Source organism: Heterodontus francisci, chromosome 12, assembly GCF_036365525.1.
Source record: "Heterodontus francisci isolate sHetFra1 chromosome 12, sHetFra1.hap1, whole genome shotgun sequence".
NCBI lineage: Eukaryota > Metazoa > Chordata > Chondrichthyes > Heterodontiformes > Heterodontidae > Heterodontus > Heterodontus francisci.
This window is the reverse complement of record NC_090382.1, coordinates 85,942,835-86,087,013: the sequence shown is the minus strand read 5'-3', so window position 1 is coordinate 86,087,013 and position 144,179 is coordinate 85,942,835. Positions and strand designations below refer to the sequence as shown.

The 144,179-nt window shown below is 43.4% G+C and overlaps 1 protein-coding gene across 1 annotated transcript; it reads left to right on the top strand.

Annotated features, from left to right (window-relative positions):
* Positions 1-25,595: 25,595 nt before the first annotated feature.
* Positions 25,596-125,836, top strand: LOC137375642 (organic cation/carnitine transporter 2-like). The gene is made up of 10 exons (XM_068043025.1): positions 25,596-25,985; positions 58,265-58,368; positions 59,690-59,844; positions 60,022-60,193; positions 79,167-79,293; positions 88,016-88,116; positions 101,482-101,696; positions 103,905-104,087; positions 106,228-106,363; positions 124,349-125,836. The coding sequence occupies exons 1-10, from the start codon at positions 25,596-25,598 to the stop codon at positions 124,425-124,427; spliced, it is 1,662 nt and encodes a 553-aa protein (XP_067899126.1). The 3' UTR covers positions 124,428-125,836.
* The last annotated feature ends 18,343 nt before the right edge of the window (positions 125,837-144,179 follow it).

Sequence of the window (144,179 nt, the reverse complement as noted above, 5' to 3'; positions counted from 1 at the left end):
TACATCCTGCGGTATGTGGGAAGTCATGAACACACCATGTGTCCTAGATGAACACACCTGCAGGGAGTGTCACTGGCTGCAGAAGCTTGAACTGCGGGTTTCGGAACCCGAGCGGTGGCTGAAGTCACTGTTGTGCATCCAATCGGCAGAGGACTACGTGGATAGTACTTTTAGGGAGGTGGTCACACCGCAGGTTAGGAGCATGCAGGCAAAGAGGGAATGGGTGACCACCAGGCAGTCTAAGAGAACAAGGCAGGCAGTGCAGAATTCCCCTGAGTTTATGTTGCTTGCTAATTACTTTTCCATTTTGGATATTGGTGAGGGCGATGGTTCCTCAGGGGAGTGCAGCCAAAGCAAGTTCTGTGGCACCACAGGTGACTCAGATGCACAGGAGGGGAGGAAGAACAGTGGAAGAGCAATAATGATAGGGGATTCAATAGTCAACGGATCAGACAGGCATTTCTGTGGCAGTAAACGTGACACCAGGATGGTGCGTTGCCTCCCTGGTGCCAGGATCAAGAATGTTCCGGAGAGGCTGCAGGACATCCTCTGGGGGAGGGTGAACAGCCAGAGGTCATGGTCCACATTGGTACCAATGACATAGGTAGGAAGAGGGATGAGGTCCTGAAAGCAGATTTTAGGGAGTTAGGAAGGAAATTAAAAAGAAGGACTTCCAAAGCAGTAATCTCAGGATCACTCCCAGTGCAATTGAGCATAGGAATAGGAGAATTGATCGATTGAACACATGGCTGGAAAATTGGTCTAGGAGGGAGGGCATCAGGTTCCTGAGGCATTGGGACCAGTTCTGAGGCAGGTGGGACCTGTACAGGATGGATGGGCTACACCTTAACAGGATCGGAACTAACATCCTCGCAGGGGGATTTGCTAGTGCTGTCGGGGCAGGTTTAAACTAGCTTGTCAGGGGGATGGGAACCTGAGGAGTAGCTCAAATTGGAAGTAAGTAAAGCTGGTAAAAGGAGGTAGAAAAGTAGCAAGTGACATTAGAAGGTGGGTGAAACAGAGGCGAGGGTCAACTAGGCTTAGAGTGCAGAATGTCAAGAAGACAAGGTTAAGGGCACTCTACCTGAATGCATGCAGCATTCACAACAAGGTAAATGATTTAAAGGCCCAAATAGAGGTAAATGGGTATGATCTAATTGCCATAACGGAACTGTGGTTACAGGGTGATCAATACTGGGAACTGAATATTCAAGGATATTCGACATTTAGGAAGGGCAGGCGAAAAGGAAAAGGAGGTGGTGTTGCGCTGATAATAAGGGATGAAATTAGTACATTAGTAAGGGTGGATGTCAGAATGGAAAAACAAAATGTGGAATGTGTTTGGGTGGGGCTAAGAAACAGCAAGTGGCAGCAAATATTGGTAGGATTTGTTTATGGGCCACCAAACAGTAGTGATAGTGTGAGGCATGGTATTAATTAGATTAGAGAAGCATGTTTCATGGGTAATATTGTAATCATGGTGATTTCAATCTGTATATAGACTGGGTAAACCTAATGAGCTGTGGAGGATGAGTTTCTGGAGTGTATTAGGGATGGTTTCCTAGAGTATGTTGAGGATTCGACTGGAGAACAGGCTATTTTAGATCTAGTATTATGTAATGAGAATGGGCTAATTAATAATCTTGTTGTAAAAGAACCTTTAGGGATGAGCGACCATAACATGATAGAATTTTACATTATATTTGAAAGTGAGGTAGTTCAATCTGAAGTCAGGGTGTTAAATTTGAACAAAGGAAATTATGAAGGTACGAGGGGCAAATTGGCTGAGGTGGATTGGGAAAATACATTAAAAGGTCTGACAGCGCATAGGCAATGGATAATCTTTAAAGAAATATTACATGCTTTACAGCAACTATACATTCCTTCGAGGCACAAAACCCCAAAAGTAAAGGCAGTCAACCGTGATTAACAAAGGAAGTTAAGGATTGTATAATATTAAAAGAAAAGGCCTATAAAGTTGCCAGAAATAGGAGTAAACCTGAGGATTGGGAGAAATTTTAGAATACAGCAAAGGAGAACCAAGAAACTGATAAAGAAAGGGACAATAGAATATGAATGTAAGCTAGCAAAAAATATAAAAACGGACTGTAAAAGCTTCTCCAGGTATGTAAAAAGGAGACATTTGGCTAAGACAAATGTGGGTCCATTACAGGCAAAGTCAGGAGAATTTATAATGGGGAATAGAGAAATGGCAGAGAAGCTAAATGATTACTTTGTGTCCGTCTTCACTGAGGAAGATACAAGAAATCTTCCAGAATTAGAGATCCAAGGGATTAGGGGAATGAGGAATTGAAGGAAATTAGTATTAATAAGAAGGTGTATTGGAGAAATTAATGGGGCTGAAGGTTGATAATGATATTCTACATCCCAGAGTGTTGAAAGAAATAGCTATGGAGATAATGGATGCATTGGTGATCATCTTCCAAAATTCTCTAGATTCTGGAGCGGTTCCTGCAGATTGGAAGGTTGCAAATGTCAGCCCACTATTTAAGAAGGTAGGGAGAGCAAAAACAGGGAATTACAGCCCTGTTAGCCTTACATCAGTCATTGGAAAAATACTGGAATATTCTAAAGGATGTGATAAACAGACACTTGGGTAACAATGATCTGATTGGGCATAGTCAACATGGATTTATGAATGGGAAATCATGTTTGACGAACCTGTTGGAGTTTTTTTGAGAATGTTACGAACAGAATTGATAAAGGGGAGTCAGTCGACGTTGTTATGACCAGGTGAGAAAGGGGTCTAGGGTTCCCTCTCAGCCTTCACTTGGTCTTACCATAATAGGGTTTAATTTTAAACGCACTGTTTTTTTAGCTTCCCCTTAGTGATTTCTTGTTCACTAATTTCCAATTATAAAAGCAAAGAAACTAGCCAAACAGGCTCTCTTAGGTTTACAGAAACAAGGTTGAACTTTATTAAACTTAAACTCTAATTCGGTCAACACCTCCGGATACGCAATGCTCCCATGCTGGCATGCATACGCGATACCCACATGCAAATAGAGACAGAAAAGAGCAGAAGAAATAAAGTGGAAGAGTTTGAGGCAATATCTGAAGATGGTTTTGGTTACTATTCCTCGAGCTTGCTATAGAGTCCTTGATTGTAGGTAGGTCTTCCTTTTCATTGGGGTCAAGTATTCTTCTTAAACCTTGTTTGATGTAGGAGACTTTTCTCTTTTGAAGTTCATGTGTTCTCAGCAGGTGCAGAAGCTTGTGAGAAAGAGATGGGAACATACAGGAGAGGTCTTTTCACTCCAGGAACAAACAGTCTTTCTGAGTTCAAACGCTCTGTGGCTAGTTCAAAAAAACCTGGACCAGCCAGTTAGTCATGTGACCAGCTGGTTGAACCAGTCCTGGCTTTTGTGGATTGTGTCACCTTAGTAGTCTCTGGAATGCTCTTCCTTACCTTCAATATCTGGTGATCAAAGTCCATTGTGGGTTGAATGTGTCAGGGAATGTGTCTCCACAAGCACTGTCTGTTGGTATGTAATTGTTTTTTTCTAGTCACGGCTGATCTATTTAACAAATCATGTCCTCGCTCCAGCAACAGTTTGAAATCAATGTTCATATGACAAAATTAATATGCCTAATTCTTGGCAGCTGGAGGCCTGCATGACAACGTGGTATGCTTGGATTTTCAGAAGGCTGTTGATAAAGTCCCCCACAGGAGATTGGTTAGCAAAATTAAAGCACATGGAGGTAATATACTAGCATGGATTAAGGACTGGTTAACAGGCAGAAGCAGAGAGCAGGAATAAACAGGTCATTCTCGTGTTGGCAAGCTGTGACTAGTGGGGCACTGCAAGGATCAGTGCTTGGGCCCCAACTGTTCACAATATATATCAATGATTTGGACGTGGAGACCAAATGTAATATTTCCAAGTTCGCGGATAACACAAAACTAGGTGGGAATGTGTGTTGTGAGGAAGATGCAAAGTGGCTTCTAGGGGATTTGGACAGATTTACTGAGTGGGCAAGCACATGGCAGATGGAATAGAATGTGCATAGAACCTTGGTTAGACTGCACTTGGAGTACTGTGTGCAGTTTTGGTCCCCTTACCTTAAGAAGGATATTATTGCCATAGAGGGAGTGCAACGAAGATTCACCAGACTTGTTCCCGGGATGGTGGGACTGTCCTATGAAGAGAGATTGGGGAAACTGAGCCGGTATTCTCTAGAGTTTCGAAGAGTGAGAGGTGATCTCATTGAAACCTACAAAATACTTAAAGGGATAGACAGGGTAAATGCAGCTAAGATGTTTCCCCTGGTTGGGGAGTCTAGAACCAGGGGACACAATTTCAGAATAAGGGGGAAGCCACTTAGGAAGGAGATGAGGAGAAATTTCTTTACTCGGAGGGTTGTGAATCTTTGGAATTCTGTACCCCAGAGGGCTGTGGAAGCTCAGTCATTGAGTATGTTTAAAGCAGGGATTGACAGATTTCTAAATACAAATGACATAAGGGGATATTGGGATAGTGTGGAAAAAGGCATTGAAATGGATGATCAGCCAATATTGTGTTGAATGGTAGGGCATGCTCAATGGGCTGAATGGCCTATGAATGGCCTATGTTGCTATGAAAGGTCATCGACCTGAAACATTTAAGATAATTTTCCTATCCTTGCTTCTGTTAATATTACTTTCTAATAAACTACATTTCTAGTTTTAGTTTTGTAGGTGGAGTTCTACATTATAGAATTGAAAAGATCTCCAAAGTTATCAGAGTTCATCTTCTGCTACAAAACTCGACAATACAGACTGAGAAGTCCATTAAGAACATAAGAAGTAGGAGCAGGAGTAGGTCATTCGTCCCCTCCAGCCTGCTCTGCCATTCAATGAGATCATGTCTGATCCGATTGAGGCCTCAATTCCATTTTCCTGCCTGCCCCCATAACCCTTGACTCCCTTGTAGATCGAAAGTCTGTCTAACGCAGCCTTGAATATATTCAATGACCCAGCCTCCACTGCTCGCTGGGGTAGAGAATTCCAAAGAATAACAACCCTCTGAGAGAAGAAATTCCTCTTCATTTCCATCTTAAATGGGAGAACGCTTATTCTGAAACTGCCTCCTAGTTCTAGATACCCCCATGAGGGGAAAGATTGTCTCAGCATCTACCCTGTCAAGCCTCCTAAGAATCTATGTTTCAATAAGATCACCTCTCATTCTTCTAAACTCCATTAAGTATGGGCCCAACCTGCACAACCTTTCCTCATAAGACAACCCCTTCAACTCAGGAATCAACCTAATGAACCTTCTCTGAACAGCCTCCGATGCAGTATATCCCTCCTTAAAATAAGGAGACCAAAACTGTACATTGTACTCTAGGTATGATCTCACCAATGCCCTGTACATTTGTAGCAAGACTTCCCTATGTGTATGCTCCAATGCCCTTGCAATAAAGGCCAACATTCCATTTATCTTTCGGGGATGTTGTTGGGTAGACCAGCATTTACTGCGCATCCCTAATTGCCCTTGAGAAGGTGGCGGTGAGCTGCCTTCTTGAACTGCTGCAGTGCTGTTAGGAAGGGAGTTCCAGGATTTTGACCCAGCGACAGAGAAGGAATTGAGACATAGTTCCAAGTCAGAATGGTGTGTGACTTGGAGGGGAACTTGCAGGTGGTGGTGTTCCCATGCATTGCTGGCCTTGTCCTTCTAGGTAGTGGAGGTCGCGGGTTTGGAAGGTGCTGTTGAAGGAGCCTTGATGAGTACTGCAGTGCATCTTGTAGATGGTACACACTGCTGCCACTGTGCATCAATGGTGGAGGATGTGTATGTTGAAGGTGGTGGAAAGGATGCTTCTTGAGTGTTGTTGGAGCTGCACCCATCCAGGCAAATGGAGAGTATTCCATTGCACTCCTGACTTGTGTCTTGTAGATGGTGGACAGGCAATCGGGAGACAGGAGGTGAGTTACTCGCAGCAGAATTCTGAGCCTTTGACCTGCTCTTGTAGCCACAGCAATTATGTGGCTGGTCCTGTTCAGTTTCTAGTCAGTGGTGACCCCCAGGATGTTGATAGTGGGGGATTCAGCGATGGTAATGCAATTGAATGTCAAGGGGAGATGGTTAGATTCTCTCTTGTTTGAGAGGGTCATTGCCTGGCACTTCTGTGGCACAAATGTTACTTGCCACTTATCAGCCCAAGCCTGGATGTTGCCCAGGTCTTGCTGCATATAGACATGGTCTGCTTCAGTATCTGAGGAGTCGCGAATGGTGATGAACATTGTGTAATCATCAGTGAACATCCCCACTCTGACCTTATAATGGAGGGAACGTCATTGATGAAGCAGCTGAAGATGGTTGGGCCTAGGACACTGCCCTGAGGAACTCCTGCAGTGATGTTAACTTTTTGTGATTCATGTACATGGACCCTTAGATCTCTCTATACTGTAACATTCTGTAGTCTCAGTCTATTTGAATGATATTTTGCCTTTTTATTCTTCCTACCAAAGTGGATAATCTCACATTTTCCCCCATTATACACCATCTGCCAAATTTTTGTCCTCTTACTTAACCTATGCAGGCTCTCTGTATCTTCCTCACAACTTGCTTTCCCACCTATCTTTGTATTGTCAGCAATTTGGCTACAATACACTCTGTCCCTTCATCCAAGTCATGAATAGAGGTTGTAAATAGTTGAAGCCCCAGTCAGAGGATCAGGAAGAGCCCACATGCTGATTACCATTTTTCTGCTGGGTCATGAGATGTCTTGCAGCCTTGCAGAGAAAGAGATACAAGAAATGGCTGAAGCTGGTGCACAATCAGGAAGATGGACATGTCAATCACTGATTGACAGGTATTTCACCCTCAGCACCAAAAATGTTCACCTCCTTCTACTACACCTACTCCAGCAGAAAATTTAGATTTTCTGCAATAAACCGGCAATTCTACGTGCTGCGGACATCATCTTAGACATAACAGTCAGGCTCCAGGAAGAAACGAAGCACTTTAAGTGCATTATCCCTTTGAGAGTTGCTGCACTCTTCATTCCCATCCACTTGTTGCTGTAGCACTCCCAGTGCTTGTGGAAAACATGCAGGCAGTGTTTTGTAATTATTTAAATTAATTGACCCTGCTGAATGTAACACGCATGGCAGGTCATTCCATCACTACAGGAGAACATGCAAGACCTTCCACTCCCTGCCCATACCACCTGCCCAACCCATAATCTGGAAAAGTTAACGCTACTGTTTCTAGTGCATATATTGATATTAAGCAAGTTTCATTGATCACCTGGGAGGAATGCTATATCTCAGATTACATTGTGTCTGAGGTTGTGTTGGGGTTCCGAGAGAGGGTGGACTTGGCACTGGAAGCAGTAATGGGCTGCCCATGCAGGACAAAGGAAGTTAATTTCTCTGCCATTTCTCTGCCATTTCTCTGCCCAACTCTCCAATCTATCTATATTCTGCTGTATTCTCTGACAGTCCCCTTCACTATCTGCTACTCCACCAATCTTAGTGTCGTCTGCAAACTTACTAATCAGACCACCTATACTTTCCTCCAAATCATTTATGTATATCACAAACAACCGTGGTCCCAGCACGGATCCCTGTGGAACACCACTGGTCACACGTCTCCATTTTGAGAAACTCCCTTCCACTGCTACTCTCTGTCCCTGTTGCCCAGCCAGTTCTTTATCCATCTAGCTAGTACACCCTGGACCCCATGCGACTTCACTTTCTCCATCAACCTACCATGGGGAACCTTATCAAACGCCTTACTGAAGTCCATGTATATGACATCTACAGCCCTTCCCTCATCAATCAACTTTGTCACTTCCTCAAAGAATTCTATTAAGTTGGTAAGACATGACCTTACCTGCACAAAACCATGTTGCCTATCACTGATAAGCCCATTTTCTTCCAAATGGGAATAGATCCTATCCCTCAGTATCTTCTCCAACAGCTTCCCTACCACTGACGTCAGGCTCACCGGTCTATAATTACCTGGATTATCCCTGCTACCCTTCTTAAACAAGGGGACAACATTAGCAATTCTCCAGTCCTCCGGGACCTCACCCGTGTTTAAGGATGCTGCAAAGATATCTGTTAAGGCCCCAGCTATTTCCTCTCTCGCTTCCCTCAGTAACCTGGGATAGATCCCATCCGGACCTGGGGACTTGTCCACCTTAATGCCTTTTAGAATACCCAACACTTCCTCCCTCCTTATGCCGACTTGACCTAGAGTAATCAAACATCTATCCCTAACCTCAACATCCATCATGTCCCTCTCCTCGGTGAATACTGATGCAAAGTACTCGTTTAGAATCTCACCCATTTTCTCTGACTCCACGCATAATTTTCTTCCTTTGTCCTTGAGTGGGCCAATCCTTTCTCTAGTTACCCTCTTGCTCCTTATATATGAATAAAAGGCTTTGGGATTTTCCTTAACCCTGTTTGCTAAAGATATTTCATGACCCCTTTTAGCCCTCTTAATTCCTCGTTTCAGATTGCGCCTACAATCCCGATATTCTTCCAAAGCTTTGTCTTTCTTCAGCCGCCTAGACCTTATGTATGCTTCCTTTTTTTAAGTGCCCCCGGACTTTAACTGTTCTGAGGCGGGACTTCCACCCGCTTGATGGAGGAAGTCCCACCTCATTGAGCTGCTGGACAATCATCGGGCCGGCAGCTTTTCGTCCCAGCAGCGCCACCGGGAGTGGTGGCCACTGCTAGGACTGCAGCCCAGCCAACGACATGGAGCCAGGAGTCCAGGTAAGTTGGGGTTTGCCTCGCCAGGCTAATCGGTCACGCCCTGGCAAGGCAAGGATGATTGTTTGGGGGGAAGGGGGTCGTCCCGGGTCCTGGGGGTGGTTTTTGGAAGTGGGGATGGCCCTCAATCGGGCACCCTGTGCCTGTTTGTCCGAGAGCCCTTTCACGTCTCCCGGATGCCCGTTTGCCATGGGTAAAATCCCCGTGGAGACGGGCGAAGGCCCTTAAGTGGTCACTTAATGGCCTTGATTGGCCTGGGGCGGGCGGCCTATTCCCCGCCACCCGGCCCGCCACATTTAAAGTGGGGTGGAGACAGAAGCGGGTCAGGAATGCCTCCTGGAGCCTCCCACTCAATCTTACGCCAACCACACCCCCTCCCCCTCCCGCCACCATCCGGCTCGCTGGGGTGGCGTAAAATTCCGGCCACTATTTTCCCCAGAATAGAACACACTAACTCGGTTTCTTTACTGAACAACAACATTAACAATTTATTCTAAAACAAGTCTTAACTATTAATGAAGTAAAACAATATCACACAGATCAAATTTTTAAATATCCAACATTACATTTTAAAAGTCCTTTTTCTGCCTGAACCAAATTTTAAAGTCCCATTTTACCTTTGTCTCTGGTTAACCCAAAAAATTAAAAAAAAGGATTTTTGGATTAGAGCTGTATTAGAGACAAAAAAAACACACCTGGCTGATCATTTGCCTACCCCTAAAGAAAATAGCAGATTAGACACGCTGCACCAAAACTGGCACACAGTCCAACCTCTGAGCACACGCAGGCAGGTCGCTGAAATCTTTAGAGCAGTTCTCTTCAGGCAGAGTTGAGAATTATTTTTAGCAGGCTTTCTTCAAATGCAGGAAACAAGATGAATCACCACAGTGGACTTCACAGGGTCTTTCCTTGGAAGATTCTGGAAAGCAAGCTGGGTTGTGGTCTTCTGCCCTTTTTTGACACTTCCACAGCAGACTTTATCTCCTTCCAGAAGGTAAAACCACACATACACTGACACACAACCAGCAAGCTTTTCAGTTTTTCTACCCATTCAGGTGTGCTCTGTTACTGGGCTTGTCCAATCAAAACTTGTCACTTTTCTGACCCTGTTACCAGGGTTTCTGCTCCATCTTCAACCTGAGTCATGTGACAACCAGCAACACTATTGCCAATCCATCTCCCTCAGTGTCCTCTTGATGGCTTCCTTTTTAAAAAAAACCTGGTCCAAAATTTATTCAGCTTAACCATAAATTCCTTTAAAAAATATTCTCAACAAAAACAAAAACCAGAATCACTTTCATAACAGCATATAAATAGTAAAAGGGTAGTAAGAGGAGGAGTGGGGCTGATTAGGGACCAAAAAGGGGATGTTTGCATGGAGGCAGAGGGCATCGTTGAGATACTAAATGCATCTGTCTTTACCCAGGAGGAAGATGCTGCCAAAGCCATAAAGAGGAGGTAGTTGAGACACTGGATGGGCTAAAAATTGATAAAGAGGAGGTATTAGAAAATCTGGCTGTACGTAAAGTTAATAAGTCGCCAAGACTGGATGGGATACATCTGAAGATATGGTGTGAAGGATGGAGGCACTGCCCATGATCTTCCAATCCTCTTTAGATACACGGTGGTGCCAGAGGACTAGAGAATTGTAAATGCCACGCCCTTGTTCAAAAAAGAGTGTAAGGATAAGTCCAATAACTGCAGGCTAGTCAGTTTAACTTCAGTGGTGGGTTTAGAAACAATAATCCAGCACAAAATTAGCAGTTGCTTGGACAAATGTGGATTAATTAAGGAAAGTCAGCACAGATTTGTTGAGGGCAAATCATGGTTTCCTAATTTTATTGAGTTTTTTGATGAGGTATGTTATGAAAGTGCCTCAGTGTTTTGTTAAATATATTTTTTGAGGATTCATTTTTGAAAGATTGAAGAAATGTTTAACTTTGGGGTTTTCAAAGGGGGTCATGTAAAGGCCACTTGACTTTGAAAAACAGTCCCTGGAAATACTTTCTTTAAAAGGGGCTCTGAGAGATCTTGTGAGGAAACCAAGCCTTTTTGGGAACCCACGTGACTTACAGCTCAATAAATAACAGAGAATGTTGGACACCAGGAGAAGTTGGTTACAGAGAAGTGACAGATCAAGATTGATGGAGGTCAGAAGCTTGACCTCCTATTGTCAGTTTCGTTTTTGAATTATTTTGAGTTGGGGTTGAACTGTTTAAAAAGGGAGAGAATTTCCAAAGAGAGAAGAGAATTTCCAAGGAGAGAAGAGAACTCCCAAGGAAGGAGAGAAGACCACAACCCAGCTCAGCTTTCTAGCACCTCTCTAAAAGACCCTGAGAAGTCCACTGTGCCAACTAATCTCATCTTCTGTCTTTGAAGAAAAGCCTGCTAAATTAATTCTCAACGCCGCCTAAAAGAACTGATCTAAAAGATCCCAGTGACCCACCTACATGTATTTGGAGGCCAGAGTGTATGCCATTTTTGGAACACAACATATCAGCTGCTGTTTCTTCAAGAATGAGCAAGTATTCAGCCCAAGTGTTTTTTGTGTGTCATAGAGCTCTAAAAGCAAAAATCTCTTTATTTTTCTGGTTAACCGGTGTATGTGTTTCTGTGTGAGTGTGAGGGGTTCAGGTAAAAAGGGAACTTTAATATTTCAATCTGCGTGTTTATGTTTTACTTCATTACTGGTTAAAACCTGTTTTATAATAAACTGATAATTTTGTTGTTTATTAAAGAAACCTGGTTGGTGTGTTTTATTCTGGGATAAAAATAGAGTTTATGATTGACCGTATCGGAAAGTGGGGAAAAAATTAAATCTATGTTGTGACCCACGGAGAAGTGGAACTAAAATAAACAGTGCACTTCTCCTGCCTTGGTCGTAACATATAATTGGGGGCTGTTTGCGGGATAAATGCAACATCGATGACATACAATTGTAAGTGGGGTAATAATAATTGAAAAAGGCAAAATACAAAGAACCAAGTTTCTTGTGTAATAAAGTCTACACCACTGAAATGTCTTTAACAGTTGCTGTGCATTTTCTGGTGATTTGAGGAACTTAAGCAAGGTTAAGCTAAGAGCATTGGAGCAAAATTGGGGTAAGAGTTAAAATAAGAAGCTAAGAAAACAGACATAATTAAAGTAATAGCACACCATTTGCAATTGGGAGAAGAAAGCAAACCAGAGGGTAGTGCAGTTGAATTAGCTTAAAATTCAGTTACAGATGAAGCAGCTTGAGCTTGAATAGAAAAAGGAGGAAACAGAATTGAAAAAAAACTTGAACTTGAAAGAGAATTGGCAATGAAGAAACCTGAACTTGAGGGAAGGGAAAGAGAAAGAGAAAAAAAGGGAATTTGAAGTTAAAAAGCTGGAACTAAGTCAAAAGAGTGGCCTTGACTCCAAGGAAAGTTCTGGTGAGGAAAGATCTGATTCCAGCCTAGGACCTAGTGAAGATTTGTACAAGCCTTTCCTAAGTTTGAGGAAAGGGATGTAGAGGCATTTTCATTTCTTTTAAAAAGATGAAGTGACCAAAGGAAAGCTGGGACATTGCTTATGCAAAGCAGGTTGATGGGCAGAGCTCATGAAGTTTTGCCATGCTTTCTGAGGAGGCTTCTGCAGATTATGAAATGCCAAAAATGATATTCTCCCTGCGTATGAGTTAGTCCCTGAAGTGTACAGGCAGAAATTTCAGAACCTCCGGAGATTGTCTGGGCAGACTTGTATAGAACTTCAGAGGGTAAAGCAAATTCATTTTGATTGTTGGATATGGGCACTAAAGATGGAGACAATGTATGAGAACCTTAGGAAACTAATTCTCCTGGAAGAATTTAAAAATTCACTCCTTCCGTTAGTAAGAACCCATGTAGAGACCCAGAAAGTTTCAACAGCCAGACAGGCAGCAGAAATTACTAATCATTAAGAGCTTGTTTATAAGCCCAAGCACTTTGTCTGTCACCTCGACAAACCCGAGAAGGATAGAAGGTGGGAGAGTGAAAGGAAGGCAAGTAGCCGGGGACAAGAAAAGACAGCTGGGAACGCCCCGGGATCGCCTCCTCAGGCCAGAAAGGAAGATGCTAAGGGTGGAAGTGAGGTCCGCAAGCCTAAATTTTATCATTGTCACAAGGTGGGACACCGTCGTGCAGAATGCTGGAAGTTGCAGGGTAAACCCATGGGACTTACTGGGGTACACAAAGCCAATGCAGAGAAAGGGACCCTGACTGAGAGTACAACAGATCAGGCTGTAGCTCTGACTGCAGCTGTAAGGTCAAGTACAAAAACCAACATGAGTGCAGGGGGTGTAAATAAGATACCTGAGAGTTATAGGGAATTCTTGTCGAAAGGAAAAGTAACTCCTTATCCCTCAAGTGAGGCAGGCAAACCTATAATTATACTTAGGGATACAGGAGCCACCCAAACTCTTTTGCTGGGCAAAGGCATAACATTTCCACCAGAGAGCACACTGAATTCTAAAGATTTAGTGGATGGTATTGGCAGGGGTGTATACCCATACCTTTGTATTGGGTGCATCTAGAGTGTGACCTAGGCCGGAAATTTTCCAGCTCCCCATGCTTCAAGGATGGCGGAGCACACGCGCATTATTTGCTCCGCAGAGCTGCCACAGTATTTAGTATAGCAGCTCATTTACAGGGACCGTTTGTCCCTGATGACATAGAGGGGGCGGGCGCTGCACCCCCGGCAACGGCGTCCGGCGCCACTGCGCAGGTGCAGGTGCCATTTTTCAAGGGTTTCCAGCCCTTCATTTAAATTTGAAAGTTTAAAGTAACAGGACTTCAAAGATTAAAAGGAAAAATTTATTCAAAGTTTCAATTCCCACTTCCACCTCCCAATGACTAGTCAATTTATTAACTGCCCTGCCCCACCCCAAAATAATCGCGCGATCCCAACCTTCCCCCCCAACAAAGTTTGGAATCTATAACCTACAAATCCTTCCCACCATCCCTTCCACCAACCGCAGTGGTTTTCCCTGCTCCCTCATCCACCCCCCCGCTCTGAAAACCTATCTGCTCCCGCCTCCCAACCAGTGTTCTGCCTTGTTTCTCCGAACGGAGATCCGAAGATGCGGGAGTTCTAGCAACCGGCCGGAATATTGCAGTAGAATGGCCAGCGCAACGAGGTAAGTAATTATTAATTTATTTACATATATTTACATATTTTAATGATGTTCACGTTTTTGAGTGGTGCGAGGGCCACCACGAGGTCTCACCGCCGCTGGTAATATGGTGCATGGCTGTCCCAGCGTCATGGCCCATGCCGGACCTCTCCCGGAGGTATTTTCCAACCACCTCCTGCCATGACCCCTGACATTGGGGTCCCGGTAAAACTCAGCCCCTAATGTCTGGAAAGGCAACTGTAGGAGTTTTCCATAGTTTTCAAGTAGACGGAGTTGACCTACGAAAAACTAAGTCAAGTTAGAGACAGAACAGCTACAGGAAAAGGTTCCAGGAATTTTTCCTTCATGTGTAATAACCCGAGCAATGGCTAAAGAAGTTCCATTGTTGGAGGTAAAATTGGCAGGAGGATTAGAGGGGATTTGAGGAAAACCTTTTCACCCAGAGGGTGGTTGGAATCTAGAACAAACTGCCTGAAGGGGTGGTAGAGGTAGGAACCCTCACAACTTTTATGAAATATTTAGATGAGCACTTGAAATGCCATAGCATACAAGGCTACAGGCCAGGTACTGTAAAATGGGATTAAAACAGATAGGTGCTTGATGGCCTGCATGGACACAATGGGCTGGAGGGCCTGTTTTTGTGCTGTATAACTCTATGACTATAAAAGCAGAAACTCACCAAACAGGTAGCTTCTTCCCTGCTCTCTCTGTTGATTAATCCATATCTAGTGAAGAACTGGGTTAACTTCTCTACCATTGCCTTAGCAGAAATTGTTCTCAAGGAAATGGCCTCTGGGAACTGAATAGCCATATCCGCGATGGTGAGTATATATTGGAGTCCCTCATTTGTTTTCAGTAAAGGTCCTACACAGTCTCCCAACACCCTCCTAAATGGTTCCTGAAAAACTGGTATGGGAATTTGAGGTGCCGGTTTTATGACAGGTTGCAGTTTTCCCACAATCTGACACGTAGGACATGTTTTACAAAACTGCACCATGTCCTTGGAAAGACCTGGCCAGTAAAATGTCGACTTATGCATGATTTGGTCTTCTGGATCCCCACATGTCCCGCTATAGGAATTTCATGCGCTATCCTTAATAGTTTCTGGCGATACTTGGGCGGTACCACTATCTGATGAACTACGGTCCATTCTTCATCTGCAGGTCTGTGAGGAGGTCTCCACTTCCTCATCAGAATCCCATCTTTAATATAATAGCCTCTGGAATGTATTTTGCCTCAGCTTCTGTTAGAGCTGATTGTGCAACTTTATTTTAATTCTGGACCAGCTTACTGAGCCTTGATCAGAAAAGAATTGTTAAACATTTCCTTCAGATTATCCAAATCCCCAAAGAAAGTTTCAGATATTTGACTATCTGACCGTCCCTACCTTAAATCTGGCTATTGACACCTCCGCTAAGGGAAAAAGTTTTGTTCTATCTACCCATCTATGCCCCTCATAATTTTGTATACCTCAATCAGGTCCCCCCTGAACCATCTCTGCTCTAAGGAAAACAACCGTAGCCTATCGAGTCTCTCTTCATAGCTGAAATGCTCCATACCAGGTAACATCCTGGCGAATCACCTCTGCACCCTCTCCAGTGCAATCACATCCTCTTTATACTGTGGCGACCAGAACTGCACACAGTACTCCAGCTGTGGCCTAACTAGCATTTTATACAGCTCCATCATAACCTCCCTGCTCTTCTTTCTATGTCCTGACTAATACAGGCAAGTATCCCATATGCCTTCCTAACCACCTTATCTACCTGCGCTTCTGCCTTCAGTGATCTATGGATAAGTACACCAAGGTCCCTCTGACCCTTTGTACTTCCTAGGGTCCTACCATCCATTATCTATTCCCTTGCCTCATTAGTACTCCCAAAATGCATCACCTCACACTTCTCAGGATTAAATTCCATTTGCCACTGCTCTGCACATCTTACCAGCCCAGCTATATCATCCTGTAATCTAAGGCTTTCCTCCTCACTATTTTGACACCACCAATTTTTGTGTCATCTGCGAACTTACTGATCATACCTCCGATATTCACATCTAAATCATTAACATATACTACAAACAGCAAGGGTCCCAGCACCGATATCTGCGGTACACCACTGGTCACAGGCTTCCAATCGCAAAAACAACCCTCGACCATCACCCTCTGCCTCTTGCCACTAAGTCAATTTTGGATCCAACTTGCCAAATTGCCCTGGATCCCATAGGCTCTTACCTTCTTAACCACCTCCCATGTGGGACGTTATCAAAAGCCTTACTGAAGTCCATGTCGACTACAACAACTGCTTTACCCTCGTCTACACATCTAGTCATCGACTCGAAAAATTCAATCAAGTTAGTTAGACACGATCTTCCCCGACAATGCCATGCTGACTATCCCTGATTAATCCTTGCCTCTCAAAGTGGAGATAAATCCTGTCCCTCAGAATGTTTTGCAATCATTTCCCTACCACCAATGTTAGATTCACTGGCCTGTAATTACCTGGTTTATCCCTGCCACCCTTCTTGAATAATAGTACCACATTCGCTGTCCTCCAGTCCTCTGGCACCTCTCCTGTGGCCAGAGAGGATTTGTGTCAGAGCTCCTCCGATCTCCTCCCTTGCCTCACATATCAGCCTGGGATACATCTCATCTGGGCCTGGGGATTTATCCACTTTTAAGCCCACTAAAACAGCTAATACCTCCTCCGTTTCAATGCTAATTTGTTCAAGTATATCACAATCCCCCTCCCTGATGTCTACGCCTACATCGTCCTTCTCCACAGTGAACACAAATTAAAAATAATCATTTAAAGCCTCACTTACGTCCTCCGGCTCCACACACAGATTGCCACTTTGGTCCCTAATGTGCCCTACTCTTTCCCTGGTTATGCTCTTGCCCTTAATATACTTATAAAACGCCTTGGGATTTTCCTTTATCTTGCCCACCAGTGTTTTCTCATACCCACTCTTTGCTCTCCTAATTACATTTTAAAATACCCTTCCACACTTTCTATACTCCTCTCGGGCCTCCGCTGTTTTCAGTGCTCTGAATCTGCCATAAGCCTCCTTTTTTTTTCCTGATCCAATCCTCTATATCTCTTGACATCCAGGGTTCCCTGGACTTGTTGGTCCTTCCCTTCACCTTTACGGGAACATGTTGGCCCTGAACTCTCATTATTTCCTTTTTGAATGACTCCCACTTGTCTGATGTAGACTTTCCTACAAGTAGCTGCTCCCAGTCCATTTTGGTCAGATCCTGTTTTATCATATTGAAATTGGCCTTCCCTCCAATTCAGTACCTTTATTTCCGGTCCATCTTTGGTCTTTTCCATAACTATCTTAAATCTTATAGAGTTATGGTCACTATCCCCGAAATGCTCCCCCACTGATATTTCTACCACTTGTCTGGCTTCATTCCGAGGATTAGGTCCTTTACCACCCCTTCTTTTGTAGGACTTTCTACATGATGGCTCAAAGAGCTCTCCTGTATGCACCTTGAGAATTCCGCCCCATTTAAGGCTTTTGCACTAAGACTATCCCAGTTAATATTGGGGAAGTTGAAATCCCCTAATATTATTACCCTATTATGCGGCCATGTGAGCCGCATGGAAGATGGCAGGATCCCCAAAGACACATTGTACAGTGAGCTCGCCACTGGTATCAGACCCATCGGCCGTCCATGTCTCAGCTTTAAAGACGTCTGCAAACGCGACATGAAGCCCTGTGACATTGATCACAAGTCGTGGGAGTCAGTTGCCAGCGTTCGCCAGAGCTGGCGGGCAGCCATAAAGGCGGGGTTAAAGTGTGGCGAGTCGAAGAGACTTAGCAGTTGGCAGGAAAAAAGACAGAAGCGCAAGGGGAGAGCCAACTGTGTAACAGCCCCGACAAACAAATTTTTCTGCAGCATCTATGGAAGAGCCTGTCACTCTAGAATTGGCCTTTATAGCCACTCCAGGCGCTGCTCCACACACCACTGACCACCTCCAGGCACTTACCCATTGTCTCTCGAGATAAGGAGGCCAAAGAAGATTATTTTTACACCTCTCTGAGATTTGCCAACATATCTGCTCATCTGTCTCTTCCTGACTATTTGGAAGCCTGTAGTACACTCCCAGCCAAGTGATTGCCCCAGTTTTTGTTTTTAAGTACTACCCAAATTGCCTCATTTGAGGAACCTTCTAAGATATCATCCCTCCTTACTACAGTAATTAACTCCTTGATCAATAGTGCAATGCCACCTCCTTTTTTACACTGCCACCCCCGTTCCCCCCCCACCGCCCCCACTGTCATGCCTGAAGATTCTATACCCTGGAATATTGAGCTGCCTATCCTGACCTTCCCTCAACCATGCCTCTGTGATAGCAATAATATCATAATCCCGTGTGTTAATCAATGCCCTCAATTCATCTGCCTTACTTGTAAGACTCCTTGCATTAAAATAGATACAATCCAGCCTTGCATTATTTGCTTGTGCCTTAACAGGTCTATATTTGCCCTGCCTTCCAGACTGAATTAATTTCTCTTTTATATTTGGCTGTGCATCACCCCCTACTGTACTGCACCTCCACTCTGTATCCCCTTCTCCCTGCCAAATTAGTTTAAACCTCCATTGCACCCCACCTACCACCCCCCACCCGCCCAAACAGCAGTAGCAAACCTCCCAGCAAGAACGTTGGTCCCGTTCCAGTTCAGGTGCAACCCATCCAACTTTTATAAGTTCTACCTTTGCCAGAAACAGACCCAGTGATCTAGGAAACTAAAGCCCTCCCTCCTGCACATGTCTTCAGCCAGGCATTCATCTGCTCTATCCTTCTATTCCTAAACTCACGAGCATGTGGCACAGGGAGTAATCTAAAGATTACAACCTTTGAGGTCAAGCTTTTTAATCTGCTACCTAGCCCCCTAAATTCTTGTTGCAGGACTTCATCCCTCTTTCTGCCTATGTCGTTGGTATCAATGTGAACCACGACCTCTGACTGTTCACCCTCCCCCTTCAGAATGTCCTACAGCCGCTTCGTGACATCCTTGAACAGAGCACCAGGGAGGCAACATAGCATCCTGGAGTCACATTTGCGGCCACAGAGACGCCTATCTGTACCCCTTACGATAGAATCCCCTATCACTATATCTTTCCCACTCTTGCCCCCATCCCCCCCGTGCAGTTGAGCCACCCGTGGTGCCACAGTCTTGGCTCTTGTTGCATTTCCCTGAGAAAATATCTCCCCCCCACAGTAACCAAAGTGGAAAATCTGTTAGACAGGGAGATGGACCCAGGGGACTCCTGCACTACCTGCCTAGTTCTTCTGCACTGCCTGGCATTCACCCATTCCCTTTCTGCCTGAGCAGTCTTTTCCTGTGGTGTGACCAACTCCCTGTACGTGCTATCCACGACGATCTCAGCCTCGCAGATGCTCCACAGTGTCCCCAGCCGCTGCTCCAGATCCAAAACGCAGATTTCAAGTAGCTGAAGCTGGAGACACTTCCTGCACACGTGTTCGCCCTGGACACTGGAAGTGTCCCTGACTTCCCACATTGCACGGGAGGAACACTCCAAACGGCCAAGCTGCCCTGCCATGGCTTACCCTTAATTTACTTCCTTAAATTACTCAAAAATTTGAGAATATTTACACTAGGGACCTTGATTCCCTAAAAACACTACTTACAATATAAAAATAAAATTAGTAATAATTACTAGTAATTATTAATAAATTACACTAATTAAAAAAAACACACTTTAGTAATACTAACCTTATCAATTATAAGGAAGGTTTTGAGGTTTTTTAAAAAATAAGAACTTTCTCTCCCCTGCTTTCTTAAGCTTTTTACATGCACTAACAGCTGTTACTTATCCAACCAATCAGCTTACAGATTTTGTGTGATGTCACTATAAGTCTTTTTTTCTACCTTTGAAACTCAGTGCGCAGAGACACAGACAGAGCCTGCCAACTGCCGACTGCTGCTGCTACTTCAGTCTAAGGGAGGTGTAGGCCTCGAGCCCTACTCTTTCTTATATAGGTCTGCTCCAGATCCAAATCCGCTTCCTCCCAGGTCCACCTGCAGACTGCCGCACCTCTCCGGTCCAAGATAGGTCCAAGTGATTATGGTCCATTCTAATCCTAATGTTTAAAATAGTAAAGGAACTAGTGGTAAGCTTAATAAAATATTTATTAAAAAAGGGAAAATAAAATAAATAATTAAATAAAATAATTAAATAAAATAATTAAGTAGTTAATTAAAACACATTAAGGATGGCAGGACAGGTGATGTTTCACGGCTGCAGCATGTGGGAGCTCCTGGATGTTAGTGTGACCCAGGGCAAACACGTCTGTAGCAAGTGTTTGTGGCTCGAAGAGCTTCGGCTCAGAGTCATTTAACTGAAGTCCATGCTGCAGACACTGCGACACATCAGGGAGGGGGAATGTTACCTGGACATTTTGTACCAGGAGGTGGTCACACCTGTTAGGATAGGGTCTTCTGATTTGATCAGTGGTCAGCGACAGGAGAATGTGGCTGCAGCTGAGGCAGATAAGGGGACCCAGAGGGCAGGAGTGCAGGAGCCTCAGCCTGTGCGATTGTCCAACAGGTTTCCGGTCCTTTCAGCTTGTTTGGATGAGAGTAGTGGCTGCAGGGTGGATGAGCAAACTGACCTTGGCACCATGGTACAGAAAGCCATTCAAGTGGAGGGAAGAAAAAGGAATGTAGTGGTAGTAGGGGACAGTATAGTTAGGGGGATTGACACTGTTCTCTGCAGCAAAGAGCGAGAGTCCGGACCACTGTGTTGCCTGCCCGGTGCCAGGGTTCGGGATATCTGCTCAGGGCTGGAGAGGAATTTACAGTGGGACGGGAAGGATCCAGTTTTCGTGGTCCATGTAGGTACCAACTACATGGGCAGGACAAGGAAAGAGGTTCTGCATAGTCAGTATGAGGAACTAAGCACCAAATTAAGAAACAGAACCTCAAAGGTAATAATACCTGAATTATTACATGAGCCACGTGAAAATTAGCATAGGGCAAATAAGATTAGAGAAATTAATGCATGGCTCATAGACTGGTGTGGCAGCAGTAGGTTCCGGTTCGTGGGGCACAGGCACCAGTATTGGGGAAAGTGGTGGCTGTTCCATTGGGACAGTCTACGCCTGAACCGTGCTGGGCTGGTATTCTAGTGAGCTGCATAACGAGGGAAGTAGAGAGGGTTTTAAAATGAATAGTGGGGGCAAAGTACAAAATTTGGGAAAATATGGTCAATCAAGGAGTAGCGATAAGGCAAGAGAGAAAGGTATTAATATGGAAACGATAACAGACTGTGACAGGAAGGGAAAGAGCATACAAATCTAAGAGTAAATCAACAGATAAGGGTAGTGGTTACAAAAATAATAAAAGGACACAACAAAAGGCGCTATATCTGAATGCAAGTAGCATTCAAAACAAAACAGATGAACTGAGACCACAAATAGAAATAAATAAGTACGATCTGATAGCCATTACAGAGACATGGCTACAGAACGGCATGGATTGGGACCTGAATATTGAAGGGTACATGGCATTTAGGAAGGACAGGAAGTTAGGAAAAGGTAGAGAGGTAGCTCTGTTAATTAATGACGGTATTAGCACAAAAGAAAGGGATGACCTACGTTCAGGAGACCAGCATGTAGAATTTTGGGTAGAGATGAGAAATCATAAAGGCAAGAAGTCATTTGTGGGAGTGGTATACAGGCCACCAAACATTAACCACTCTGTAGGACGGAGTATAAAGGTAGAAATAATGGTAGGTTGTCAGAAAGATACAGCGATAATTATGGGGGATTTTAACCTACATATGGACTGGAAAAATCAGACAAGCAGAGGTAGCCTAGATGAGGAGTACATAGAATGTTTTTGGGATAATTTCTTGGAACAATACATTCTGGAGCCAACCAGAGAGCAGGCTGTACTAGACCTGATATTGTGCAACGAGATAGGATTAATTAATGACCTCATAGTTAAGGCACCCCTAGGTAGCAGCGATCATGATATGAATAAATTTTACATTCAGTTTGAGGGAGAGAAGAGTGGGTATTTTAAACTTAAATAAGGGCAATTATGAGGGCGTGAAAGCAGAGCTAGCTATAGTGAACTGGCAAATCAGGTCCAGGAATAGTTCAATAGAGATGCAGTGGTAGACATTTAAGGGGATATTTTAGAATGCACAGAATAGATACATTTCAACGAGAAAGAAAAGTTCCAAGGATGAGACCTGCCGTCTGTGGCTAGCTAAAACAATTAAAGATAGTATCAGACTTAAAGAAAAAGCCTATAAGATGGGAGGCAGGTCAGAAGATTGAACAGAATATAAAAAACAGCCAATTGAATGACTAAAAGATTGATAAGGTAAAATTAGAGTACAAGAGAAAGCTAGCTAGAAATATCAGCCCCTCGAGCCTGCTCCACCATTCAATACGTTCATGGCTGAACTGATTACTCCACATTACCACCTACCCCCGGTCACCTTACACTCCCTTGCTCATCAAGAATCTATCTACCTCTGCCTTAAAAATATTCCAAGACTCTGCTTCCACCGCCTTTTGAGGAAGAGAGTTCCAAAGTCTCACGACCCTCTGAGAGAAAAGCTTTCTCCTCATCTCGATCTTAAATGGGCGACCACTTATTTTTAAACAGTGACCCCTGGTTCTAGATTCTCCCACAAGGGGAAACATCCTTTCCACATCCACCCTGTCAAGACCACTCAGGATCTTATATGTTTCAATCATGTCACCTCTTACTCTTCTAAATTCCAGCGGATACAAGCCTAGCCTGTCCAATCTTTCCTCATAAGATAGCCCACCCATTCCAGGTATTTGTCTATTCATTCTTCTCTGAACTGCTTCCAAAACATTTACATCCTTCCTTAAATAAGGAGACCAATACTGTACACAGTACTCCAGATGTGGTCTCACCAATGCCCTGTATAGTTGAAGCATAACCTCCCTACTTTTGTATTCAGTTCCCCTCGTGATAAATGATAAACATTCTATTAGCTTTCCTAATTACATGCTGTACCTGCATACTAACCTTTTCCAATTCATGTACTAGGATACCCAAATCCCTCTGCATCTCAGAGCTCTGCAATCTCTCACCATTTAGATACTATGCTTCTTTGTTATTCTTCCTGCCAGAATGGACAACCTCGCATTTTCCCACATTATACTCCGTCTGCCAGATTTTTGCCCACTGATTTAACCTACCTATATCACTTTGTACCCTCCTTATGTCCTCTTCACAACCTACTTTCCTACCTATCTTTGTGTCATCAGCATATTTAGCAACCATACCTTCGGTCCCTTCATCTAAGTTGTTAATATAAATTGTAAAAAGTTGAGGCCGCAGCACAGATTTTTGATGCACACCACTCGTTACATCTTGCCAACCAGAAAATGAACCATTTATGCCTACTCTGTTTCCTGTTAGCTAGCTAATCTTTTATCCATGACAATGGTTTACCCCCTACACCGTGAGCATTTTTTTGCAATAACCTTTGATGTGGCACCTTATCAAATGCCTTCTGGAAATCTAAATACAATACATCTACCGGTTCCCCTTCATCTATAGCACATGTAACTCACTCAAAGAACTCCCTCAAACAAAGAATATGTTTCAACATTTTTTCATCTTCTGTTTTCTTTTACACTTGGTAATGAAACACATTTAAAAATGGTGTTTCATTTCTCCAAGGGTGAAAGTGTTATGAAAGTGCCTTTGTGTTTTTTAAAATATACTTTTTTGAGGATTCATTTTTGATAGATTGAAGAAATGTTAAACTTTGGGGTTTTCAAAGAGGGTCACGCAAAGACCACTTGACTTTGAAAAACAGTCCCTGGAATTTTTCTTTAAAAGGGGTACTGAGTGGTCTTGTGAGGAAAACAAGCCTTTCCAGGAAACAACTTGACTTCTAGCAGCAACAATCTGCCTTTCCAGGAAACCACCTGACTTACAGCTCAATAAACAACAGGGAACTTTGGACACCTGGAGAAGTTGTTTACAAAGAATTGATAGGTCAAGATTGATGGAGGTCAAAAGGTTGACCTCCTGTTGTCGGTTTCATTTTTGAATTGTTGAATTGGGGTTGAACTATATCAAAAGGGACAGAAATTCCAAGGAGAGAAGAGAACTTCCAAGGAGAGAATAAAATTCTCAAGGAAGGAGAGAAGACCACAACCCAGCTCAGCTTTCCAGCACCTCTCTAAAAGACCCTGAGAAGTCAACTGTATCAACTCATCTCATCTTCTGTCTTTGAAGAAAGCCTGCTCAATTAATTCTCAACACTGCCTGAAAAGAACTGTTCTTAAAGATTCCAGTGACCCATCTACATATACTTGGACGCCAGACTGTTTTTATTTTATTCATTAATGGGATGTAGGCATCACTGGCTAGGACACCATTTATTGATGATTCCTAATTGCCCTTGAGGAAGTGGGAGTGAGCTGCCTTCTTGAACCGCTGCAGTCCATGAGGAGTAGGTACACCCACAGTGCTGTTAGGATGGGAGTTCCAGGATTTTGACCCAGCGACAGTGAAGGAATAGTGATATATTTCCAAGTCAGGATGGTGTGTGGTGTGGAGGGGAACTCGTAGGTGGTGGTGTTCCCATGCAACTGCTGTCCTTGTCCTTCTAGGTGGTAGAGGTCGTGGGTTTGGATGGTACTGTCTAAGGAGCCTTGGTGCATTACTGCGGTGCATCTTGCAGATGGTACACATTGCTGATATTGTGCATCGGTGGTGGAGGGAGTGAATGTTTGTGAATAGGGTGCCAATCCAGCGGGCTGCTTTGTCCTGGATAGTGTCGAGCTTCTTGAGTGTTGTTGGAGCTGCACCCATCCAGGCAGATGGAGAGTATTCCATCACACTCCTGACTTGTGCCGTGTAGATGGTGGACAGGCTTTGGGGAGTCGGGAGCTGAATTGGGACTGGTTTCCTTAAAAGGAAGGTTGAGAGGAGATTTGATAGATGTGTTCAAAGTCATGAGGGGTCAAGACAGAGTAGATATGCAGAAACTGTTCCCATTGGTGGAAGGGTTGAGAACTGGAGGACACCAATAAAGGTGAATGGCAAGAGAACAAAAGGCAACATGAGGAAAACTTTTTTACCCAGCAAGTGGTTAGGATCTCAAATGCACTCCCTGAGAGTGTGATGGAAGCAGATTCAATTGTGGCTTTCTAAAGAGAATTGGATAATCCCCTGAAGAGCAAAAAATTGCAGGGTTATAGGATAAAGTGGCCGAGTGGGACTTGCTGAGTTGCTCTTGCAGAGAGTCCGCACGCTCATGACCTGCCGAAAGGCCTTTTTCTGTGCTGTAACCATTCTACGACCCCATTTGGCTCAATAGAACAGGGGAAACCTTTTATTGACCACAACATCTGCACAGCCCTGTCTAAAATCTTACCGCTGCCCACCATAAAAATGCTCTAATCTGCCTCTGAGTGCGGATTAAATTGCATGGTTCCCATTACTGCCACCACAACAAATACACTTTTAAAACCTTCCAAAATCCTCCTTCACTGTTCGCCAACGGGTTGCTTTCTGCAAGAACCGAGGGTTGGGGAGGAACGGCCAAAGCCGGATGAAGATTGGATTACTATTAGGGATAGAAAGGATCGAGAATTATTTAGTCTTCGAAATAATGTAGTTCTGCAAACCTCTGCTCTGCCCTCCATCGGTTTCCTGGTGAAAATCGCTGCCGCTCCTCCCGCTGTAACTAACATGCGGGATTACGATGAAATTGCAGCTTTTCTCGGGGAATGGGGACCTTACCAAAGGTTTATCTTCTTTGTTTTGAGCCTCAGCATCTTTCCCAACGGTTTCTGTGGACTGTCCATAGTTTTTGTCGGGGATATTCCAGAGCATCGCTGCTTAGTTCCCGGGAATCTCAATCTGAGTGAAGCGTGGAGGAATCGGACTATCCCTCTGGTGCAAGAAGGAGACAAACTCCAGTACAGCAAATGTAGACGGTACCGGGTGGACGTGATAATGAATCTTTCGGAGACGTTTCCCGACCCAGATTCCTTCAATATGTCTGAGGTAGAACAGGAGCCCTGTTTGGATGGATGGGAGTACAGTAAGGATCAGTACATCTCCACCATCGTCAGCGAGGTATGTGGCTGAAGGAATACAGCGGGCACACTGGCAATAGTTAACCTGAGAATAGTTTGTGACGATAAAGATATTTAGATTTGTTTGTAAATAAAATGAGCACGTACATTTGAATCTAAATATTACCAGGCAGCTACAGTTCTTGCATTGTCGTTGAGACAGGCACGTTTAATGTTTAATCTGGCTTGCCTGTTGCTGGAGAAAAAAAAATGAAATTGGAACCTTAGCCTGTGATTATAACTTTGTTCTCACTTTCCTCTGATCTTGTCCAGTCTGTTTTCGATCCCAATTTATTTCCTCTCAGCACCTGAACCTTGATATGAATTTCCTCTTCTAAACCCTCAAACTTTCTCCCAACCTTTCGTGAAGGCTGTGACGATATCAGGGATGCGGTTTCATGTGTGATGGGAGTCCTGTTTCAGGCACACTCTTCAAGTGAGAACTTGTTACGTGTTCCGAAACAGTGAATGTTGGACGGTAAATTTGACTGTGAGGGTATGTCGCAGCCAAAGTTGTTAACACACAGTGTTCACACCGACACACACTTTCCAGCAGAGGCCGTTGAATAGGAATCAGAACACTGATTGATTTACCTCCTTCCGAGCCAAGTCCTGAGACCAATTGTGGTATCCCAATACTAACTCAAGCAGGGGTCGGTAACATGACCGTCCATGGACACCAGTGTCCGTGATTAAAGATTTTGAGGTCCGTGACTGGTAATTTCAGAGATGAAAAATTTCCCGTTAGCTTCATCTTACTGACCAGTCTGACTTTTAAAAAAATCACAACCAGCAGGTGCTCAGAGCAGAGACAGCGCTTCCAAACCTGGAAAAGTTCGTGATATTTTTTAGTGGGTTCTGATTGTTTTTAAAGCCTGCTGAACTCCCTGAAGTTTGATGTTTGGATGCGCTGTCTCTTCTCTAAACACCTGTCAGCTGTGAAACTGACGGCTGCGATTTTTAAAAAACTGACCAAGCCCAAAACAGCTCAGGGAGAGTTCCAGATCTCTGCAACGGTCAGAGACAAGACGAAGGAGAGAGGGGGCAGTGAGAAAGAGGGGCACAAAGAGGGGGCAGAGAGGGGAAGGGAGAAGGCATAGAGAGAGAGAGGGCAGAGAATGAGACAGGGGAGAGAGGGAGCAGAGAGAGAGAGGGGGACAGAGAGAGAAAGAGAGGAGGGAGAGACAGAGAGGGGGAGAGAGAGGGGGGGCAGAGAGGGAGAGCAGAGAAGGAGAGAGAGGGACAGAAAAAGAGAGCGGGTGGGGTGGGGGGATACACAGAGAGAGTGGGGAGCAGAGAGAGATGGGGACAACACTTAGAAGGGGAGATGACGCAGAGAGGGGGAACCACAGAGAAGGAGGAACACAGAGAGGGTGACGTAGAGAAGGAGGGGAGAGAGAGACACAGAGAGAAAGAGAGCGAGAGAGAGAGGATCACTCCTGACAGATGGACATCTATCCGGAATATTTTGCATTGCTACAACAAGTATGCAGGTAAAAACTGACTACTTGTGCAAGCAAAAATGCTAAGTATCTCATTGAATCAGTGTCCAACATAGTAACAAAAAAGTAAGTCACTAAATTAGTCCCCTCATTTAAAGCTTCTCCACAAAATTGCACCTTTGTTGTTGTTTTGATTAATAGGAAGATAAATTGTTAATGCCTTTATCTTTCTGAAATTGTCTCACTGGCCCCCTATGTAAGACAAAAATTGTAATGTCCCCCCACCCCCACGTGAAAAGATTGGACACAGCTGCTTCAAGCCTTTAACCTTGTGTTTTGAAATAACCTCGCAACTAGATGCCACACGCTAGTGAGTATAGGAATAGGAGGATAGTGCCGATGAATGCATGGCTGAGCAGATGATGCAGGAGGGAGGGCTTTAGTTTCCTGGATCACTGGGTCTGTTTCTGGCAAAGGTGGGACTGTACAAGTTGGACGGGTTGCACCTGAACCAGAATGGGACCAACATCCTTGCTGGGAGGTTTGCTAGTGCTGTTGGGTGGATTTAAATAATTTGGCAGGGGGATGGGATACAGAGTGGAAGTACAGTAGGGGGTGATGCACAGTCAAATATAGAAGAGCAACTGAGTCAGTCTGGAAGGCAGAGCATATATAGACCTGTTAAGGCACAAGTGAAAAATGCAAGGCTGGATTGTATCTATTTTAATGCAAGGAGTCTTACTAGTCAGGCAGATGAATTGACGGTGTTGATTAGCACATGGAATTATGATATTATTGCGATCACAGAGACATGGTTGAGGGAGGGGCAGGACTGGCAGCTCAATAACTAGGGTACAGAATCTTCAGGCGTGACAGGGGAGTGGATAAAACAGGAGGTGGCATTGTACTATTGATCAAGGAGTCAATTACTTCAGTAAGGAGAGATGATATCTTAGAAGGCTCCTCAAATGAGGCCATATGCGTAGAATTTAAAAACAAAAAGGGGGCAATCACTTGGCTGGGTGTGTACTACAGGCCTCCAAACAGTCAGGGAGAGATAGATGAGCAGATATGTAGGCAAATCTCAGAGAGGTGGAAAAATAATTGAGTAATAATAGTAGGGGATTTCACTTCCCGAACATCAACTGGGATAGTCAGTGCAAAAGGTTTAAAGGGGGTGGAACTCTTAAAATGCACACAGGAGAGCTTTGTGAGCCAGTTCTTAGCAAGTCCAACAAAAGAAGGGGCGGTACTGGACCTAATCCTCGGGAATGAAGCCGGAGAAGTGGTAGAAGTGTCAGTGGGGGAAAATTTTGGGGATAGTGACCATAACTCAGTAAGATTTAAGGTAGTTATGGAAAAGGACAAAGACGGGCCAGAAATAAAGGTACTGAATTGGGGAAAGGCCGATTTCAATATGATAAAACAGGATCTGGCCAAAGTGGACTGGAAGCAGCTACTTGTAGAAAAGGCTCCATCAGACCAGTGGGAGTCATTCAAAGAGGAAATAGTGAGAGTGCAGAGCCAACATGTACCCGCTAAGGTGAAGGGTAGGACCAACAAGTCCAGGGAACCCTGGATGTCAAGGGATATAGAGAATTGGATCAGGAAAAAAAAGGAGGCTTGTGGCAGATTCAGAGCACTGAAAACAGTGGAGGCACTACAGGAGTATAGAAAGTGTAGGGGGGTACTTAAAAAAGTAACTAGGAGAGCGAAGAGGGGACATGAAAAAACACTGGCGGGCAAGATAAAGGAAAATACCAAGGCATTTTATAAGTATATTAAGGGCAAGAGGATAACCAGGGAAAAAGTAGGGCACATTAGGGACCAAAGTGGCAATCATTGTGTGGAGCCGAAGGACATAAGTGAGGTTTTAAATGATTACTTTTCATCTGTGTTCACTATGGAGAAGGACAATGTAGGTGTAGAGATAAGAGAGGGATCTATGTGAACATATTAGCATTGAAAGGAGGAAGTATTAGCTGTTTTAGTAGGCTTGAGAGTGGATAAATCCCCAGGCCCAGAAGCGATGTATCCCAGGCTGTTATGTGAGGCAAGGGAGGAGATAGCAGGGCTCTGACACAAATTTTCAAATCCTCTCTGGCCACAGGAGAGGTACCAGAGGTCTGGAGGACAGCGAATGTGGTACCATTATTCAAGAAGGGTAGCAGGGATAAACCAGGTAATTACAGGCCGGTGATACTATTAGAAATAATTCTGAGTGACAGGATTAATCTCCACTTGGAGAGGCAGGGATTAATCAGCAATAGTCAGCATGGCTCTGTCAGGGGGAGATCGTGTCTAACTAACGATGGAATTTTTCGAGGTGGTGACTAGATGTGTAGATGAGGGTAAAGCAGTTGATGTAGTCTACATGGACTTCAGTAAGGCTTTTGATAAGGTCCCGCATGGGAGATTGGTTCAGAAGGTAAGAGCCCATGGGATCTAGGGCAATTTGGCAAATTGGATCCAAAATTGGCTATTGGCAGGAGGCAGAGGGTAATGGTCGAGGGTTGTTTTTGCGAGTGGAAGCCTGTGACCAGCACAGGGATCGGTGCTGGGACCCTTACTGTTTGTAGTGTACATTTAGGATTTAGACATGAATATCGGAGGTATGATCAGTAAGTTCGCAGATGACATGAAAATTGGTGGTGTCATAAATAGTGAAGAGGAAAGCCTTAGATTACAGGACGATATAGATGGGCTGGTAAGGTGGGCGGAGCAGCAGCAAATGGAATTTAATCCTGAGAAGTGTGAGGTGATGCATTTTGGGAGGACTAACAAGGTAAGGGAATATACAGTGTATGGTAGGACCCTAGGAAGTACAGAGGGTCCGAGGGACCTTGGTGTACTTTTCCATAGATCACTGAAGGCAGCAGCGCAGGTAGATAAGGTGGTTAGGAAGGCATATGGGATACTTGCCTGTATTAGCCGAGGCATAAAATATTAGAGCAGGGAGATGATGATGGAGCTGCAAAAATGCTAGGTAGGCCACAGCTGGAGTATTGTGTACAGTTCTGGGCATCACACTATAGGACAGGATGCAGAGAATATTCACCAGGATGTTGCCTGGGCTGGAACATTTCAGCTATGAAGAGAGACTGATAAGGCTAGGGTTCTTTTCCTTAGAGCAGAGAAGGCTCAGGGAGGACATGATTTAGGTATGCAAAATTATGAGGGGCATTGATAGATTGGATAGGAAGAAACTTTTTCCCTTAGCGGAAGGGTCAATAACCGGGGTCATAGATTTAAGGTAAGGGGCAGGAGGTTTAGAGGGGATTTAAGGAAACATTATTTCACCCAGAGGGTGGTTGGAATCTGGAACTCACTGCCTGAAGAGGTGGTTGAAGCAGGAACCCTCACAACATTTAAGAAGTATTTAGATGAGCACTTGAAATGCCATAGCATACAAGGCTACGGGCCAAGTGCTGGAAAATGGGATTAGAATAGTTGGGTGCTTGATGGCCAGCACAGACATGAGGGGCCGAAGGGCCTGTTTCTGTGCTGTATAACTTTATGACTCTATGATGTTCTTTCTGTCTGCGAAGAACAGGGCCCTGTATATTAATATATGTAGCTTCCAGGATGCGCAAATGCGCCACATTGTGAGCCCTACTGACAATCTTAAATTGGTTGTCAGTGTTATTCTTAGCACACTGAGGAATATTTAGCAAATGTTGTCCAATCGCAGAATCACATTTAATGTTGGACACTGTGTTTTGAGTTTTGCAAGCACGGGCTGGTTGGGTACGGCCTGTACTTTGCCAGTATATCGCACAAACTTATGAAAGGGCCTAAGACCATCATTTTCGGCCCTGAAAATTGCCCAGTCTATTTCAAAATACCTTGGAAAGTAAATATTTGAGCAACAGGTGAAGCTAGCTGTTTCACGCTGCTACTATGCAGTAGCAATATGTGTGGTGTTCACCACTAACAGGATGCTGCCGTCAAGCCAAAAAGACATCCTCCCTATCACACAAATGAGTAATGTGACATCTGAATTTTAATGCCAGTGTGATGATAGGTATATAGGCTGCACATCCCAAAGACTGATGAATCATATCAAACAACATGTCCCTTCCGCTGTTCACCATGGGCAAGGTACAGCCTGTTACCGACCAGCCCATGCTTGAGAAACACAAAACACAGTGTCCAACATTAGATGTGATTCTGTGATTGGACAGCGTTTGCTCAATAATCCTCAGTGTGCTAAGAATTATGCTGACAGATAATTTAAGATTGTCAGTAGGGCTTGCAATGTGGTGCATTTGCATGTACTGGAAGCTACATATATTAATACAGAGGGCCCTATTCTTTGCAGACAGAAAGGACATGTACAAACATTGTGCCTGTTTCAGCTAAACAAAGTAAGTTACAGCCATTCGCTGGTAAAGGACATGTACAAACATTGCGCCTGTTTCAGCTAAACAAAGTAAGTGACAGCCATTCTCTGGTTCATTCCTAAGGGCAATGCCTTGACTAATCAGAGTCAAGCTGCCTGGTTTAAATTTCAAACAAAGCTTGGCAGTTAACTGTAAGTCACTGTACATTCTCCATGGCAATGCCTCTACCAATCAGAGTTCACTTGCCAATCAATCAGCACTCTCTTCTCGTACGGTATAAAGTTGTTGTTTTCCCTTACATTAGTATTCTTGTGGATTGTTCTGATGAGTGCAAGATGAAAAGTTTCGACAACATGTCTCTATTTTCAGCAATATTAAAGGCTTGTGTTATGTTAACTCAATTAAAAATGGCAAAAGTCACTGAGGGAATGTCTCAATTTCTGCACTTTGGTATACATTACTTTCACCTGGGACACAAGCTCATTGGCATGTTGAAAGTTGCTGGACTTTTACTTCTATATAAATGTCGCAATTCTGCTGCTGTCCATTTGGAATCACATTGTTCCAGGGCTTCTATTGAGGGTAAAGCAGGCAAGAAATTCCAAAGGAATCTCCAGAAGTCAGCACTGTAAGTTCCTCATGAATGCAACTGTATGATGTAATGGGGCTGAATGTTATTGGCAAAAACTGGATGCTGCTGACCCACATACAATAGTTAATAAATACAATGTAACAGATGACTTTAATAAACCTTAATCTATGAAGAACTGTCTATGAGTCCTTAACAAAATCTATGCTGCGTTTGCAGTTTTATAAACTGTCAGGGAAGACATAGTAACAATTTATTATGGTTCAATGACTTTGTTAGAAACAGTCATTAACTGATTTTTTTTTGCTGCGAATGGGATTAAAGGGCAAATTTTACAAGTCTACCAAAAATCAGATAATACAATGTGCATCATTTACTGTCCAGTTTGAGGGCAGATAACCTGAATGGCCAATGTTACTTGAAAGTTGTCTGTATCATATAATTTACATTATGTTAAATGTGCACATTTGCTAACACTTGGCTTGGACATAACATGATTAGTACAATATTACAGATAGTAACAACCATTCAACTTTTTGCAGAAAAGCTTTCTGTTAATAATTATCTTGCCAGAGCTGAATTGGAATCGACATTGATAGATTGAGTTATAGACATGTGAATTTAATAGAATCGCTTTATTGGATGAACTGATGGACACTCTTTATTTGTAAATGTGTAAGTGTGTTTACTTAATTTTGTACTAGCTTTGGTGAGCAAATGATATTTTGTCCATGAGAGATTTTGTTGTTTCTGTAATTTAGAATCCAGGACCTGGTTTAACAGCCTGTCAAGATGAATAAACTAGTCTTGGCTACCTACCATTCTTGGCTACCTGCCATCTGTTCCTTCCTGTCCTACTTTGCTTTTCTGTTTTACATGAGTCGTCTGAATTACTCGCTGTTTCACCCTATAAAATTCTCCTGCTTTGGAGAACTCTGCCCTTTTGTTGGCTGCCCTGTCTTCAGACACATATTACAAGCAAGCAGAGAAGTTGCACAAACAGATGCTATCATGGGTTAAATAGTCTTGTGACAATAGCAGTATGAGAAATTGTCTGTCTTCCTATTGCTAATTTTTCTACTGCCTCATCTTAATGGCCACAACTACAATCCTCTCCTTGAGTTTCAAGGTTTATTGGATGAATTTACGCTCCTAATACAGAATGAATCCGCATAGGTCATCCAATAAGGTCCATCTACCACCCTGTGATATGATGTAGCTAGCTCTGTTCGGTCAACAAAAGTAATTCGCATTGGCATTGCATACTATTTTGCTTGCTAGCTAGTTATTACAGTTGTGCTGCTCTCCAGTGATGTTTGTATGCTTAGCTACTTTATTTATAGGGAGAAATGTGTTTAAATCGGACTGTGTTTTGATAACATTAGGTTGGCTATACACTTTACATACGGCTTAACTGCCCCCATGTCCATGGCTGAGTCAATAGTTTTGGCAAATGTCCATGGTGCAACATGTCATTGCCTATCCCTGAACTCAAGTGAGATTAGAATGCTGCCTTGATGTCAATGGCAGTCACTGTCACCTCACCTTTGGAATTCAGCTCCTTTGTCCATATTTGGACCAAGGCTGCAATGAGCTCTGGAGCCGAGTGGTCCTGACAGAATCCAACTGAGCATTGGTGAACAGGTTATTGGTGAGTAAATGCCACTTGATAGCACTGTTGATGACCCCTGCCATCACTTTGCTGATGATTGAGATTAAGCTGACAGGGCAGTAATTGGCTGGATTGGATTTGTTCTGCTTTTTGTGGCCAGCATACACCTGAGCAATTTTCCACATTGACAGGTAGATGCCAGTGTTGCAGCTGTACAGGAACAGCTTTGCTAGAGATATGGCTAGTTCTGGAGCACCAGTCTTCAACACTACAACTGGATTGTTGTCAGGGCCCATGGCTTTCACTGTATACTGTGTGCTCATCTGTTTCTTGATATCACATAGAGTGAATCAAATTGGTTGAAGACTGGCTTCTGTGTTGATGGGGATCTCAGGAGGAGGCCAATATGGATCATCCATTAGGCATGTCTGGCTGAAGATGGTTGCAAATGCTTCAGACTTGTCCTTTGCACTCATGTTCTGGCCTCCATCATCATTGAGGATGGGAATATTTATGGACCTCCTCCTCCTCCTCTTAGTTGTTTAATTGTCTACAACCATGCATAAGAACACAACACAAGAACACAAGAAATAGGAGCAGGAGTAGATCATATGGCCCATTGAGCCTTCTCCACTATTCAATATAATCATGGTTGATCTTAGGCTTCAATTCCACTTTCCTGCCCGCTTGCCATATCCCTTGATTCCCTGAGAGACCAAAAATCTGTCTATCCCAACTTTAAATGTATTCTTTGATGGAGCATCCACAACCCTCTGAGGTAGAGAATTCCAAAGATTATTTTTTGAGTGAAGTAATTTCTCCTCATCTCAGTCCTGAATGATTGGCCCATGATCCAGAGACTGTGTCCCATGTTTTAGATTCCTCGACCAACAGAAATAATCTCTCAATATTTACCCTATCTAGCCCCCTTCAGAATCTTGAATGTTTCAATGAGATCACTTCTCATTCTTCTAAACTCCAGAGAATATAGGCTCAGTTTACTCAGCCTGTCATCATAGGACAGCCCCCTCATCCCAGGGATCAATTTAGTGAACCTTTGCTGTACAACCTGCAATGCAAGTATATCCTGTCTTAAATGTGGAGAGCAAAATGGCACACAGTATTCCAGATGTGGTCTCACCAAAATCCTGTACAATTGTGGCAAAACTTCTTTATTCCTGTACTCCAATCCCCTTGCAATAAAAGCCTGCATGCCATTTGCCTTCCTAATTGTTTGCTGCACCTGCATGCTAACTTTCTGAAATAAAAACAGAAAATGCTGGGAATACTCAGACAGTTTCGGGTCTGTGACCTATCATCAGCTGTGCTGCTTGTACAAGCACAGCCAAATCTCTTTGAACATCAACACTAACAAGTTTCACACCTTTTCAAAATATTCTGCTTTTCTATTCTTATGACCAAATTGAATAACTTCACACGTCCCTGCATTATCTTTCATCTGCCATCTTGTTGCCCACTCACTTAACTTGTTTATATCTCTTTATAGCCTCTCTGTGTCCTTCCCATAGCTTACCTTTCCACCTACCTTTGTATTCATGACTGGATGTGGCAGAACTGCAGAATTTTGATCTGATCTGTTGGCTGTAGGATTGCTTAGCTCTATCTATAGCATGCTGCCTCCACTGTTTAGCATGTTTGCATTTCAGTATTTAGCTTCATTGATTGGCAACTCATTTGTCTGGTGCTACTCCTGGCATGCTATCCTGCACTCCTCATTGAACCAGGGTTGATCCCATGGCTTGATAGCAATGGTAGAGTGAAGGGTATGACACACCATGAGGTTACAGATTGTGGTTGAATAGAATTCTCCTTCTGCTTATGGCCCACAGCACTCCATGGATGCCGAGTTGTGAACTTCCAGATGTATTCTAAATTCATACCATTTAGCGTGATGGTAGTCCCATACAACACGATGGAGGGTGTCATCAGTATGAAGTATAGGACTTTGTTTCCACAAGGACTGTGTGGCGGTCATGCCTACCAGTATTGTCATGGAGAGGTAAATTGGTCAGGAAAGGTCAAATAGTTTCTTCCCCATGTTGGTTTTCTCACCTCCTGATGCAAACACAGTCCGGCAGCTATGTCCTTCAGGACTTGACCAACTCAGTCAGTAGTGGTGCTACCAAACCACACTTGGTGATGGACATTCTCACAGTACATTCTTTGCCCTTGCTATCCTAAGTGGTTCTTCCAAGTGGTGTTTGACATGGAGGACTAGTGATTCATCAGTTGAGGGAGATAAGTGATAATCAGCAGGAGATTTCCTTGGCCATGTTTGACCTGATGCCATGAGACTTGTTGGGTTCCAGAGTCAATGTTGAAGATGTCCAGGGCCATTCCCTCATGACTGTAAACCACTATGCTGCCAACTCTGCTGGGACTGTCCTGTCAGTGGGACAGGACATACCCAGTAATGGTGATGGAGGAGCCAGGAACATTGGATGAAAGGTACAATTTTGTGTATGACTATGTCAGGTTATTGACAGGATTAATTAAAGACCTCACAGTGAAGGTGCCCCGAGGCAGCAGCGATCATAATATGATTACATTTTACATTCAGTTTGAGGGAGAAAATATTGGGGCTATGACTAGTGTTTTAAACGTAAATAAGGAAAATTATGAGGGCATGAAAGCAGATCTAGCTAACGTGAACTGGCAAAGTAGGTTAAGGGATAGGTCAATAGAGATGCAGTGGCAGACATTTAAGGGGATATTTCAGAATACACAGAATAGGTACATTCTGATGAGAAAGAAAAATTCCAAGGGGAGAATGGACCATCCATGGTTAACGAAAAAAGTTAAAGATGGTATCAAACTTAAAGAAAAAACCTATAATTGCGCAAAGATGGGTGGCAGGACAGAAGATTAGACAGAATATAAAAAACAGCAAAGAATGACTAAAAGATTAATAAGGAGCAAAAAATTAGAGTACAGGAGAAAGCTAACTAGAAATATAAAAACAGATAGTAAGAGTTTCTATCGCTATTTAAAAAACAAAAAAGTTAACAAAGTGAGCATTGATCCTATAGAAAGTGAGTCTGGGGAATTAATAATGGAAAATAAGGAGATAGCAAATGAGTGGAACAGATATTTTGCATCGGTCTTCACTATAGAGGATACAAGTAACATTCCAGAAATAGCTGTAACTCAGGAAACGGAAGGGAGGGAGGAACTCAAAAAAAATTACAATGATCAGGAAAGTGGTACGGAGCAAATTGTTGGAGCTGCAAGCTGACAAGTCCCCGGGTCCTGATGGACTTCATCCTAGGGTCTTAAAAAAAGTGGCTAGTGAGATAGTTGATGCCTCGGTTTCAATTTTCCAAAATTCCCTAGATTCAGGGAAGGTTCCATGAGATTGGAAAATAGCAAATATAACTCCTTTATTCAAAAAGGAAGGGAAACAGAAAGCCTGTTAGCTTAACATCTGTCAAAGGGAAAATGTTAGAAGCTATTATTAAAGATGTCATAGAAGGCCGTTCGAAAAATTCAAGGCAATCAGGCAGAATCAACATGGTTTTGTGAAAGGGAAATCATGGTTAACCAATTTATTGGAGCTCTTTGAAGAAGTAACATGTGGATAAAGGGGAACTGTGGATGCACTGTACTTAGATTTCCAGAAGGCATTTGATAAGGTACCACATCAAAGGCTTTTGTGGAAAATAAAAGCTCATGGTATAGGGGATAACATATCAGCATGGATAGAAGATTTGCTAGCTAACAGGAAACAGAATAGGCATAAATGGGTCATTATCTGTTTGACAAGTTGTGATGAGTGGTGTGCCGCAGGGATCAGTGCTGGGGCCTCAACTTTTTACAATTTATATAAATAACTTGGATGAAGGGACCAAGTGGCACAAAGATTGTTCGGAAAGTAAGTTGTGGAGAGAACATAAGGAGGCTACCAGGGGCATAGTTAGTTAAGTGAGTGGGCAAAGATCTGGCAAATGGAGTATGATGTGGGAACATGTGAAATCGTATGATAATTCAGGAAGAATAAAAGAGAATATTATCTAAATGGTGAGAGATTGCGGAGCTCTGAGATGCAGGGGAATCAGGGTGTCCTAGTGCATGAATAGCATAAAGTTAGTATGCAGGTACAGCGCGCAATTAGGAAAGCTGGTAGAATGTTATTGTTTATTGCGAGGGGAATTGAATAAAAAATTGGGAGGTTATGCTTCAGTTATACAGGGCATTGATGAGACCAAATCTGGAGTACTGTGCACAGTACTGGTCTCCTTATTTAAGGATGTAAATGCATTGGAAGTAATTCAGAGAAGGTTTACTAGACTAATACCTGGAATGGCAGATTGTCTTATGAGGGGAGGTTGGACAGGCTAGACTTGCATCTGCTGGAGTTTAGATGAATAAGAGGCGGCTTGATTGAAGCATATACGATCCTGAGATGTCTTGACAGGGTGGATGCGGAAAGGATGTTTCCTCTTGTGGGAGAACCTGGAAGTAGAGGTCACTGTTTAAAAATAAGGGGTCGCCCATTTAAGACAGAGATGAGGAGAAATGCTTTCTGTCAGAGGGTCGTGAGGCTTTGGAACTCTTTTCATCAAAAGGCGGTGAAAGCAGAGTCTTTGAATATTTTTAAGGCAGAGGTAGATAGATTCTTGATAAACAAGGGATGAAAGGTTATCGGGAGTAGGTGGGAATGTGGAATCCGATCAGCCATGATCTTGTTGAATGACGGAGCAGGCTTGAGGGGCCAAATGGCCTACTCCTGCTCCTAATTCTTTTTTTCGTATGTGCTTGACTAGTTTGTGGGACAGCTCTCCAATTTCGACACATGTACCCAGAAGTTACTGAAGAGGATTGTGCAGGGTTGACTGGGCTGGGTGGGCCTTGGTCGTATCCGGTGGCTAGCTTAATGCCGACTGGTCCGTCTGATTTTATTCTATTTGTCGCAAAATTCGGTTCCTTAGAGCCTGTCATTTCGACTCTATGGGTGCCATTTTGATCCACATCTGATACGCACACTTCAGGCACGGCATGCAGTGGATGCCATCTTGGTGAAGGCATTCATGCTGGTGTTACAAGCAAGTGACGGAAGTATACAGAGTAGGCATCTAGTGATATTAGTCTGTGCATAATGCTGATTTGGTGTCAGCATTGCCATTATGGAGCTCGCTGATTTAGTTAGTGCCCCCTCTTAGAGGTGGGCATGGAGGACAGGGGCCAAGCAAAATGGCAGGGGGTGCCGTTCCTGACATTGGCTGGGCTCCCTGCCATTTTGTCTGGGGTGGGGAAGGCTGAGGACTGGCCAATTAATGGCCACTTAAGGGCCTCTTGCTGCCGCCAACTCAATTTTGAGGAAGGCAGAGGGTCCTGCCACCGCTGGGAGAAGCTGCCAGGTGAAACATAGTGGCCTCCTAGTGAGGCCAGTGGGGCCCTCACATGGGGGCAATCCAGGGCCCCTGGAGGGCCCGCCTTGTGGCAATCGCCTCGCCCCCTGAAGACTCCGCCCCCCCACACCCGCTTGTCGGGGCCTGCCTGAATGGCCCAGGCAAACCCAATCTCACTCACCTGTCTCAGGATCTCCTTCTTCTTTGGAGCTGCTGGGCCCCCTATGGTACCAGCAGTGGCCACTGCTCGCTGTGGTGCTTCCGAAAATGCCGAGCTGCTGGCGTTTCGATTGGCCAGCAGCTCTGGAAGTGGGAGCTTGTCCTTTCAAAAGACAGTGTCCCTGATGGCGGTTAGTTAATTGGCTGCCCATCGTGGAATTGCTTTGGGGGTCTGATGGAGGGCTGAGGCAGATTACCCCCATGCCGTTCGGGCTAGCCGCTGGGACTCCTGTCGCAAGAATAAAATGCATTCCTAAATGTGTGTTCAGCAATAGGAAGTACAGCCACTCGCACTTTTTAAAGCAATCAGGTTACAGGTTTGTTGTTGATTACTCTCTACTGGCCCTGTTTGAGTTTGTGGAAGTGCTTAGTGTTTGGAGCAGTTGATATAAGTTGGTGAAATCTGCAGAGAGTGGTGCTGCACTTGGAGATGGTCTTGGTTGTGACTGCAAGGGTTCTGGGCATACCATGTGCTCCCTGTCATGGGTGCTATCATTGCAATTCCACTTGGGCTGCAGCATTAAAGGGAAATTGCACATTTGATATCGTCTACATGAATTGTAACAAGAATTTTGACGAGGTACCGTGTGGCTGACTAGCCAAAAACCTAATGGCCACGGGATCCAAGGGTAAGTGGCATGTTAGATCCAAAATTGGCTCAGTGCCAGGAAGCAAAGAATAGAAAACATCTGTCGACTGGAAGGCTGTTTCCAGTTGTGTTCTGAAGGGCTTTTCCTGATACATATCAATGACTTAAAACTTAAATGTTGTGGGTATGATTTAGAGGGTTGAATATGATACAAAACTTGGCTTCTTTTTGTTCTTTTTTATTCTTTCTGCCAAAATGGACAATCTCACATTTTCCCACATTATATTCCATTTGCCAGATCTTTGCCCCTCATTTAACCTATCTATATATCCCTTTGTAGTCTCCTTATGTCCTCTTCACAACTTACTGTCCTACCTATCTTTGTGTCATCAGCAAATTTAGCAACCATGCATTTGCCCCCTTCCTCCAAGTCATTTATATAAATTGTAAAAGGTTGAGGCCCCAGCACTGATCCCTGCGGCACCCCACTCGTTACATCTTGCTAACCAGAAAATGAACCATTTATGCCTACTCTGTTTCCTGTTAGCTAGCTAATCTTCTAGCCATGCCAATCCTTTACCCCCTACACCATGAGCTTTTATTTTGCACAATAACCTTTGATGTAGTACCTTATCAAATGCCTGCTGGAAATCTAAGTACAGTACATCCACTAGTTCCCCTTTATCCACAGCACATGTAACTCCCTCAAAGAATTCCAATAAATTGTTTGAACATGATTTCCCTTTCACAAAACCATATTGATTCTGCCTGATTGCATTGAGATTTTTCTAAATGCCCTGCTATAATGTCTTTAATAAAGAATAAAAGGGACAGCGGCAGCATGGATACAAAGTTGGTGGAGTGACAGGAAATCGAAGGTAGTGGTGCATGTTTGTTTTTCGGACTGGAGGAGCATATACAGTGGAGTTCCTCAGATGTAGGTATGAGGACCACTGCTTTTCTTGATGTATATTAATGACCTAGACTTGGATGTAACAGGCACAATTTCAAAATTTGCAGATGACACAAAATTGCAAGTATACTGAACTATGATGAGGATAGTGATAGACTTCAAGAGGACATGGAAAAGACGTTACAATGGGCAGATGCATGACAGATGAAATTTAATACAGAAAAATGTGAAGTGATGCATTTTGGTAGAAAGAATGAGGAGAGACAACATAAAATAAAGGATACAATTTTTAAGCGGGTGCAGGAACAGAGAAACCTGAGGGTATATGTGCACAAATAGTTGAAGGTGGCAGGGCATGTTGAGAAAGTAGTGAAAAAGGCATACACAATCCTGGGCTTTATAAACAGAGGCTTGGGTACAAAAGCAAGGAAGTTATGGTGAACCTTTATTAAACACTTTTTCCGCCTCAGTTGGAGTATTGTGTTCAATTCTGGGCACCGCACTTTAGGAAGACTGTGAAGGCTTCGGAGAAGGTGCAGAAAAGACTTGTGAGAATGGTTCCAGGGATGAGGAACTTCAGTTACATGGATAGATTGGAAAAGCTGATGTTCTTCTTCTTAGAAAAGAGAATGTTGAGAGTCATAGAATTAGACAGCACAGAAACAGGCCCTTCGGCCCATTGTGTCTGTGCCAGCCATCAAGCACCTATCTATTCTAATCACATTTTCCAGCACTTGGCCCGTAGCCTTGTATGCTATGGCATTTCAAGTGCTCAGCTAAATACTTCTTAAATGTTGTGAGGGTTCCTGCCTCTACCACCCCTTCAGGCAGTGTGTTCCAGATTCCAACCACCTTCTGGGTGAAACAATTTTTCCTCAAATCCTCTCTAAACATCCTGCCCCTTACTTTAAATTAATGCCCCCTGGTTATTGATCCCTCCGCTAAGGGAAAAAGTTCCTTCCTATCTATCCTATCAATGCCCCTCATAATTTTGTATACCTCAATCAGGTCCCCCCTCAGCCTTCTCTGCTCTCAGGAAAACAACTCCAGCCTATCCAGTTTTCCTTCATAGCTGAAATGCTCTGGACCAGGCAACTCTCTTACAGAGAGATGGCACAGACACGATGGACTAAATGACCTCCTTGTGTGCAGTTGCCAATCTATGATTCTATGACTGGTCAGGGGCAGAAAATGGCAAATGGAATTCAATCCAGACAATTCAATCTAGATAAAATAAATAGCGAGAAACTGTTCCCAGTGGTGGAACGGTCGAGAAAAATATTTACAGGGCAGTGGGGAAGGGCGGGGAATGGGACCAGCTATATTGCTCTTGTGGAGAGCTGATATGGGCTCGATGGGCTGAATGGCCTCCTTCTGTGCTGTAACCATTCTATGATTCTATTCTATGATAAATGTAACGTATTCCATTTGAGGAGGACAAACAAGCCAAGGGAGTACACAATAAGTGGTAGAGTACTGATAAGTGTAGAGGAACGGAGGGACATGGGAGTGCACTTACATAGACCCCTGTAGGTAGCAGGACAGTTAGATAAGGTGGTTAAGAAGGCATATGTGATACTTTCCTTTATTAGCAAAGGCATAGAATATAGGAGCTGGGAGGTTATATTCATACCGTATAAAACACTAGTTAGGCACGGCTAGAGGACTGCATGTAGTTGTAGTTGCCACATCATAGGGTCATAGAACCATAGAGTTATAATGGCATAGAAGGAGGCTACTTGGCCCACTGAGTCCATGTCGGCTCTTCGTAGAGCATTACAGTCAATCCCGTTCCTATGCTCCATGCCCGTAGCCCTCAAGTGCCCATCCAATTTCCATCTGAAATCATTTTTCTGTTTCCACCATCCCTAATTGCCCTTGATACATGCGTGGCTTGTTAGGCCATTTCAGAGGGCAGTTAAGAGTCAATCACATGGCTATGGTTCTGGAGTCACATGTAGGCCAGACCAGGTAAGGGCAGCAGATTTCCTTTCCTAAAGGACATTAGTGAACCAGATGGGTTTTTACAACAATCGAATATAGTTTCATGGCACTGTTACTGAGACTAACTTCCAATTCCAGGTTTTTATTAATTATTTAAATTTAAATTCTACCTGCTACTGTGGTGGGAATTTAACCTGTGTCCCCACTGCATTAACCTGGGCCTCTGGGTTACTGGTACTAAATCTGGATTCCTCCATGTCCTTTGACAGTGACAGTTGGCACACTGGCAGGCCTGAAACTGTGGCAAGTATTTCTGTGTAAGCGCCTATTAGCATTTTTCTATACCTTGCCCCATCAAAATTCTCATCTGCAGCAGAACTCGTGTGCAACCTTGTCCACCTCTGTGCTACCCTCTAAATTTTGTGCAGTGCCAGAATCTGAGCTAGTGTTTGCAAGTGTGCAATAAGTGATGCCATTTTTTTTCTTCATTAATGTCTTGTTCCTCTAGTACTTCATCCTTATAAAAGCTGCCTGGCCAGGCGAAGTTCTTGGTATCTGAAGGCATAAAGGCAGAAGGATAGGTTTGGGGTGAAAAAGGGGGAAAGCAAGAGGTGCATGGTTAAACCAACTGCAGCTTGTAACTCAGAAGAGATTGTGAAATGATGGGAAAGTCAGAAGCGAGAAGTTGGATTATATAGGAACATGCCATTATCCTCAATAGTTTCAGCCTTGCCGCTGAACACGACCTCAAGCCTTGGCCACACCAAAGGAGGGGGAGGGGTGAGGACATGCAGCTATGCCTGTTCCTGGCCAATTAGCTCCTGTTGCCTCTGATTATGGGCCATGTTGTCGTGCAACAGAGAGGGAAGTGTGTTGTTATATGCTTGTGTGATGTGCCTGCCACATTTGAATGCAGTGTATACAACCTATGAGATGTGAGTGCATGGCTTGCAGTAGTGCTAACTCTGTGAAGGAGAGATGAGGCTATGAATGTGAGGTGTAAGTCCTGGTTAATTGAGATTGTTGGTAGCATGTGACGTGGGTGTGGTGAATAGAGCAGTGTGTGAAGCTTGTGGTTCAGCGCCAAGGATGTGGCATGTGGAGATACATTCACTGATCTTGATCATTCATGTGAGGTCATTAAGCTTTTTGCAGCTCTGCATCCACGTCCTCTGGGGTAATCTGCTGGAATTGAATGCAATGGCTACCATTGCCTTCTTGGTGTCTGCCAGGAGGGCCTCCTGGTCCCCTTAGGGAAAAGGACCTCTCTCCTCTTGTGCACTTCCTGCACCAGTGTCTCCAGTGTTGCATCGGGGAACCTTTGAGCATAGTCTCCGGTCTGTGGCACCATTTTTCAAGGTTCATCCTGCTCATTAACTCCTTTTTCACCACTTTCAACCCCTGCTGCAGCCAAAATGCATCTCCTCTTTAAGAGGCTGGCTGGCTTGCTTTGCACATTGCGGAGTAGCTTTAAGTTTTGCTAGCTTCACACGAATGTGGCCCCCTGTTGAGGCATGTAGCCACTCAAGAGTGCATTCAGTGCTAGGCTGCACACCACTATCATTTAAATTAGCAGGCAGCACTAAGTTTGTTGCTGCCTACATTACTTTGAATAGGCACGGTTTAATCATGCATCACAATCCCTCTGCCTGTTTTTGGGATTATCGAATATTTAACCCATTATTTCTTGCAGCAGTTTGATACAACTAAATGGCTTGCTGAGCCATTTCAGAGAACAGTGAAGAGTCGTCCACGTTGCTGTGAGTCTGGAGTCAAATATAGGCCAAACAGGGTAAAGACAGCAGATTGCCTTCCCTCAAGGACACTGATGAACCAGAAGGGTTTTTATGACAATCCAGTTGTTTCATGGTTACCATTACTGATACTAGCTTTTTACTCAAGATTTTTAAATTTAATTAACTGAATTTAAATTCCCAGCTGTCATGGTAGGATCTGAACTCATCTCCAGATAATTAGTCCAGGCCTCCGCATTACGAGTAGCATCTGACAAAATGTGGCATCAAGGAGCCCTTGTAAAACTGAAGTCAATGGGAATCAGGGGTAAATGCTGCATTGGCTAGAGTCATACCTAACACAAAGAGTGATAGTTGTGATTGTGGATGAGGCGAATCATCTCAGCCCCAAGACATCGCTGTGGGAATTCCTCAGGGCAGTGCCTTAGGTCCAACCATCCTTAGCTGCTTCATCAGTGATCCTCCCTTCATCATAAGGGCCGAAGTAAGTATATTCGCTGATGATTGCACAGTGTTCAGTTCCATTTGCAACTCCTCAGAGCATAAAGCAGTCCGTGCTTGCAAGCAGAAAGAGTTGGACAATATTCAGGTTTGGGTTAATATGTGGCAAGTAACATTAACACCACACAAGTGCCAAGCAATGACCGTCTCCAACAAAAGAGGGTCTAGCCATCTCCCCTTAACATTCAACGGCATTGCCGTCACCAAATCCCCCACCATCAACATACTGGAGGTTACCATTGACAGAAACGTAACTGGACCAGCCACATAAATACTGTGGCTACAACAGCAGGTCAGAGTCTGGGTATTCTGCAGCGAGTAACTCATCCTCTGACTCATAGAACATTACAGCGCAGTACAGGCCCTTCGGCCCTCGATGTTGCGCCGACCTGTGAAACCATCTGACCTACACTATTCCATTTTCATCCGTATGTCTATCCAATGACCACTTAAATGCCCTTAAAGTTGGCGAGTCTACTACTGTTGCAGGCAGGGCGTTCCACGCCCCTACTACTCTCTGAGTAAAGAAACTACCTCTGACATCTGTCCTATATCTATCACCCCTCAACTTAAAGCTATGTCCCCTCGTGTTTGCCATCACCATCCAAGGAAAAAGACTCTCACTATCCACCCTATCTAACCCTCTGATTATCTTATATGTCTCTATTAAGTCACCTCTCCTCCTCCTTCTCTCTAACGAAAACAACCTCAAGTCCCTCAGCCTTTCCTCGTAAGACTCCTGAAAGCTCTTCCAGCATCTACAAGACCCAAGTCAGGAGTATGATGGAATACTCTTCATTTGCCTGGACAAGTGCAGCTTCAACAACACTCAAGAGGCTTGACACCATCCAGGACAAAGCAGCTCGTTTGATTGGCACCCTGTCTACCACCTTAAACATTTACTCTCTCAGCCATCGTTGCTACAGTGTGTACCATTTACAAGATGCACTGCAGCAACTTACCAAGGCTCCTTCGACAGCACCTCCCAAACTTGCTACCTCTATCACCTAAACACATGAGAACACTACCGCCTCCCAAGTTTCCAGCTAAGTCACATATAATCCTGACTTGGAAACATATCACTGTTCTTTCATCGTTGCTGTGACAAATACCTGGAACTCTCTGTCAAACAGCACTGTAGGAGTACTTTCACCACACAGACTGCAGTGACTTAAGAAGGCAGAACACCACCATATTCTCAAGAGCAATTAGGGTTCGGCAACAAATTCTGGCCATGCCAGCAATGCCCACATCCCATGAATGAATAAAAGAAACTGGATAAAAATCAAGAAGAAAACTTTGAATGTTCCTTGCTTTTTGGACCACGACATGGTAGAAGTCTATCTGGGTATTGTGCGACAAGTGACTCACCTCCTGACTCCGGGAAGTTTCTCTACCACCTGCAAGGAATAAGTCAGCAGTGTGATGGAATACTCTCCATCAATGTTCCCACTAAGTGTTTGGGCGCAGCCATGCGGCAGCCTGGAAGGCACTGCACAGGCCTTGCTCCGTGATAAATTACATGTGTGCACGACCATGCAAAAAATTTAAAGGGACCACACACTGATAAAAAGGGCCACAGACAACAATTAAATTTGAAATGGTTGAGCTCCAACAACACACAAAAAGTTCCACACTAGCCAGAACAAAACAATTTGCTTGATTGGCATCCATCTTCTGGTATAAACATCCACTCCCTCCACCACCTGTCAGCACTGTGGCTGCAGTGTGCACTATCTACAGGATACACTGTAGCAGCTCGCCAATATTTCTTCAGCAGCACCTCTCAAATCCACAACTTCCATCACCTAAGACAGGGCAGCAGGCGCATGGGAATACCCATCACCTCCAAGTTTCCCTCCAAGTCACACATCATCTTGACTTGGACATATATCGCCATTTATTCATTGTCTCTGGGTCAAAATCCTGGGGCTGCTCATCTAGCAGCATTGTGGGAGCATCTTCACCACATAAACTGCAGTGGATCAAGAGGAAAGTCTACCACCACCTTCTTCAGAGCAACTGGAGATGGGCAATAAATGCTGACCTTGCTGGCAATGTCCACGTTCGAAGAATGAATGTATTAAAAATAATGGTACATTTACCTACTGAGTCTGTGAACCTTCTTTAGTTTCGAGATTGCCTTCCATTACATAGTTAATGAGGCTTAAGAAAGTAGAGGACTGAAGGGGTCTTTTTGTAAGGCAGGCAACCCCTCAGCATTTGTCAGCATTTCTGGTGAACTTGATTCTGCAGAAACTGCAGTGTTCTAATTACATCGAATATGCACTAGGACACTTAATTTGCTGGACCCTAAAATGTTTTGATGCAAATCAGCGTATCCAAGGTGTTATTTAATACAAATGAGTTATTTTCAGATCATGCTGGCTTTATGTTTGCCCATGGAATGTTGATGGGATCATTTCAGAGTAAAAGATTATCTCACACGATTAACCACAAAATGTTTTATGAACTTGAAAACAAAGCCAGTAGTTGCAGAAATACAATTGTACCATTATTTCTCATATGAAAATATTAATTAACATTTGCATTTCTAAATCCTACTTATAAGTGTTTTAAGAAGAAGGGGGTTAAATGATGTGATTAAAGGAAAGTACAGATCCCCTCCCCCACCTGAAAATCCATGGGCTGTGATCCAGTTACATTGGAATTGCATTCACTGGTGCCCTCACTACTGAAACTTAAAAGAATGGGATCAGCATGAGGCTGGAGTTCACATCAGGCACCCACCTGTTCCATGATGCAGATGTAGCATCTGGGAGGAAGTCTGACACCCACACCACTACCTCACGCTCCCCATACCACTCCTCTAGCCCCGGTGACCTGTTTTAAAAAATGTATTCATGGGATGTGGGCGTCGATGGCTAGGCCAGCATTTATTGCCCATCCCTAATTGCCCTTGAGAAGGTGATGGTGAGCTGCCTTCTTGAACCGCTGCAGTCCATTTGGAATAGGTACACCCACAGTGCTGTCAGGAAGGGAGTTCCAGGATCTTGACCCAGCAAAAGTGAAGGAATGGGGAATTTGGTTCCAAGTCAGGATGGTGTGTGACTTGGAGGGGAACTTGGAGGTGGTGGAGTTCCCATGCGTTTGCTGCCCTTGTCCTTCTAGGTGGTCGAGGTCATGGGTTTGGAAGGTGCTGTCTAAGGAGCCTTGGTGCATTGCTGCAGTGCACCTTGTAGATGGTACACACTGCTGCCACTGTGTGTCGGGGGTGGAGGGAGTGAACGTTTGTGGATGGGGTGCCAATCAAGCGGGTTGCTTTGTTCTGTATGGCGTTGAGCTTCTTGAGTGTTATTGGAGCTGCACGCATCCCGGTAAGTGGAGAGTATTCCATCATACTCCTGACTTGTGCCATATAGATGGTGGACAGCCTTTGGGGAGTCAGGAGGTGAGTTACTCACCACAGGATTCCTAGCCTCTGACCTGCTCTTGTAACACTGTATTTATATGGCTAGTCCAGTTCAGTTTCTGGTCAATGGTAGCAGCTAGGATGTTGATCCATTATCCATTATTTTACCCCAAAAAAGCAACCCTGAAGTCTCCAGTCAGATGTTGAGTTCCAAATCAGATGTTGAGTTCCATATGAACCCCAAAAGTGGAAAATCCCAGTTTGGCGTATTCCTGCCCATAGACCTGCCTGTTCAAATTCAATGGCTTTGGAAGGAGCAAGTGGAGATTCTGCTCCTTACAAAACTGGGTGGGAAATCCCAGACAAGAAGTATTTAATTGTTTTGCACAGATCTAACACAATGACCAATCCATTTGCACTATCAGGTCTTTCAGGAAGGCATCTAATCAAACCCTAGAAGGATGTGAAAGGAGGAAACTACTACCCTGGGGGGCAGAAAAGGGTACAGAGAGACTGTCATTTTAAGTTAGGTGATCCACTGGACTGGGTGAGCGTACATTTTTTTTTATATTACTATGGGAACAGAAGACACACTAATTGTACTGCTCATAATATTGAGTGTTCTTTATATTTTTCCACGGTAGAATAAAGTAGCTGATGAATCAAGCTGAATATTATTGTGTTAGTGTCTGCTTTCGGAGAATTTGAAGGATTCCATGTACTTAAGACACATTAATCTGGTCTAGGAGAAAAGGGAGTTTCACTGCGATACACCCGAAGCCTGAATAGATTGAGGGCACTGGGAGCCAATTTCTGTCAGAAGTAGCAGCAGCTGACACCACCGGACCTGAATAGGTATCTGTGGCATACCTGAATTCATAACATCCACTGAGAATGAAAAATGGGAAACACACATAATACACCATGAATTATGTTGAAATATCTGCAGACGAATTTGCAAGAGACTTAGGAGTCTTAGCAGACTAAGTGCTCAACACGTCCAATCAATCTAGTGCAGTGTTAACTCTGAGGATGGAGTTTTATGATTTCAGACACTGGGGGAGAACTTTAATCTGCCAGGGTGGGCGTGTGACAGTGCAGGTGACAGGTTAAAAGATCAAAAAATACCAGTGTGTTGGGAAGCCAGCAGGAACCTGCCAACTTCCCCATTTTACTGGAGTGTGTCTGGTAGCACGTAGGAACCACCCCCATCCCCTGCCACGGGACATGTGAGTCTGCTATTAACATATGCTAAAAGGCAACTGAGTGCATTTTTAACCCTAAATTTTATCGTTAACTGTCAGCACCTGGGTTTACTGGACTTCCTGGAACTTGGCAGGTTGAACAAGGTGAGAGGATTATGAGGATTGATGGGGCTGAGCAATTGACAGTCAGAAAAAGCATTAAATACTGAGTTATGATGGCTGCTTCTTTGCTTAAGTGAAAGGTTTTTGCACACAGGACTTCTTCTGAGAGTGTAATTTCACTGCTTTAGAAGTAATTTCCAATACTTTGGAGGTCATTTCCGTTACCTTGGAGGTTTTCGTCTTTGCTCTATACTTCTCAGCAGCATGGGAGCCACTTCTGTAGTTCTATCTTAGACCTCTGATGAGAAACAAGAGGTACTGCAGCAGCAGGAGGAGGACCAGCAGGAACAATAGCAGCCTTTTCCTCAACCACCTGCCACTCCACAGGAAAGAGGAGATGAGCACAGAGCTCTAGCTAACAGGAGGAGACACCCTCAACACAGGGCATACAAGCAGAGGATTAGTTTTCTGGACATGACTGAGCACCAGTGCCTCTGGAGGCTCAGAATTTCACATCAGGTGGTCGCTGACATTTGCAACCTCCTGGAAGAAGACCTCTTTCCAAGTAGACCAAGTGGAAATGCATTGCCAGTGTCTATTAAGGTCACCCCAGCCATGAATTTCTTTACCTCCGGCTCCTTCCAGAGATTAGCCGTGGCATCTGTAGAATCTCACAATCTACTGCGCACAAGGGCACCTCCCAAGTGATAGATACCATGATTCTGTGGGCTAGCACTTATGTCCAGCTCTCCACTGATGATGCCAGTCAGAAAGAGAGGGCCCTCAGATTTGCTATGGTGGCTGGATTCCCACAGGTCATAGATTGCACCCATTGGGCAATGAAGGCACCCTCAGATCAATCAGCAGTATTCATCAATCAACAGGGATCCCACTCCATTTATGTTCAGCTTGTAATCAACCACAGAAAGTTTTTTGTGCACGTCTGTGCAAAATATCCAGGAAACCTCCGTGATGCCTTCATTTTGTGCCTGTCAAGTCTCCCACAGATATTCACACCTTGAAACAGTCAGTAAATGGCTCCTTGGAGATAAGGGCTTCCCTCTAAGGACATGTCTGATGATGCATGTGAGGAGTCCTACCACTGACACCCAGGAAAGGTACAGAGGTACAGCTGAAGCCACATGAGCACAAGAGCGGTTAGTGAACAAACCATCGGGATGCTGAAGATATGATTCAGATGCCTGGACAGATCTGAGGGTGAGCTTCAGTATGCACCAGCAAGGGTGTCCAGAATAATAGTGGTGTGCTGTGGCTTGCACAATTTAGAGCTGCAAGAGAAATAAGGCGATGACCACTCTGCACCTTCAAAGGAGGAGGAGGAAGAGGAGACTGATGTGGCGAGGGCACCTGCAGCCACTCACTTAGCTGCCAGGGAAGCCTGGGACAGATACATTCAGACGTGCTTCAGCTAATCTGAGGCAATGCAGCCATCTGTCACAGCAATGCTGAACCCCACTGTGTCCCCCACACCCGAGCACAAAACAGTCCCACAGTTGTTACAATCAGATGCGAAGGGGTCACAAGGCTCCCCTCTTGTCCTCCTCCTTGTTTGACTGCTAAAGGGTTTGTTCTTTTTAAAATAGTGGTTGTGCTTACCACTTCAGTGAGTGCTTTACCTTTTGCCTTTGTTGTGATCATAAAAGAGCCAATCAGAAAAGTTATCTTGAGATTAAAGAAGAAAGAGGTGTGTTTATTGTACTTAAAAAACTAAACCCGATCTAGATAAAATAATAAAACTGTGCCACACTTTCACCCGCACAAGCACATAAGAATTACACAGGTAAATAGAGTACAGAGTGATAGTCTGGTTTGGATTAGAGTCCAGAACAAGTAAAAGTAATGTACAATCTATGGGGTTGGGTAATTCCTTTGTCTTCAGGCTGAAGTTGCGATCTTGAAGTCATTGGCTGGTTGAAGTGCACTTTGTGGCAGGCCCACCTGGTTCAGGGTTTTTTTTTGGAAACAGAGTTGTAGGTGGCTTTCCTCTCCAGGATCTCTGTCCGTAGCAATGGTAGGCTTGGTGTTCGACAGTCGCAGACAGATTTCAAAATTGCGATGTTATCTGGAGAGAGAGAGACACACATATACACACACACACACAAAGCCCCACTAGGGTCTTGTCTGGTTAGCATGCAAAGCTTGTCTGTTTCAAAGTCTCAGAAGCTTGTCCTTTTGCAAAAGACTGCTAATTTTCAACAGACATGATCGTCCAGTGTCCTCATTTGCAGTTTAATTAGATTTGAGTTTAGGTATTTTTCAATCTCTCTTGAGTCTCGTTGTTTCAATGTTCACCCCCTGGACGTATGTCTCCACTGTTAATGTTTCAAGATGGCTTTGAATGATTTGCCATTAGAAGTGAAGCTGTTAGCTGATGCAAAATTCCTGAAGCATTGTCCTGGATGCAACCTCATTAGACATGCTATCTCCGATTGGATGTCCTGGAATGTGAGGTATTTCAATGCAAACTGTGGTTGCCACCTTGGCTGCCAGCTTTTTAAAAGTTAATTGTAGTTGATCCCAGCTCCTTTTTAAAAGATTGGTGTAGGTTTACAACCGATGAATTAAAAATCCTCATTTGGTATAGCATGTTTTCTTGACGCAGTCAACAATCGATCCCTCTCACTGACACCCACTGCTCATCTTTTACACTTGTTGAACCATTTTGAAGAATGAAAGATGATCTAATTGAAAAAATATAAAATTCTGAAAGGTCCAAACTAGGTGGATGTTGAGAGGCGATTTCCCTCGATTGGAGAGTCTAGAAAAAGGGGTCATAGTCTCAGGATATATGAATGGCCATTTCTGACTGAGATAAGGAGAAATTTCTTCACTCAGGAGGTTGTGAATCTTTGGAATTCTCCACTTCAGAGGGCTGTGAGAGCTCAGTCATTGAGTATATTCAAGATTTTGATCAATAGATTTTCAGACTGTAAGGGAATCAAGGGATATCGGAGTAGGGCAGAAAAATGGAGTTGCGGTTTAGGATCAGCCATGATCTTATTAATTGGTGGATTTTGGGCATGGTAGGGATTCTACAAAGACATGCTTTTGTTGTGGTTGAATTTCTGGTCTCCAGATTGTTTTCATAATTTTGACGAGCTCCCCAACCTCCATTGTGTAGTCTTCCTGGAATGGAACCTTAGAGGTCTGCCACAACATAGTGCTGCAAGCAGCCTCCAAATTCCAGCAATACTGCCTTTTCATTAAATGATGTCGAGGCACCAATGATGTCATCAGACCTTGATTTTTGAATTTAAAATAAGCCTCCACCCCTGTCTGCCTGCCTGTAGTGGGAGCATTGTCTGACTTGAAATGGTAGGAATTGAGCAACCTCAGGCCAGTAAATTGGCTTGACCTAATCTTAAACAACCCCAACCCTCCACTCCCCATGCACCATTCTTACTGGGCGAAGGAGGTTAAAATCAAAGCCAATATATCACTGGATAATTGCAAGTGTTTTGTTGTAAGAAAGCATGGTCAGATTTTTGTATTAACTTTCATCTTGATGCAAGGTTCAGCTCCCATCTTTACTGCCAAGTTCAAGGGATATAGACCTGCGAATATCTGGCACACCACTGGTTTAGCCACCATCCATTCATCACCAGATCTGGCTGGCTCTCAGTCTTCCCTGCTAAACCCACCCACTGCTCCAAGATCATCCTAAAGAACAAAAGTAAACCCTACCTTCTTTTCTTGACTACTAATCTTCTCATTAATCCCCCTTCACCTTCACAAGTACAGGAGCTCATGGACTTAAGTCACTAAGGTTGAAATCATCCATTCATCTGCTTTTGCTGCTATACCCTTTTCCTTTTCCCACCAAGCCAAAACTGCACCCAGGATATGCGGCCATAACCCTGAGCTCTAGTTTCTCACCAATCTCCCACCATTCCCTTTCTGAGCACATCTCATCTATTAGATCTACCTCCTGCTCCTTTTAGCCCACTGCTAACCACCCAACTTCCCTTCATGGTCCCTATGGTACCTTACATTGTAAATACTTCCCTCGCATTTGATACTGTTTTCTGTCCTTTAAAAATTAACGTTATCACTCCCTCTTCAAAAAACATACTTTCAACCCTCTGTCCCTGAAAACGATCAACCCTTTCCTCCCAAAGTAATTTCCAATTCCTTGTCCATCTTTTCTGCAATTCCATTTTTGACTCTTGCTAAACAGGTTATTAGGTTGTGCCATAGGACCAAAGTGGCCCTGACCAAAGTCAGAAATTACATTCTCTGTGCATTGAGCATGTTCACTATTCATCCACAGACCCTTTAATCTCCCTGCAGTCTATGACACAGTCAATCACACCATCCTTTTCCAATTCCCCCTTCCACATCCAGCTCAATTGGACTGGCCTGGCTTGGTTGCACTCTATCGTATCCAATCTCTGCCAGAGCCTCACTTTCTCTGTACAGCCAGACTGCTCGCCCGACGATGCCTTCTTGAATGAGCCATGATTCGACCCTGATTTAAATTTCTAACCCTATATCCACTCCATTATAAAGAGGGCTTACATCTATCTGCATAGCATTAGCCACCTCCATCATTGCTTCACTCCATCTCCTGCTGAAAACTTTATCCATGCCTTTTGCATCTTCAAACATGACTATTCCAATGCTCTCCTGGCTGGGCTTCCATTTTCCACCATCCATAAACTTCAACTTATTCCTCCAGTATCCTATCCCACACCAAGTCCCGCTCATCCATCACATTGTGCTCACTGACCTACATTGGCTCCCAGTCCATCAATGCCTCAAATTTTAAAATTCTCATCCCTGTACTTAAAAGCCTTCATATTCTCTGTAACTCTCTGCAGACCTACATCACTCCAGGACTCTTCATTCTTCAGACTGGCCCCTTGTTCACCCAGAAATACCTTTTTCCCACCATTGCGGACATGCCTTCAGTTGTTTTGGCCTACATGTGGAAATTCCTTCCTAAACCTCTCAGACTCTCCATCTTTTCTCTCCTCTTAAGATCTCTTTAATAGCTAAACTTTTAGAGACCCATCCTAATATCTCCTTTTATCCGATTCTACCTCTGTGAAGGCTCTAAGGATACTTTTCTATATTAAAGTTGCTATTGTTGAGTTGCTGGGTGCATTTTCCACTTTGGGTGGCAAGCCAGCATGAAGTTGCTGAAAGGCTTTGCACCTAGTCACCATCTCTCCCGATAACCCTGGTGAATTTTCCAGGGTTAGCCTCATTTCCATTTTGTTAAACAGAGATGCTGCAAGATTGCTGCCTTCACTACAGTTATATCTAACTACTAGCATAAGGCTGCCTGCTTGACCTCCAAGTGGAATAACATGATAATTTTATTTGGTCAGATACAAAATAAACTTTGTGGTTGAGTAATTGTTGAGGAAAGCCCATGAGCTAGTGAAATTGAAAATTAGGTTTCCTTCAATAATCTGAAGCAACTATACCAGGAGGCACTTGATTTGTCCAGGATATTATAATCATTAACAAGGGCATTAAATGATACATAAACAAATTAGGAGCCCTAGCTTGCTTTGTAATATGTTGCTGTTAGCACTATACAATTGTTAGCTTAAGATTCATATAATTATCTTAAGTTGCAGCATCTCTTGGTTAAAGTGAATTTTTTTACACAGTAATTGTGTCATGGATTTAAACCCTGATTTGTGAATGAGGAACTTGCATTGTTAGTGATTCTGCTGTTAAAATTCCTTTTCATAAACCTCAGAATAGAAGCAGTTCTGTGTTGCTTGTGGAGTTTGTAGCCATGGTTTATGGTCTTGCGTGCTAATGCGTAATTATTTTCCAATTCCCCATTCTAGTATGCTTGCCCCTTGCTTTCCTGTTCATCTGGCAGTTACTTGCCTTCTTTTCAGCTGCTCTATAAGAAAGCAACTAAGTCTCAATACTTAGCAAGTGAAATACTTTTATCTGAATGATTGTCTTGTATTCAATTTTAATGTTTCTCTACCTCTGTCTACCCTAAATTGTTATCAATATCTATAGTGTATGAAAACTCCAAGTTATGAACTGGTTGTTCACACACTGAATGTGTTTTCAGTGGTGAAAAGAATAACAAGCTGGGAACTGATCCAAGTCTTTAAAATGCTGAGAGGCAAACTTCAAGTTTCAAGCATGAGTAAAGTAGATTTTTTTTTCCTACAGATACACAGACATCTGAAATAATTTCCTATCAAAAGAAATTAAATACAATAATCCTTAACTGGGGCTGATTTTCCATGGCCATGTTGCCTGGTATAAAGCAGAGGATAAAGGACTGGAGACCCTGAATATGGCTCTTCATCTTTTTAGAGTTGTCTAGGACTCCCAGGCATTTGCCAGTGGGGACAAAGCATAGTGCTTCTGCCTGCAGCAGATAATAGCAGAAGCTTACAATGTAAAGAAGGTGAAAGAGGCCAAACGGCATTCTCACCTCATTTTCTTCTTCCAAAACTGTTGGGAATGGTGCTTAAAAAGAAAGTGCTAGGCTCAGTGCCCACCCCCACTCAGGTTGGAGAGACATTCCTGATCCTGTATCAATTAATCCTGTTAGAAAGATGGAATCAGGCTGAACTCTGATGTCCTTATAGCTGAATTGCCTGTCAAAACTCCCTGGACAACAGTGAGGCCAAGACTAGGGACCCATACTTCAGCAAAAGTCAGTGGTTTTAGAAGAGGAGGGAAGAAAATAATGAGGGAAAATAATTTTTAAATGGTTGAATTTTTAAAAATTCATTCATGGGATGTGGACATCACTGGCAAGGCCAGCATCTATTGCTCATCCTTAATTACCCTTGAGAAGGTTGCCTTTTTGAACTGCTGCACTCCTTGTGTTGAAGGTACTACACAGTGCGGTTGGGAAGGTAATTCCAGGATTTTGACACTATGACGATATAGGAATAACAACATATTTTCACGACAGAATAGTGTGTAAGTTGGAGGGGATCTTGGAGGTGTTGGTGTTCCCATGTGCCTGCTATCCTTGTCCTTCTAGGTGGTAGAGGTTGTGAGTTTGGGACATGCTGTTGAAGAAACCTTGGGAAGTTGCTGCAGTGCATTTTTTACATGGCACACACTGCAGCCTTGGTGTGTTGCTGGTGGAAGGAGTGAATGCTTAAAGTGATGTGTGGGTTGCCGATGATGCGGACTGCTTTCTCCTGGATTGTGTCAAGCTTCTTGAGTGTTGTTGGTGATCCAATCATCAAGGTAGAGAGCATCCCATCACACTCTTGACTTATGCCTTGTAGGTGGCAGACAGGCTTTGGGGATTCAGGACGTGAGTTACTTATTGAAGAATTCCCAGCCTCTGACCTGCTCTTATAGTCACAGTATTTATGTGACTAGCCCAGTTAAGTTTCTGGTCAATGGTAACCCACAGGAAATTGATGGTGGGGATTCAACAATGTAATGCTGCTTAATGTCAAGGGGAGGTGGTTAGACTCTCTCTTGTTGGATATGGTCATTGCCTAGCACTGTGCGACACAATTGTTGCTTGCCAGTAATCAGCTCATACCTGTACATTGTCCAGATGTTGCTGCATACAGGCATGGACTGCATCATTTTCTGAGGAGTTGCAAATGAAGCTGAACACTGTGCAATCATCGGTGAACATCCTCACTTTGACCATAAGAATGTAAATTGTGCATTGTTTGCTGGAATTAGTAGGTTAAATCAGTCAAATGTTTTTTTTTCATCTATTTTCATATTATATGCAGAATGGCTCAATTGGTAGCACTCTTGACACTGACTCAGAAAGTTAGGAAGCCAAGCCCCACTATAGAACATGTACTGTGCACATAATTTAAGCTTACAATCCTAGGGGAGTGCTATATTGTGGCAAAGTGCTGTCTTTTAGATGAAACGTTAAACCAAGACCCTCCCTCCCTGGTTAGATGCATGAATGCCATAGCACTATCCCAAGGAAACATGAAGTTCTCCTGTTATCCAGACCACATTTCTTTTCTCATTTAACACCACAAAAATAGATTATCACTCATTTATTTGCCATTTATGATGCCTTGATGTCTGTAAATTGGCATATGACAATAGTGACTATTTCAAAAGTAAATTCTAAGCTGTGATGTGTCTCTGAGATGTACTGGCCACATAGAATACAATATAAACATATATATATATATACACACACATATATATATATATATATATATATATATATATTAAAATATGTTCTTTATTTCCACATAGCATATGTTGTTAGGTAATATACGCCAAAATGATTTACCTGTAATTTTACCGAGGGCCCGATATATGGAAGCTTTTCTGCTTATGTTTTTGTAACTTTTTGTAATTGCATTTCAGTGGGACTTGGTATGTGACAATGACTGGAAAGGACCATTTTCTATGTCAGTATTCTTCCTTGGCGTGGTGGTTGGCACCTTCATCACTGGCCAATTGTCAGACAGGTGAGTTATCTGCACCCGAGGCTCTCCTTAATTCTGTCAGCTAGGCTTTTTGTTTAATTGTGAGTGATTGACCAACTGCTTGTCAACTGCAGGTTGATTTTCTACTCCTGTACTGCTGAACATATACATAGTATACAAAATGACCTAAGAGACAGATTAATATATTCTACACCAAATGTATTAAAGGGAGTGGTTAATATCAATATTTGGAAATCATGAACAGTTCTGCAGATTGTACATGCAATATTCTGTAGCATGAAATCACTTTGTTAGTAACAACACAATTATATGAAATTCCTCTCTATTTTAAAAAACACATAAAATATCACACAGTTACAGACCTGAAATGTTAATTCTGTTCCTCTCTCCCTGATGCTGTTAAATCTGCTGAATATTACCAGCACTTCCTGTTTTTATTTCAGATTTCCCAGCATCCACAGTATTTTGCTTTTATAATGACAGTTATATGTCATTGTCATGAAGTGTGATATCACCTTTTGATCTCTATCCTTCATGCTTTACTGGTTGGAGAAGCTGGGGGTGTCCTCCCCGGAGCAAAGGAGATTGAGAGGAGATTTGATAGAGGTGTACAAGATTATGACAGGCTTAGATAAGTTAGACAAGGGAAAATTGCTCCCATTAACTGATGATAAACAGATTGAAGGTTTTGGGTACGAGGTGTAGGAGGAATGAGAAGGAAGAAATTTTTTTACGTAACAAGTAGTCATGACCTGGAACTCGCTGCCCACGAGGATGGTGGAAGCGGAGCCAACCAATGATTTGAAAAGGAAATTGAATGGGCACTTGAAGGAAATAAAGTTACAGGGTTATAGGAATTGAGTGGGGGAGTGGGACTGACTGGATTACTCTGCGGAGAGCCGGCATGGACTTGATGGGCCAAATAGCGTTGTTCTATGCTGTGAGTGACTCTGACTTTGCCACATTACAAAAGAACCTTTGTTTAGGAATGAAATAACAATAAACATTTGTATCAAACTCTAATAGTCAGGAAGTTTGGAAATAGATGAATGAGTGTTTGTATGAATGTATATGTGTATATTAATTGGTGCATAAATGAGTGAGTATGTATACTTGATTAGTGTATGTGCAAATGCATTCTGTAAACGCGCACATTATAATATGTGTACATACATTTGTTCATATATCCTTGTATATGCATGTGTATGCATAAGTGGCTGTGTGTGTTCGTGTTAGTGTATGTGTGTATACCCAAGTGCATGCCTTATTTAGCAACTACATGCATGAGAGTGTGTGTTTGCATATGCATTTTCATGAAGTTTTGTTTTTTTCTGCTTTGCAGATTTGGAAGGAAGGCTGTTTTGTTTGGAACCATGGCTGTACAGACTGGATTCACCATGAGTCAAGTGTTCTCACCAAAATGGGAAATATTTTGTCTTCTTAATTTCTTTGTGGGTGTTGGACAGATTGCAAACTATGTGGCCGCCTTTGTTCTAGGTAATTACCTACACTAATGTTAACCCTCTTCGCCACTATCTTCAATGGCACAGTGTTCTTAGTATGATACAAAATTCTGTTTTTTTTTAACTGAACCATCCGAATAGTCAAGGGAATAAAATTTGGAAGTAACTCACAATCCGTGTAGTTCTTGACCTGGTTATTCTTTTCTGACAGGATCAGAAGTTCTTGGGAAATCTGTTCGGGTTGTATACTCCACACTGGGAGTTTGCATTTCTTATGCATTCGGCTATATGTTCCTGCCTTTGGTTGCATACTTCATACGAAGCTGGCAGATGTTGCTTTTGGCCCTGTCTCTCCCTGGCCTGCTGTACATTCCTTTGTGGTGGTAAGTAGGAATTAGAACATTAATCTATTTTATCAACAGGGAAGACACTTTTTATAGCCTCCAGGGTAAAGAAATAAAGTGAATGACTGTATTATTGTCCTACTGGAACTGAATCCAACCTGAACACTGAGAATGATTGTTTCTTCTCTGGAGAAGGTGGGGGTCTGCATTGACTGTGTCCTTACAGCACCTTGTCTGTGATGAGACGCTAGGTGATCAGTGTTGTTACAGCATGGTCCTTTGAATTCATCAGCTTGTAGTGGGTTCTAGATGTACCATTTATATAGCACTATCTTTTCCAACTCATAGATCATGCAGTCCACATTTTCCGGGTGAATAACTGTGCTGTAGGGTTCAGTACGAATGGGAGAGCACCACATGCCAAACTAGTTAGTTCATTCTGGAGTCATCCAAAGCACCTACCTGAAACTAATGTTAGGTCCATTGCCTTGGGTTAAGCCCCTTGTGGTGTAGGCAAGGCTGCATGAGGCCATGCAACAAACTTGACATGACCCAGCTTATCTAGGTCTTTGTTGTCCAGTGGAATTTCACAATGGTGGGGGTGTGTGTGGGATGGGGGCGGGAGGTGGGGGAAGTTTTAGCCTGCCATGGTGGTGGGCAGGTTTCTGTGTGGGCAGTAGCTGCAAAGACCAGAAACTGCCAGCATGTCAGGAAGCCAACAGAAATCCCGCCAATTTCTGCACAGAACCTGAGCATTTGGGAGTACACGGAAAACCCTTTGAGACAGGTGGTTCTGAGATTTATATATGGTAACTGACAATTAAGTGCACTTTTAAACCCTGGATTCCTTCTTTAACTCTGAGCACAAGAGTTTACTGGGCTTCCAGCAACTCACCAGGTAAAACAAGACGAGAGAACAATAGGGCTGAACAACCGACAGGCAAAAAAAGGCTTTAAATGATGAAATATGACATCTACTGCCTTGTCCAAGTGATAGGCTTTTGTTCACAGAACTTGTTCTGAGAGTGTGCACACACTGTTTTCCAAGTGATTTCCAACATTTCTACTAATTTGGAGTTTTTTTGCCTTTGATCTGCACTTCCTCGCTGTGAGCCTTCTCAACAGCATGGGAGCCACTTACACATCTCTACCTTAGACCTCTGATGAGAAGCAAGAGGAGCAGATGCAGTAACAACAGCAGCAGGATCAGCACCAATAGGAAGAGCAGCAGCCTTCTCCTTAACCACCTGCCACTCCACAGGTCAGAGGGGATGACCACAGAGCACCAGCTTACAGGAGGCGATACCCCCAACACAGGTTACACAGGAAGTGGATAAGCTTCCTGGACATGACCGAGCACTGGTGTCTCAGGAGGGTCAGACATTCCCGTCAGGTGGCTGCTGACATTTGTGATTTCCAAGAAGAAGATTTCCTTCTATGAGGACTGGGTGGGCACGTATTGCTACGGATGACCAAGATCATCACAGCCCTTAAATTATTCGCCTCTGGCTTCGTCCAGGGATCTGCTGGTGCCATTTGAAGAATCTCACAATCTGATATCTATAAGTGCATCTCTCAGGTAATGGATGCCATGCAGTTTGCTACTGATAAGGCCATTCAGAATGAGAAGGCCCTCAGATATGTGGCTCGAGCTGGATTCCCAATAGTCCAAAAAGAAATACGTTGCACACATGTGACAATCAAGGTGCCCTCAGATCAACCAAAAGTATTCCCAAATTGTAGTGGTCTGCTGTGCCTTGCACAGCATTTCACTGCAATGAGGACTGGAACTCTAGGAGGAGGAGGGTGATGAGCATTCTGCATCTTCGGAGGAGAAGGAAGAAGAGGAGAAACAGGAGGAGGAGCCTGATGTGGCGAGGGCACCCACAACTGCACACTTAGCTTTCAGGGGTGCCTGAGTTGGATTGTTTCAGGAATGCTTCAGTTAATCTGAAGCTGTACAGACATCTAATTCACCAATTCTGAAGCCACTCTGGCCCCCACCGAGCCCCAAGCACAAAGCAGCCACACAAACAATTCATCTCTCTCACAGACACCCATTGCATGTCTTTAACTCTTGTCCTACCATTTTTCACAAGGCAGAAAGCCATTTGGCAGGCAGCAGGCAAAAATGGGAGGATAGCACAATGGTGCTTTGAAATAAAGTTTATGGCTGAGAAACATTAAACAGAAATGTGATAATTTAACGGTGTTAAGCACCCAAGTGGATACCCTTATGCTCCTACACAGCGCAACCCCTATCGCTTCAGCAGAGTTTCAGCTGACTGCATAGATGCCCTTATTAAACAGCTCTGGATTTTGGAGCCCCTGAGGGCCCTACCAAAGACTGCCCCACCTGCACTTGTGCCAGAGCAGACTGAAACATTGGGAAAGGAGGCAACGTACAGGACTCTGACTGGGGATATGGAGGAGTTGCGGCGGGATGGGTGCAAGGAGTTAGGAGTGGAAGCATTTTGAGCAGGAACCCCACTTCCATATGCCCTTCCCAAGAGCTGGAGAGCATCTTGCTGCACTTCATCGAGGTGAGCTTTTCCTCAATCCTGCTTAAGTTGGAGTGTACAAGCAATTGGCAAGGGCCAGCATGCGTTTGGTTCCCTGCACATCTGATTCTCAATGCGGGTGGCTATTCTTTCCATGGATGTACATATTGTCATGGCCAAAGCAGGAGGAGTGCACTTTTTTCTTTAGTCCCACTTCTCCATGGGTCACAACATATATTTAAATGTTACCCAGTTATCGATATGGTTAATTATATTCTCTATTATTTCAGAACAAAATTCACCAACCAGGTTTCTGAAATAAACAACAAAATGATTAATTAATTATAAAACAAGACGTATTCAGTAAAGATGCAAAGCAGTGACGTACAGATTGAAATATGAAAGCTCCCTTCTGAAATTAGCCTAACACACATACACACACACACCAGTTAAAGAAAAAATAGAGGTTTTCTCTGCAGAGATCTCTTTACAAAAAAGACAATAACAAATACTTTGGCCAAATACTTGTTATTCTTGAAGGAAAAGGATAAGATATGGAATTATATCAGTTATCCTTTTTTCTAGCATCCCACATGCACGTAGATGGCTGTCACTGGGATCTTTATGGAGCAGTTGTCTTCCGGCAGCTTCAAGGATTAGTTTGGCAGGCTTTCCAGGTGAAATGCAGCATCAGGGGTTTCAGCTTTCACATACTGGATTCTCAGGGTTTCTCAGAGAGGTGGGGAAAAGGATGAGCTCATGGTTTTTCTCTTAGTAGGCTGACCCCCAACTGACTCAAAACAATCCAAAACAAAACTAACTCTTGGCCAGCATAAATCTTGACATGTCACTTCTCTGTAAACAACTCCTCCTAGTCACCAAGGCTCCTGTTGTTTATTTAGCTTAAGACATGTGACATCCAGTAAGGGTTGTTTTTAAACAGAAAGCTCAAGTCCTTCCAGTTACCTTTTCTAAAAACAAACAAAGTCCAACATCTATTGGAATCTCTTCAATCCTCCAAATGAATCCATTTCCACAATTCTAAAACACAAGTCCTCAAAAATAGAAAAAAAGGAAGCACTTTCATCACAATATCAGTGCAAATGCCTGAGACATCATGACACTCCTGCTGGAGATGGACACCTCCAATGTCTCTCTAATCGTTCTTTTGCCTCTGGAAATGCTGACAGATTCTCACACATTTTCTGCTGCTACTGCAAAGTAGCTCTCCTCGTGAACAGCTCCCAAGAGTTAGAATATGCATCCAGCTGAGCACAGCTTGGAGGAGTTTGCACCCTCCGATGGGGACTCTCTATTGTTGTTCCTGTCTCTAGCACCTGCTCCTGTTCACTTGTGATGTGTGCTTCACCATATGACACCTCAACTACCTGTTAGGCAGCTGTACCGAGGTGTGAGCTAATGGAGATTGCACATGATGATACATCCTTGGAGTAAGTGACCTCCTCTGAGGAGCCTTTGTCCTCCTCCAGCCCCACCTCCTGAGGGATACTTGTAGGTTCTGTGGGAAATGAAAGACATGAATGAGAACTGACAAGGTGAAAGGATTCTAAGCCATCACTGTGCAGATCATCATATTTCAGTGGCTGCTGACATCAAGTCAACATGAATGAGTGTTGTAATCTATGTGGCAGTGTTATAGTTAATCCTGTCACCAGGTAGCTGGGAGACCCCAATCTGTCCATCACCAATGGCCATCCATGCTATGACCTAACTTATGTTCATCACCTCTTCCTCCGATGCGTGGAGGGCCACCTCGATTCATTGCTTCCCCATGGTGTTCTGTGCTTTCTTCTCCCACAAGACGAGAAAGGAGAGACCTGTGAGTGTAAGCAGTGGAATGTTTTGAGAGGATGGAAAGACAACATTTGTAGAGGGTCACTGTGAGGGTTAGGTGTGACATTGCAGTTAGCTAAGGTTGAATGTCAGTGCTGGCAGTTCAGATGGGGACGTAAGGAGGTGTTTTGAGAGAGAGTGCATGTGTAAGGTTACCTTACCAACTGTGCAGGAAAAGACTGGGGAAAGCAGAGTGAGGGTGTTTGTACTTGAATGTAGCATGCAGCACACGTTTCCTGCCCTGATCAAATCATTAAACCTTTTGCGGCACTGTATCCTGTTGCTGATTGTCAGCCATCTCTAGCTATGCCTGCTTATTCTCTGTGGTAGGCTTCTTCCTCCCATTCATGGAAAATGTAATCTCCCTGCGGGCCCTTACAGACCACAGTCTGATGTTCAGGGATGTATTTGAGAAGTGTGGTGCTGCCTTTCTGCATTGAAGTTTCTGGCTCTGTTATGCAACTTGACAATCCTCCAGTTCAGCCCCTCGCAAGGTCCCTTAAAATCATGGACTTGAAAGGAATATTAGCAGGATGTATAGCAGGTGATGACGGATCAACTACCATCTGTTTTGTGTCACCGCCAATGTTGAATTTCATCCCCAACATATTTGAACCATTTATTTATCATCATATCTCTTTGTATCTCTATTAGGTTTTGTCCGTGAGTGCCTCAAAGGGGTCATAGTTCAATGGATAGCGTTGGTCTTCTAGCAATAATGGTGGCAACATCAATTGCCATAAAGTAATGGAGTCATGATAACTACCAGGATAGGGGACATTATTGTGCATGATAATATACCTATGGTCACAGACCAGCTGCATGTTCCTGAAGAAGTCAATATGAAAATAGCGACTCATTACTATGTTAAAAGTACTATATAAATGCAAGTTGTTGCTGTTGTATAGCCTATGCGCAATGTCAACGTTACCCTACACTTTAGGGAATCCAATCAGACTGTAAAAAACATGGTTCTCTCACGTTATTGGCTGTTTTCCATGGGGAAGTTATGAAATCCCTGGCCTGGGCAAGCAATAATCTGCATGATGCAGATGTGTATTGCCGATTTTGAGATTTGAGTGATACTACTGCTTTTCCTTGGAATTATTCAAGAGCGAAATCATTCAGGGGAACCATCATCTTGACAACCATTGAGATACTTGTCCATATTATCAAAGGGGGTTAAGTTATGAAGACAGGCTATATAAACTTGACTTGTATTCCACCGAGTATAGAAGATTGAGGGATGATGCCATTGAGGTGTTTAGAATGTTAAGAGGACTTAATAGGGTCGATACGGATAATGTTTGCTCTGATGGGGAAATTAAGATTATGGAGACACAAAAATTTGGCCGCAAAATTTGGTTGTGTAGTACCCGCATTTTTGGCACTATGCGTGCCATTATAGGTCCAAAACTGGGTCTGCGGTGTGCACGCACACTTCTGAGTGCACATTCTAAGTATGGAGAATAGACAGATGGTAACGTTAGTCAACATGTAACACTGATTTGACACTAGCACTGCCATTTTCAATCTGAAAGCTCCAGCTAATGCCATCTCTTAACCTTGCACAGCTGAACATGCATTCAGCAGCAGGAAGGACCTCTCAAATGTGCTATTTAAAGAGATCACAAATACTTTCAAGTCAGTTGCTGATAGAACTCTACTAGTTGTTGCTAAGTTAGGAGAAGTATTTGGTGTTTTGTAGAGCAATTTAAAGTTGCTGAAGCCTACAGGGAGTGGTATGTCATGTGCTGAAGGCCTAGGTTCTGATTTCAAGGGTTCTGCGGAAGCCATGTGATCCCAGAGATGGGTGCAGGAGCTTGTATCCCCCTTGACTTACAGCATGATAGGGAAAATGAGCAGAGGCGATACAGTGGAGAACCAGCTGGTCAAAGAGGGAGCAGGAGGAGGGGAGAAAGGATCCCAGCTGGCTGGAGACCATGTCCACCCAGTGTCTTCAGGGAGCAATTCTCCTATTTCAACCTTGATGCCATCAGCACAGACAAGAAACCAAATGGAAACTTGTTTCATATCTCCTGCAACAAAGAATATTACAGCAGAGTATTTTTTTGTATTAAATTCCATTTGCTATTTCTTAGCCCGTCTGTTTAATTTGTCCAGGTCCTTTCAAATTTCTGTTACAGTAGCTATCTGATCATCTGACAATGGTATAAAGCATATTCTCCTCTACGTAGATTAGGAATAGGCCCTGCAGGATTCCATTATTAGTGCCCTCCAACTATATTATCACCTTTCTACTTCTGATTTTTCAGTCATCTTTCAACCCAGCTAATTAATTTGCCCTTACTTTCCTGCTCTCATACATTTTCTTTGAAAGCTCAGAATCTGATAAATACTTACTGAAAATCTATATCTATTGTATAGCTCTCATCAATTAGTCATTAATTTCTAAATTAGTTTGGTAGATTTGTGAAGCATTGTCAAGTCTGGACCTTTGTCATAGACATCCTATAAGTTTCAGATCCTGTAATTTTAATTTTTTTTTAAGTATAATCAAATGTGATGCAACTTCAGTGATTCCTTTTGATGGACCAGAATTCATATCAATCATACCAATTGCCTCCCCTCGATAAACCAAACAAGTGGTTGTTACTTTCACTGTAATTTCCCTGTTGACTTTGAATTGTTTCTGGAACTTTCTTTGAGAGTTTTGATATTGATTACATATGAAATATAAGTGGATTCTTTATGCAGCAGCATAAAACCTTTCCAGTAATTTAACTCTTTTATGGTTTCCACTCCTGTGCCTGAATTTTATGGGCCCCTAGGGACAGGAACGGAGGCGGGGTGGCCCATAAAATTACATGGGAAGGCAGAGGGTGGAATGGCTGTTGCCTTCCCAATGCCTTCAGCCTTCCAACCCAAAGACCAATTGAGGCTCTTAAATGGCCAATTAATGGCTTGTGAGGAGGAGGCCTTCCTCCGTGGACAATCTGTGGCCCACAGAGGGCCCCCAGCAGCAAAAGCTGACCAGTGGTATCACCCCTTCCCTCAGTAACCCAGCCCTCCAGCCCCCTCGCCAGGGCTTGCCTGAGTGGATCTGGACAACCCGTCCCTCACTAATCTTCAGTCCAGGTTCCATGTTTGCTCTTATTCAATTGATTGCTGCAATTCCAGCAGTGGCCACGTGGACTCTGGTGCTAGGCAGTTAATTGCCTGAGTGCTGTAAGGATCCCCCAAAGGGCTAAGGTGCGGTTCCTCTGGCCTTTTGGGCCCGGCATTAGGATCTCCGCCAGCTGCATACAATCTAGCCCCTGATTTCTGCCTTTTCTGAAGGTTGCACAATTAGTGCTTCTTCAGTGGACTCGTTCCCCTTCACCAATTTCCCCATGCAGCAGCATAAACAGTAGAGGAAACAGGGGACAAACAGGCTGCTGGAACAAACAGAAGGGAAGGTTAACAACAGAGATTCAGAAAGTGGAGCTCTGAACAGAAAGGGAAAGTTAAAAGATGTAATAGAGGACTCAGGAGAGAGGGGAAAAGAAACGATGGGAAGGAGGTGAAACAGTGAAAGAGGAAAGAGAGAAGCAGTGAAGGAGATATAGCAGTGTTATCTAATTCATTAACTAATTGGATTTTTGATTGGTATATAAGGAATGTGTCTTGAGCTTGAGGTCTCATGACTGATATTTGCATAGAGTATGCATTTGTATTTTAACCATTTTGTGTGTTTGTTGTAAAATGGTAAGACAAAAAGTAGAGAGTGCATGTGTTTTTTCATCATTGTGTATCTTTCACTTTTTTGGTTACTGAAGAGTATCTGCTAAAATGGTGTGTGTTATGGATGAAAACACTGGACTTCCAGACTACGGCAACACCAGCAACATTGTATAGAGAGGGGAGTTGTCAAAATGGTCAGCTCAACCAATCAGAATAACCACTCAAAGCCAACAGAGATAGCAGTCTCAACCAATAATGAGCAGCAGCAACAGGGCACATCAGGGCAAAGGGCAAACAGCAACTAGCCGTGTTCTAGATGGAGATCAAGGGTAGATCTGGTGAATCTTGTGTAAGTCAACATTCTCAGAAATCAGTCTGATGAAGTGAAAATACTGGACAATGCAAATGCTGTACAAAAACATAGAATCTGCACCAAGATGGGCTGTGTCTAGAATTACATAGCATGTGCAGCACAGCAGTAGGCCATTTGGCTCAACTACTCTGTGCTGGTGTTGATACTCTACACGAGTCTCCTACCATTTCATCAACCACATCTCAGCCTTTCAGCATATTTTTCTATTCCCTTTCCTTTCACATACTCATCGAGTTTCTTTTTGAAAGAATTTAAACTGTTTGCCTCAGTCACTTCCTGTGTTAATGAGGTCAACATTCTAACACCTCTTTCTGAGTAAAGCAATTTCTTCTCATTTCCCTCTTGGATTTATTAGTAACTATCTTGTATTTATGGCCTCTAGTTTTGGATTCTCCAATGTGGAAACATTCTCCCATATCTATCCAGAATTCCAAATTTTGGTGAGGAAGACTGTGGAGTTTCACACCGATGCTTGTTAAGTAAATATATACATGAAGGAAATTTGCCTGTATTGTGTATAAGATGTTTTCCGCTAAAAGTAGTACATGTTGTTAAAATAATGTCACAATTTCCATGAGACAACACTAAGATAGAGAAACAGAAATGAAGGAGGGTCGAGAGAGGTGAAGGAGGAGAGAAACAGAAGTGAGTGAAAAGTAAAGGCCTGCTCGGGTATAAAATTGAAACCCGACCCGGGTCCGACCCGACCACAGCCAACCCGAACCTGACCCGGGCCCAAGTCCTTTAATTTTTTTTCGCACCCGACCCGACCCAAATATCAAGCATGTTATTGTGTTCTACCTTGTCCAAATGGTAATACTTGTGATGCAGTACATATGTTCCGGCAGCAGGCTATTCCTGCAGATGGAGTTGTGGGGTATCATGAGTGAGCCTGATCCCGTGAGTTCCTGGAATCAGCACTGTCCAGCCCGACCTGACCCGAGCCCGAATGCTGGACTCGGAATATAGATCCGAACCCTACACTTGTAGTTGGGTCTAGACGGGTTCGGGTTGGGCAGCCAGGCTTTAGTGAGAAGGGGAGAAAGAGAAATTAAGGACAAAGTGAGTTTGAGTCAGTAGAGCGAAATGGAACATAGAGAAAAATGGAATTAAAAAGTAGTGTGAGAATGAATTGAAAGGGAAGAGAAGGTGAAACAGAACTAAAGGAGAAGACAGAGAGGAAAGTTGCAGGAGGATAAAGAAAAACAGAAAAGTAGGAGGGAACAGAGAGATAAACTAAAAATGATGGGGGAGGGAAACCATTGTCGGAGATGATTGTGCTATGATTGGATAAGTAAATTTGGTAAGATATCTAAAACAATGAAACCCACATTGAAATCATAAACAGCTTCATGTTGTGACTGTCAATGGCTTCAACGTAGATTTCATTGCATTTGACATTTTTACCCTGACCAATAGTCAATTTTCCCTAAATATTATCAGACAAAATTACAGCATTGGGTGCGATCCATTGCTTTTAAAACCATTCAGATTGCCTCTGAATGTCTCTTTGGTCTTTAGATGAACTCGGATAGTGCTTTATAAAATGCTCTTAAATGTTTTTCATTTTATTGATGTTAAGCTAACTGTACTATAACTCCTTTATTAATGTCAAATTCCTTGTTTTTTGATCAATAGCTTGTTTTAGAGTATACAGGGCTGGTGGGAATCAATGCATGATTCAAGATCAAATTACTGAACATTTACAACTTAATGAGACATTCAAGGACAGCAATGATACATTTGTTGAAACCAAGTCATGTTTGACAAATTTAAGAAAGACCATGAAATTCCTCAGAACTGCTCTTAATCCACAACATTAATTCACCAGAAGTGCTGTGGAAAAAGAGTTTATGTTGAACAACAGCAGTGAAGTGGGAGCAGCCTCGAGAGATTTCTGGCCATATTGTTTTGAAGAAGTGGCCAATTGGATAGACAAAGAGAATACAGTAGAAGTGGGGAATTTCAGCCATTTGATTTGGTAAGAGGAAGCTTGTCACAAAAATCCAGATATATGGTAAAAGAGAAATTGTAGCATGGATGGGAAATAGGTTGATGGATAGGAAAGAGATTTAGGGTTAATGGATATTGCTTGGATTGGAAGTTGTGGCCTAGAGATTCTGAGAAGGAATGAAAGGAAATAGAAAAGGGAAAAGAGTTAGCCCGACACTGACAATAGCAAGTGACAGGCTTTACATTGCAGCTTGAAGTTGAAAAGCTGGCTGAATGTGTGACTTCTGTTTCTCTCCTCCTTTACCTTTCCCTACCCTTCTTCATTTCTGTTTCTCTTTGTGTTGTCTAATGGAAATTGTGACATTGTTGTAACAGCATACACTACTTTTAGTAGAAAACATCTTATACATGATACAGGTACATTTCCTTCATGTATATATTTACTTAACAAGCATCAGTGTGAAACTCTGCATTAAGTCAAGTAATAGGCAGACAGCTGCCTCAAGTAAGTCACCAGCTTCAATGTGCTTCACTCTCAATGGTCACTGGAGCTGAAATTTCTACACTGATTTTGGCAAGACTGGGCTGTAATGCAAGCACATCTCAATTTTGAGACCTTGGTAGCTGAGAGGGTGAGATCTATCTCTACTGGGGTCACACTCTGTTTCCATTTCAGTGAAATTTCAGGTCTGAAAGGGAAGAACCATGTCCTCCACCTATCCCTTCACCTGCAAACTCATGCAAATATGACGGTGTAAGGCATCAGAATTCCCATTTTTTCCACTGTCCTATTACATATAATTGCCATTGGTGTAACTTATGGGAATATGAAAGATTTTCCTACAATTACACAATGTATGGTAAAGAAACAGGCCATTTGGCCCAACTAGTCCATGTCATTGTTTATGCTCCACACAAGCCTCCTCCCACCCCTTTCTATTGTTACGACCGAGGCAGGAAGAATGAACTGTCTTCTCCAGTTCCACCTTTCCACAGGTCACAACATATATTTAAATGTTTACCCAGTTACCGATACAGTCAATCATATACTCTGGTCTTTATCACTGAATAAAATACACTAAACAGGTTTCTTTAATAAACAACAAAATTATCGGTTTATTATAAAATAAGATTTATTCAGTAATGCAGCAAAGCATTAACACACAGATTGATATATGAAAGTTTCCTTTTTAAATACCACACCCCCCACTCACACACACACACACAAACACACACACACACACACACACACACACACACACACACACACACACACACACACTGGTTAAAGATGAAAAAAAAGACATTTTCTCTGCAGAACTCGCTTACAAAAAAAGACAGAAAAAGAATACTTTGGCTAAATACTTGCTAATTCTTGAAGAAATCAGATGAGACATGTTGTGTCCAAAATTGGCATAGAGCTTGGCATCTGAGTACACATCGATGGGTCACTGGGATCTTTTCTGAAGCTGTTCTTTTCAGGCGGCATTGAAAATTAACCTGGCAAACTTTCCAGGAGCTCCTCAGGAGAAATGCACCATCAGGGGTTTTAGCTCCCACATGATTGATACACAGCATTTCACAGAGACCAGAGGAAGGAGGCAAGCTGGGTGTTTCTCTCTTGGCAGATTGATCTCCAACTGCTTTCAACAACAGTTCACACCAAAACTGAACCAAAACAATATCTCAGAAGTGAAATCCCAAACAGCAAGTTAGAACCTCCTGCCCACTATAAATCGTGACATGTCACTTCTCTGTAAACATCTCTCCCAAGTCACCAAGGTTTCTGTTGTTTATTGAGCTTAAGGCATGTGATTTTCAGTAAAGATTGTTTTCAAACAAGACCTCTCAGTGACCCTTGTAAAAAAAACAATCTCTTCAGTTTTCCCAAATAAACCAATGACCATAATTCTAACACACAAATCCTCAAATTTTTTTTTTTAAATTAGAAGCATTTTCAAAACACTATCTAACTCTATTATAACCTTTAATTCTTTTCTCTTTTATGTGTTTTTATAGCTTCTCTTTAAATGCATCTATGTTATTTGTCTCAATTATTCCTTGTGGTAGCGAGTTCCACATTCTAATCTAACCACTCTCTTGTGTATGTATATATACCTTGTTAGGAACAGATTGACTTAGCAGAAGTGATCTATTCAAAGGCACTTACTACTTGGATAACCTTTTCCTATATCTCAGTTTTTTTTCCCCTAATTATTTTGAGAATTTACTGTTGCTTTGGGGAGTTACTGAGCCTACTTCTAACTGCCGAAGTGAGGAACTCTCAAGTCATAGTCACCTTTTTGGCTCTTTCCCAATGGAGATTTTCCTGTTTGCAATCTTGATAGAGGAGGAGATGAAAGAAGAGAAAACAAATAATAGTGAGGCAGCATCAAAAGAAGATGAGGACAACTTGCTATTATCATCCCACAATAAATCTATAGCTCTCACAGAGCTTGTGCAGGACTGAGTAAGGAACTATGTACTCACAAACTTCGAATGACTAAGGAAACCTTTTGCGTCTTTTGCATGATAACCTACAGCTCAGACAGTAGCTACCAAAGCCACTATCAAAGCCAATTTTTATGCCAGTTTGTTCCTTCCAAGCTGCAACCGGGAATCTCTGCAGCAGCAGGCAGGATGCTGTCTGGATCTGCACATTATAGGTAAATCTTATTATCGTTAGGAGACCTGGGAACTCGTCCATATTTTGGAATGATTCCCAGACAACAGCATGGCAGGGATATTAACTGGGATTGGCACCGACATGTTGCACCACAGACATTTGACAAGTTTATTGACTGAGCCCCGGACATGAGGGCAATTAATCTGTATATGAAGTGTATAGCCTATCTAATGCCATCAAACACAGTCCAATTTAAAACACATTTATCCTTATAAATAAAGTAGCTAAGCATACCAACACCAATAGAGAGCAGCACAACTGTATTGGCACGCTAGCAAGTGAAATAGTATTCAATACCAATGTAAATTACTTTTGTTGAAAGAATAAAGCTGGCTGCACCATGTCACGGGGTGGTAGATGGACCATACTGGAGTGCAAATTCATCGAATAAACCATGAAATTCAAGGAGAGATTGTTATTGTGGTCATTGAGGTGAAGCAGTAGAAAAATAAGCAATAGAAAGATGGACCATTTCTCATACTGCTATTGTCACAAGACAATTTAACCCATGATGGTCAATTGTTTGTGCAACTTCTCCACCTGCTTGTAATATGCGTCTGAAGACAGGGCAGCCAACAAAAGGGCAGTGATCTCCAAATCAGGAGAATTTTATAGGATGAAGTAAATAATATTTCAGAAGAGTCATGTAAAACAGAAAAGCAGAGTAGGACAGGAAGAGAGGGATTAACACTGGGTAGCCAAGACAAGCTTATTCATCTTGACAGGCTGTTAATCTAGGTCCTGGATTCTAAAATAAAGAACAGAATCCCTCATGGACAAAATGCCATATGCTCACCAAAGCTCATGACAACATTAGATCAACACAATTACAAATACAGAGTGCCCTTCAGTTCCTCCAGTAATGTGATTCTCTTAAATTCACTTGTGTCTATAATCTCAGTCTATCAATATTGATTCTGATTCAGCTCTGACAGGATAATTACTAACAAAAAGCTTTTCAACAAAAAGTTGAACAGTTGTTACTGCAGTTACAAAATGTTCAGTCATTATCTGTAAGATTGTACTCCAGAATAACCAATTAATTTCCAAGCCAAATCTATTACCTGTTGGCACAAGTGCACCTTTAACGTAATATATCATACAGCCAACTTTCAAATTACCTTGGTCACTCAGGTTATCTGCCCTCAAACTGGATAGTAAATGATGTACATTGCAGCTACTGATCTTTGACGTACCTGTAAACTTGTCCTTTAATCCAATTTATAGCAAAAAAAATCAGTTAATTACTTTTTCTTGCATTGTCATTGAAACATAATTAAATTTTTACGTTGACTTCCCCGACAGTTTATACAACTACAAATGCAGCATAGATTTTGTTGAGGAATCATAGGAAGTTCATCATAGACTAAGATTTATTAAAGCTATCTATTGCATTGCATTTACTAACTATTGTATATGGGTCGTCAGCATCATATTTTTGCCAATATCACTGAGCCCCATTACACCGTACTCTTGTATTCATGAGGAACTTACAGTGCTGACTTCTGGATATTCCTTAGATTTTCCTGCCTGTTTTCCCCTCAATACAAGTTCTGGAAAAATGTGATTCCAAATGGATAGCATCAGAATTGTGACATTTATATGGAAGTAAAAGTAAAGCAACTTTCAACATGTCACTGAGCTCATGTCCGAGGTGAAAGTAATGTGTTCCAGAGCATAGAAATTGAGACATTTCCTAAGTGACTTTTTCCATTTTAAAATGAGCTTACATAACACAAGCTTTTAAACGTGTCTTTTAAAATATCCTAGCTGCTAGGTCATTCTAAAACACAAGGTTGAAGGTTTGGAGCACAGGCATCCTACCTTTTCACATGGGGTGGGGGGGGGAGTGGTCACATTACAACTTTTGCCTTATACAGGAGGATGGTGAGATAATTTCAGAAAGATAAAAGCATTAAAAATTTATCTTACTGTTAATCAAAACAACAATAACAAACGTTTTTGTGAAGAAGCTTGAAATGAGGAGATTAATTTATTGACTTAGTTTTGTGTCACTGTGTTGGAAATTGATTTCGTGATACCTGGCATTTACTTTGCTTGCACAAGTAGTCAATGTTTGTAGTGATGTGGAGTATTCCAGATAGACGTCCAACTGTCAGGAGTGATCTTGATTGCATTCTCATCACGTCTCTCTCAGTTCCCTCTCTCTCTGCCCCCTCTCTACCCCCACCATTCTCCCCCTTTTCACCCTTCTCTCTTTGACCCCAAGTCCTCTCTATGTCTCTCTCTCTCTCTTTTTCCCTCCATCTCTGTGTCCTTCCTATCTGTGTTCCCCCTCTCTGTATCATCCCCCCCCCATGTCATTCCTGCCTCTGTCTCTGTCCCCCTCTACTCTTTGCCTGCCCCTCTCTTCCCCCCATCCTCTGTCCCCACTCTCTCTTTGTCCCCGTCTCTCTTTGTGTCCCAGTCATCTCTCTCTGTCCCCCTCTCTTCCTGTCTGTACTTCCTCTTTCTGTCCCCTTGCCCTCTCTCTCTGTTCCCCCTCTGTCTTTCTGTCTGCTCACTTCTCTCTCTCTCCCTCCCTCTCTCTCAGGCCCTTTGTCTCTCTTCCCCTGCCTCTCTCTCTGCTCCCTCTCTCTCTCTGCCCCCCTCTCTCTGTCTCTCTCTTTCTTTCTCTCTGCCCCCCTCTCTCTTTGCCCCTCTCTGCTTCCTCCCTCTCTCTGCTCCTCTCTCTGCTCCCTCTCTTTCTCTCAATATGCCTCCCCTCTCTCTGTCCCTCTCTCCCTCCCCCTCTTTCTCTCTCTATGCCCCTTTTCTCTCTCTCCTCCCTCTTTCTGCCCCTCTCTCTCTCCCTCTCTCACTCTCTCTGCCCCTTTCTCTTCCCCCCCCTCTCTCTCCCTGTTCCCCTCTATCTCTCTGCCCTCCTCTTTCTGACAGTTGCAGAGAGCAGGAACTCACAGCTGAGCAGCTTTGTGGTTGGTCAGTTTAAAAAAAAAAGTCACAGTCGTCAGTTTCAGAGTTATCAGCTGCTTAGAGCAGAGAGAATGCTTCCGAACTCTGGACAAGTTCCTGGTTTTCTGGCGGGCTTTTAAAAAAAAAAATTGGAACTCGCTGGAAAACCACGAACTTGTCCGAATTTCGGAAACACAGTCTTTGCTCTAAGGACCTGACAGCTGTGAAACTGACGGCTGCATTTTAAAAAAAGCTGTCTGGTTGGCAGGAAGAAGCCAATGGGAAATTTCCCATCCCTGAAAATTGCCAGTCACAGACCTCAAAAAATTTTACCACGGGGACTGGTGTCCGTGTACGACACGTTGCCGACCCCTGGATATTTAGTTCTATCATGTTGTTGGTTTCCCCAAAGTAATAAATGACATCCACCTTGCACAGTAGGCTCTTACTGTGGTCTTTAAATATTCTGAATAGAAAGGGATTTAATTTCTTCAATGTTCAAATTGTGTGGGGCCGACAAGAATCAAGCCTGTATGTTAATGCCAAATTTGCAGAGGATTAGCTTTTGCAGTGAGAAGCTCCAGTCTCCCAGCTCTGTTACGGGAAGAAAGTGAAGTGTTGGGATGACCTCTGGGAGAACAAGGCACATCCACTTCTTCCAAAGCTCATGACTCCAATTTGACAGTGGTATTCACTGCTGCAATGATGCCCATTTATCAACTAGATTAGTCTTTTAAAAGACAATAGGGTATTTTTCTAGCAAGATTTATTTGCCTGATAGATCTGGACAGGTACTGCAAAATGCTCCTGAGGAGACCTCTTGCAACATGTTTGTTAAATATTTATTCTTCAACTAACATTATTAAAACAGATGCTTTACAAATTTAAGTTAATCCAGACTCCTGGAGCAAATTGTCCTCATGCCAAATATTGAACATCTATGCCTCACTGATTCCCATCCACATAGCATTAACTCTATGTTCTTGCTTTATTTGATATCAGTATCTTCTTCAGCTGTTTGTTCAAGTTACACCATTTATTACTCCAATTCTACATTAATCTTCTTTCAGTCACTATACCCCAATATTTGGAATTCTTCCCAAAACTACTTCACCTTACTACACATCTTCCTTCCTTCCAAAGCCACTTAAAAATCTACATTTCTAACAGTGACTTCAGTTTCTCCCGCAACCCTTCCACACCACCCACTCCCCACACTCTACCCCTGAATCAGCATTCTCGTCTTTCCTTTTAAAGCACTCAGATGTTCTACATCAGGAGTGGAAGTTGCTGTTTGTTGCTGAAAATAATCAGAAAAGACTAATGGAATGCTGGTCTTTATATCTGGAGGACTATAATACAAGGTGGTGGAAGTCATGCTACAGCTCTACAAAGCCCTGGCCAGACTACAACTGGAGTACTGTGAGCAGTTTTGGGCACCACACCTTAGGAATGATATATTGGCCGTGGAGGGAGTACTGTGTAGATTTACCAGAATGATACCTGGACTCCATGGGTTATATTAAGAGGAGACATTACATAAACTAGGGTTATATTACCTGGAATTTAGAAGGTTAAGAGGTGATTTGATTAAGATTAGCTGGAAATAAACTATTTCTGCTGTTTGGGGAGTCTAGGACTTGACGGCATAGACTAAAAATTAGAACCAGATCTTTCAGGAGTGAAATTAGGAGATGCTTCCGCATAGAAAGAGCAGTAGAAGTTTATAACTCTCTTCCACAAATGGTATTTGATGCTTCACCAATTGTAAATCTGAGATTGATATATTTTTGTCATCCAAAGGTATTAAGGGCTATGGGGTAAAGGCGGGCATATGAAGTTAGATCACAGATCCACCATAATCTCATTGAATGGCAGAACAAGCTCAAGGGCCTAAATGCCTACACCTGTTCCCAGGTTCCCATGTTCTCAATCATTATAGATTTGCAAAGCTCAACTATATTCCTGTAGAGGGTGCTAAAATTGCATTCAATCTTAAAATATCTGAAACATGTCAAGGTCCATTTCCTGACCATTGACTATAAATTGGTTATTCCTTATTCCAGGATCAGGCTCTGTAATTTTACCCTGGAATTTCACAAACTAATACACAACCAAACAACTTTCCTCATTCGTATTTTCCCTTTGAAAGAAGACATACCTATGGCTCTTCCCTCAGTGAGAAGCTCCATATTCCCTTCATTGTTTTTTCAGTTCTGAGAGTGCTGTGGCATCTCAGCATGTATTCAAAAGCTTATTTGTGATTTTCATCTTTGCCAAATATTTTTTACAATGTTATTTCTCTTTAAATTCTGTGTCATAACATGGCTTTTCAGATACATATCAGTGCTCATGATGAAGGTAGTCATTTGCATAAGCCTGTCAAAGCCAATGTTGAACTTTGGCACCGATATCTTTTCTGAATCCACTCCTAGATTTGAACCGAATGACATTGCACTCCAACTGTCTGTTCTTCTGCCATAAGTCAGGTTCTTAATCAAGGCTTGTAGATGAGATTTTTGAGTCAATTACTAGAGATGACGACCTAAAAGTTTTTATCTTTGAAGTACTTTCTCCTGGGTGGGCTGTAACCAAGGCTAAAGAGCCCCACCAAAGCTTACATTGGGGGTGGGGGGTGGAGCATCAACACCTATCAAAGACAAGTACCCCCACTGGATATCAACCCAATATTCATAATCGGTGTACTGTTCTCCATTCACTGGGGCTGTCTGCAATGAGAACGAAGCTCAACTTCTCTGAGTTAGAAACGGGAATATAATCACTGAGCCAGTAGTAACTCTATCTGGACACAAATATCCCACTGGATGTCAGCCTAGAATTGAGAGACCAGATTCTAGGCTCCACAAGCAAGGGTACGAACCCTTCACCTTCTGACTCAGGTGTGTGAATGCTACCACGAAGGCAAAGGCTCACACCTATCATCGCTATATCTGCCGTTAAAGAGTGTACTCATATTAATAATAATTTGTCAAATCCTTTGTGTGACTTTAGTACTCTTTCCTTAAAATGAAATACTTTTACTCCCAGGTTTATTCCTGAGTCTCCACGCTGGCTGCTGTTAAAGGGAAGGGTACAGGAGGCTGAAGCAATACTCCGACACATTGCAAAGAAAAATGGTGTCACTCCACCAGAGGTGCTGTTCAATGATCTTGAGGTATTGGAACACAATTCGGCTTTTATCTTCTGTGTGAAATGACAAACCAGCAACCAACCTGTAAATTGTGCATGATACCTTTAAATAGTGCTGGTGATGGGGTTCTTCCTATTGGTTAGTGCTACATATTGCTGGGCGAGTTAGGCGCGTGGTGAGTCAAGCGCTGAGACATACCAAAATCACGATCAGGTCCTGCAAGCAACATAACTTATTCACTTTATAATGTTCTGGTGAATGCTCCTGATGCCAACAGAGTAGCCTACACCAATATGATGGGCGATGCACAGTGGCTGGTAATGAGCATGCACTTTCTTCCCGCCATATTGGAGGGTTAGGTGGCCATTTAGCAACTCATAAACAGGGCTCACACAATCAAATTTCTGGACCAATATCTTCCTTGATACTTTTGCAATATGTTCCCTCCCCCATTTTTTCTTAAAATTTCTTAGAAAAAAAGTAATACATGCCACTGTGATTGTGTCACTGATCATGCCATTGCATCCTTGCACACAGGCAGCTGGCACCATTGCTGGGGACATAAATCCTGCCCCCTCCACGTGATCAAGGGAGGTGGCACACTCCGACTTTGTAAATGAGCTGCTGTAATTGCAGGTGGGCTGCCATTTTTTTCGCCCGCCGCAGCTTATCGAATTCAGCCCCTATAGTTTATCTGGCAGCCTCCCCTGATATGTTCAGCAGGACTCCACCAGAATGGCCACAAACTTAGCCAGGACATGACAATGCTGATTCTGAACCTTCAGCCACACTTTCCACGATGGGGCGGTGGGGGGTTGGTGGTGCGAATACAGGGGGCAGACTTTCTGCCTGTTCCTACAAAACCATTGGCATAAGTGGGCATGGGGTCAAAAGTGTGACTCCCTAAACTGGGATTTTGTGCAGCTGGGCCCTCAGTTAGTACCCACGTATAGCTGGCCTCACCATGCTTAGATGACCAATACTGGCAGAAATGAGGCTCAGATTCAAGTTCATGCCAGGATCATGACCTAGACTCTCAGAAATCAGACAGGGTGAATGATCATTTTTTTCCTAGACCAAACTCAACATCTGTCTGGAGATGGGAGGAAACTGAACATTTCTCCCTCCCTTACCTTCCAGCATCTTCCGAGGTTTCTGGTGTATTCAGTTGAGGTTGTGAGGGGTGGTAGGGGTGGTAGGGGTGGTAGGGGTGGGCCCACACCTACTAATAACCCACTCCTGGAGGTCCCACTTCTTGAGCCACCAAACTTTTTGAGGTCATTGGCAGAGACCCGCAATGAACTTGATCCTGACATAACTGCTGGGATCACATCCCCACATTTTTTTTTTAGGTGAAAATGTTAATAAACCTTGCCTGATATTCTCCATATAGTGATTTATGTGAACAAGCTGAATGAAAATTTACATAATTTCATTAGATGTTCTGGTAGAAAAATTCGATTGTTCTTGTTTTCGGGAGTGAGGCTCAAGATTCATGATTTGCCCATGCCCCAGTCCTGTTGAGGCAAGCAGCACGAAAACTTTGTGCTGCCTCCTTATTTGAATGAATACCAAATGCAGTTCTGACTGACTGCATGCACAACAGGGGGCCAAGCAGCATGTGTGGCTAGCACATGTTGCAGCCAACCTGCACATCTTAAAGGCAGCCATCCCGGTTAAAGACCAGCTGAACTCATAATACAGTATCTGCTGCTGACTGTGGAGGAAGTGGCTTCAAGGAGATACACCCCAAATGGAACAAGAGAGGAGAGAGAGGGCTGGAGGCATTAGCACAGGAGGTGCAAAGCAGGAGAGAACAATGTTTCCGCAGGCGGCCAGGAGGCCCGCCAGGTGAATCCTCAAAAGTGAGTAGGAACAGGTGGCCAGGGAGGTGAATTCTTAGCATCTGGCCCCAAGGCGTAGCAGTACCACAAGAAGTGTAATGAACTCATGCGAATGGTCAAGGTCAGTGAATGCATCCTCACATGACATCTCCAAACTACAGGTGCAGAGTCTCTCACACTGCTCACAAAACCATCATTTGTAGAAAAATTAGAGGGGAGATGAGGAAACACTGTTTCACCCAGAGGGTGGTGATGGTCTGGCACTCACTGCCTGAAAGGGTAGTTGAGGCAGAAGCCCTCAACTCATTCAAAAGGAGTCTAGATATACACCTCAAGTGCTATAAGCTGCAGGGCTACGGACCAAATGCTAGAAAGTGAGATCAGAATAGGTGGATCGTTTTTCAGCCAGCACAGACACGATGGACCAAGTGACCTCTTTCTAGAAACATAGAAACATAGAAAATAGGAGCAGGAGTAGGCCATTCAGCCCTTCGAGCCTGCTCCGCCATTCATTATGATCATGGCGGATCATCCAACTCAGTAACCTGTTCCCGCTTTCGCCCCATACCCTTTGATACCTTTAGACCCAAGAGCTATATCTAATTCCTTCTTGAAAACATACAATGTTTTGGCCTCAACTGCTTTCTGTGATAGCGAATTCCACAGGCTCACCACTCTCTGGGTGAAGAAATGTCTCCTCATCTCAGTCCTGAAAGGTTTACCCCGTATCCTTAGACTATGACACCTGGTTCTGGACTCCCCCCCCCATCGTAACATCCTTCCTGCATCTACCCTGTCAAGTCCTATTAGAATTTTATAGGTTTTCATGAGATCCCCCCTCACTCTTCTGAACTCCAGCGAATATAATCCTAACCGACTCAATTTCTCCTCATACATCAGTCCCACCATCCCAGGAATCAGTCTGTTAAACCTTCACTGCACTCCCTCTATAGCAAGAACATCCTTCCTCAGATAAGGAGACCAAAATTGCACACAATATTCCAGGTATGGCCTCACCAAGGCCCTGTATAATTGCAACAAGGCATCCCTGCTTCTGTACTCGAATCCTCTCGCTATGAAGGCCAGCATACCATTTGCCTTTTTTACCACCTGTTGCACCTGCATCCTTACCTTCAGTGACTGGTGTACGAGAACACCCAGGTCTCGCTGCATATTCCCCTCTCTCAGTTTAGTGCTGTTCAGATAATAATCTGCCTTCCTGTTTTTGCTACCAAAGTGGATAACTCACATTTATCCACATTATACTGCATCTGCCATGCATTAGCCCACTCACTCAACTTGTCCAAATCACCCTGAAGCCTCTCTGCATCCTCCTCACAACTCACCCTCCCACCCAGTTTTGTGTCATCTGCAAATTTGGAGATATTACATTTCGTGCCCTCATCTAAATCATTAATATATATTTTGAATAGCTGGGGTCCTTGCACTGATCCCTGCGGTACCCCACTAGTCCCTGCCTGTCATTCGGAAAAAGACCCATTTATTCCTCCTCTTTGTTTCCTGTCTGCCTACCAGTTTTCTATCCATCACAATACACTACACCCAATCCCATGCGCTTTAATTTTACATGCTAATCTCTTTTGTGGGACTCTGTCGAAAGCCTTCTGAAAGTCCAAATAAACCACATCCACTGGCTCCCCTTCCTCAACTCTACTAGTTACATCCTCGAAGAATTCTAGTAGATTTGTCAAGCATGATTTCCCTTTCGTAAATCCATGCTGACTCTGCCTGATTCTACCACTGTTCTCTAAGTGCTCTGCAATAAAATCTTGGATAATGGACTCTAGAATTTTCCCCACTACCGACATCAGGCTTACTGGTATACAATTCCCTGCTTTCTCTCTACCTCCCTTTTTAAATAGTGCGGTTACATTAGCCACCATCCAATTTTTAGGAACTGTTACAGAGTCTATAGAATCTTGGAAGATGACCACCAATGCATCCACTATTTCTAGGGCCACTTCCTTAAGTACTCTGGGATGCATACCATCAGGCCCTGGGGATTTATCTATGCTTTAAACTTTCCATGATTCTATGATTTCTATGATTCTAGAACAAATTAGCAAAGAGAGGTGCAAGAATTATAGAGTCGTTATAGTGGAGGACTTTATCTGAATATAGACTCGGTCAGTAGTAGTGTAAAGGGAGGAGAGGGACAAGAGATCCCAGAGTGTGTTCAGGAAAATTTTCTGCAGCATTATGTTGCCAGTCCAACGAGAGGGCAGGCACTGCTGTACCTGGTTCTTGGAATGAGGTGGGCCACGTGGATCAAATATCAGTGGGAGAACATTTAGGGGACAGTGATCATTGTATCATAAGGTTTAGGTTGGCTATGGAAAAGGAGAAAGAGCAAGAGCACTGGGGGAAAGCCAACTTTAATGGGGTAAGAATGGATCTGGGCTGAATAAATTAGAATCAAAGATTGGCAGGAATATCAGTAGCTGAACAATGGGCTACCTTCAAAGAAGAGATAGCTTGGGCACAGTCAAAATATATTCCCTTGAAGGGGAAAGGTAGGCAAACAAATCCAGAGCTCCTTGGATGACAAAAGAGATAGAGATTAAGATGAAGAAGAAGAAGAGTGCTTATGACAGATGTCAGATGGATAATACATTGGAGAACTAGGCTGAATATAAGATTCAGAGGGGAAGTGAAAAAGCAAATAAGAGAAGCAAAGATAGAGTATGAAAAGAGACTGGCAGCTAACATAAAAGAGAATCCCAAAGTCTTCTACAGGCATAGATATGGTGAAAAGGTGGTAAATGGATGAGTAGGGCCAATTAAGGAACAAAAAAGGGGGATGCAGGGGGAATATCTGAGGTGCAAAATGAATAGTTTGATTCTGTCTTTACCAAGGAAGGAGATGTTACCCAGGCCACAGTGAAAGAAGAGATAATTGGCACACTAGAATGATTTAAAATTGAGAAGGAGGATGTATTAGATAGGCTGTCTATACTTAAGGTTGATAAAGCATCAGGACCGATGATATGCATCGAAGAATACTGAGGGAAGTGAGAGTGGAAATTGCAGAGGCACTGGCCATAATTTTCTAGTCTTCCTTAGACTCAGGGGTGGTGCCAGAGCACTGGAGAATTGCAAATGTTACACCCTTGTTCAAAAAAAGGGTGTAAAGATAAACTCAGGAACTAGAGGCCAGTCAGTTAAACTTTGGTGGTGGGGAAAAGCCTAGAAACAATAATTCAGGACAAAGTTAATAGGCACGTGGACAAATGCAGGTCAATTAAGGAAAGCCAGCATGGAGTTGTTAAGGGAAAATCGTGGTTAACTAACTTGCTGGAGTTTTTTGAAGAGGTAACAGAGAGGGTTGATGAGTGCAATGCCGTTGATGTGGTGTACATTAACTTCAAGAAGGCATTTGATACAATGCCGCACATTAGACTTGTGAACAAATTATAGCTCATGGAATGAAAGGGACGGCAGAAACATGGATATGAAATTGGCTGTGTGACAGGAAACTAAGAGCAGTGATTAATGGATATTTTTCAGACTGTAAGAAGGTTTGTAGTGGAGTTCCCCAGGGATCAGTGTTGGGACCCTTGCTCTTCCTGATATATATTAATGACTTAGACCTTGGTGTACAGGGTACAATTGCAAAATTTGCGGATGACACAAAACTTGGAAGCATTGTGAACTGTGAGGAGGACAGTGTAGAACGTCAAAAGGACATAGACAAGTTGGTGGAATGGGCAGGCGAGTGGCAGATTAAGTTCAATCTGGAGAAATGTGAGGTGATTCATTTTGGTAGGAAGAACATGGAGAGACAATATAAAATAAAGAGTACAATTCTAAAGGCAGTACAGGAGCAGATGGACTTGGGCCTATATGTGCATAAGTCATTGAAGGTGGCAGGACAGGTTGGGCGAATGCTTAATAAAACATGCAGTATCCTGGGCTTTATTAGAGGTATAGAGTACAAGAGCAAGGAGGTTATATTGAACTTGTATAAGACTCTAGTTCGGCCTCAGCTGGAGTATTGTGTCCAGTTTTGGGCACTGCCCTTCAGGGAAAATATGAAAGCATTGGAGAGAGTGCAAAAAAGAGTCACAAGAATGCTTCCAAGGATGAGGAACTTCAATTATGAAGATAGATTGGAGAAGTTAGGACTGTTTTCCTTGGAGGAGAGAAGGCTGAAAGTTGATTTGATAGAGGTATTCAAAATCATGAAGGGTCTGGACAGAGTAGATAGAGAGAAACTGTCCCACTTGTGAAAGGATCGAGAATGAGAGGGCAAAGATTTAAAGGAATTAGCAAAAGAAGCAAAAGCAACATTGAGAAAAACTTTTTCACGCAGTGAGTGGTTAGTGTCTGGAATACACTGCCTGAGAGTGTGGTGCAGGCAGGTTCAATTGATGCATTCAAAAGGGAATTAGACTGTTATCTGAAAAGGAAAAATGTGCAGGGTTATGTGGAGAAGGCAGGGAAATGGCACTAGGAGAATTGCTCAGTTGGAGATCCTAAGCAGACACGATGGGCCGAATGGCCTCCTTCTGTGCTGTAACAATTCTGTTATTCTGTAATATGGATTATTGACTGTGTTGTTGGATAAAATTGCTATGGAAAGGGTTTTCGTTGATGTTTATTATTTCAGGATTTTGGTCAAGGGGTTGCTGTGATGGTACACCGCAGGTGAATTAAAAGGTTGGGAATTGTGCAACAGTATCGATGATGGGATGATGTCTTGGGGGAACCAGAGTGTCAACAGTTGCTCATGGACAAACTGTCTGGAGCAAAGAGATCCCGGATGCCTCTTCCCTGCCTCCTCCTCCTCTTCCTCTCCTTCCTTCTCCTCCCAAGGTGGCCTCCGAATGCCTGGTGGTAAGGGCTGCGACCTCATGATAACAAGGATGCAGCAGACCATCAGAAATTTAGGCACCTGCTCTGGTGGATACTGGAGGGCTCCCTCTGAGTGGGCTGGACAGTGGAACCGTTGCTTCAGAATGTCAATAGTTGCCTCCACAATAATTCTTGTGATTGTATGGATCTTATTGTAGGCTCTTTGTCCCTGTGTGGTCGGGTGGCAGAGGGGAGGCATGAGCCAGATGTATAGAGGTTATCTGCTATCACCAAGCCATGAGCCCTTGGTTCATCATGGTGGCCCAAAGATGGCGGGGATGGCTGACTGCTTCAGGATGACAATTTCATGGCTGCTACCCAGGTAGCAGGCATTCATCGACATAATGCTCTGCGCATGGTCGTATACCAACTACATGTTGATGAATTGGTAGCCCTTGCAGTTCCAACATCCCCTTATTTGTATTTGGGGCCCACAGAGCCACATGTGTGCAGTCGATGGTTCTCTGCACCATTGGGAATCCTGTTATCCTGGCAAAGCCACATGCACACTCTTCCTGCTTCTCTGGCTAGAGAGAAGACAATGAAACCCTCTCTTCTGGCCTCCATCACCTCCCTGAGGCAGCGATGGGCAGCGAACTGCGAAATGTTGGCTATGCCACTAGCTTCCACCTGGAAGGAGCTATTTGCCTGGAGGTTGAGGGCAACAGTGACCTTGATGGACACCCACAACACTGTCCTCTTCCTGCTGTGTGGTTGTAGTTCTGTTGAAGGAGTTGGCACAGTTCAGTGACTAGCTCCTTGGTGAATTGCAGGTGCCTCATACACTGCTGCTGGCTGAGTTGGAGGTATGAGAAGTGCTCCCTCCCTGAATACCCTTCATGGGTTTGAGCTTCTGTTGAGAGCTCTCCTCCTTCTCCCTCTGTGCACAGCTTTCTCTCTCTGCAGCCTGTGCTCTGTGTTACTTCCTGTTGCAACCCAAGAGGCACAGCAGCTATAGGCCCCCATAATACTAATAGATTTCTGTTGACAAGGCAGATAATCCCTTTGACAACCAGGTCAAATACTGCAATACTGCCTTCAAAATCCAAAAAGTCATCAAAACTCCTCCAAGAATACACATGGCACTTCTACAAACTTTGTAAGAGTAAAAGTAAATCAATAGCACCTCACCTGCAAGTTGGATGCCTGGCGCTTCAAATAAAACAAGTGGGGAAAGGGAGGAACGTCCTTTGTACAGCTGAACACCGACTCCGGTGGTATTACTGAGCTGAATTTTGTGGCTATCTTAAAAATTATGTGCAGTAAACCCCTAACCCATGAAAGCTGTGTTACCAACTGAATACAGATCAGAAGTAATGAGATGTGGTTTGATAACAATCTTCATTGAAGACTGTGCTGGCATTTTCAACTATGACCTGACAGAGCATCAAGAAAATGGAAGTTGTATTGTGGTTATACTGAGAACTACTGTTGTAATCCAAGCTCTGTGTACAGATTAATGAATGAACAGATTGGGTAATGCTGGGCATTTATACTGCTGGATCCCAGCCAGGTATCTCTGCAATTGCAAGAGAAAATTATTTTTATGTGAAGGTGTGTACGAGGTGCGTGCTCACATTAACAGCTATAACTGAGTGCAGTGCAAACAACATTTCTTATCAACAAATGAGTCCATGACGTTTTAGGGGAGAGAAGGAATGTGGTAACAGTTTATACTGTATTGTTTTCGAGTTACTTGCAATCCAGGGATGATTCTAAAGGCTGAATTTGTGGAGTTTACTCTGTCATTCCAAGGTCAGACTCTGGATCTGCCCAGAATATATATTGAATATAAATGAGACAAGAGAGCGTATTCCACATGGAAAATCATGAAATCCAAGAAGTGTTTTATAATAAATGAAGATTATCACTGTTTTGGGAGAGGGAAAGGAAATTGCTCAGATTAGATAAAGGAGAGTGTCATATTTTTGCCACTTCATTTTTGCAAGAATATGTGTGACAGATATATAACCGATATTCTCTCAAAACAATTAACAGTAATACTGAATCCTTTGTTTTACTTCAAGCTCGACGATTTAAAGGCGAAGAGTGTACAATCTTATACAATTATTCACTTGGTAAAAACCTATAATATCCGAGCCATCACGATCATAAACCTTCTTGTGTGGTGAGTATTAGAACAAAGAAGAATCCTCCAGCATGTTGATCAAATAAATCTGGATTTCCTACTTATTGTTTTAAGGACTAAAACTATTATATAACTCAGTTAGAAGCCTAGAAATTTGATCGTGTGTGCAAATGAGCACTATTTTAAGATTAGGTGCAAGGATCATTTGAAATTGGTGCTGGGATCTTAACAGAATGGGTCAAGCATGCTGCCAGCACTATTCATGCTGACTTTTGGCTGTGTGCCTGTTTGGGGTCTGGCAAATCAGCAATGCCCGCAGTCACTTAAAGGAAAGTCTGCCCACTTGAAGGACAGTTTTTTTTAGTGCTTTTGCTCCTGCTGAGTACCTTGGAACATTTTGCTAGTTTAAAGGTGCTATATAAATGCAAGTTGTTGTTATTGAGATTCATGATAGCTGCACAGTGGAAAGAGAAAAATGGCTGCAGCTGTAGAGCAGACTCCCATGCCACATTGGAGAACCGGTTCTAGATGGTGTATAGGAAGAGATAGATAACCTGAGGGGGTTAAAAGAGCTCTAGGCAACACTACTGCTGTCAGTGGAAGGAGGTGGTTGAGAAGGTCAATGCTCTCAGCACATGGCTGCAGTGCTAAAAAAAAAGCTTAATGACCTCAGCAAAGTTGTCAAGACAAGAATCCTATGTTAATTACTCTCTCCTCACACTGGCACCATCTACAGCCCCACGAACCCATAACACTTCCTTTTTTAATTCATTCATGGGTTGTGGGCATCGCTGGCTAGGCCTGCATTTATTGCCCATCTCTAATTGCCCTGGAGAAGGTGGTGATGAGCTGCCTTCTTGAACTACTGCAGTCCATGGGATGTAGATATGCTAACAGTGCTGTTCTGAAGGACGTTCCAGGATTTTGGCTCAGCGACAGTGAAGGAATGGCGATATAGTTCCAAGTCAGGATGGTGTGTGGCTTGGAGGGGAGCTTGCAGGTGGTGGTGTTCCCATGCATCTGCTGCCTTTGTCCTTCTAGGTGGTAGAGGTCATGGGTTTGGAAGCTGCTGTTGAAGCAGCCTTGGTAAGTTGCTGCAGTGCATCTTATAGATGATACACACTGCTGCCATTGTGCGTTGGTGGTGAAGGGAGTGAAGGTTTAAGGTGGTGGATGGGGTGCGAATCAAATGGGTTGCTTTGTCCTGGATGGTGTCGAGCTTCTTGAGTGTTGCTGGAGCTGCACCCATCCAGGCATGTAGAGAGTTTTCCATCACACACCTGACTTGTGCCTTGTAGATGGTGGACATGCATTGGCGTGACAGGAGGTGAGTTACTTGCCGCAGAATTCCAGCCTCTACCCTGCTCTTGTAGTCACAGTATTTATGTGGCTGGTCCGGTTCAGTTTCTGGTCAATGGTTACCCCTAGGATGTTGATATTTGGGGATTCAGTGATGGTAATGCTATTGAACATCAAGGGGAGATGGTTAAATTCTCTCTTTTTTGAGATGGTAATTGCCTGGTACTTGTAGAAACCTAGAAACATAGAAAATAAGAGCAGGAGTAGGCCATTCATCCCTTCGTGCCTGCTCCGCCATTCAAAAATGATTATGGCTGATCGTCTAATTCAGTACCCTGTTCCCGCTTTCTCCCCATATCCCTTGATCGCTTTAGCATTAGGAAATATATCTATCTCCTTCTTGACTATATTTAACGACTTGGCCTCCACTGCCTTCTGCGGTAGAGAATTCCACAGGTTCACGACTCTCTGAGTAAAGAAATTTCTCCTCATCTCGGTTCTAAATGGCATACCCCACATCCTGAGACTGTTACCCCTGGTTCTGGATGCCTCAGCCATCAGGAGCATCCTCCCTGCATCTAGCCTGTCTAGTCCTGTTAGAATTTTATAGGTTTCTATGAGATCCCCTCTCATTCTTCTAAACTCTACTGAATATAGGCCTAATCGACCCAATCGCTCCTCATACGTCAATCCTGCCATCCCAGGAATCAGTCTAGTAAATCTTCTTTTCAGTCCCTCCAAGGCAAGAACATCCTTCCTCAGATGAGACCAAAACTGCACACAATACTCCAGATGTGGTCCCACCAAGGCCCTGTATAACTGCAGTAAAACATCCTTGCTCCTGCACTCAAGTCCTCTTGCAATGAAGGCCAACATACCAGTCGCCTTCCTAACTGCTTGCTGCACCTGATGCTTGCTTTCAGCGACTGGTGTACAAGGTCACACAGGTCTCATTGCACCTCCCCCTTCCCCAGTCTATCAGCATTCAGATAATAATCTGCCTTTCTGTTTTTACAACCAAAGTGGATAACCTCACATTTATCCACGTTTTATTGCATCTGCCATGCATTTGCCCACTCACCCAACTTGTCCAAACCACATTGGAGCCTCTTTGCATCCTCCTCACAACTCACATCCTCCCCCCAGCTTTGTGTCATCTGCAAACTTGGAAATGTTACATTTAGTTCCCTCACCCAAGTCATTAATATATATTGTGAATAGCTGGGGCCCAAGCACTGATCCCTGCGGTACCCCACTAGTCACTGCCTGCCACACGGAAAAATACCCGTTTATTCCTACTGTTTCCTGTCCGTCAACCAATTCTCAATCCATGCCAATATATTACCCCCAATCCCATGTGCTTTAATTTTTCACACTAACCTCTTATGTGGGACCTTAGCAAAAGCTTTCTGAAAATCCAAATACACCACATCCACTGGTTCTCCCTTATCTATTCTAATATTTACATCCTCAAAATGACTTCCCTTTCGTAAACCCATGCTGACTTTGCCCAATCCTATTTATGCTTTCTAGGTCTACTGCTATCACATCCTTTATAATAGACTCTAGCATTTTCCCCACTACTTGTGTGGCATGAATGTTATTTGCCACTTATCAGCCCAAGCCTGGATGTTGTCCAGGACTTGCTGCATATGGACATGGGCTGCTTCAGTATCTAAGGAGTCAGAAGTGGTGCTGAACATTGTGCAATCATCAATGAACATCCCCGCTTCTGACCTTATGATGGAGGGAAGGTCATTGATGAAGCAGCTTAAGATGGTAGGGCCTTGGACACTATCCTGAGGAACTCCTGCAGTGATGCCCTGCGACTGCGATGACTGACCTCCAACAACCACAACCATCTTCTTTTGTACTCGGTATGACTCCAACCAGCGAAGAGATTTCCCCCTGATTTCCATTGACTCCAGTTTTGCTCGGGCTCCTTGATGCCATACTCGGTCAAATGCTGCCTTGATGTCAAGGGCAGTTACTGTCACCTTACCTCTGGAGTTCAGCTGTTTTTTTTCCATGTTTGGACCAAGGTAATCACTGCACCACATTTCTCTCCAGCTATTTCTCCTACTACCCCCCCACATCTGCTCCTTCCACTCTCAGTATTATTGCGATCCTCATTTACCCAGACTTCACACCCTGCACAAAAAACCTACACTATTTGACCATCACAACCATATTGTCAAAGCAGCTCAGAAGGCTGTCACATGAGGAAGCAGACAGTTACTGAAGAAGCAAAGTACACGCCTTCTCCCCACTTTAGGAGGACATATTGGGTATCATGGCAGATAAAGATCATTGCCGTGGTGAATGGCAACACTGGAGGCGACACCACACATTACCCACTTTTTCCCTTCTCATATCTATTTCACGTTATATACTCTATATGACAAACTACAGCTGCTTTCAATATCTACGTAGCACTCTCTGCTCTCCCTTGACACTAAAAGCTGATGCTTGTCCCTCTCATTCATTTAAGGTGGTCAAAATGCCAAGGCCCTTGCATCAATGCAGGAAGGGGAAGGCAGCCTTCCTGAAGATGCAGTCACTTGAACTGGCCATAGCGAGCACCAGCTCAGAGATTGGCACCACATGTGTTTTAGAGGGTCGGATACAGGAGGGGTATTCGCATGATGAATCACCCGGCACACATGCAGGAACCAGGGCACTAGGATACCACAGGTAACTGCCCACTGGAGGACAGTAACATATTAGTTCTTCTGCAGAAGACTCAGATGCTGACTTCAAAAGTCCAGATACTGATACTGTAGAAGGCTAATGGGCATACACCAGGAACTTCTATGTGCACCGGGCAGCATGCCAACAAGTTTGTACACAATGGTAGAGCATATAGGAGACAAGCTCCAACTTGGGTTGTAGCTTCAGGCAGAGTGTAGAGACAATCTTGCAACATGAAACAAATTGCTAGCTTCATGACCATAACAGTGGAGACAGCCATGACTGGTCTGACAGCTTCCATTGCAGTTCACACTGCAGCTATTTTCACTCTTGGGGCCAACATTGACAGAGACTTCCATAACGTCAAATCATTCCTACACTCTATTATAAATAAAAATAAGAAATGCTGGAAATACTCAACAGATCTGGCAGCATCTGTGGAGAGAGAAGCAGAGTTAACGTTTCAGGTCAATGACCCTTCTTCAGAACTGGCAAATATTAGAAATGTAAAAGGTAATAAGCAAGTAAAGCGGGGGTGGGGCAAGAGATAACAAAGGAGAAGGTGTGGATAGGACAAGGTCACAGAATAGCTGACCAGAAGGTCGTGGAGCAAAGGCAAACAATATGTTAATGGTGTGTTGAAAGACAAAGCATTAGTACAGATAGGGTGTTAACGGACTGAAAATTGAACAGCCGCAAGTACAAACATGAAAAAAAACAGTGGGTAAGCAAACTGAACAAACTAAGATGAAATAAAATAAAATAAACACAAAAAAAATAAAAGAAAATGGAAAAAGAAAAAAATAACTAGAAATAAAAGTAAAATGGGGGGCCCGTTATGCTCTGAAATTATTGAACTCAATGTTCAGTCCAGCAGGCTGTAGTGTGCCTAATTGATAAATGAGATGCTGTTCCTCGAGCTTGCGTTGATGTTCACTGGAACACTGCAGCAATCCCGGGACAGGGATTGTCCTGCCGAGCCATAACAGCACTGAGACGCAGCACTAGGTGAGTGGCCTTGACTGCATGACAGAGACAGCTGCTGCCCTCTCAGGCATACAGCATATTTGCTCCCCTACCACCCACTCTGCCAGTGCACATGCTGGTGTGCAACCACTAGCTGGGGCAATTTGCCCTGGCCCACAAAGAGATGCTGCAGTCGGAAGTAGGATCCTCAAAGCTCCAAGCTGTTCAAGGTTTCCCACTACAATCATATGGAGTGTCCTCAATGGAAGCTCAGCAGCCTTTCACTACAAGCAGTAGCCACTGGCAATACAGCACATAAGAGCACTCGGATGGGTAATTGAGTATACAATACAGGCACTATGGGGTTGCACAAGGGTGATAATTATTCTAGTTAACTGTTATTCCGATCTGAAGTGAGTTATTAAAGTAAAGCTTCTGTTTTCTGGATTTGGTGTTGGTGTTCATATTTGTAGTCATTTGAAGCCAAGACCTGTTAGGCTGGACTGAATGCAGGGGATTGGATGGTGGTAGTAAGGATGGTGGGAATAAGGATTGCGGAACTGTTGGTACATTGGGGATGGGAGTGATGGTTCAAGGAAGTGCTCTTGGATCAGTTGATCTCTGAAAGCTGTGGTAAGTAGGGCACTGGTGGTTGATGCTCCTCCTCATCAGTAACATCCTCTTCCAATTTTTGATACCCAGGTAATAGTAAGGGCTGGTTCATCAGCAGTGTGATGCTGTGCAGCATGTAGTACATGGCTACAAATCTGAAACCACAGTTGTGGGTGTACTGCACAGCTCCTCCCGAATGGCCAGGCAGTGGAAGTGTTGCTTGAGTATGCCAGTGGTCTGCTCAATTAGAACTCCTGTGATGGTATGGCTCCAATTGTAGGCATGCTCTGCATCTGTGCCCAGGTTCCTGACAGGAATCGTGTCAAGAAGGAATATCCTTTGTCGCAAGGTAGGCCTGGTTGGAATAAAGGCTGTACAAATGACTGACACAAGATGAATGAATCATTACTCCTGGCAGGAAACTTGGCTGAGACCTACATGATGTGCTGCCTGTGGTTGTAAAGAGACTTCAGGTTCAAGTGGTATCCCTTTCTATTGATAAAGATAGCAGGCTGGCAATGACGAGCGTGCAGGGCCAGTTAGTTTAGTCTGTAGCACCTTCAAACTTGGGGAAACCTGGAATGTGGATGGTGCCTAGCACTTTCTCATTCTGCGATGCACTGTCCAAGCAGAATGTGATGTATGTGTTCCTCCTGTTGTAGAGAGTCTCTGTCACTCAACTGTGGCACAGCAGTATACAGAAAACTGCAATACATCGCTAGAGAGGAGATTTATCTGTTTTGGGGCCACTGCTGTTTGTCATTTTTATAAACGACCTGGATGAGGGTGTAGAAGGGTGGGTTAGTAAATTTGCGGATGACACGAAGGTCGGTGGAGTTGTGGATAGTGTCGAAGGGTGTTGTAGGGTACAGAGGGACATAGATAGGCTGCAGAGCTGGGCTGAGAGATGGCAAATGGAGTTTAATGCGGAGAAGTGTGAGGTGATTCACTTTGGAAGGAGTAACAGCAATGCAGAGTACTGGGCTAATGGGAAGATTCTTGGTAGTGTAGATGAGCAGAGAGATCTTGGTATCCAGGTACATAAATCCCTGAAAGTTGCTACCCAGGTTAATAGGGCTGTTAAGAAGGCATATGGTGTGTTAGCCTTTATTAGTAGGGGGATCGAGTTTCAGAGCCACGGGGTCATGATGCAGCTGTACAAAACTCTGGTGAGGCCGCACCTGGAGTATTGCGTGCAGTTCTGGTCACCGCATTATAGGAAGGATGTCGAAGCTTTGGAAAGGGTGCAGAGGAGATTTACTAGGATGTTGCCTGGTATGGAAGGAAGGTCTTACGAGGAAAGGCTGAGGGACTTGGGGTTGTTTTCGTTAGAGAGAAGGAGGAGGAGAGGTGACTTAATAGAGACATACAAGATAATCAGAGGGTTAGATAGGGTGGATAGTGAGAGTCTTTTTCCTCGGATGAGGATGGCAAACACGAGGGGACATAGCTTTAAGTTGAGGGGTGAAAGATATAGGACAGATGTCAGAGGTAGTTTCTTTACGCAGAGAGTAGTAGGGGCGTGGAACGCCCTGCCTGCAACAGTAGTAGACTCGCCAACTTTAAGGGCATTTAAGTGGTCATTGGATAGACATATGGATGTAAATGGAATAGTGTAGGTCAGATGATCGGCGCAACATCGAGGGCCGAAGGGCCTGTACTGCGCTGTAATATTCTAATTCTAATTCTAATTCTAATTCTAATTCTAATTCTAATTTATGAGAATGTTGTTAGGACTGGAGAATTTTAGTTATGAGGAAAGATTGGAAGGGCTGGGGTTGTTTTTGTTGGAACAGAGGAGGCTGAGAGGAGATTTAATTGAGGTGTATAAAATTATGAGGGGTCTAGATAGAATGGATAGGAAGGACTTACTTCCCTTAGCAGAGAGGTCAATAACCAGGGGACGTAGATTTAAAGTAATCGGCAAAAGGATTAAAGGGGAGTTGAGGAGAAATTGGTGTTGAGGATCTGGAATTCATTGCCTGAAAGGGTGGTAGAGGTAAAAACCTTCAAAGCATTTAAAAAATATTTGGATATGCACTTAAAGTACTGTAACATACAGGGCTACGGACCAAGAGTTGGAAAGTGGGTTTAGGCTGGATAGATATTTTTCAGCCAACACGGACATTATACAAGCCTAGCCTGTCCAATCTTTCCTCATAAGACAACCCACTCATTCCAGGTATTAGTCTAGTAACGGCCTCCTTCTGTGCCATAAATTTTCTGTGCTTCTATGTCATCTGCTACAGCCTGGAATGACCATGTGCTGTAACATTTAAGGGCCATGGTGATCTTGACAGCCACAGGTAGAGCTGCCCATATGTCCTGGTTTTGTGCTGTCGTTGTGGCTGCAGTAGGTGACTTCATACATTACTCCTTGGTTAAGCTGAGGTATGAAAAACGTTTCTGAAGACCCACTGTCGGTCTGGCACAGTGCCATAGTGACCAATGCACTCCTCCTGCATTCTCTCCCAGCTGCTCCTGCTGTCTGTAGTCTTCTTTGCTGCTACTCCTCCAGCCCCAAAGGCAAACATAGCCAACCACCTATAGCTGGAATAAAATCTTTCTAAAGTAGCCAAACAGTCTAGCACGAACGCAAAGTTCAGAATCCAGAATTCAATTGTGTACCACAGAAGATAGTCAAAAAAGGGTCCCAGAATTTAATTTGCAGCCTAAAAGAATAACCAAACAACTAGCGGGTGAGTTGCTGAGGGGGTTTATCACATGGTGAGTTAAGCACTAGAGCAGACCAATTTCATAAAAAGAACCTACAACCATCATAAAACCCTTATTTTGATATTATAATGAGCTTTTTGAATAATTTTGACATGTGCTTTGGATACCTATGGAAGAGTCCGATCCAATATGTTGGGCAGTGCACTTTCAGTGTGGGGCAGAACACATGTACCATTCGCCACATTGGACAGATACCTGAAAAGTGGATGCAGCACGATTGAATTTCTAGGCCAGATTTTTTGCTGCATAGGTGGGTTGATGTGTCCCTCTAACTTCTACAGAATAGCTTTAACTAGCATTTTTTAAAAAGCAAACTGTATTGCTCATATATAAAAAAACTAATATTGCTTCCTTTGAATTCTAGCAAGAACAGTACCATTGCAATCTAGATTTCTTTCAAGTTTCATGTTATTCCTTTCCATTTGGTGCCTCCACATCTGTGAGAGATTTGTAGTTGAGGGAACTTGCTTCAAGGCCTCTCTGCCAGTGTTTCCTTGAGCCATGTGTGTTTACTGTAAACAGGTGATTGTTAATGGCAGAGCCTCATAGGAACAGGAGTAGGCCATTCAGCCTCTCGAGCCTGCTCCACCATTCACTTAGATCGTGCTAACCTGTACCTCAACGCATATGAACAGACAAATTAGGAGCAGGAGAAGGCCACTCGGCCCTTCGAGCCTGCTCCGCCATTCAACAAGTTCATGGCTGAACTGATTACTTCGCATTTCCACCTACCCCCGATAACCTTCGAACCCCTTGCTTATTAAGAATCTATCTACCTCTGCCTTAAAAATATTCAAAGACTCTGCTTCCACTGCCTTTTGAGGAAGATAATTCCAAAGACTCATGACTCTCTGGGAGAAAGAAATTCTCCTTATCTCTGTATTTAATGAGCGACCCCTTATTTTTAAACAGTAACCCCTAGTTCTCGAATCTCCCACAAAGGGAAACATCCTTTCCACATCCGTCCTGTCAAGACCCCTCAGGATCTTATATGTTTCAATCAAGTCACCTCTTACTCTTCTAAATTTCAGCGGATACAAGCCTAGCCTGTCCAATCTTTCCTCGTAAGGCAGCCTGCCCATTCCAGGTATTAGTCTAGTAAACCTTCTCTGTACTGCCTCCAAAGCATTTACATCCTTCCTTAAATAAGGAGACCAGTACTGTACATAGTACTCCAGATGTGGTCTCACCAGTGCCCTGTATAGCTGAAGCATAACTTCCCTACTTTTGTATTCAATTCCCCTCGCGATAAACGATAACATTCTATTAGCTTTCCTAAAAACATGCCGTACCTACATACTAACCTTTTGCGATTCATGCACTAGGACACCCAGATCTCTCTGCACCTCAGAACTCTGCAATCTCTCACCATTTAGATAATATGCTTCTTTTTTATTCTTCCTGCCAAATTGGACAATTTCACACTTTCCTACATTATACTCCATTTGCCAGGTCTTTGCCCACTCACTTAACCGATCTATATTCCTTTTTAGCCCCCTTATGTCCTCTTCACAACTTACTTTCCTACCTATCTTAGTGTCATCAGAAAATTTAGCAACCATACCTTCAGTCCCTTCATCTAAGTCATTTATATAAATTGTAAAAAGTTGAGGCTCCAGCACAGATCCCTGTTGTACACCACTCATTGCATCTTGCCAACCAGAAAATGAACCATCTATGCTTACTCTGTTTCCTGTTAGCTAACCAGTCTTTTATCCATGCCAATATGTTACCCCCTACACCGTGAACTTTTATTTTCTGCAATAACCTTTGATGTGGCACCTTATCAAGTGCCTTCTAGAAATCTAAGTACAATATATCCACCGGTTCCCCTTTATCCATAGCGCATGTAACTCCCTCAAACAACTCCAATAAATTGGTGAAACATGATTTCCCTTTCACAAAACCATGTTGATTCTGCCTGTCTGCACTGAGATTTTTCTATCTCTATCTTTTCTATCTTTTCTCCACTGATCCAGTCTCTTCCCACCTACATCCGTGACTCTTCTGACGCCCTACGTCATTTTGACAATTTCCAGTTTCCTGGTCCCAACTGCCTCCTCTTCACTATGGATGTCCAATCGCTCCACACCTCCATCCCCCACCAGGATGGTTTAAGGGCTGTCTGCTTCTTCCTTGAACAGAGGCCCAACCAGTCCCCATCCACCACCACCCTCCTCCGCCTGGCTGAACTTGTTCTCATATTGAACAACTTCTCCTTCAACTCCACTCACTTCCTTCAAGTAAAAGGTGTTGCTATGGGTACCCGCATGGTTCCTAGTTATGCCTGTCTTTTTGTGGGATATGTCGAGCATTCTTTGTTCCAGTCCTTCTCAGGCCCCCTCCCCCAACTCTTTTTCCAGTACATTGATGACTGTATTGGTGCCGTTTCCTGCTCCCGCCCCAAACTGGAAAACTTTATCAACTTTGCTTCCAATTTCCACCCTTCTCTCACCTTTACATGGTCTATCTCTGACACTTCCCTTCCCTTCCTGGACTTCTCTGTCTCCATATCTGGGGATAGGTTGTCTACTAATATCCATTATAAGCCCACCGACTCCCACAGCTACCTCGACTACACTTCTTCAAACCCTACCTCCTGTAAGGACTCCATTCCATTCTCCCAGTTTCTCCGTCTCCAATGCATCTGCTCTGATAATTCTACCTTCCATGACGGTGCTTCTGATATGATCTCCTTTTTCCTCAACCGAGGATTCCCCCCCACTATTGTTGACAGGGCCCTCAACCGTGTCCGCCCCATTTCCCGCACCTCTACCCTCACCCCTTCCCCTCCCTCCCAGAACCGTGACAAGGTTCCCCTTGTCCTCACTTTCCACCCCATCAGCCTCCATATCCAAAGGATCATCCTCCGCCATTTCCGCCACCTCCAGCGTGATGCCACTACCAAATGCATCTTCCCCTCCCTTCCCCTGTCAGCATTCCAAAGGGATCGTTCCCTCCGCGACACCCTGGTCCACTCCTCCATTACTCCCACCACCTCGTTCCCGTCCCATGGCACCTTCCCCTGCAATCGCAGGAGGTGTAATACCTGCCCATTTACCTCCTCTCTCCTCACTATCCCAGGCCCCAAACACTCCTTTCAGGTGAAGCAGCGATTTACTTGTATCTCTTTCAATGTAGTATACTGTATTCGCTGCTCACAATGTGATCTCCTCTACATTGGGGAGACCAAACGCATATTGGCTGACCGCATTGCGGAACACCTCCGCTCAGTCCGCAAGCAGGACCCTGAGCTTCCGGTTGTTTGCCATTTCAACACTCCCCCCTGCTCTCATGCTCACATCTCTGTCCTGGGATTGCTTCAATGTTCCAGTGAACGTCAACGCAAGCTCGAGGAACAGCATCTCATTTACCGATTAGGCACACTACAGCCTGACGGACTGAACATTGAGTTCAATCATTTCAGAGAATGACGGGCCCCCCATTTTTCTTTTATTTTTTCATTATTTTTTCTTTTTTTCTTTTCTTTTTTACAACTTTTTTTTTCATGTTTATTTCATTTCATCTTAGTTCAGTTTGCTAACCCACTGTTTTTTTTCATGTCTGTACTTGCTGCTGTTCAACCTTCAGTCCGTTAACATCTATTTGTACTAATGCTTTGTCTTTCAACACACCATTAACATATTGTTTGCCTTTGCTCCATGACCTTTTGGTCAGCTATGTGGCCTTGTCCAATCTACACCTTCTCCTTTGTTATCTCTTGCCCCACCCCTGGCTCACTTGCTTATAACCTTTGACATTTCTAATATTTGCTAGTTCCGAAGAAGGGTCACTGACCCAAAACGTTAACTCTGCTTCTCTTTCCACAGATGCTGCCAGACCTGCTGAGTGGTTCCAGCATTTCTTGTTTTTATTTGAGATTTTTCTAAATGCCTTGCTATAACGTCTTTAATAATAGCTTCTAACTTTTTCCCTCAATCAGATGTTAAGCTAACTGGCTGTAGTTTCCCGCTTTCTGTCTCCCTCCCTTTTGAAATTTGCTATTTTCCAATCTAACGGAACCTTCCCCGGATCTAGGGAATTTTGGAAAATTAAAACTAATGCTTCAACTATCTCACTAGCCACTTCTTTTCACACCCTTGGATGAAGTCCAGCAGGACCCGGGGATTTGTCAGCCCGCAGCTCCAACAATTTGTCCAGTACCACTTCCCTGGTGATAGCGATTTTCTTGAGTTCCTCCCTCCCTTCCATTTCCTGACATACAGCTAATGTTACTTGTATCCTCAGTTGTGAAGACCGATGCAAAATATCTGTTCAATTCATCTGCCATCTCCTTATTATCCATTATTAATTTCGCACACTCACATTCTATAGGACCAACGCTCACTTTGTTAACTCTTCGTTTTTAAATATCTATAGAAACTCTTACTATCTATCTTTACATTTCTAGCCTTTGCTGCAGATCCCTTGATACTCTTACCCAACAAAAATCTGTCTGAGTCATAAAATCTCAATTGTCTCAGCATCCACAACCTTTTAGGGGAGAGATATCTACTACACTTTTTGTGACAAAGTGATTTGCCTCCTAAATGGCCTAGCTCTAATTGTAAGATTATATCCTCTTGTTGTTGATTTCCAATATCAGAGGAAATAGATCCTCTGCATCTATCCTATTGAATCCTTTTATCATTTTAAACACTCGATCAGATTACCCCTCAATCCACTACATTCAAGGGAATACAAGCCAAGTTTATGAAACCTGCCCTCATAATTTAACCCTTTCATCCTGGTATCATTATGGTGAATCTGCACTGCATGCCCCCAAGGCCAACACATCCTTCCTGAAGTGCAGTGCCCAAAACTGAATGCAGTACTCCAGATTGGGTTTGATCAAGCCTCTGTCTACTTGCTTTAAATGATTTGTATACTCGGACCCCCAAATCTCTGCTCAAGTTACCTCCAGAGTAGGCTCCTGTGTGCATTTGGCATTAACACACTACTCAGAGCTGGGTCTGTCACCTGCCTTTTAGGAGCACAAATAAGATAGGGTGAAAATCCAAAACAGGAAAATGAAAAAGGGTGGGGGAAATAAGTTTTTTAAAAAAAGATTTACAGGAAGATTGTACCATTTTGTTGTAGGATGATTCTATCAATTGAATACTATGGCCTGTCCTTGAACACACCCAATCTCAACGGTGATGCCTATTTGAACTGTTTCATCTCTGCTGCCATTGAAGTTCCAGCCTACGCAACAGCTTGGCTTCTTCTCCAGAGGTTTTCTCGCAGGTTCAGCCTTTCAGGCACACTTTTTTTTGGAGGAATTGTACTTTTCTTCATCAAATTTATACCTTCAAGTAAATGCTTATGATACATCTACAATTATTGTCTTTGTTAACATGCATTCTAATGCAGCATTTCATGGTAAATTGAAATATAAAGGTGATGTAATACTATAGAGGTTTGAGCATTCCCACACATTTTTCCACAAACAAAGAAAACCCCAGTTTCTGACTCCTGTAGGTTCACTGAACCTATCCTGCATCATAAGCATTGGGCACTTAACGGTGATCCATAGGAAGAGAAAAATCAGTGGGTGACGAGCAGTGTAAATTTTGTCAAAGTATCAGTATTGAACAGTTGAATCCCACTTTTATTTGTGGCCACCGAACCCACCAAACAGCATAAATGGAGCCACTACAGACCCCTCGAATATAATGGGGTATATATTGCCTTGTGCAATATTGAATCAGCAGCACGTTTTGCACTCCTGCCCAAGACAAATTTATATCCTCATGTCTATTAACCTACCCTATATCTACTAACTGGTGTGTCTCTCCCTCCTACAGGTCAGTTGAGTCATGCTAGTAAGTAGAGAGAACCTGTGTGCTAGAGAGAATTGAGACCTATACACAGTTTTTACATTTGCATAGAGCATTTAATGGCATTACACAGATAGGTGTAAAGAAATTAGGCCCTTAGCAAGGAATGGAGAAATAGGAGAGTTCAGAAATGAGTATTGAGAAGGTTTTTGAGGGGGTTTTTAAAGAAGGAGGGAAGTGGGAGTATTTTGGGAGGCAATTTTAAAGAGTAGGACCATGGGCAACTGAAGGCTCTGCCACAAATGGTGTTGGAATGGAAGGATGTATAAAAGACTGAACTCAAAGGAGCTAATTATTTTTGGAACGGTGCAGATGCCATGGAGGGTTTTAGAGATGAGAATGAGGATCTTGAATTTAATGTATTGGGGACAGGGAACCAACGTAGGTCATTGAGGACAGAGGCGATGGTGGGATTTAGTTTCAGACGAGTTAAAATTTCTTCAGGGTGCCAGATGAAGATGAGTGAGAAGAACATTAAAGGCTTATAAAAGGGTTTCAGCAGTGAGGTGCAGAGACAATGCTGTGGAAGGTGGAAGAAAGCAGTCTTGGTGATGGAAAGGAAATGGGGTTTAAAATTCAGCTCAGGGTCGAACAAGACAGTGGACTGTCTGGTTCAATATGAGAGTGGTTGAGGAAAGGGAAAGAATTGGAGACGAGTGAGTGAGGTTTAGCTGAGGGGCCAAGACAATGGCTTCAGTATTCCCAATAGTGAACTGGAGGAAATCATGACCATTCCAATGTTAAATGCTATAAAATCTATTTGACAGCAGAGAGCAGTTCAGGGGTTCAGCAAGGTGATAGAAAGGTAGAGCTGGGTATTATCAATGTCTATGTGAAAGCTGAACCTGTACCTGTGTATGATGTTACTAAGGGCAGCATGCAGATGAGGAACAGAAGGGAGACAAGAACTGTAGATTTGACAGTTGGGGGTGGCGGGTTGTGGGGGAGAACAATTATTGTGGAGATGCACAGGCTATGGTCTGCCATGTTGAACTCTGTGAGGAGGTCAGGGGGATGGGGGATAATGCACCATAGTAAGAACCATTGAACGTATTGTTTGTGACCTGACCTAAAGCCATTTTGGTGTCTTGAGAATGGTGCAAGGTACACTCGAGGGATTCAAACAGGAGTTTTGGGAATGCTGGGGGATAGCATGATAAACCATAAGGATATTAAATATAAGGCATAAGGTATAAAAAGGTACACTGTTTACTCTGGTTTCCTCTGACGATCCAAGTGCCAGTGCACATGTACTGAAGTTTCTGGTGTGATGTATAGAGTTGTCTGCATGAGCACTGTAACACTTCAAGCTATAGAGGGGACAGTAGCCTGGCCAGCATCAGTGAGATGCTTCAATTTAATGTGCCTCACTTACAACAGCTAGTTAGCTATAATGCCATCATAAAGGGCTGATTTTCTATTCGAATACCTTCCCTGCAGAACCTCACTAATAGTGCACATCGGGAAATCGTGGGTATGTTCTCACGAATTTCCATTCACTTAAATGAATGGACAGAAAATAATGAGAAATGTGTCAGTGATTTCCCTCTATGCACTCCTGGCAGGCAAGGGTCCAAGCCAGAAGCACGCATTCAGAAAACAGCCCATAGGTGGTTATACAAACAGGTGCTTGTGGGTCAGTGCATCTTCCACCAAGTTTATGGTTATTCGTTTTTCTTTTAGATCTTTCAACACTTGCCACGATGCTGGTGATGGTCGGCAAATTTGTGATCACTTCTGCCTTCTCAATGGTTTATGTCTACATTGCTGAACTCTACCCAACTGCGGTAAGAAATATGGGTGTCGGAGTGAGCACAATGGCCTCCAGGACAGGCAGTATCATCTCACCTTACTTTGTTTATCTTGGTAAGATGCCAGAGTTAAATTCTTATATGTAGTTAGGAAATTTCCAGGTTTGATCCACATATTCAGTGCTTGTATTCTTTGATGTGATATAAAGATTTGATTGAAGACATTTTTAATTCATTCATAGACTATGGGTGTCCCTGGCAAGGCCAGCATTTGTTGCCCACCCCTAATTTCCTTTGAGAAAGTGCTGGCGAGCTGCCTTATTGAACCCCTACATTCCAGGAACACACAGTGTAGGAACACCCACAATGCTGTTAGGATTTTGTCCCAGCAACAGTAAAGGAACAGCGATAAATTTCCAAGTCTGGATGGTATGTGACTTGGAGGGGAATTTGCAGATGGTGGTGTTCCCAAGCATCTGCTGTTCTGTCCTTCTAGCTGGTTGAGATCCCGGGTCGGAAGCTACAGTTGAAGGAGCCTTAGCGAGTTGCTACAGTGCATCTTGTAGATGGTACACTTCACTGCCACTGTGTGCTAGTGGTGGAGGGAGTGAATGTTTAATGTGGTGAATGGGGTGCCAGTCAAGTGGGCTGCTTTATCCTGAATGAGTTTCTTGAGTGTTTTTGGAGTTGCATTTATCCAGGCAAGTGGGGAATATTCCACCATACACCTGACTTGTGCCTTGTAGATGGTAGACAGGCTTTGGGGAATCAAGAGGTGAGTTACTTGCTGCAGAATTCCCAGTCTCTGACCTGCTCTTGTAACCACAGTATTCATGTGGCTTGTCCAATTAAGTTTCTGATCAATGGTGACCCCCCCAGGATGTTAATGGGAGCGGATTCTTTGCTAATAATGCCACTTAATGCCAAGGAGAGGTGGTTAGATTCTCTCTTGTTTGATATGGTCATTGCCTGACATTTGTGTGGCATGAATGTTACTTGCCACTTATAAGCCCAAGCCTGAATGTTGTCCAGGTCTTGCTGCACGAGGGTATGGATTATTTCATTATCTGAGGAGTTGCGATGGAACTGAACACTGTGTAATCATCAGTGAACATTCCAACTTTTGATCTTATGATGGAGGGAAGTCATTGATGAAGCAGCTGAAGATGGTTGGGCCTAAGATGCTACCCTGAGGAACCCCTGCAGTAATGTCCTAGGACTGAGATGATTGGTCAACCACAACCATCTTCCTTTGTGCTAAGTATGACTCCAATCAGTGGAAAGTTTTCTCCCTGATTCCCATTGACTTCAATTTTACGAGGGCTCCTTGATGTTATACTCGGTCAAATGCATCCTTGATGTGAAGTGAAGTCACTGTCACCTGACTTCTGGAATTCAGCTGTTTTGTCCATGTTTGTTTCAAGGCTGCAATGAGGTCTGGAGCTGAGTGGTCCCGGCAGACCAACCTCTTATCTATCACAAACCCTTGTACTGACCTGGATTCCATTCATGGATTCTATACTCATTCTCAACCATTTTCATGAAAACACCTTGTGTTGCAATTCATACCAGTAATTGAATCAATTCAAGTAACACTACTGAAATATTCAGACTAATCCAACACCTCTAACTTTTTTTTTTGATTGCCATCAGTGTTTTCACAGTGTACAGCTTATCAGTGTACAGTTTTTCACCAGAAATTAAGCACTTTACTACTGGATTGCTCCACAATATACTATTTATATCATTTAAATGGAAATTTATCAAGTTCAGCAACATTCCTGCTGCTGTTTTCAGACTGATTGTTAAATTGTGCGTAATTCAGATGTAACTATTTTGCTGAAAAAAGATTTATAGAGCATATTGCCTATGAAGACTGTGTAGTGCTGATAACTTCAAATGGGAAGTTGTTAGTTTTTTAGTGAAAGAAATGATTGAGCACTTTGAAAGAAATAGTATATTTTTAAACTTTGTGATGGCCAAACGTATGCCCACATTGTGAGAATGCACTTGAATTGCTTTATAACAAACACAAGACTGGTGTTATATCTAGTGCCATTGGTTTTATAAAAGCAAAATACTGCGGATGCTGGAAATCTGAAATAAAAACAAGAAATGCTGGAACCACTCAGCAGGTCTGGCAGCATCTGTGGAAAGAGAAGCAGAGTTAACGTTTCGGGTCAGTGACCCTTCTTCCTTTTATGTTGATGAGCTGGTGTTACTTTACAAACTATTTTTGGTATATATTTTCACAGGTGCTTATAATGAGTTTCTGCCCTTCTTTCTAATGGGAGGTTTAACAGTACTGTCAGCAATTCTGGTCTTGTTTCTGCCTGAAACAATCAATATTCCTCTCCCAGAAACCATTGACCAGATGCAGAATATCAAATGGTAAGTACATATTGTTATGATTACACCTTTTATTCCCACTTTTCTTCCCTCAACAATAACTTGTATTTATCTAATGCTTTTAACATACGAAATGTCCCAAAATGCTTCATTGAGGAAAAAAGGAGCCTTTATGAAGGGTTAGATGACGTAACCAAAAACTCAGTTGAAGATGTGTTTTGAGAATTACATAGAACATACAGCACAGGAAAAGGCCATCTGCCAAACTAGTCTATGTTGATGTTAATATATATAAATCTCCTTTTTTCAACACCCTGAATTCCACCTATTCCATCTGAGCTGTGGCTCAGTTAGTAGCACTCTTACATCTAAATCATAAGAGCCTGGGTTCAAGTCCCACTCAAAGTTTTTAAGCACAAAATGCAGGCTTACACTCCAGTGAAGTAGTATGGGAGAACTGCACTGTTGGAGGTGCTGTCTTTTGGATATGATGTTAAACTGAGGCCCCATCTGCTTGCTTGGGTAGATGTAAAAGACCCTGGGGTACAATTGTGAAGGAGAGGAGGGGAGTTATCCCTGGTGTCCTGACCAATATTTATCCCTCAATCAACATCACAAGAGAACAGATTATCTGGTCATTATCACATTGCTGTTTGTGGGAGATCACTGTGTGCAAATTGGTTGCTGCATTTACTACATTACAACAGTTACTACAATTCAAAAATACTTCATTGGCTGCAAATTACTTTGAGACATCGGTGGTTGTGTATATAAGTGCGAGTAACTTTTTTCAGCATATCTTTCTATTCCCTTTTCTCTCATGTTCTTGTCGAGTTTCCTTTTGAAAGCATCTAAGCTATTTGTCTCAATCACTTCATCTGATAGCACATCCCACATGCTAACCACTCTCTGAGTAAAGAAATTTCTCCGGTTTCGCTATTGGATTTATTAGTAACTATCTTGCATTTATGTCCCCTCGTTTTCGATTCTCCCACAAGTGAAAACATTCTTTCAGCATTTACCCTGCCCAACCCATTCATAATTTTGAAGACCTCTATCAGATTTCCTCTAAGTCTTGTCTTTTCTAAAGAAAAAGCTCCAACCAGTTCAATCTTTCACAACAGCTGACTCAGTTCTGGTACCATGATTGCACTTTCTCCAGTGCTTCTATGTCCTTTTTATAGCATGGCGATCAGAACTGTGCGTAGTACTTTAAATGCAGCCTGACCAGGGTCTTGTATAATTTTAACATAACCTCACTGCTTTTGAATTTTATACGCCTAGAAATAAATCCTCGTGCTTTGTTAGCATTTTTAATTGCTTTGCTGACCTGCAATGCTGCTTTACTAATTTGTTCACCTGTATCTCTAGATCCCTTTGCTCCTTTACGCCATTCAGTTTCTTCTTTTCTAAGATGTAGATAATGTTTCTGTTTATCCTACCAAAGTGCGTCACTTCACATTTATCTATGTTGAAGTTCATTTTCCACGTAACAGTCCAATCTACAAGTTTTCTAATGCCTGCCTGTATTATGTTGCATTCTTCCTCAGTGTTAGCTAAATCACCTAGCTTGTATATTTTCTGCAGATTTTGATATTGAGATATGTCCAAATCATTAATGAAAATTATGAAGAACAGTGGCCCCAGCACTGATTCTTTTGGATCACCTCTTTCTACCTTCCCCCATTCTGGATAACCACCAATTACCCATACTGTCTGCTTTCAAGAAGACAGGTTAAGGTAGGACAAAGTCAGGACAGAAACAAGCAATGTTGTGGTGATGGAAATGAGCAGTTTTGGTAAAAGAGGGTCATAGGGAATGGAAAACCCTGGTAAGGTAATAGTTTGTGATGATAAGACAGTAGTAATCAAACTGTTAAGGTTCATTCCTCATGATTAATTGGGATTGATTACAAAATCTCAGAATCTGAGCAGCTGATAGAAGGAAACAAGGCACCTTGTACCTCAAATGCTCATGTGTTTTGTGATGAAGGTCCGAAGGAACAGAATACAGTAGATCAAGGGTTGGATAGAGGTAATGTGAGTGGTCCCAATGTGCAGGACAGAGCTATCACATCCAAAGGCCAATTGCCTGAGTAGGTCTAGGGTGACATATATTCCAGAAGAGTCTGATGAATGGAGGATATGATAATTGTGGGACATGCAGAAAAATCTACTGGCAAGTTTAAATATTGCTTGAATGTTCAGGATGATGGCCAAGAAGTGAAGTCCATGCACTGGCAGAATGAGATGAAAGAATGGAGAGTTAGAAAGTTCTGTGTAAGTTCTAATAGGTAGCCTGGAAGTGACTCTTGCATCAGGAAACAATCATTACTGGAGAACGAACCTCTGATGGTGTGAGAGAAAGATCTTGCAGTAGTAGTCCCAAAAGACATCAAAGTGCCAGTGAGGTCATAGATTGGATAGATTACACATTGAAATGAAGGCTTAAAAACAGTCTCTCAATAGAATTAAAAGTGGAAGTCCTCACAGCTCCAGGGACCTGGGTTCAATTCTGGGTACTGCCTGTGTGGAGTTTGCAAGTTCTCCCTGTGACCGTGTGGGTTTTCGCCGGGTGCTCCGGTTTCCTCCCACAGCCAAAGACTTGCAGGTGATAGGTAAATTGGCCATTGTAAATTGCCCCTAGTGTAGGTAGATGGTAGGGAATGTGGGATTACTGTAGGGTTAGTATAAATGGGTGGTTGTTGGTCAGCACAGACTCGGTGGGCCGAAGGGCCTGTTTCAGTGCTGTATCTTTAAAAAAAAAATTACTATGAATTTTGGTAGCAGCGAATAAACTTGAAGTTAAGCTAATAATTGAGGCAAAACAAATGGAGTTAGAGAGTTGGAGAGAGTTTGGTGTTTATTCTGCGGGAGAGCCAGCCTTGTCACATAAATGGATTTGTACTGAGAGTCCTTGCAGATGGAACTTATGAGGCTAGTTGCTAAGGGTTTTGAAGAGCGAATGTGACATAGATGTTAGAGTGGACTCTCACACATCAGGAAAAATAATCTTGCAAATCATTTTAGCTCTTTTGGCCATATATTCACGAGAATGTAGATTAATCAACATAAAAGCCACATTTTTGCAAGGTGATACTTTTCAGAAAGAAGTACTTCTGAAACCACCTAGAGGCAGTAGGTGAAGAAGGAAAACAATGAAAACTAAACAAATACATCTATGGCCTTAATGATGCTTCCAGGTGTGGAATTTCTTAGTGAGATGTTTTGCTGAAAATTGGTTGTGTTCAATTAAAAGCGAAGCCCCCGGTGTTTTATTGGAATCATAAAGAAAAAATTGTCAGGCGTCTTCTTGATGGATGTTCATGATTTCTTATGGGTGGTACCGTGGAATTTGAGAAATTTGGGAGTCAGACTTGTGGGGCTTTTAAATATATTGGTTTAGATATTAAGCAGAGTAGGTCTGGTGTAACTTTAAATCAACAATCCTACTTATAGAGTGTTACTTCCATCCAGTTTAATCTGCTAGGTCATCACAGAAAGACAATCATATATCTAAAGAGACAGAGCAATTGCAAAGCTTGATTGATCCATTAAATTGGTTGTGAACTCAAAACTAGACCAGATACTAGTTTTGATGTGTTGGAGCTAAGTTCTAGAACAAACACCCAAATGTTGAGAATGTTTTTAGGGCAAATAAAACATTAAAAACATTAAATCTGGAGAAATGCATACTTAAGTTCCCATCCTTAGGTGACCTACATTATATGAAACTAGTCATTTTTAGTGATGCTTCACATGCTAATCTTCCTGAGTATTCGAGTGCAGCTGGTTTCATAATATTTCTGATGTTGTCCTTTAGCTTGGGAAGCTAAGAAAATGAAGATTGTTAAAAGTACTTCAGCTGCAGAAACACTGGTTCTTGTGGAGGCAGTGGATATGGAGTTCTGTTTGTAAAATATCTTAGGTGAGATTCTGTATAAGGAGTACTGATGATAAGCCACCCATTGAATGTTATAATCCTTCCTTGTGTGATAATCTACACTCTACAAAAAATGTGAGTGAGAAACAATTACGGATTGACCTTGCTGGATTGAACCAAATGGTGGAGAGAAAGGAAATCTCCAAAATTAAATGGGGAGGTACAAATTATCAACCATCTGATTGTACAAGCAATTATTTTTGTAAAACAACTAAATTGTGAAGGGTCCTAGAGGAGGGATATCTCACAAGATAATGCTTTGTTCAGAATATGGAATTTATTTTGATTTTAAAAAAATATTTATGCATGTTAAACTCTACATTTTATTTAAAGTGAAAGAAGGAAACCTATTAATTGGATATCAATTATGTTTAATTATATGCAGGTGGAGGGTATTAATTAGAGTCTTATTTGAACATATATAAGGAGACACTCACTGAAACTGAATGGAGGTTTGAGTAAGGAGTTATACTTTTGTGATCTTTTTACTCATGAAAATAAATGTCAGACTGAGCAAAGATTTGCTCCAGCATCATCCTTCAACAACTGTGCCATTGTCATGTGGGTTTTAATAACGCTGTTGAACATTTTGCCAGGAAAGAAAATGGGGTGGTCAGACAGTGAATGGGAAAGGGATCAAGGGCACAGAAGGTGGGTCTCATAGAGATAATGAGCTTCCATGAGAATAAGCTCTTATTGAATCCTGTCTGCATTTTACAGGCATGGACAGCCCTACAGTTTCTAAGCTAAATGGCTTTCCTTTATGTGTGAGCCAAGACAGTGAGTGTTGATGGGCCATTTGGCTGCTGGGTCACAGCTGAGATTGATTTTGTTCTGACCCACCATCTACATGTATATATTCCAAGTGGGTTTTCTGTTTAGTAATCAGGAGTAGAAACTTTAAATATCCTTCCACAGCCAAAGACACTAAGGCTAATTGTAGCACCTATGTTACTGCTCCAATTGAGATGATATAATTTATTTATTTAGAGATACAGCACTGAAACAGGCCCTTCGGCCCACCGAGTCTGTGCCGACCAACAACCACCCATTTATACTAATCCTACATTAATCCCATATTCCCTACCACATCCCCACCATTCTCCTACCACCTACCTACACTAAGGGCAATTTACAATGGCCAATTTACCTATCAACCTGCAAGTCTTTGGCTGTGGGAGGAAACCGGAGCACCCAGAGAAAACCCACACGGTCACAGGGAGAACTTGCAAACTCCGCACAGGCAGTACCCAGAACTGAACCCGGGTCGCTGGAGCTGTCGTATAGACCTCAATGTCGTATAGACCATAATGTCGTACAGACCATTCTCATGCAATTTTTCTCCAAAGACTGCTCAAGCATTTGGTGAGAAGAGATCAGAAACAAATTATTAAGCTACTTTATTTTACAGACAGCAAATGAACAGTGACTGTTAGTGAGTAACAGTCAAATCAAATTCTGCTTGCTGAACTCAATCTCCCCATTCTCCTCAAAAAAATAACAGATCATGGGCCCTGTCCCTTATGTGGGTTAACTTACTTGTTTCAGGCATACTTTTCTTTTTGCAGAACTTCTAACTACAAAAAAAAACCTCTTGCGTTTTAGCTTCCAGCTCCAGATCCCAGGCCTACAAATTGTAATCCTCTGTATAAAAGAAAGACCTGCATTTATATGGCACCTTTCATGATCACAAGATGCCTCAAAGCATTCTGAAGTCAATCAAGTTATTTTTTGTAGTGTAGTCATTTGTTGTAATGGAGAATCCTGTTTTCTCATGTTCCCAGGGAGAGGCCTATGATGCTGACTTATTCTCCACTACTGATTAGCAGCAGGCCTATCAATGAAACAGGTTACCTCTTCTCCCACTTCCCTTAGGCTATGAATTTAAGGAAAACATATCCTGCTTTTCCCAAACTGAATGGGAACTATTTGACAAATGGGCCTGGGATGAGACATTTGGCCCTCATTGTATCACCTTGAAGTACACCAACAGCTGTGACAATCCATAAACTGGCCCATCAGTCTTCAATAAATATCTTCAACGGCCACAGCTGATGCCTTTTTTAAATAATCTGTGCAAACCTACTTTATTTTAAAATGCATGGCTCAATCCTTTCTGTAAAAAAAAACACATGCTTTTTGTGAAGGGGAAGATTATTATTCCAATTTGGACTTTTGGATTTACTGTTGGAGTTGGTTATTACTCCCCGTGTGCTCCATGTAATTTATCCACTATACAATGTGACTATGTTGCTCACCCAGTGATAATACACAACTGATTAGGAGAAAATGCATGCTGCAGGATATAATGATGGCTGTTGGCAAAAACTAAAATCACTCTTTAGCCAACTTCAGAGCTGCTGCAATATGAGGTCTGTCATCAGGTTGTTCACTTTCAAACCGCACATGATATATCAGGTTGATAAAGATCAAGACATGGACGGCTTTCGTGCAGAGAGATCGACCATTGACATGCTGTTCTCCCTTCGTCAGATACAGGAGAAATGCCGTGAACAACAGATGCCCCTCTACATTGCTTTTATTGATCTCACCAAAGCCTTTGACCTCGTCAGCAGACGTGGTCTCTTCAGACTACTAGAAAAGATTGGATGCCCACCAAAGCTACTAAGTATCATCACCTCATTCCATGACAATATGAAAGGTACAATTCAACATGGTGGCTCCTCATCAGAGCCCTTTCCTATCCTGAGTGGCGTGAAACAGGGCTGTGTTCTCGCACCCACACTTTTTGGGATTTTCTTCTCCCTGCTGCTTTCACATGCGTTCAAGTCCTCTGAAGAAGGAATTTCCCTCCACACAAGATCAGGGGGCAGGTTGTTCAACCTTGCCCGTCTAAGAGCGAAGTCCAAAGTACAGAAAGTCCTCATCAGGGAACTCCTCTTTGCTGACGATGCTGCTTTAACATCTCACACTGAAGAGTGCCTGCAGAGTCTCATCGACAGGTTTGCGTCTGCCTGCAATGAATTTAGCCTAACCATCAGCCTCAAGAAAACGACCATCATGGGGCAGGACGTCAGAAATGCTCCATCCATCAATATTGGCAACCACGCTCTGGAAGTGGTTCAAGAGTTCACCTACCTAGGCTCAACTATCACCAGTAACCTGTCTCTAGATGCAGAAATCAACAAGCGCATGGGTAAGGCTTCCACTGCTATGTCCAGACTGGCCAAGAGAGTGTGGGAAAATGGCGCACTGACACGGAACACAAAAGTCTGAGTGTATCAAGCCTGTGTCCTCAGTACCTTGCTCTATGGCAGCGAGGCCTGGACAACGTATGTCAGCCAAGAGCGACGTCTCAATTCATTCCATCTTCGCTGCCTCCAGAGAATACTTGGCATCAGGTGACAGGACCGTATCTCCAACACAGAAGTCCTCGAGGCGGCCAACATCCCCAGCTTATACACACTACTGAGTCAGCGGCGCTTGAGATGGCTTGGCCATGTGAGCCGCATGGAAGATGGCAGGATCCCCAAAGACACATTGTACAGCGAGCTCGCCACTGGTATCAGACCCACCGGCCGTCCATGTCTCCGCTTTAAAGACATCTGCAAACGCGACATGAAATCCTGTGACATTGATCACAAGTCGTGGGAGTCAGTTGCCAGCATTCGCCAGAGCTGGCGTGCAGCCATAAAGTCGGGGTTAAAGTGTGGCGAGTCGAAGAGACTTAGTAGTTGGCAGGAAAAAAGACAGAGGCGCAAGGGGAGAGCCAACTGTGTAACAGCCCCGACAAACAAATTTTTCTGCAGCACCTGTGGAAGAGCTTGTTACTCTAGAATTGGCCTTTATAGCCACTCCAGGCGCTGCTCCACACACCACTGACCACCTCCAGGCACTTACCCATTGTCTCTCGAGATGAGGAGGCCAAAGAAGAAGAAAGATCAAAAACAGATTAAAAGGTGGCGTTCTCACCAGTATACCTTCACTTTTCCACATAACCTTAGTGTTACGACCAGGTGAGAAAGAGGTCTCGGGTTCCCTTTCAGCTTTCACTTGGTCTTACTGTAACAGGGTTTATTTTTAAACACACTGTGTTTTTAGCTCCCCCTTAGTGAATCCTTGTTCACCGCTTTCCAATTATAAGGCAAAGAAACAAGCACAAACAGGTTTTCTTAGGTTTAAAGAAGAAAAGTTGAAATTAACTTAAACTCTAATTTGGTTGACGCCTACGGATGCACAACGCGCAGACGCTAGCATGCATATGCGATACACACATGCAACGAGAGACAGAACAGAGCAGAAGGAAAATAAAGTGGAAAAGTTTGAGGCAGTGTATGAAGAGTTGTTGTCACAGTTCTTTGAGCTCACTGTAGAGTCCTTGATTTAGATAGATCTTGCTTTTCATTGAGGTCCAGTATACCTTGTTCGCTGAAGGAAACTTTTCTATCTTGGGGTTCATGTGTCTTCAGTGGATTCTGAGGTTTGTGAGAAAGAGATGGGAGCAGACAGGAGAGAGATCTTCTCAATCCAGGAGCAAACCGACTTTCTGCCTTCAAACTCTCTGTGGCCAGTTCAAAAGAAAACCCTGGAACAGTCAGGTAGTCATGTGACCAGCTGGTCTAACCAGTCCTGGCCCTTGTGGATTGTATCCTCCTTAGCTGGCTAATCTGTTTAACAAGTCATTTTCTCACTCCAACACAGTTAAAAATCAATGTTCATGACAAAATAGATGTGCCTCATTCTTGGCCGGTGGGAGCCTAGCATGACACCTCCACACCCAGCGGAATGAAATGCAATTTGAGAAAAGCGCAGATCATTAAAAGGATCGCGAGAAAAAATAAGATGCAGAAAAAAACCCATGCATTTCTCTCATTCATTCACAAATCCTAAGATTTATTAAAATCACCCCTTTTTAAACATGTGGTACTTTACTCGGCACGTTTTTCTTCTGTTTGCCCATTTCTGTGGCTGCCTAGGGTTTATCCTGAACTCTCCTTCAGTGCTTTGCTGAGTCATGAAAAGGCTTTTGACTTTATGGGGATGGGCGGCTATCTTTTTTCTGACTGTGGGGGAGGATTATTTGCTGATCTCCCCTTTGTCCCAGAGGGCACTCTGCCTGCAGGTATTTGTGCAGACTCTACTGCACGCCCCTGTGGCATTTCGACTAGGTGAGGCATCGCTCTCACTGTTTCTCTGCCCCCCCCCTAGAGGTCTTTCTTTGTCTCAACAGGTTCCTGTAAATGCTGTTAACAACTCTGGTGGGATGCTTCCAGTGTCTGCATTTATGCAGGGGGATGTAGGGGCGAACTTTTCAAATTTGTTGGGATTGGCTAACCGGACAGTAGGGGTTTTCATCCGGATTCCTTCCAGACTTCCTTTAACCTGCCCTCTTGGTCACTTTTTTCCCTTCCCTTTCTAAACTTTTGCCAGCCTTGTGCCTGCCTGCCACATTTTGTTCTCGGCGGGTGTCCCTTACAGTTCACCAGCCCGCTGCTGGAGAATCTTCCTAACACCGGCACAGGACTGAGGGGTGCAGCTTTCACTGTCGGTTGGGGTTTCCCCTCAACTTGGCACATGTGGCAACTCCAGCAGTACTCCACCACATCTTTGTGGAGTTTTGGCCAGTCAAACTGCTGTCTTATGCAGGCTTTGGTCTTTTGTATACCGACATGTGCAGCCACTGTAGTCTCATGGGCCCTTCTTGGTTTTTCTCTCCTGTACCTCTTGGCGCCACTAACTGGTGAACTACTGTCCACTCCTTGCTCTCAGGTCTGTGAGGAGAACTCCATTTCCTCGTCAGTCCCCCATTCGTTAAATAGTAGCAATCAGGGATTCTCTCAGCTTCACTTTCAGACTGGGCAGCCTGTGCTAACTCTCACAATACGGTCGGCTCGCTGAGCCTGAACTAGGGAATTCATTCCCTGGGTCTCCTAACTTTCCAAAGAAAGTCTCAAACAGACAGACCTGGTCATCTAATATAAAAGCAAAATACTGCGGATGCTGGAAATCTGAAACAAAAACAAGAAATGCTGGATTCACTCAGCAGGTCTGGCAGCATCTGTGGAAAGAGAAGCAGAGTTAACGTTTCGGGTCAGTGACCCTTCTTCGGAACTGATCTTCGGACCTGGTCATCTGCCTGTAGTGCCAATTAAGTCTCCTCTGGGAGAGCTGGTTTGATCGTGGCCTGATCCACTACACAATCAGCGAAACTGCAGGGGACCGTCTCCTGCCACTGCCCTGATTCTCTGACCTCCTGCGGTCTTTCTCTCATGACTGGGGGCGGGGTGGGGGCTACCTGTTGTACAACTAACTGTGTTAAAAGTCTCATACTAAAATGGCTTTGGTGACTTTTCTAAAATAATAAAAATGGTTCTCAATTTTGAAAGAATAATTCTCTCATCAGTATCCTTTGTAGAAATCCATTTGATAAACATATACCTGTGTCAGATAAGAAATAGGAGGTCATGTATTACATCAAGCTGCAAGCCTAGGTGGGGTAAAGGAACAAAGGGATCTGAGTGCAAATACACCGATCATGAAAAAGTTGTGCCACAGGTTAGCAAGGCCATTAAAAAAAGAGCAAACCAAGTAATAAAAACAGAAAGTGCTGGAAATACTCAGCAGGTATGGCAGCATCTGTGGAGAGAGAAGTAGAGTTAACGTTTCAGGTCAGTGACCTTTAACAGTAATTCTGCTTTTCTCTCCACAAGTGCTGCCAGATCTGCTGAGTATTTCCAGCACTGTTTTCATTTCAAATTTCCAGCATCTGGAGTATTTTGCTTTTATTTTAGCAAACCAAGTACTGGGATTTATTTCGAGAGGGATTGAATTGAAAAGTAGGGAAGTTATGCTACATCTGTATTGAACTTTGGTTAGGTTAAACTTAGGCTAAGATTTTATCTGGACGATGGGGGTCTCGACCTCCAGCAAAAGTGCCGGTATAGACTGCTCAGGCAGAAAGGGAATGGGTGACCGCCAAGCAGAGTAGAAGAACTAAACAGATAGTCGCCTGGGTCCATCTCCCTATCCAACAGATTTTCCACTTTGGATACTGTTGGGGAAGATAGCTTCTCAGGGGAATGCAGCAAGAGCCCAGTCTGTGGCACCACGGGTAGCTCAGCTGTACAGGAGGGGAGGAAAAAGAGTGGGAGAGCTATAGTGACAAGGGATTCTATCGTAAGGGGTACAGATAGGCATTCCTGTGGCCGCAAAGGTGACTCAAGGATGGTATGTTCCCTCCCTGCTGCTGGGATCAAGGATGTCACGGAGCGGCTGCAGGACATTCTGAAGGGGGAGGGTGAACAGTCAGAGGTTGTGGTTCACATTGGTACCAACGACAGAGGTAGAAAGAGGGATGAGGTCCTGCAACAAGAATTTAGGGAGCTAGTAGCAGATTAAAAAGCAGGACTCAAAGGTTGTAATCTCTGGATTAGTCCCGGTGCCACATGCTAGTGAGTACAGGAATAGAAGGATAGAGCAGATGAATGCCTGGCTGAGGAGATGGTACAGGAGGGAGGGCTTTAGTTTCCTGGATCACTGGGTCTATTTCTGGCGAAGGTGGGACCTGTATAAGTTAGATGGGTTCAACCTGAACCGGAACAGGACCAACATCCATGCTGGGAGGTTTGCTGGTGCTGTGGGGGTGGGGGGTGTTTAAACTAATTTGGCAGGGGGATGGGTTACAATGTGGACGTACAGTAAGGGGTGGTGCACAGTCAAATATAGAAGAGAAACTGAGTCAGTCTGGAAGGCAGAGCAAATATAGACCTGTAAAGGCACAAGCGAATAATGCAAAGCTGGATTGCATCTATTTTAATGCAAGGAGTCTTACTAGTAAGGTAGATGAATTGAGGGCATTGATTAACACAGGGGAATATGATATTATTGCTATCACAGAGACGAGGTTGAGAGGGGCAGGACTGGCAGCGCAATATTCCAGGGTATAGAATCTTCAGGCGTGACAGGGGAGGGGGTGAAAGAGGAGGTAGCATTGCATTGTTGATCACGGAGTCAATTACTGCAGTAAGGAGGGATGATAGCTTGGAAGGTTCCTCAAATGAGGCCATATGCATTGAACTTAAAAACAAAAAGGGGGCAATCATTTGGCTGGGAGTGTACTACAGGCCTTCAAACAGTCAGGGAGAGATAGATGAGCAGATATGTGGGCAAATCTCTGAGAGGTCTAAAAATAATAGGGTAATAACAGTAGCGGAAAGGCTGGGGCTGTTTTCCTTGGGGCGGAGAAGGTTGAGGGGGGACCTGATTGAGGTATGCAAAGTTATGAGGGGCATTGATAGGTTAGATAGGAAGAAACTTTTTCCCTTATCGGAGGGGTCAATAATCAGGGGGCATAGATTTAAGGTAAGGGGCAGGAGGTTTAGAGGGGATTTGAGGAAACATTTTTTCACCCAGAGGGTAGTTGGAATCTGGAATGCCCTACCTGAAGGGGTGGTAGAGGCAGGACCCCTCACAACATTTAAGAAGTATTTAGATGAGTACTTGAAATGCCATAGCATACAAGGCTACGGGCCAAGTGCTGGAAAATAGGATTAGAGTAGTTAGGTGTTTGATGGCCGGCATAGGCACGATTGGCTGAAGGGCCTGTTTCTGTGCTGTATAACTCTATGACACTTCTGTGAGAGGCCCACCGAATTAATTGTCAATTAGGGATTTAACTGGGCAGTGCTGGGCCTTCCACAGGATCAAGGAACCCAGTGATGGAAGTCTCATCCTCTGAGAGCTGATGGCCAATCAGAGGCTGGAAGCTCTTAACTGAGCAGCGCCACCATGGAGGCAGTGGCTGCTGCCGGTGGAACTCTCATTCCAGACCTAGGAACGACGCTGGACCTAGGCCACAGGTAGTCAAGCGGGAAGGGTCTCATGGGGTGGAGGTCATGGGGGAGATTGTGGTGTAGGGAGATCAGCAACAAGGGCAAGGGGGTGGCTCTTCCCTCCCTTCTTGAGGGTGGGTTCCTCGTTCAATGCCTTTTAACAAAGGACGACCGCTGTCCCCGGAGCCGGCAAACAACCCGCACAATTTTTCTTGCCGTGTTCCTTGTGCGATGACAGGCCCACCTGCTGTTGGGCGAATTGCGCCAAATGGATGAGGCCCTCAATTGGGCAATTAATTACCTACTTACAGGCCTTCATGGGCAGTGGGATGGGAAGGCCATTCACAAGCCTTCCTGTCCGGGACTTAACTTCAGCAGAGACGGGAAGGTGGCAGGGTATTCCCCCGGCCACCATCCCACCGATTATATGCTCTCCCCACCTCCAAACCCGCCACAGGGGAGAGCATAAAATTTTCCCCTCTAGGTGCTGTGTGCAGTTCTGGTCACCGTATTATAAAAATGACATTGATACTGGAGAGGGTGCAGAGAAGATTTACAAGGATGATACCAGAAATGCGTGGGCATACCTATCAGGAAAGGATGAATGGGCTGGGCCTTTTTTCTCTTCTCAAAAGCAAGGCTGAGGGGTGACCTAATAGAGATCTTCAATTTATGAAAGGATTTGTTAGCGTGGATACAGAGAGAAGGTTTTCACTTGTGAAGAAGAACATAACTAGAGGCCATCAATATAAGATAGTCGCCAAGAAATTCAATAGGGAATTCATAAGAAACTTCTTTACCCAAAGAGTGGTGAGAATGTGGAAATCGCTATCACAGGGAGTGGTTGAAGCGAATAGTATATGCATTTCAGGAGAAGCTGGACAATGATATGAGGGAGAAGGGAATAGAGGGTTACGATGATAGAAGTAGATGAGGAAAGATGGGAGGAGGCTGGAGTGGAGCTTAAACTCTGGCATAGACTGGTGGGACCTGTTTCTGTGCTGTATATCTAATATACTTCTAGGTATTAAATACTAAGCTGCACTTTAATGTTCAAATTATATAGTAAGGCTCATTGTCAAGGATCATGTTGTAGGATCAAGCCATCACAAAAGTGGGCTTTAAAATACTGACATAAAATACAGTTCTGCTTGAGAACAATTAGGCATTTTCCTAAACAGGAAAATAAACTTAACATTTATGCCAGCATGAATTTTTAATTTCCGACTTCGCATGCCTCAATGTTGAGTTCAATTGAAATTGACCATTTAAGTACCAAATATAAATAGTTTGGAGCTTGTACTATATGCCCACTAAGTTGCGATTAGTTTTCTTATCAGCGTGAGGCTGATGTAAGATGCAGATCACAGAAATGCAAAGTCTGCATTCACATCCAATTTGTTTTCTCAGTGCATTTTATGATTTTATCCTAGCAGTATTACCCTACAATTGCCTGTTTTTCTTAATGTGTTTAAAAAAAATCATGAAAAGAATTCATGAATAACTGAATGTACCAAGACCCTCATTAAAGATTAAGGTTTGGGGCGGAGGGAGGTGGCTGGGGACTTTGCTCTATAATCTGTCATGCTCACAAAGGGAACAGTGACGAAATATGAAATGAACTAGAGGAATTATGAAATAAAAGTTAACTGGTGAACTGAATTACTGACAAAATGGAGTAGAGGTCATGTGATCCCTCCTGTACTGTTCAATACACACGTTTGTCTGCTGAAGACAAACCACATTATACAAGTCTGAATTAGCTTTGGGGAAAACACATTGAAATGGAAAATAGCCCATTCCATGCTAATAATGCATATCTGCTGGAATGGAGCTAACAAAAACTTTTGAAGACAGACTGACTCCAAAGCCAATGTCAAAATAATAGGTGTGAAGTAACACCTATATATCAGAATGGACCACATTCGGATGCCATCATGTAACAATGGTTGTCGTATCGGGGAACATTCTATAAATCACCCCCAGGGGAGAGAACCCTTCGTCATCTAACAAACACCCCAATTTGATATGTTTCTACCTTAAAACGTATCTCTCTGGAGAAAGTGAGGCAGAACAGCCAGAGAAGGCCCTTTTGAGCCAGAACAGCTGTGAAACAGTTCCAGCTAAGCAGGAACACTGCTGATAACACCTTTTAACTACTGCAGCAGAGAAATTGTAAGGTGACTTTGAAACTCCCTATCTGAGAAAATGAACCAGGATTTCTACCATCAACTTTGGATTGAAGCTGAACCACAAGGACCCTGTGACACTTCATCCTTTTCAAAACAAAGAATATTCAGGTCTGTAGTGTTGAAAGACCTCCTCCCAAAAATCTTCAGAAGATTTTATTAAAACAGCAAACTCTTTTACCACAATTGGACTCTAACTGCATGCTACTACTCTATCGTTTATCTTTGTGTGTGTGTGTGCATGAGCTGGACATACAGCCAACCAAATCGGAACTCAGTGATGCCATTGATTCTCTAGCCAGCGGAAAAGCCCCTGGGAAGGACAGCATTACCCCTGAAATATTCAAGAGTGCCAAGCCTGCTATACTCTCAGCACTACATGAACTGCTATGCCTGTGCTGGGACGAGGGAGCAGTACCCCTGGACATGTGCGATGCCAATATCATCACGCTCTATAAAAACAAAGGTGACTGCGGTGACTGCAACAAATACCGTGGAATCTCCCTGGTCAGCATAGTGGGGAAAGTCTTTGCTCGAGTCACTCTAAACAGGCTCCAGAAGCTGGCCGAACGCGTCTACCCTGAGGCACAGTGTAGCTTTCGTGCAGAGAGATCGACCGTTGACATGCTGTTCTCCCTTCGTCAGATACAGGAGAAATGCCGTGAACAACAGATGCCCTTCTACATTGCTTTCATTGATCTCACCAAAGCCTTTGACCTCGTCAGCAGACGTGGTCTCTTCAGTCTACTAGAAAAGATTGGAAGTCCACCAAAGCTACTGAGTACCATTACCTCATTCCATGACAATATGAAAGGCACAATTCAACATGGTGGCTCCTCATCAGAGCCCTTTCCTATCCTGAGTGGCGTGAAACAGGGCTGTGTTCTCGCACCCACACTGTTTGGGATTTTCTTCTCCCTGCTGCTTTCACATGCGTTCAAGTCCTCTGAAGAAGGAATTTTCCTCCACATAAGATCAGGGGGCAGGTTGTTCAACCTTGCCCGTCTTCGAGCGAAGTCCAAAGTACAGAAAGTCCTCATCAGGGAACTCCTCTTTGCTGACGATGCTGCTTTAACATCGCACACTGAAGAGTGCCTGCAGAGTCTCATCGACAGGTTTGTGGCTGTCTGCAATAAATCTGGCCTAACCATCAGCCTCAAGAAAATGAACATCATGGGGCAGGACGTCAGAAATGCTCCATCCATCAATATTGGCAACCACGCTCTGGAAGTGGTTCAAGAGTTCACCTACCTAGGCTCAACTATCACCAGTAACCTGTCTCTAGATGCAGAAATCAACAAGCGCGTGGGAAAGGCTTCCACTGCTATGTCCAGACTGGTCAAGAGAGTGTGGGAAAATGGTGCACTGACACGGAACACAAAAGTCCGAGTGTATCAGGCCTGTGTCCTCAGTACCTTGCTCTACGGCAGCGAGGCCTGGACAACGTATGTCAGCCAAAAGCGAAGTCTCAAGTCATTCCATCTTCGCTGCCTCCGGAGAATACTTGGCATCAGGTGGCCGGACCGTATCTCCAACGCAGATGTCCTCGAGGCGGCCAACATCCCCAGCTTATACACACTACTGAGTCAGCGGCGCTTGAGATGGCTTGACCATGTGAGCCGCATGGAAGATGGCAGGATCCCCAAAGACACATTGTACAGCGAGCTCGCCACTGGTATCAGACCCACCGGCCGTCCATGTCTCCGCTTTAAAGACGTCTGCAAACGCGACATGAAATCCTGTGACATTGATCACAAGTCGTGGGAGTCAGTTGCCAGCGTTCGCCAGAGCTGGCATGCAGCCATAAAGACGGGGTTAAAGTGTGGCGAGTCGAAGAGACTTAGTAGTTGGCAGGAAAAAAGACAGAGGTGCAAGGGGAGAGCCATCTGTGTAACAGCCCCGACAAACAAATTTCTCTGCAGCACCTGTGGAAGAGTCTGTCACTCTAGAATTGGCCTTTATAGCCACTCCAGGCGCTGCTTCACAAACCACTGACCACCTCCAGTCGCTTATCCATTGTCTCTCGAGATAAGGAGGCCAAAGAATGTGCATGCATGAGTGGGTGAAGTCACAAACATTTTTTGGTTATTGTGTAAATTAAATATTTATCTTTCTTTTTTAGCCCATGAGAAAACCTGTCATTTGTCCATTTATTTGACCCTCAAAACACTCAGGGACTAAACACTTTTTTTAAAACACTATCTGCGGTCAGTTGAGAGGTGAAAAGTGGAAATCACCTCCATCAGTTCCCACATGTCCGTAACAGATCCCACCCAAAATCAGCCTACAGCTGCCCTGATTGGGATTTCCCTCCACTGCCCCCACCTCCATTGTAGCAATTGCTGCCTGCTTCTTCCTCATCCAGCACATTCAAACAGTTGGCAGTGGAGGGCTTAGTGCCCAGGAGTTATTTCTTTTTTTCACCTATTTTACTGCAATTCCTAGGGCTGCCATGGGGAAGAAGGTCATGTAGTGGTTTCCTCTTCTTCGGTTCAGTTCCAAATGACTTAACTGTCAAAAGCCCTCATTTCCACCAAATCCTTCAGTGAGTTTTGATTTTCTGTTTTTACTTGCTGGATCGTGCCCACTTATAAATCACTGGAGTTTCCTCTTTTTCACTGCTGGATTCGATTTACATTTGGAATATTCTGGGAGCTCACCATACATATTTAATGAACCTCACTCAGGAAAATGGGTTGAGACTGGGTGGATACGAAAGACTGGGCAGAATTTCACCTCATCACAACTCTTCCTCAATCTCTTCAGTATTTTCTAATAGCTAATAGAAAAGTAACTCATGGTGTGACTTTTATTTTTTTAAATAATTGCCTCTGCCCATAGTGAAAGGCTCCCCCAGACTAATCCCCCGAATTTGGGGACAACCTATATCTTAGTATTTTGTGGCATATAATGCATTGGTATTGTACTTTTATGCTGCCTTACACTAAACTGTTTAGAATTTTGCAATATGAGACATAATGGTTGGAATAACCCTAATTTGGTATGAAATAAACTATTAAATCTACCCATTGAAATGTGATGGGAAAGTCTTCGTTCATGTTCACTCTTCATAACAGTGCTGCTTCTTTCTTTTTGATTTCAGCTTCCAATCTAGAATTCCATGCAGCAATCATGACAACTTTGATAAAGGTGAAACAACTGAAAAACCTGATGGTCATTAAAAAGCAAGAATTTTGACCCAGTCCTGGCCACAGATCTACAGCAATGGAGAAATGGAGACTCAGCATTTTCTTTGTCTGCATCACATACTAACATTATCTCATGTCAAAATATGCTTAGCAATACAACTAAGGTACTCAGGGACCACCATCAAAGACTAGGATGAGCAGAAGGCTGCTTCAATTGGTTCTAGAAAACAAACTTTCTGTATTTTTACAAGATGAATATTTTAGAACTTATTCTTCTAACTTGCATCTCCTTGAAGTTTATGCAGGGACAGTTACTTAGTTTCAATAGGAACCAATACTGTAGTCCTATATAAGACAAAAAAAACTGATGTCCCAGTTTGGGCTAATAATGTATGAATCATATCCTCCCTCTGTTATTTTCTCCTCGCAGAACAATTTTGCTAAAGACGAATCAAACAGTAGCACCAAACAGTGTGTTCCTTTCATGCTGTCATTTATTGTCGTCAACTGTTACTCCATTCCTTCAGGGCTGTGACATTTAAATGGAAATTCCCCAGAAGTCCTAATTCTCAGTGCTGGTATAAAATTAGAAATAGGTCATAAGGGTAGATACAGGGAGAGGACATTTAAAACCAGCAGCAGGAGCCAGGACTGCATGTGGTCTAAGAGAAATTACCATAGCATGAATGACTGACAGGATATAAAGGTTTGGTGTGAATGGGTATTGCCTTGGTTGAAGAACTGGAAGTGGTGTACCCCAGGGGTAAGTGCTGAGTCCACTTTTGTTCCGAGCCAATATAGATGATGTGGGGAGAGAAATTATACTTCCATCAAATGAATAACACAATGGAATGCACGCTTCATTTGATTTGATTGGTGATCTGTCAGTGCTACTTGTTCTGTTTATTGGCAGCTCACCAATTGGAAAAGTGGAAAATTGGGTGTCAGTGATGCTAGTTAAAGGCATCTTGCTTCTCTTAAAAGGGGAGATACACTTTGGCTTTATGATTGGTATTGCAGTTCAACATAGTAGAACCAGATGCCATTATCTTTAAGGATAACTGCACTTCAGTTCCTCTACCAGCCCCTCAGTCCATTCTTTGTTTAGTTTAGTTATACAGCACTGAAACAGGCCCTTCAGCCCACCGAGTCTGTGCCGACCATCAACCACCCATTTATACTAATCCTACACTAATCCCATATTCCTACCACATCCCCACCTGTCCTTATATTTCCCTACCACCTACCTACACTAGGGGCAATTTATAATGGCCAATTTACCTATCAACCTGCAAGTCTTTTGGCTGTGGGAGGAAACCGGAGCACCCGGAGGAAACCCACGCAGACACAGGGAGAACTTGCAAACTCCACACAGGCAGTACCCAGAATTGAACCCAGGTTGCTGGAGCTGTGAGGCTGCGGTGCTAACCACTGCGCCACTGTGCCGCCCAATTTGTGTTGGCACCTTAGAGCTAGATGGGTCAGACTGCAGCAATTGTTGCTGAGTCTAAGGCTGGGCACTCTAAAGCCAGAACTCCTCAACATTGCCCAACAGGACCATCTCAAGGTCTTCAGTGGAAGTTTCCACCTCCCATACTGTAGCCACTGCAGGAGCACCTTGTTTGAGCACTCACCAGAATTGGAAAACAAGCCTGGAAGGCAGGAACTCAGGAGAATAGGGTGCTAAGGCACTAGGATGACATTTAGTTTTCAAAATTCACTGTAATAAATTAATAAATAAATTAATGAACACTCTGTTGTTGCACAACACTTTTTTACATTGAAGTTGGTGAACAATATGAGGATGTTCATCTGGTAGTTGTAAACAGTATGTGTGATGGTAGGAAGGATGGTTGTATAAAGGGGAGTGAGGGATGATTCAACAAAAGGGTTTTTTTTATTTGCTACTGTAGAGATCTGGCAGCATTTTTGGCCCTTTCTCTTCCCCTTCAGCTTCCTGACCATATTCCAGCACTTTCTCCTCCACTTCTTTTTCCTGAGGCAGCTCCCGGAGTTACTCCCTTTGCTGGGTGAAGTAATGAAATATGAAGCACACCATGAGAAATCTGGGGACTCCCAACAGGCGACGGACCCTTACTGTAACCTTAGTGCTTATAGACTACCACCTGTGCCAACTATCAGTAGGCCAGCTGATGTAGTGGCTGCTCCCTTTATGGAGAACTCATCTATGGGAGTTCATGACTCAAAATTCATCTTCCCAATGTTTATTTTATGTCCATAAAATGGGCAAAACCAAGTTGAATTTCTTCCCCTCTGACTTCACATGAGGAGATGATACTGAAATTTGTTGGCAACATAAAAGAAAACACAAAAAAGACAACATAAGGATCTTTTCTTAATTCATTCAGGGGGATGTGGATGTCACTGGCAAGACCAGATGTATTGCCCATCCCTAATTGCCCTTGAGAAGGTGGTGGAGAGCCACTTTCTTGAACCGCTGCACTCCATGTGGTGTAGGTACACCCACAGTGCTGTTAGGTTGAGAGTTCCAGGATTTTGAAGCGACAGTGAGGGAGGACTATAAACAACTTCAGATGGTCATTGATAAATTCGCAGAATGAGCAAACAGATGGCACATGCAATTTAGAAGTTTTTGATAGTACAGTGAAAAAATGTTGAAAGGTGTGGATGAACAGAGAGACCTAGTAATTCAAATTTTCTGCAAGTACAAGTGTAGGCACATAAAGTCTTAAAAAAGCCAATAACATTTTGGATTTTATAAATAGGGGCATAGAATACAAGAATACAAATGTCATGAAAACTTTGTACAACACAATGTGCCATAGTTAGAGCAAGTGCCATTTTGGAGTCCTTATTATAAAAAGACCATTAAAGCCATATAAAGTGTTCAGTATCGATTTACCAAGATAATGCTGGGGATTGTAACAGGATGCAACAGACTTGAAATTTTGGGGCTGTTTGCACTGGGCCAGAGAAGGCTAAAAGAGATTTAATAGATGTTTTAAAATTATGAAATATTTTGATGGGATGAATAGAATAAAATGATTTCCTTTGGTTGGGAAGTCAATGATGGAGGGCTATAAATCTGAGATGGTTGCTAAGAGTGAAGAGAAAAGTTAGGCAAAATTTCTTTATGCAGAGGATTATTGGAATATCCAATGCTTTACCACTTGGAATGAATGAGTCGGCGATCTTGTTTAAAGGAAAAGTACATACACATTTTAAACAGAGGAAGAGACAGGACTGGGGGAGACACTAAGGCTGTGGCATTAGTTTTGGACTACTCCAGCAAACAACCAGCCCATACAATAGACTAAATTGCATTCTCTGCACTAAAACCTTGTATGATGCTAGGACTGAAATTGGCAATATTGTTGTCCTTTATCACAACTCTGGTGAAGCAGAGTAACATCAGATATAAATTTTCTTATTAAAGTGATAAGGATTAGAGGGGCACTGATGGATACATACTGTGAGAGTTTTGATGGATAGCAGCATTGTAATTTTGATCATCATCTTGTATGAGAATTGTGGATTATTTGGGTGGATGTTTGGGCATTATTCTATATCTGGTTGGCCTTAAACATGAACATTTATGCTACCCTTTCTTGGAACATAAATCATGCCTCAGGAGGAAATTTTGAAATGGGTCTGTACTCATTGTTTGATCTTGACTAATGGTTGCAGATAGTGATGATGTTTAGTTTTGATTCATTTTATCATTTTTCTGATATTATTCTTTTGCTTAATAATTTTCTCTTTGGTGGAAAGCATGATAACTAATTTTGGATTAAATGTGAGCAATGGGGCTGTAATCAAAATGATGTTCTAAGTGACAGGAGTTATGCATGGTGACTTATGAAATTAATTTAAATATCTACAATTTATTCATTATCTAAGACACTTCATTAATATGGTCTCAAGAACATGTTAATTACAATTAAAATGAACATATGGAAAACTACATGGATTTGTGATATTAATAGCATCACATGATTCACAAGCATGTCCAAAGCAGGCCCTAGATGATGAATCAAAATGCAAGGGTTGAATGGCTTTTTTATGTTTATACATTCTTCTATTCTATATATAGATTTTTCCCATTTTGAAGCAAAACTATTGGGTTTGTGATCATAATAGTTTGACAAAATAAGTTCCTCATAAATGAATATACCCCCAATGTAAAAGGAAAATCTAAAATTATTTCCACATAAACATTGCCATGTAAGGGGATTTGCTAACAGTCAAATGCTTGTTTGAAGAAATCTTCTTTAAGTTAAATAAATGTGACTTATCACATCTAAAGAGGTATCTTGTTTTTTCCCAAATTAAATAAAGCATTTTACAGTACCACAGAGGCATCACTATCTTTACTCCATTTCTGCCATTTCATGGGTTGCTGGCAAGCTTTGCACTCATCACTCTGCAGATGCTACACAGAATCCTCCATTTGGTAACACACAGGCATGCCTTTAAGAATCTTCTAATTTAGTGTTGAATCCCACTTAATAGGAGAAGTAATTCTGGGGTACAGAGTGAGGTCACGGCAAGAATAGGAGGCATTGCAGTTTTTCCCCCGGAGTGATCCAGCCTCACATCCAACAGCAAGGGGGAGGACTTCATGGACTTCTTTGTTGCCAAAATTGAGACCATCCAATCAGCTGCCTCTGCCACATTCTTCCCTTCCCCTTGCCTACTGGGCCAAATTTCCTCTAACGTTCTCCTCTGTCCTAACCCTGAACTCATGTAATTCTCCAGTTTCTCTCCTACCTCCCCTCATGCCCTCTCTGAGCTTGACTGCCTCTAAATTATCAGACTTTTTTTTTATTCATTCAGGGATGTGGGCGTCGCTGGCTAGGCCAGCATTTATTGCCCATCCCTAATTGCCCTTGAGAAGTTGGTGGTGAGCTGCCTTCTTGAACCGCTGCAGTCCATTCGGAGTAGGTATTCCCACAGTGCTGTTAGGAAGGGAGTTCCAGGATTTTGACCCGGTGACAGTGAAGGAACGGCGATATAGTTCCAAGTCAGGATGGTGTGTGACTTGGAGGGGAAGTTGCAGGTGATGGTGTTCCCATGCATTTGCTGCCTTTGTCCTTCTAGTTGGTAGAGGTCGTGGGTTTGGAAGGTGCTGTCTAAGGAGCCTTGGTGCATTGCTGCAGTGCATCTTGTAGATGGTACACACTGCTGCTACTGTGCGTCGGTGATGGAGGGAGTGAATGTTTGTAAATGGGGTGCCAATCAAGTGGGCTGCTTTGTCCTGAATGGTGTCGAGCTTCTTGAGTGTTGTTGGAGCTGTACCCATCCAGGCAAGTGGAGAGTATTCCATCACACTCCTGACTTGTGCCTTGTAGATGGTGGACAAGCTTTGGGGAGTCAGGAGGTGAGTTACTCGCCTCAGGATTCCTAGCCTCTGACCTGCTCTTGTAGCCACGGTATTTATATGGCTACTCCAGTTCAGTTTCTGGTCAATGGTAGCCCCTAGGATGTTGATAGTGGGGGATTCAGTGATGGTAATGCTGTTGAATGTCAAGAGGAGATGGTTAGATTCTCTCTTGTTGGAGATGGTCATTGCCTGGCACTTGTGTGGCGCGAATGTTACTTGCCACTTATCAGCCCAAGCCTGGATATTGTCCAGGTCTTGTTGCATTTCTACATGGACTGGTTCAGTATCTGAGGAGTCTTGCCCAACATCCAGTACTGGATGAGTGGAAATTTCCTCCAATTAAAGAATTGGAAGACCAAAGCCATCGTCTTCAGGCCCTGCTCCAAACTCCGTTCCTTAGCCATTGACTCCATCCCTCTTCCTAGCAACTATATGAGAGCGAGCCAGACTATTCGCAACCTTGATGCCACATTTGACCCTGAGATAAGCTTCCAATCACAGATCTGTACCATCAGTAAGATCATTTATTTCCACTTCCATAAAATTGCCCGACTCCATCCTGACTCAGCTCATCTGCAGCTGAAACCCTCATCCATGCCTTTGTTACCCCTAGATGAGACTATTCCAGTGCACTCCTGGCTGATCTCTCACATTCTACCCTCCGTAAATTTTGGGCATCCAAAACTCTGCTGCCCATGCTCTTACGCACACCAAGTCCCGTTCACCCAGCACCCCTGGTTCATTAACCGACACTGGCTCCCAGTAAAGCTACACTTAAATTATAAACTTCTCATCCTTGTTTTCAAATCTCTGCATGGCCTTACCCCTTCCTATCTCTGTAATCTCCTCCAACCCCATAACCCTCTGAGATATCTGCGCTGCTGTAAGTCTAGCCTCTTGAGCTTACCCAATTTTAATTGCTTCACCATTGGTGTTCCTGTCTTCAACTGCAAGATCCTAAGCTCTGGAATTCCTTCCCTAAACCTCTCTGCCTCTCTTTCTTCTTTTAGGATACTCCTTAAAACCTATCTCTTTGACCAGGCTTTTGGTTATATGCCGTAATATTTCCTTAGGTAGCTCGGTGTCAAATTTTGTTTGATAATGCTCCTGTGAAGTGCCTTGGGACATTTTATTACATTAAAGGCACTATTTAAGTACAAGTTTTTTTTTTAAAAGCTGCCCATGGTAGAAACGGATGGAGCAAGTTACAGAACTCAGGCACTTTTTTCAGTTTTGAAGATGCTGTTGTGCAAGGTCTTTTGTGCAAGGTCCTCAAAAGAAGGGTAGTCTTTTTTGGAACTGAAGGACACCCTGCAATCAAGCACAGTGTTACAACACCTGAATGCAGATGGTAGACATATCAATACTGCTTCAACTGGAAAACAAACCGGAAAGATCAAACGAGAAATAAATCTGATTTCAGCGCTGTTGCCACAATAAGTAATGCTCCCTTTTTGGTTACTTGTAGGATTTTGCTATTATGACTGAGGCAGGAATAATGCACTGTCAATTCAGTCCCATTACTCCACAGGTTACAGAGCAGCACAGTGGCGCAGTGGTTAGCACCGCAGCCTCACAGCTCCAGCGACCTGGGTTCAATTCTGGGTACTGCCTGTGTGGAGTTTGCAAGTTCTCCCTGTGTCTGTGTGGGTTTCCTCTGGGTGCTCCGGTTTCCTCCCACATGCCAAAGACTTGCTGGTTGACAGGTAAATTGGCCATTATAAATTGCCCCTAGTATAGGTAGGTGGTAGGGAAATATAGGGACAGGTGGGGATGTGGTAGGAATGTAGGATTAGTATAAATGGGTGGTTGATGGTCGGCACAGACTCAGTGGGCCAAAGGGCCTGTTTCAGTGCTGTATCTCTAAACTAAACTATTATTAAAGTTTCCACCTACCTGAAAATTAGCCAAATTAATCACTTTATTCACCCCCAGAATAAAATGCACCAATCCAGGTATCTTTAAACAACAACAAATTAACTATTTATGAATAAACTAAATTTTAAACAATATTGAGATAAATCTGTGCCTGAAGAGACTTTACAACTTCTTATTCCTCCTAACCTTCATGGACACACATATACATTCATAAAACTAACGGTTAACCGGTTCCAAAATATGTTTTGAAATTAGACCTGTTTCTTAGGAATAATGAAACAACTGAGTTGTAAGTCCTAGTTGGTTACTTTCCTGGATCAGTGAGGTGTCCCAGAGTTGGATAATCAGATGCTACTGAAAGTCTCCAAGTGAGTTGATGAGCAGTCTGTAATGGATAGGCACTTCAGTTGCAGTAGGTGTCATACAGATCTTTCAACAAGGAGTATAGCAACAGATCTATTTAGATTTTGAATTTGCAGTCTATCAGTAGAAACATTACTGAGTTTCTAGAACTTCCAGACACATGAAAGGCAACAGAAAGTTATGCCTGAGGCAGAGACTTCTTAGAGACGGGAGTAAAAAGGAATTTGCTACCTCCAACAATGTAAAGATTCCTTTGCAGGGACCTTTTCCTCTTTAGTTGAAACACAGCCTGTAGGCCAATGTAAATCTTCTGCTGAAAGAGAGACAAATCCTTCCTTCAAGGAGAGCACGCTTTGCTCTTCTGCCAGATCAGACCGGTTCTAGCCAGTATTAACACACAGTCAAACTGATACAATGTGGCATGTGACTGCAGGTCTCTTGCTGTTGCTTAGGAACAGGCTTGTAGCTCACACATACTGTTCTCAGAGAATATAAAAACTGCTCTCAGTCTTAAAGACACACAGACCCCCTTTAGTTTTTAAACAGACAAAAATACTTCCATGACACTATGCAATGTATCTTAACAGCACTTTAATGTACATTTGGTGCACCATGACTAAGGGAGAAATCCCAGCACTTGGTCACATGTTTTCCAAATGTACAAGTTTGCCCAAACTTTAAAAAGGCACCCTGCATTGTCATAATGAATCATTTGCTTTCTATCCCATTAAAAGTGTCAAATAACAAACAAACACGCTGTCAGGACAAAGTAGATACTTACTTGATATGGCTACAGATATAGACACATAAGTAACACACATCTAACTCTTTTCCTTCTGCTCTCAGCAGAAGGCTGCACATTAGCAGTGTCAGTGGATGGATGGAGGGGGATTGAGTTTATGTCTAACCTTTGACTCTTTAGAAAGAGAATTCCTGGAAAATCTGGGTATAGAAACAGTAAACTAGGCAGATGGAAATGTTGGAGGCCTTTCCCAAACTTATAGCTAGGATTACATTTTGCTATTCATTTGTTCACTCTTATTCACTGATTTATTCATTCCCATGCACATGCATAAACTGCAGCACAGTAACAACAACTTAAGTTTATCTAGCATCTTGGAACATTTTACTACTAAACTGGACTATCTTTGCATGTCAGCTTTACCAAGAATATATTATAAATTATTCTCTTCAGCTCCTTAAGTTTCCCAAAAGGATAGGGTGGCAGAGCCCAAAGCGCAGATTCACACTATTCTGTGTCATCCACTAATACAGTGGCAAGCACAATCAGAGATACATCTCATTCTAGGAGATGAGTTACTGAGTTCCAGACTTGGTATCCATGGATGGAAGCTGTTGGAATTTTCAGTTACAAACCTAATGAATTTACCTACACAGTTCAGCACCAGCAGTTCATGCAATCATTTGAAAGTATGTCAAACTACCTGTGCAGTTTGGGCAGCAATGAAGGAGTCCATACTTGTGCAGTGCTACATAAGCACCTGACAAGGCCATTCTTGATCCTAATTTCAAATGAGGAATGATATTCCATTCCCACTAAACTCAGGATCTGTAAAGTTCCTTCCAGGTCCCCAAGCTAACAGATATTGAAAATTGTACCTTCTCAGGCATTATCTTTTCTGGTAGTTCCCTCTTTGGAACTCACTAATTAGATTTCTGTCCCTCACACAGGACTGAAACAGCACTGAAACAACCCTAACGAAAGTCAAGAACAAAACCTTTTGATGCATAGTCCTTCCTCAACCTCTCTGTAGCCTTTGACATGGTCAATCGCACCATCCTCATTGAATACATTTCTTGCTGTCCAGCCTAGTGGGACTCCACTCACTTGGTTCCACGCTTTAACTTATGCAATTGAAACTAGAGCATTTCTAACGAAAGAGCCCCGAACAAAGATGTGCTTTTTTTTTTCTGTGATTCCAATCATGGTGCATTATATTAACTGGTCCTCCTCAACCTTCCAGGAAACTTCAACAGTTGATCACACAATTCTCCTCCAATACCTCTCATCTATCATCTAGCTCTGTGGTAATGCCCTTGCTTGATTCCACTCTTACTTATACAATTTAGGTGACAGTATCTACAGCAATGGTTTTCACCCCAGTCTGCTCATGTCCAGAGTCCCCCAAGGATTAATTCTTGGCTCTCTTCTTCATTTACATGCTACCTTCTAACAATATAATCTCAAGTCATGGGGGCATCAACATGCTCACCACAAACTCCATATGCTTACTTTGTGATTTTTTTTAAAGGTGGCCTCTCAATGCAAGTTGTTGTTGTACTTCGCCCGGTTACTATGTCAGGATGAACCAGACTACAAACTCATCACCTTATTTGAGCCCAAGCTGAACATCCATCCCTAAATCCTCTCCATCACAAATTCTGCCGACTTTCACCTCCAAGCATCATCTGCCTCTCCTCCTTCCTCAGCCCATCTGCAGCTGACATCTTCATCGATGTTTTTGTCATTTCCAGACTGAATTACTTTCACGCTCTCCTGGCCAGCCGTCCATCCTCTATAGACTTCACACCATCCAAAATTCTGCTGTCCATACCCTATCCTACATCAAGTTCCATTCATCCGTCACTCCCAGCCTTGCTGACTGGTATTAAATCCACAAGTCATTAAAATTCACATCCCTATTTCTGTAATATCCTTTAGCATTACAACTGCCTCTGCTCCCCGCAAACTCTCTTATTATGGACTCATGTTCACTTCCGTTTTGCCATACTTGGTGGCTGCGCCTTCAGTCTAAAACTCTCAAATTCCCTGCCCAAACTCCTCCACCTCACCATTTCCATCTCCTGCTTTGAGACTTTCCTTAAAACCATCATGTTTGAGCAAGGTTTTGGCCACTCCTTCTGCTCTCTTCTTTGGCTTAGCATTGCTTTTTTCACAACTCTGAGAAGCAACTAGGGATAGTTTCCTGTGTTAAGCATGCAATATAAATGCACATTGCTGTAATATAACTGTCTTCCATTTTTATTTAGTTATGTGCTGAAATTGGGAAAAAGTGTAACACAAGTATAACACAGTTCCTAATTATTTGGGAGTGCCTCAAGGCACACGTTATTGACTCCTGATTGGCAATGGTTCTGGGAATTTGTTCTTAGAACTGTCTTGCTCAAATGACTGCAAAAGCCATTAGCCTGCAAGTGCAAGTTTAGGAATGTGAATTTTGTACTATTAAAAGAAAGGCTGCAATTCTATATCTCATTGTGTCAACAATGAGATTAAATATGGAGCAAAGGCTTGAAGATTTATTTAGGATTAAGTGAACCAACATACAGCCAAAACTGAGATTGCACAAGATATGGCCACAAAAGTACAGCATGTTATAGCCAGTTGAGTTCAAGTGTCTCTCACTGTCTCCTTTCGATTTTTTCCTACTTATGGTTAGGGTCTCACTTCATGTATACAGTTAACAGCTGCACTAATTTTATAGGGCCCTGCATCCATGACCTTTCACACATATTATGTTCCAAGTCTGTTAAACATTTATCTCTATTCTGACATCTTATGGCCCTGAAAATACACAAAAAAACGAATTTTACGGTTCGCAAGACGACAAAGGAGAGCCAAATATCCAGTTTGGAGTTATAAAGTGAATCTAATTGTAAACAGACTGTAGCTAACCTCTCTATATATGTATATATATGACAGAGAGAGAGAGAGAGAGACTGTCTGTGTGTTTAGTCTTTTAATGCTAAGTTTTCTAACGACAGAACTAATATAAACTGGAAGCAGAATAAGTGATTCTTTCACATAAAATGGGCTCCCTTACTATTTTTTAATTTTACTCTATAACGCAGGTAACTACCTAATGTGGTAATATGCATTGCTCATGGTATTGCAGTCTATGATGGACTCAGCACAAGGAGTACTGGACCACCTCAAACCTCGGACAGATGTTATCATTTAGCAGCCATTCAGCTCACTTCTTCCAACCACATTTTCATGGAGCGCACAAGTAAACGACGAGCACCATGCATGGTGCAAAGGGAAAATATTAAGCTAAAATGCAGTAAATATACCTGAACTATACAATGCTAGGGTAAAAACTAAAATGGCATAATGACAGCTGTAATCTATCCTGAGACCTTTTTTTGGGATTCTACAGGTAAGATTATTGGAAGAAATGTTGTTGTCCTAATATAAAGCTATGATTAATGTCAGTGATGGATTTAGGCACTTAATTGAATGTATTATCTATTAAAGTCTACACAGAAATTTTGTTTATTCATTTATGGGATGTGAGCTGCATTGGCAAGGCCAGCATTAATTGTACATTCACAATTGGCCATTTTAAAGGATAATTAAGAGTCAAATTCTTTGCTGTGGGTCTGGAATCATGTATAAACCAGACTGGGTAAGGACAACAGATTTTGTTCCCTAAAGGCCATTAGTATACCAGATACATTTGACAACAATCTGGTGCTTACATGTTCACCATTACTGATTTATTTATTAACTGAATTTAAATCCCCCAACTGCAGTGGTGGGATTTGAACTCATGTCGCTAGATCATTAGTCTATGCTTCTGGATTACTCGTCCAATAACATACCCACTATGCAATATCTTCTGACTGTTGATCTGGGCCATCTTCTGCCACTGGTTTACCCAACTCTCTTTTTCTATCCTTAACATGTTAAAATCCCTTTAAAAGCAAATTTGTGGTGCTGTGTCCTTTCCATAGAGAAACAGATGACATGTGTAGTGCAGGTAAACAAAGTATCTGTGATTGGCACAATTCAACTGTAGTGCTGGTTGAAAGAGTTGGTAAACAATTCCAACTGGAAGGACATAGTGATGTCAAGGTTCAAGGCAGCGATTACCCTGACAATCACTGACAGCTGCACCAGTCAATGAAGTGTTCTTTAGCTCGAGGTGCAGGAGTCCACAGAGTTTTTGTGCCTGTCTTTAGTGAAACATAGGGCAGGATTTTCAGCTCCATATGGGGGCAAGTAGGGAGGCGGGTAGGTGCGAAAATCAATGCTGCTGGCCGTCGTGCCAGTTTGCATCACCATTCTGACCACATGCAATTTTGCTCAGGAGGGGAAAGGTGGGACCTGTCAACCCACCCAATTCAGATAATTGATCAATTGATCAGATCATCAAGGGCTAGTTTGGAAGTTTTGTGGGAGCACACAGGTTACACTATGGATCAGGAAGAGTCCAAATGGAAGGAAGCGTCAACACAGCAGGGAGCCAGTCCTGAATACACCAATTAGGTGGGCCCATAAAAGGGTGCATGGCTGAGTGAGGCAATCAACCATTGGCATACAGGTGCCATCGGGTGAGCAGAGTGAGTGGAGCTAGTGGTCTGTTGGCGTTGGGGCAGTGGAGTGAGTTTTGACCCTCCAGGGATCGTGGGGCAATAAGAGTGGACTCCGGTAAGCTTTATTCATGCAGCTGACCGCAAGCAAGGCAACAGCTGGACATGGGATTAAGGTACAGAGATACGGTCGAGTAGTAAAGATGATAAACATCCTCAGGAACAGATGCAGAGCCCCGGGCATGAGAAGGGAAGAGGAAAGGAACATGGGGAAGAAAGACAATGGAAACCATACCCTCATTATCGGGTCTACCCCCAAAGAAGAAGCTACCTGGAGATATCAAAGAATCAGCGCCGCAGGAGACTGCACCTATCCAGGCAGATGGTCAGAGATTTGTACCCTTGTTGAGGAAGGCCACAGACCTCGCAGTACTGCTCACCATGTCCTGCCAGTAGCCATGAAAGTAGATTTGAACTCCTTCATCTCTGGCTCCTTCCAAGGATCAGCAGCAGACCTTGGTGGCATCTCTCAAGCAACAGCACACCATTGCATCTTGCAGGTCACTGATACTCTATTTGTGAGAGATGGACAATACATATAATTTCAAACAGATCGGGCTGCAAGGCACAAAAGGCAGTGGGATTCGCCTTTATTCCTGGATTCTGCAGGTGCAGCGCATCATCGATCATACCCATGTGGCCATCAAGGCACTGAGTGAGCAGCCAGTGAGACTCATCAATAGGAAGGGCTTCCACTCCCTCAAAGTTCCATTGGTCTGTGACCACAACAAGGCTTCATATATGTGTGCGTTTGCTATCCTGGAAGCTGCCATAATGCCTTCATCTTCCGGCAGTTCAGTGTGCGGCAGCTTTTCATGCCGCCACTCAAACTCCAAGGAAGAAGTCTAGGGGACAAGGGATAGCTCTTGGAGATGCTATTGTGACCCCGAGATTGAGACACAGAGGCGCTACAACTGAAGCCTTTTGCTCACAAGGATCACCATTGAGCAGGCCGTTGGACTTCTGAAAATGCAGTTCCAGTGCCTGGGCCAGTCAGATGACTGTAGTACAGTCTTGCAAGGATCTCATGCATTGTGGTGGTCTGCTGAGCTCTCCATAGCGTGACCCTTCAGAGAGAAGTGGAACTTCAAGTGGGTGAGGCGCTGGATCAACACAGGTCTTTGGAGGAGGAGGATGGAGGAAGATGCAGTGCAGAGAGGTGCCCATGCTGAACAGGGAGTTGGCCGGCTCAGGAGCCTAATCTCTCATCAGGATGGTGTGAATGCAACAGCACATCTGATCCACGCACGTCTCACCTGAGCGTTTCTCATCCAGCAGGACTGTATGCTCTGGAACTCACTTTGATCTGCCTGTGAGAACGATCCCATTGAAGACAACCTTGAATAGATCCAATTTTACCATCAATACATTGTGCAGATCTGTCCAGCGGTCTCACTGTCCCTGTTCAAAGACTACAGTTTCCCTTCACCACTTCATCCCTCTTTTCCAGTTTTGCCATTAAAGAATGGAAGTTCAGATGTCTGGGATCATGTCTCAAAATTTACAGTGTTAACAATAAATATTAAGTACACTTTTACAAATGAAATAAACCCCAGTGCTTTGACCAATGTGGTGGCCTCCGCTCTCAGCTACTTATACGCTGAGCACCCCCCCCCCTTGTGGCCTCAGATGAGGTGAAGACAGCCTACCTGCATGTGTCTTCTTGCAGCTCAGATGCACATGGTGGTTGTCCTCATCATGGAGCTGTCAGTGGGGGCACCTCCAGAGGCTGCTGCAGGGGCAGTCTCCATCACAGGACCCTGCTGCACAGATGGTCCCTCAGTGAGAGGTGTCAAGAAGGCTGAAGAAGATGAATGGCAGTCCATGAGGGGTGGCACCCTCATCCGCATCAGTGACTGTCTCAGCAGTTGGATGGCACTCTGGATCATTGGAGTAGACCACCTGCTGGGGTTCAACTGGCATTCACTCCATGCATCTTTGTGCCATCAGCGCCACTGACTAGCCAATGCTATTGGTCAGAGTGTTGCATGTATTCTATGCATGTCAGCGTGCTCGTCCTATATCCATTCTGTGTGCTGCCACACTTGTCTCTCCATGAGGTTGGCTATTCTCTCAAAGGAGGAGCTCATGCATTCAAAACCCTAAACTATGGTGCCGCACATAAGCTGAATGGACTTGTCCGTGCTCAGCCCATGACCCCACACTGCGTCATGCTGCTGGTCAAAGCAGAGCCGCCTTTCTCATGACTCTCGATGCCCTGCATCTGCGCCCAGCTGAACATGTCTGTGTCTGAACTCCATCCTCCAAGGAGGACTGCCCATAGCTGCCTCTGCCTCTTTCATGTCCTCCTAGTGCTGCACTCTTTACCCAGTGCCATCGTTTCTAATTGCACCCGAGGACCCACCTATGTGGCTGTATTTGCGCTGGTGGAGGGTGCACTTTAATGACATGATGGTGCTGACTCTGCTAGTTTGGATTCTAGACAGGGTCCCCATGATGCTCCTGCACTTTTGTGCTCCCTCTCCACAGCTGACCCTGTAGGACATGTAAGAAGGACATCACAAGAATTCGCCTGTGACAGCAGAAACCTCTGCAGACCTGAGGCTTCCCAATACAGCTGAGGAGTTAATATGTTGTCAGACAAGCAGGAATGCACTCCATCCCCTCAACTACAGAATTCAATATCTTTTCATCTTCTCCTCCGGGTATTCTCATCTCTCTATCGCTCACTTTGTTGTGCAGGACCACCCTGGCAATTTCCATTACCGCCTCCTTCATGGTTGTGAGGATGGCGAGCTGGGGCACTCTTCCTCCTCCTGTGTGCACCCTCTCCTGTAAATTCTGTGTCCGCTCCTCCTGCAAGGACAATAGATAAAGAGATAAGGCAATGCTGGCCTCTCTCCAATGCCAGCGCCTCATTTAAATAAGAAGCCGCATATATCGGTGCTGCCGATTCAGCAGGCTAGGGTTCTGGGCATTGCTGACGGGTCACTATTTACCCTGGGCACACAGATCTCCTATGTTCAGGAGCAGCATGCACCCTCAGGCTGCTCAGCTGTGTGTCTGCTGGTGTCTGCAGACCTGGGAGGCCTGTCATCTGGGTCGAGTGTTACACTCACCTTGCTGGAGCGAAGAATGTCATTAAACCGCCTGCTGCACTGCACCCAGATGACACTTCAGCAACTGACAATTTCTGCCACCTGAGGCCAGGCCTGTTTTATTTGGCTGACTAGCCCTCTCCTGCCACACTCCAGAAACAGGACCTCTCGTCTCTCTCTCATTGCCTCCAACAGCACCACAAGGGCTGTAGCTGTGAACTATGTGACAGTCCTGCCCCAGGTGTCAGGCCTCTGCCTCTCCTCCGACTGAGTTCAGGCTTCTGTGGTAAATCAAAGCAGCAGCCACAGTAATGGCTGCTGTCATGTCTTTAAACCGCGCCTGCACTTTACAGGTCCTGTCTCCATCCCACACCAGCCGCTGCTAATTGGCCTCCAAACCTCTCCTCCAGTCAATTAGCAGCAGACATCGGGGAAAATCGAGGGCTCTGATTACTTCCTCCACCCAGTGTGAGGCTAGGACTCGGAAATGATTCCAACGTTGGGTTCCTGTCCCCGGAGGCAAAATTTGCCCATAATCTCTGCATGCAGATTTCTTTGGAGATGCCTAGGTATGTTTATCTAAAGCAGATGATAGTATAAGGTTGGTTAATAACTGATCAGCTAAAGCTGCAGCACAATTTCAGGCATGTCTCCTGAGTCTTCTCCTTCACCACCACAATGTGCAAATACAAAGGAATGGCCATACAGATATGTATAGCCCACAATGAAAATCACTGGGGCAACTAGCTCAGATAGCAGAGTGGGTCCAGTTTTAAGAAGACCTCAATAAGCCCCTTTCTTGCAAAGCAGTTCAACAGGTCATCATGTAAAAAGTCAAACATGTGCAGTAGCTGCTGCCAGTAATTCAATTAATTTGAAGGAAAAGAATCCAACATGCGAAAGGGTCCATGTGATGTCAAACACCGAGGGATAGAGTTTCCACTTTGTCTGCAATTGAAAATCCAGGTAACAAATGGCCTGCGTCTGTGCTGTAACCATTCTATGACTTGTGCTTGTTTTCAGAAGAGTTTTTTTTTGCTCAAGGTTAAATTTGTTTGCACATGACCAAACGTAAAATCTGCTATGAACCAGTGCAATTGGGCATTTTAGAACTTTTTTGCAATAAAAAATGTCTTTGATCTATTTAATAGTGGTAACTTGTTGAAGTTTTAGTAATAAAGCTGAATGGGTTTAATCACAAAGCAAGCATTTTTAATTAAACTGTGTTGTCCACAACATGTAACCTGATTTTAAAATACTGTAAATCATTTACTAGCTTCATTGGTATAGACTAGCCAGTTTTTTTAACAAACGGGCGCAATTAGCGGAAATTTGCAATGGTGATTCATTCGAACAAGGGTGTAGCCAATTTTGTTGGTGGGGCCAGCTTCTAGCACAATGCTTTATAAACTAGCACAAAAAATTGTGGAAACTCGATTTGCATGGATATAATTTGTGCTTGAAATTCAATTTTGTGTACGCTTGGTTAAGTTTGGGAAAATTGCGCTGAAAAAAAAATAGTGCAACCTGGCAGAAACTCCAGGCCCTGGAATGCTGTTCAGGTGCTCTGGATGTATTATAAAATCATCTACTAATCTGCAATAAGTTCAGGTCCATAATGAGATAGTGCTTTGCAAGGGAAAGAAACTAGAAGCAGCACTTTGGGGAAGCAGAGTGAGGGAAATTCCGACACAAAGTTTTTAATTCCGGGTTTTCATTCTGGGTTTGGGAACCCAACGCCCGGATAATTTCTGGGTCCTGACCCCTGCTGCGTCAGCATTGTTGATACAATGTTATTTTTGCATGCAAAGGGCCTAATTGACCAGGGGCCGAGTGCGGCACGCCATGTACAGCACTGGGATCAGCATGGAGGTGGGACTTGCAAAATGAGAACCCTTTGAAAAGACGAACAGCATCCATGGCTGGGCTTGCCATTCACTGAAGAGATGGATCCACAAGGGACTGAAACGGCCAGCACAGTCATGGGTAGACATCCATGCTTCTCTGATGCCACCCTTGAGGCATTAACTGAGCCAATGGGGACAGGCATAATGTATTATTCCTGGCATCTGGGAAAAGGAATGCTCCTAGAGACACAAAGAGGGCCTGGATGGAGGTGGTGATAGAGGTCAGCAGCCGAGCAGTGACCCAAAGGACGTGCGTGCAGTGTCGCAAGAGAATCAATGACCTGATAGGGTCTGGAAAGGTGAGTGTCAAGTGGCACCTATGTCACAAGTCACCAACTCTGTATGCAGCAGCATGCAAACAAGCTGAGCTCACAGAATGTCTATAGTTCTCCCTAACATTGCCAAATCAAGTGTCCAGTTGCATCATTGAGATGGCAGGTACCCTCACATATGGGGCGCTATTCAGAAGGGGGCATCACCGAGTGGTGCAGATCTGAATGTCATGCTGGAAGAGGTGAGGAACGGCAGCCCATTAATGAATCATTCACCCCTCATCCTGCAGGAAAAGAGAGCCCACAATGCATGGTAAGTGACTCGAATGGGTGGTGACCCAGCTCCACACTCACCCCAATGGAGAAGACGGTGCTGGGGATGGCCAGGGTGCCAACGGGTCAGTCCGTAGGTTATGGCAAGACGGGAGGCTGTGACCAGAAGTGCCATTTGATTGCTCTATCCTGAGGTGCAGGGCATGCAGGAGAGACCTGCCCAATGCATGCTGTGGCTCTTTGACTGCTGTCACCTATGGGTTTTAGTTTAGTTTAGAGATACAGCACTGAAACAGGCCCTTCGGCCCACCGAGTCTGTGCCGACCATCAACCACCCATTTATACTAATCCTACACTAATCCCATATTCCTACCACATCCCCACCTGTCCCTATATTTCCCTACCACCTACCTATACTAGGGGCAATTTATAATGGCCAATTAACCTATCAACCTGCAAGTCTTTTGGCTTGTGGGAGGAAACCGGAGCACCCGGATGAAACCCACGCAGACACAGGGAGAACTTGCAAACTCCACACAGGCAGTACCCAGAATTGAACCCGGGTTGCTGGAGCTGTGAGGCTGCGGTGCTAACCACTGCGCCTCTGTGCCAGTTGTGCTGGGGCACTTGCTGAGTAGGCAACTCCTTGTGTTTCCCACAGGACTAGTTCCAGAGGCAAGCATGATTGTTGCCGTCCTCCTTAGCAGGGGGTGACTTGATGGAGCTAGCACCATTACATCTTCCACCAGCACAGACACACTCACCTCAGTTGGGCCTCAAAGTAGCTTAGAACGGAGAGCGTCTCAGCACGCATCAACAGTAGGAGGAGCATGTGGCAGTCAGCTGTGGGCAGTTCCCCTCGAAGAGATACAGTGATGTTCCGCTGGGCGAAGATGCTGGGCCTCGGGTGTTACACCAAGGAGGGCTTTCCTTGAGAACCAGAGGCAGATAAGTTCCCATTTGTCGGAGATCCCTGAGGCCTTGAGCAGCCATGGGCAGGCAAAGGAATAGTCAATGCAGTGCATTTGCTTTGTCATGACTCAGAGTTTCCAGTGCATGAGCTCCTCCATTAAGAGATTAGGCAACCTCTTGGACAGCCACATGTAGCACTCTGAGTGGATGCATGAGCAGTGAGCGAGACTGGCACAGTTTAAAAGTGCAGTGGCAGTCAGAAGGAGCAAGACTGAGTGAGACTGGCAGAGTTTAAAAGTGCAGCGGCAGCGTGCCTGAGTTTTGAAAAAAAAAGCCAACAGTGAGCGACCATAATTTTTCATCAAGATGGAGAAGGGTCCTGAATCTTAGTGAAGGAA

What these genes read in the sequence shown, in the direction of transcription:
- LOC137375642 (XM_068043025.1), top strand. Translation starts at nt 25,596, where the DNA reads ATGCGGGATTACGATGAAATTGCAGCTTTTCTCGGGGAATGGGGACCT. An exon ending in ATCATAAACCTTCTTGTGTG is followed by an intron (nt 88,117 to 101,481) that starts GTGAGTATTAGA and finishes ATTTTGTTGTAG; the next exon opens with GATGATTCTATCAATTGAAT. An exon ending in CATCAAATTTATACCTTCAA is followed by an intron (nt 101,697 to 103,904) that starts GTAAATGCTTAT and finishes TTTTTCTTTTAG; the next exon opens with ATCTTTCAACACTTGCCACG.